Source organism: Vitis riparia, chromosome 6, assembly GCF_004353265.1.
Source record: "Vitis riparia cultivar Riparia Gloire de Montpellier isolate 1030 chromosome 6, EGFV_Vit.rip_1.0, whole genome shotgun sequence".
NCBI classification, from domain to species: domain Eukaryota; kingdom Viridiplantae; phylum Streptophyta; class Magnoliopsida; order Vitales; family Vitaceae; genus Vitis; species Vitis riparia.
The window spans coordinates 17,153,756-17,295,835 of record NC_048436.1 but is presented as its reverse complement, the minus strand read 5'-3'; the positions used below and the strand labels follow the sequence as shown (position 1 = coordinate 17,295,835).

Sequence of the window (142,080 nt, the reverse complement as noted above, 5' to 3'; positions counted from 1 at the left end):
TATAATATATTTTTATATTTAAATGATAAAAATTTTAAATATTAAAAAAAGTAAATATATTTTTTAAACTTATAATAAAAAATTTGATGATAATTTTAGAAAGTATTTTTATTATTTTTAATATTTAAAAATTTATATTATTTAAGTGTTAGAAAAGCTAAAAGTGTTTTTTAGAAAACTAATTGTTATAGTGTTTGATAATAATTTTAAAAAGTATTTTTATTATTTTTAATATTTAAAAATTTTTATTTAAGTATTAAAAATGTTAAAGATATTTAAATGTATTTTAATAATTATTTTGTATTGATTTTAAAAAATATTTATATTATTTTTAATACTTAAAAAATAAATATTTTCGAATGTTAAAAAATAAGGAAGTTTCATCATTCTTGATTTCTTTTCCCTCTCTTGAATTTGCATCCTCTTTGCTTTTGGTTGCTGGGAAAGTGTATTATGCATGCAGCACTTGTAAGTGGTTTTCTCGTTAAAAACGAAACGGGGCCCTGTAAGTGGGTTTTCTTGTTAATTTTCTGGCCCCACTATTCTCAGCAACCAAACGGGGCCTAAACACGAACTGTGGTATGAGGTTTTTAAAATATCATTTTTCATCACTCAATCCTTTTCTTCAGCGATTTGAATCTCCCGTTTTGTCTAGAACACTGATCTGAGTGCTTCTCAATTTGAATCATTTGCTTATTTCTTTCTCCTTTTCCTTGTATATTTGCAGATGCGGCATGTACCCTGACTTGGGGTCCTCAGAGAAAGCTACCACAGCTGCAACCATCATCATCACCGGGGTTGCACCAGCGAAGATGTACCTACAAATACAAAAATTAAACATTCTTCTGTTTTTGCATATTTTCTTGGAAATCAACGAATTAATGGTTCTTTTACTACGATTTTTGGCAGGTACTCTGAGGGATCGGAGATGAGCCTGGAAGGAGGGAAAGGCTGCAAGTGCGGAAATAACTGCAACTGCGATCCATGCAACTGCTAAGGCGAATCAATAAGAAGATGGGAACGGTGCCTCAAGTATCTATGGTCTATATAAATAAGAGAAGATGAAAAAAAATGGAAGGTGATTCCTGGTTGAGTCACTGTGATTAGTTGTTGTGGATGTAAGGTCGGTTAAAAATAAGGCAGCCATGGGGGTTTGCGGTTTCATGGCTAGTGTCACACCCCTGAAGTTCATACTAAATTTTTCACGAGTGCGTGGTGCTAAGGACCTTTCCTTAGCCAACCTTCCTTCCCAGCGTTTAGAAAAACAGAGTAAAAGCACAACAGTAAATCAATAGGGACAAACGTTTACAGGAAACCTTTCCCAACTTGTATTAATTTACTCTACAAGACAAAATTGTTTCATCTGAACCAAAGTACAATGCTCACATCCAAGCATTACGAGAAGGAATCCTATCCCAACTCTCTCTCTCTTTCAAGGCTGCAAGAGCCCTTTTAAAAGACTCAAGTTGCAGTTACATATTTGAATTTCCAAATTCAAATATTGGAGCCAACTTGGTGTTATGCAACTGGCCAGAACCGCCCATAACTGCCCTGCATAACCACCCACCACCCAAATAGTGGCTTGCACATGGACCACCCACTTGCACCAACCATCAGCCCTCAACCAACTACAAGTCAAATGGTTGCTTGACTTGATCACTTGCTGTCTAAGCTAGCTGCTACTAGTTAGCTGCACTACCATCTCCTCAAGCCTTGCTCACCAAGCTGTTGGAGAGTCCCCCTAACAAGTTGCCTCCTTCCCCGCAAGGTGCCTCTTGTGATCGGGTGCCTATCAACATGTCTTTGATCAAGACCTCTGATCTAAGCAGCATGCACCAACCAGCTGACCAGGTGTCTGGTGCATCAATGTGCCTTCCCCACAGTAATGTGTGAGCCCGTGCCATGTTTAGGTGCCCATGGCTTGGGCTTGTTGCTTGCTTCCCCTCTCAGGTCCAGCTTCCTAGCAACAAGTCATGACATTGAGCCCATGGTTGATTCATCTTGGTGCACAGGGCATTGCGCCCCTGTGCTGTGCGTAAGCATCATGGTGCAAGTCGGCTATTGTTTTGGTGCCCCATCAGACCATGGCATTGTACCTATGGCTTCATCAACTGGTTCACCGCACAAGGCTTAGGCGCCCTCGTGCCTGCGCAGGGAGGAGGTAGGCCGCACTAGGCCCCGTGCCGTTGCGGCCACGGGGTGCACACCACAATGTCGTGGAGCCCATGCATGAGTGCTCGAGTCGCGTCTGTATGTCTTAGGCACGCCCAAGTCCGTGCCATGGTGCTCCTTGGTACGGTCAAGGCTTCCCTTGGTGCTCCCTCCTTTGAGTCACCTACCCTTCTTAAAGAGCAATACGAGTCGTTTTCATTGTTTTTAGAAGAGACATCAAAATGCCTGAGGAAACATAATGGAATAATAAATAATTATAAATTAAAATTGCAAAAGTCCCTCAGCCTTCATCTGCACCACCTAAGTCAGGTGTGCGCGTGATGCCCATCTGGTGCACACGCGGTGCGCGTCTGGCTCGCCCACGGTGCGCGCACGGGTGCGTGTCTGGCTCGCTCGCGGCCTCCTCACTTAACCTCTAGAGTTTGAACCACCAAACCTCCAAGTTTTCCTTGCTTTCAGCCTAGGCTCTCGTGGGTGTAAGGCCTACACATGAGGCATTTTCCTCCATGGTTAAGTCAAGAGGCTAAGGAGCTGATGGCTAGCTTCTAAGTGACTTTGTAATATTATAATGTGTTTGTGAGTCTGGTGCATGTATGATGTATGGAAGGAGGGTTTGAATTGTATTTTATACGAATAGCTCCTTTCAGTCACACTCTCATCTTATCTGTGCTACCTCTGTGAGGTTTCGATATTTGACTTTGTGGGTGCTTCTGAACCCTGTTTTGGTTAGCATTTCAAGGTGGGGCGCCATGCATTATAGAGCAAAGAGAACATGGGGTCTGTTTTGTTGAGATATTAGGAATGCTTTCCGTATATCATTCTTTCCTTATATTATTTAGTGTTGAGATATTAGGAATGTTTAAATATTAGGAAGTTGAGATATTGAGATATAAGGAATATTGAGATATTAGGAAAGTTGAGATATTAGGATATTGGTTGTTATTTCCTTATATCATTCATTCTCATTCTTAGAATGGTGATTACCCTCTATATAATACTCTGTACATGAACGAATGAAAATAATGAATGGAAAAAACTACCATTTATCAATTTGAAGATGGTATCAGAGCCATGGAACTGAAATCTTGGATATTTTGTCGCTATGGGTAGTCCGACAGCGATCATCCATCCTAAGATAAGCCCTAATATTGATAAGTCAACCTTCAAATGCACTCACTGCAATAAGATTGATCCCACCAATCTGGATATCCCACAATTTCAAGCAACGACTCTGGTATGACTAGAAAACAATGAGGAACTGAGGGTTTGAACCATGGACCTTTAGATCATGTTTAGGCTATCAACACTTTGTCATTAATGATAATAATCGTGATCAACGGAAGAAGGATTCCAAGAAAACCTCGATTGCAACTGTTGCCGAAATAAAAACAAAGGCTAATGTTGCTGAGAAAGCCTTGCATTGGTAGCCGCTACAGATCATGGTGGTAAGTTTTTAAATACTTTTACACCTGTTATTAATAGTGCATGGATAATTGATTCTGGTGCTACAGATCATATGACTTTTGATTCTAGACAGGTTTCACCCCTTAGACCTTCCTCACAAAAAATTATTTCCACAACCAATGGTAACACAACCCCAGTCATTGGGGAAGGATCCTTAACTCTTACTGATACTTTGAATTTGGATTCTATTTTAGTTGTTCCATCTTTAGATTACAATCTTTTGTCAGTTTCTCAAATCACCGCAGCCTTATCTTGTATTGTCATTTTTTGGCCTGAATTTTGTGTGATTAAGGACATCCAAATAAGACAGACGATTGATTGTGGTATTAAGCGGGGAAAACTCTATTACTTGGACTTACAGTCAAAGGATTCAAATAAGTTGCAACAAGCCTTGATGACAGATGGATCTGAGGGGGAGAAGAAAAAGTCTGAAATTTGGTTGTGGCATCGACGTCTGGGACATGCTTCCTTTGGTTATTTAAAAAAATTGTTTCCTAGTTTGTTTGCAAAGAGTGATATTTCTGGTTCCGTTGTGATATTTGGAATTGGCTAAAAGCCATCGTGTTTCGTTTCTGTTAATTTTGAACAAAAGTCCGTTTCCTTTTATGGTTATACATTCTGATGTTTGGGGCCCATCCAAAGTCCCAACTTTGAGTGGCTCACGTTGGTTTGTTACTTTTATTGATGATTGTACTAGAATGACATGGTTATGCTTGATGAAGACCAAAGATGAAGTGAACTTGTTGTTTCAAATTTTCATAAAATGATTGAAACTCAGTACAATGCAAAGATTCGGGTTCTGCGTAGTGATAATGGTGGAGAATATCAAAGTTTTGATCTTCAAAAGTATTTGGAAGGACATGACATCATTCATCAGACTACTTGTTTCAATACACCACATCAAAATGAAGTCGCTGAACAGAAAAATCGGCACTTGTTAGAGGTTGTTCGTGTTTCCTTGATAGCAGCAAAACACCAATATCTTATTAGGGAGAACCAATCACATCTACCGCATACTTGATCAATCGGGTACCTTCCAGCTCAATTAACTTCCAACACCTCTCCAAGCTCTTACTAATGCCGTAGTTGCCCCAACTGTCCCAAATCTACCTCCTCGTGTTTTTTGTTGTGTGGCATTTGTGCATCTACACAAACACCAACGCACCAAGTTAACTTCCCATGCATTGCAATGTGTGTTTGTTGGATATGCATTGCACAAAAAGGGATATCGATGTTACCATCCTCCAACTCGACAAATGTATATTACAATGGATGTGGTGTTTCATGAAGATTCGATGTATTTTTCATCTGAGTTTGAACTTCAGGGGGAGTACCATAAGGAAATTTAGACTCTCGATTATGATTATCATATCTCTGAGGAAAATGAATTTGGACAATCTGAACTAGTGAACCAAGAAGCGGGGAGAGTTGGATATGAGTGGTCAACAATTTGGGTTTTGAAGATGTCTTCACTGAAATACCAAACCAATCGTCGTCTGTTGAAGATGTTCTTAATTTGGAACCTGATCCATTCATGAAACGGTTACCACATCGTCATAATAGAGGTATTCCTAAACCCACATATGAACCTGAATTGTCTACCAAAGTCAAATATCCCATGAGAAACTATGTGTCTAACCATCATTTGTTTGAATCAAATAAGTCATTTGTAAATCAATTATCTACTGTAGCTATTCCTAACAGTGTGCAGGAAGCCTTAGCTGATCCAAGGTGGAAAGCAGCTATGAATGAAGAGATGAAATCATTGCAAAAGAATGAAACATGGGAACTCGTAGAATGTCCACCAGGAAAGAAGCCAGTTGGGTGTCGTTGGATCTATACTGTGAAGTACAAGACAGATGATAGTATTAAACGATTTAAAGCAAGACTTATAGCAAAAAGGTACACTCAAACTTATGGAATTGATTACACAGAGACATTTGCACTTGTAGCTAGATCAACACAGTTCGAGTATTATGTCTTTAGCTGCAAACCTAGATTGGCCATACAACAGTTGATATGAAAATGCCTTTCTGCATGACGAGTTATCTGAAGAAGTATATATGGATCTTCCACCAGGATGCATGGTGTCAAAAAACAATGTCAGAAGGTGTGCAAATTGAAGAAGTCATTGTATGGGTTGAAGCATCCCCGAGAGCATGGTTTGGAAGGTTCACAAAGTCAATGAGAGCTTTTTGGTTATTGTCAAAGTAATTCAGATCACACTTTATTCTTGAAAAAGCAACATGGTAAGATTATCGCACTCATCGTAAATGTGGATGACATAGTAGTTATAGGAAATGATCCTGAAGAAAGAAAAGCTCTGCAAAATTATCTATCTAGAGAATTCGAAATGAAAGATCTAGGTCCTCTGAAATACTTTCTTGGGTTGAAGTTTCTCGATCAGTGAAAGAATTTTTCTGTCTCAAAGAAAGTATGCCTTAGATTTTTTACAGGAGACTGAATGTCGGGATGTCAACCTATTAATACACCAATAGAAGAAGGTCTGAAATTGTGTGTTGAGCCTAATCAAGTATCAACCGATAAGGGAAGATACCAGAGACTTGTGGGGAGATTAATCTACTTAGCTCATACAAGACCAGATCTTGCTTATGCATTGAGTGTAGTGAGTCAATACATGCATAATCCTGGAGAGCAACATATGAATGCAGTTATGCGTATTTTGAGGTATTTGAAGAATGCTCCTGGGAAGGGAATTTTTGTTCGCTAAAATGTTAATCATCAGAGTATAGAAGTATATACTGATGCTGATTGGGTCGGTGCAGTGGATGATAGGCGATCTACATCTGGTTACTTTACCTTTGTAGGTGTTAATCTTGTGACATGGAAAAGTAAGAAGCAGAATGTCGTCGCTCGTTCAAGTGCAGAAGCTGAATTTAGAGGTACGACTCTAAGACTTTGTGAGACATTATGGCTAAGACTTCTCTTACAGGATTTAGGTTACCTATTTAGGCAACCAATCCGATTGTTTTGTGACAATAAAGCCGTATGTGACATTGCTCATAATCCAGTACAACATGATCGTACAAAGCATGTCGAGGTGGATAGATTCTTCATTAAGGAAAAGTTGGATGATAAGATTGTGGAATTGCCTAAGATTCGATCAGAAGATCAATTGACCGATATCCTCACCAAAGTTGTCTCAAGTCAAGTGTTCTCAAAATTTTTAGACAAGTTGGGTATGTGTAACATCTATGCACCAACTTGAGGAGGAGTGTTGAGATATTAGGAATGCTTTCCGTATATCATTATTTCCTTATATTATTTAGTGTTGAGATATTAGGAATGTTTAAATATTAGGAAAGTTGAGATATTAAGATATTAGGAATATTGAGATATTAGGAAAGTTTGAAATATTAGGATATTAGTTGCTATTTCCTTATATCATTCTTTCCTTGTATCATTCCTTCTCATTCTTAGAATGGTGATTACCCTCTATATATACTTTGTACATGAACGAATGAAAATAATGAATGGAAAAACTATCATTTATCAATTTGAAGATATTTGGATCTTTTCTTTTTTGGATAAGACTTTATAAAAATTTTCACTCATCTCCTTTGCAAACAAAGCATACTGATTGAGGGCTATGAAACAAATGTTTAAAATGTTCTTTGTTTTTTTTCCCCTAAAGTTCATGCGTCTTGAAATCAGGGTTTAAATATAAATTTAGGAATTGTATCTTAAGAAATTGCATTTTAAGATATGGTTTTGAAGTCTCATAGAAGTCATATTTTTAAACGTTGATTTCAAATTAATTTTTAAAAAAATGAAAAAAGGGTTACATTTCACAACCATATGCTTAATTATAATCTATATTTTAATTGATCAAAGCTCATTTTTTTTTAAAAAAAAAACTCAAAATTCTTGATTAAGTAGAATCTCACAAGTTTGAAGCTATGATTTCACTGAAATGTAATAATAAAAATACTTGTCTTTTTTATTATTAACTTTTTTAATATTAATACTCCAAAAACATTGATGTGATTTGTTGGAAATTAATATTTGAAAATTGGAGTTTAAATTAGGGTAATTTAACATAATATAATCCATTTAATGTCATAACACTGGTAAGTAGGTGATCATATAAAAATCTAGTTTAGAGAACTTTGTATCAAATGACTAGTTTGATCTTAAATCCTATATAAATTTAATTTTAGTCACATTCACGATCATATAATAACTTACCAGTCGTATTTTTTTAAAATATAAAAGAATATAATTTTAATAATAATTTTTTTAAAATTAAGTATATTGTCATATCTAATTATTAAGATAAATATAAAAACTTAATTATTTATGTAATTTTACAAATCTTCATTAAAAAAAAAAAGAGAAGAAATTGGATGTACATGCAAAATAAAAACAAAAAAACAAAGATGTAAAAAGTTAAAAACCAGACAACAATATCTTGGTTTTGCCCAAGAAAAAAACAAAAGATAAGAAAAAAAGAGAAAGTAGAAAGGAGTATGGGAGGAAGCGGGACGGCGAAGACAGAGACTGCTGAGACGAAGCAGATGGGGTGGTCGACGGAGTGAGAGGGTGTGGTCGGAGTGAGAAGCCACGATCGTGAGGTAAGTGTTTCACAGATCTAGGGTTAGGGTTTTTCTTCATTTTCTTCTCTATTCTCAGTTCTCACTCACTTTCTATGGGATTTTAGGGTTAAAATGTTGATATCTTCTTCAATTTTTTATTTTTTATTTCTAACATGGCTACCTGAGTCACAAAGACCCACAGAGGCGTACGCCTTTCTGGAGTTTTGCTTTTTCTTCAACGCCTCTAGGCGTTTTTGCCACGCCTCGCCGTGAGGCGCGCTCCAAGGCACGCCTGAAAAACGCCATTGAAATCCTTGCAATGGCTGAAGAATTTTGTATCCACTGGATTGCATTATTCTTTCTTAGTTCTTATAATTTCCCATTTAAGTAGGAGTTTTGTGACTTAAAAAACTCTTGAAGTAGTTTTATTACATGAATATGATTATTATCTTTGAGAGGTTCAATGAAATTTCTTTCATTTATTAGCTATGCAAATTCCTGAATTCATTCAAAACCAAAGGTAACGAGAACCATTTCGTATAAATACATATGACACTAAGTAATAGCAGGTGGTAGAAATTTTCTTTATGCTTTAAAAATCTAATTGAATATATAATTTGAACATTTCTTTAATTCTGCTGTTCATACTTTTATCCTCTAAAAGATAATGAGAACCAGTGACCCCTTGGCTGAGAAATTCAGTTCTTTTTTTCCTCCCTTTTTTTTCTTGTTCTGTAGATAGTCCTGATATTATAGGAATAGGAATCGCTAGAAAAGTAAAATCAATCACTCTCAACCGTTCTGAACTCTTTATGGGCTGTTTTCTGTTGCTAAATTTGCAGAATGTCTAATCTTATGATTAATTTTCTTTCTTGCCATTTTCAGCTTAGCTCCATTAACAGCCTTTGTGCTATATATCATCTTTAATTTCTGGTCAGCTCTCAGCTTTCACTAAACAACACCAAAGGGAGTGTAACCCAAGTATACAGGGGATATTCAAAGTTATGCACAGAACAAAGTGGAAGAGAGAAAATAATAAAAATAAAAATAGAAATAAAAAAAACACAAAAATGAGGACCAAGACAAAGGAGTCACAGTTTACTCACCTCAATCCAAATAAACCCCAAACTATCAAGAGAGTCAGGGAGGAGCTTCTAATATTCAGTGCGGATGTAACCTAGATGTTAAATGCCTTATTTGCAAATGTTAAGGCACCCAAAAGGGGCTTATTAACTAGCCTGCAATATATCTTTTCCAACCATTTTGAAACTTCAACAAGTTTCTTCCATCAAATCAACAACATGAGATGCTCGTCCAACAACATGAGACCATTTAAAACATCAATGTTCTCATCACAGCAATGTTTCAGGAATAATATTACATTCTAGGAACATATTTTTAATAGTTTATCTTCTCAATTCACCTTGTCAGTCCATTGGAAGAAGCATTTTGGAGAAGTGCCTGGAAAACCCTTTTTCCACCTGACAAATACATTGACTACCTTCCTTACTGCTCATACAAATGATTTTTTTGGGGGTCTGTTATGAAAATCCTGAAATTGTAACTGGTAGATTATACCACAAATTCAATTGAATTTGGACTGTCCATGACAGGTGGGACCCATGATTCGAGTTTACAACCTACATGGAGGGCCTCTGATAGTGAAGGGAAATTAGGCATGCAAGCAGGAGTGCTGCTGTGGAGACACAGTTTCTTTCGAGCAATACGTCGAACAGTTGTGTTCTCTTCACCTGTTAATCAAATTGCTTATTCTTTCAACTCTTTTGGCACAGAAACAGCTGCTCTTTCTTTTGAAGAAAGTTCAAAGCCAAATCAAGAGGAAGAATCCAAGTCCTTATCTTGGAAGATTGAGAAACTTCCAAGAGGAGAACCAGTTGGGCTTGCCTTCCAAAGCTGGATGGGTGAGGGTTGCCCCATTCACAGAGGCCACATCTTTCATGCCATTAATCGTCTGAGGAAGCTAAAATTCAACAAACGTGCCCTTGAGGTAACTATGTCTGTGTGTTGTTTCAGCTTTTCAACTGAGTTTGGTGATTGATCTTTGGCAATTTTTCTTTGCTCTAAAGGATGGCAAATATTTATTTCAATGTGGAATGAACAATGGAAATTGCATAATTATCTTAAACTGAATGCTATATCCCACTCAAGAGGGATGGTTAATCTTGAATTCACTACCTTTTGATAGCTGGGAAATCTGAGGAAAAAAGGGAGCAGGTGAAATATTGAAGATTTATGATTTTTATTTTTTATTATTTTTTTTAAGTTTCCCAAGAATGAAAAGTTTGTTCAAGTAGCCCAATGGTTGAATTAATCCTAGCTCAGTTTTTCTTAGGTTCCAAATTCAATATTTGAAATTTTCTTTATCTCTTTTTCTGCTTTTCTCAGCTACCACAATGGAGCATAAATGGAATACAAATTAAAAATCAAGAATATTGCCATTAAAGAGTATTAAATAAAGAACTCACATAACATCTTCTGTGTCATTTTGCACATGGCCTAAATTGCGAAGGACATAGTAGTTAGCATCATCTGCATTTTGGGTAATGTTCTAAAGTCCTGTCTTTGCTTGAATTGCCTCTTTGAAGAAGCAGGAACATGTGTTAACTATGCTTGAATAATATTTTGCCTATGACAGGTAATGGAATGGGTGGTCAGGGAGAGGCCCTACAGGCCAAAAGAACTAGACTATTCGTATCTATTGGAATTTACAACCAAGCTTCATGGGATTTCACAAGGTGAGAAGCTTTTCTCCCGTGTACCTCATGAATTCCAGAATGAGTTGCTGTACAACAATCTTGTAATTGCATGCTTGGATAAAGGAGTGATAAGGCTTTCGCTTGCTTACATGAAGAAAATGAGGGAGTTGGGTCATCCCATTTCATACTTGGTCTTCAACCGTCTTATTATCCTCCATTCATCCCTCGTCGAAGGAAAATCATCCCAAGGATCCTCACCCAAATGAAAGCTGATAAGGTTGCCCGGCATGTCTCTACTTATAACATTCTCATGAAAATAGAAGCTAATGAACACAATATTGAAGGGCTGGTCAAAGTGTTTGGTGAAATGAAGCAACAACAAGTTGAGCCAAATGAGGTATCTTACTGCTTATTAGCTACTGCACATGCTGTTGCAAAGTTGTACACTGTGGCTGAGGCATATGTTGAAGCAGTGGAGAAGTCCATAACTGGAAATAACTGGTCAACACTAGATGTTCTAATTATACTGTATGGGTATTTGGGGAAGCCTACTGATTTAGAGCGTACTTGGGGCATTGTGCAAGAACTTCCCCATGTTAGATCTAAGAGTTATATGCTGGCAATTGAAGCATTTGGAAGAATTGGACAACTAAATCGAGCTGAAGAGCTTTGGTTAGAAATAAAGTCAAAAAAAGAGTTGAAATCAACAGAGCAATTCAATTCAATGATATCTGTCTATTCCAAACATGGGTTTATTGATAAAGCTTCTGGGCTGTTTAGGGAAATGGAGATGAATGGATGCAAAGCAAATGCCATAACTTATCGAAATCTGGCTTTGGGTTGCTTGAAAGCAGGGTTATTGGAGGAGGCCTTGAAGACTCTAGAGTTGGGCAAGGGTTTGACAACTAGCACAAGGACCAGGAAATCAATCCCGTGGTTAGAGACTACCCTTTCCATTGTTGAGATTTTTTCTGAGAATGGTGATGTTGAGAATGCTGAGAAGTTGTTTGAAGAATTGAAGACAGCAAACTATACCAGGTACACTTTTGTTTATAACACCTTGATTAAGGCTTATGTGAAGGCCAAGGTCTATGATCCTAATCTTTTGAGAAGGATGATTCTGGGAGGTGCTAGGCCAGATGCGGAGACCTATAGCCTGATGAAACTTGCTGAGCAGTTTCAGACTTGATTCAAATCAATTATACTGGATTAGTAAGCAAATATTAATTTCAAGGCAAAATGTTGGTGTAAAGATAAGAAATTGGAAGAGAGGGATGAATTTTGGAGGAGCATCCTGCAGATTTGCAGATTAAGAGAAATGTGGCAACTTCAGGCACACTGAAATAGTTCTTTTCACATGCCTCTAGAGCTCAGATTATATGGAGATGCTTACAGCATGTAGCGTCACTTTTTCTTCTGTATTCTGTTCCACCACCAAGAAAAGTATTAATTGATTACAAAGGCAGCACAAAAATTCTAACTGGTTATAGAAATTTTTTTAATAGCATTGTTTCGGCTGTTTTTGAATAACATAAAATCATTTATTCATGTACCCTAACTGGTTGGTCGAAATTGTAATTATCTGTAGAGCAGGCCCCATTATCTTTCACTACTTGTTGAATAAAAATGAAAATGAAAATTGCCTTTCCATGAATTTTTTCACTTTGTGTACATGTGCTTGCCTGTGTAGTTAGGTTATTTTCTTTTTTTATTTTTTTTATGGCAGGAATCTGGAGGTTCTTCATAGACAGAGATTAGTGGAGTTTTAGATAGCAGTAGAATGAATGTAGTTACTCCAGTTGCTGCTGGCTTGTCAGTTTTGATTAGCTTCTGCTCCCAAAAGGTTTGTGTTCTAGCATTTATATCATATATTTGCAAAATAAGGGTTGGTTTGCAAGTGTTTTTAATTGAAGCGTGTCTTTAGAAGTATTTTAAAAATGTTTTCTAAATGACAGCGAACACCTGATTTTTATCCAAAAGTGTTTTTTATATTAAGAGTGTTTTATAAAAGTACTGTGAAACTAACTCTGGAGATTACTGTTGGGAAATTGGTTGTGGTATTTTTCTTTGGAAACTCCAGTATTATGGGTGTTAGTATTGACCAGTTTCATTGCATGTAGTACTCTATTTTCGTTTGTTTTGTTTATGGTCTGGTTACAGGAAGGAAGAGGTGACTATTATATAGTTCAATCAACCAGTGTGTGAGTCTTATTGCTTTCTATCTGTTGCTTTGTGCCTTGTATTGTTTGTACTCTCATCGAATAAGCTAGATAGATTATTTTTTTATGTACTTCTAATAGAGGGCAACGCTCTAGATTTCTTTTGTGTATTTTCTACAGAGGGCTGATCCACAAGTAGGAAAAAGTGTGGATCAGGGCATCAGAATGTGCTTGCTTGTCAAATTAATTGTCTTGACAGCTTTGATTAAGATTATGCTACCTGGATGTGCTAAATTTAAAGTATCAAAAAGGTATTTTGGTAGTGCATTTAAGTTGCACTTGTACAAAATAAATCCTGTTTGGAGACTTGAGGTTGGTTCTCTAATACCTAGCTCTGGTACCTCCACTTTTATTGCATTCCCCAAAGGAAAAAGAGGAAAAATAGGTTTCCATTGGGGAAGATAGTGGTGCTCCAGAAATTATCTACCAGACACTAGTAAAAATAAATATGCAAAAAATTTGAAGTGTACTTCATTCTGTAAATCGTCCAATGGCTCACAAATAGAGAAATATTCTGCAGCAAAGAAACTGAGAAGACAAGGAAGATAGACTTTGTATTGTATCAAAGAGCAGGAATAGTCTTCATAACAAGATCCAGTTATTATAACCTGACATATTACAAAACAAACATACTATATAGTTGTTCATATAAAAAGAAACGATGGGTAGATTTAGTCCATTTGATTCAAGTAAGATAGTTAAGGAACTCGGCTGCAGTAGCAATGGCACCTCCTGTGATGGCACCCACAACAATCTTGTCTCTACTTTTTTCGCAGGCAGAGGATATTATGGCACCGGTCAATGCACCACCAAGCATGGCATTCTTCTGCAATATATCCAAAGGGAATAGGTGGGCGCATCGTCAGTTGGAAAATTTAAACTGATCAGCCCTTTCATATGAATAAGTATTCAGAATGGCAACTGCTTTGATGCTTTGAAACGTCAGTCAGTCAAACCAAATGAAATGAAAATTCACTTCTAGAAGTTTTGATGATTTCTTAGCGACTGCTAGTGAGGCCAAGACATGATGATAGAAATATATACAGACAAGAAACTAAATTGATGTGGAGCTCCTTGCTTAGGGAAAATAACCTAAAAAGGATCTTGAAAGATAAAGTTTGAACCATATGCAGAATCTGAGATGAATGAGGCATGTTTTGTGATCAATGAAAATAGGGAGCCACATTGTTTCATATATATATATATATATATAGAATACAGAAAACATTTGGCAATATACTGCAAAATTACCCAGTCTCTGGTGCCACGAATCCTCTCTGCCCCATACTCCATTCCCACATATACTCCAGCTACGGTTCCTGTTGATGTGAACAAAAGGAGTTCTCAGTGCTGTTCCTCATTTTGCAAAGAAAACTGAAGCTTACTGGAAAAAGATAGCTTTCATGCCTCGTACAAAACAGGTTTTTTTTCAATAAGTTACAGTATGCAAAACTGCTTATGCTTACCCCAATATGCAGCTTCTTTGCACATCTTCTTCAACTGTGGTAATGGTAATTTTCATTAGTCAAATCAGAGATGGTCATATTTTAGAACAAAATTCAGAGTCCTCTATAAGATTTAATCTTGTAAAACCTCTAAAAGTCAGCATGCTGGCATTCTTACTGTGTTCTAGCTGTCAAGTTTGAAATTGAACACTTGGTAATAGAACAGGCTCCAAGAAATATTAAGAAATTAGAAGTTACTACTGAATTGCTCGCTAGGATGAAGAGAATGGGTACCAACAAAGGACAGAAGTACTTGGATCACTCATATTAACTGGGAGCCCTTTAAGCCACTTCTTTGGGAGTTGAACTAGGATAGCTTGGTCTCAACCTAGGAAATCCTCTTGTGGGTGCTTCTAAAATTTCTTGGTAGGGCAACTATGCCTAGAGCTAAGCAATGTGTCTTCTGTGATTCCCCAGCCAAACATACCTGCCTGGAGAATTTGGAATACATGGGAAAACACAATGACAGATCTCTGGAAGTTAGGTTGACTCTAGCCTATCATGTACACCAGGGGATGAAGAAATAGCACAAGGTTTATCAAAAGTTCAAAATCAGAGAAGACATATAGGAGGGATGCACTTTAGTGAATAATGAGAAATTTAGGTGATGTTGGTAAAGCTATGTTTTCCCAGGATCGCCTGTTTCATTAAGTACTTTTTCTATCAAAATTCAAGGATGAAATCCTTTAAATTAATGTCAATGGTGAAATATGAGATATTATTTGAGCAACACCATTACACTGAGGGAGATTTTCCAAAAAAATGTCATTAAAGGAACTAAAAGTTCTAACTATTTCCCAACAGTAAAATGTAATGCAGAGTGGGTTGAGCCTGTTATAGATGATGCCTTAATGGATTTTCCATGCAAACAATCTTGATTGGATGGCCTTCGTGTTTCAAAGACACACTTCAAAGTTCAAAATAAGCAATTTTCTGAACCACCATCCGTTTTTTACTATTACTACCCCTTTCTTGTGCACTGCACATAAGCAATTGTTTGTGTGTGTGTGTTCTAAAATCATGTTAGCTGAGATGGCAAGTTTGTGATGGTATTTGAGTGCACAGATAAAGAAGAGGATTGCCCTTGATATCATATCATTGGCAATGAGAACACTGAATATAAATAGTTTCGGTCGAGGAGTACAACAATAAAATTAAGCTAGAAGATAATTGCTAAGTATCCATTGGTTAATGGGTGATTTGATTGGGCAGCAATGTTGGTTCTTCTCTTGGAAAAAATATTCTTCAAAGGGTATGCTCATGCATTAAGTGTCATTTGTACATTAATTTCTTGATTGTCATAGAACTTTCATAAGGTGGAAAACTAAAATGTTTAAACATAGAAGGGGGACAGCAGAGAAGACAAAAACCTAATCTAAAAATGTTTATTAGCATCTCAATGATTAAAATATTTGGATATAAACTAACAGATTGGTGATGCCATTTGTAGCACTTAGATTAGGTGAGCATATGGTCTCTGGCCTTCTCATTTTTCCAGGACCAAGGGCATTGACCATGTTACCAACATCATAGCAACTAGTCAGTTAAGTTCCCATGGATTAGGAATTTAGAATGAAGCTTGAAAAGTAGAGGTTGTCACTTCCCAGAAGAAAGTCCCAAGAAGGAGCCTCTTGACCCAGCAAACAATTAAACTGGACAGACTAACTATCATATCCCACATAGCAAAATGTAAAGTTAGACGGGCAGTAACAGCTGAGAGAAAACAACTAGGTTAAATGAACTGATAGATCTTACCGAGTGTTCAACAGTGTGACGTGAAATACTCCCTGAAAAAGTTAAGTTACATTAGCATATAACTAAGGAGAAAAAAGCTTTATCATTAATAAGTGATATTAAAATGAAGCATTCCTAGACAATGGAGAAATAGTCAAACTGAATCATGTCAAAATGAATGGGAATTAAGGAAGTGCTGTACCTTGAGGCAACATAAGGCCCATTTTCAGTGACATGCACACATGCACATCCACAAATAGAGGAATTATATCACGGGAGGCATAAAAGGGAGGGACGATGGTATATAGTGTAGTGGAAAGCAATCTTTCCTTTTTAAGTATAAGATCAAGATTCAAAACCCCTATTGCAATTTTTTTTTTTTGAGGGGGGGGCATGTGTCCCTCCTGGTCCTTAGCTGGCTCCGCTACTGTGCACATTATTTGAGAAACTATTTTACTGTTTTGATACTATGACTCTTCCTATTTGATATTACAAACTTAATACGGGATTTTATATTTTTTTAGTCTTTGTGGTTAAACCATCGTTCCCACCATAGAAGGGACCTAATCACCCGTTCCCCACCCATACCAATGCAAACAAGACTTTGGCCTTATCTGAGATAGCTTCTTGTCTTTTACTTTAGCCAAAAGTTGAAGTTAAAGTCAAAGTCATAATTTTTAAATGACAATATTGGTATTATAAAAGTTTTATTAAATATAAATTAATTTCTTGCATGCATAAGCTAAAATAGAATTTTCACAAAGAAGTACCATTTTCCTTACTTCTACATTAAGCACTTTTATAAACCATAACCTCTTTAAACAAAATTAGCCAAATAACCATTTTAGAAAAGAGTTTTTGACTTCTTAAAAATCAAACCAAAAGGGTTTTCACATTTACAACTGCTTGCATCCTAGCGTTGAATTGAAGTGATTAAGCTTCTCCATTTACAAGATATGCTATTTCCCATCAATATGAATAGAATTTATGTGTACTTTTCACTTGTTGCATCAAATCAACACAATTGGAAATGAATGTTTGATAGTTGCGAAAAACAAAGGGAAAAACGAAAGAAAAAGTCAAAATAAAGGGAAAATCAATAAAATTGACATCATGGGCTAGCAATTTCAATCTTATGTTTATGATAAGTAAATCAAATCAAGAGTAGAAATAACCTCTTTTGACGACGTAGTAAGCTTCCTCGGCTGCGGCTCTGGCAGCTGCCACCTGAGAGAGAGGAAAGGAAAGATTACAGAGACAAGTAGAAATGATTCCATAATTGAATTTTGAGAGAATACAGGGAAAAAAATGACGAAAATGAAGTGAAGTTACAGTTCCGATCTTCAAAAAACCGTCTACGGTGAGGTTGAGAAATGGGTGGCCCATGTCGATCATAACAGCCACCCTTGGAGTTGATAGAGACCCTGAAATTCTCTGGTAAGGCATCTTCTTCTTCTTCCTCTTCTTCTTCTTCAGTGCTCACTACTTATAAGTCCACTCGGTTTTGATTATGTGATTGGTCTGTGTTTGATTCCCCATGTGAGATGCCATCTGTCTCAATAATATAATCAGAGATGATGATAGACGTACACTTGGCTCAGTCTACAAGGCTCACTTCCCATCATCCCACTTCGCTTTTCAAGCGGGTACGTGTTACCCTGTCGGTGAGAAGCAATTTTCAAGTAATCTAGAAGTTAATGTTCCTGTAGAATTATACTAAAAACAATAAGCAGGATTTACGAATAGGACAGAAAAAATGAGAAGATAATCCATTTGAGAGTGACAGAAGATTATGCTAAATTCAAAGAATTGATTTGAACAAAATAAATTGCTTTCAAAATTCATTTTCTTTTCCTTTTTTCCATATGGGCATTGATTGTAACCAGGCCAAGGCCTCCTCTCGGGAGGTTGGGCCTTTTACCTATTGATTACCTTAAAGAAATAGCAGAAGAAACATGAAAGAATAGCAGTTTCTAGAACACATTCAAGAAATCCTCATTCAGATTAACTACACAACTTGGTTTTGCTACTCTACATGAAATTTCTCCAATCTAATCTATCACCTCAAAGTGTGAGGGATCATACATAGCCTCATTGAAGAGAGGCTATACATGAACATCTTCCCAAAGGAAAAAAGGTGGCACTTAAGAGAGAAGGGTTGCCCTTAGATACAGGCAGCCATGAAGAAAGACACCCATTTTGACAAAGCCTGAATCCTCCCAAAATTGCAGAAAAATGGAGACTCATAATCAGAGATTTACAATTCCATAGACAAGATAGAGACAATATCCAGAAAATGACTTGGAAAGTTGACAGCTTTACATATTATGTATAATACAACTCAGATTATTTCATTTTGCCCCAACTTTTGCCATTTTGCTTACATTTTTTTTAAATCCCATTTCCATATGTACATAAAAGCAGACCTCAGGAAACTTCAAAATCAGTGGGTTTTGATTTATTAGACCTCAATCACATTATTATTATTATTTGTTGGATTGTGAAGTTTGAATTAACTTTATTGTACTTTGTTGAAATGTTGAGGTAGAGCTGCCTAGTTAGCTCATGGGGTTGAAAGAGGCGATGTCTTCTAGAGAAATCTTTATTTTGAGTTAATCGATAAATTTATCTTTATTATATATTTAACCTTTTTATATTTAAGATTTTTTTCTCTTTATTTTAAGTTAATCGATAAATTTATCTTTATTATATATCTAACTTTTTTATATTTAAGATTTTGCTTTTTTTAGTGTGCAGTCATAATTAAAAGATTTTTTAAGAGTTTTACTATTGTAACTCATTTTATTAGTTTTGATCGATGAATTGTTAAGTGTTAATACATTGTAGGGATTACTTTAATTACTAGACTATGTTAAAAATCATGTCCTTTTTACTTTATTTTCTATTCGTTTGTGCGCATGATTTAATTAACATTATTATCATTAAATTAGTAGGAGGCTTGTATGAAGCATCTCATTCTCATATATTTTCATAATTTTAAGACTTATCTGCAAATATTTTTAAAATGATTCTATAAAACTACTTTTAAAAAACAAATTTTAAAAATAAAATTTAATTATTTTTTAGATATAAAATTTTGTTTGAAAACTCAAATAAAAATGAAAAATGGGAATTTATTCTCAAGGAAAGTATTAAGTATTTATATATAATGCACTTTTTTTTTTTAAATATCATGTAGATTTTTAATTATTGTTCAAAATATTACAAAATTTTGAAAATTCTTAAAATTTGTTTTAGAAAACAAATTATTTTCATAAAATATTATTAGAGAATTATTTTCTATGAAAAATTCTCCAACATTAAAACTATTTTCTATGTTAAAAAATTAAAAAAAAAAATTTAAGAATAATTTTTAAATACAATTTTAAATTCTTAATATTCAATGGGCAGTAATTCCAAGGAAAAAAAGGAAAATATTACAAGAGAAATAAAAAATAATATATATATATATATATATATATATATATATATATATATATATATATATATATATATTTTTTTTTATTTGAAAAAGAACAATTTCACATATTATTTTTCACCCAAAAAAGGTAAAAGGATTTACAATCAAAACGACACCGTTTTTGGTTGACTTCATAGTGGTAGTGACACATCTAGGGTTTGCTCGGTGAAACTTCATACCTATAAATATCTGCGGTGTGAATTGTGACAGAAACCCTAATTCGAGATCAGTCAATCATGGACAAGAGCATGCTAGGAGATCTGGACTCTCTTCCTGAGGAAGATAAGCTTCGAATGTCTGTCATGATCGACCAGCTTCAGATCCGCGACAGGTTCGTCCTTTCCTTTTATATGTGTTTTGGCAATACTCGAGATTCGTGTTAGAAATTGTGGATTTGGCGATGCCAAGAAGTCTATTCTGGCCATTTCTCCTGAAGCAAATATGAGAGTTTTATCTGAAATTTTGAATTCTTTTGGTTTATTTCGGGGTATTTTGTATGTAGATATTGAATCTATTGTGCAATTTCGAGTGTTGATATGTGAATCCAATGGGCAATATCGAGAATGTCTACGAGATAAATTGTTTCAGATGAACCCTTGTTTGAATTTTCTTTTTCCTTAATTGAAGATAGAAATCATATTTTTCGATAGTTCTACACTGTACTGTGATATATAGGTTAGGGCTCCCTTGTAGCCTACACGTTTCTATTTCATGCGGCGTTGCTGATTGAATAATGGATCCATTGTCCATCAGCTCGGCATTACTTAGCTTCATAGAGAAGAGATTCTGATGGTTCCATAATCCTTACACTGGTACATTGTGTAAGATTGATTGCAATACATACGTGTTACTGGCCTGAGGCATTTGTTTTTCTGAGGCTATGTTTAGTTCTTGGAAAATTTGAGTAGGAAAAGAAATAGAAAGGAAAAGTAGAAGGAAAGAAAAAGTCAAGGAAAATAGATAATAGATTTAAAGTTGATAAATTACTTTTATATATTATTTCAAACTTATTTCACTTTTTTTTTTAATTCTTTAATATAAAGATGAAATAATTTGAAAATGTTTAAGTTTCTAATTAATATCTATTATATTGATTTTCTTTGATATTTTTCATGGTATAACCAAACATAAGAAAATAATTTTTCTTAGCACTTTTTTCACTTTCTTGGTACTTTTTGGGAGCCAAAGACAACCTTAGTGCTTGTTGCTTAGTCTTTATGTTACCACTTCACATAATGGCTTTATGCCATGTTGGTTGCAAGGTTAACCTTTTTTGTGACATTGATAATGTGAAGCCAGAATAATGTTCTCCTTAAAACCAGTGCAACATGTGTTGCAATTGGACGTTTTGGGAACAACACTCCTGTTGAAAACTATTTTGAAGACAAAATAGAAGGAAAAAAACCAGTAGCAGTGACTATGATGGGCTCTAAAATGTTTATTTCAAGTGGTACAACACAAGAACTTTTATAATATAAGCTGCCTGAGTTATAAACTGTGAATCCTGAAGAATTTTCTTAAAGCCATTGTAAAATGGTAACAAGATGCAAGGATGATCTCCTTTTTAAATTAAAAAGCCCATAAATAATGGGTGTAAAACATGGCATGAAATTTGTTGCTTGGTCCTTGTCATGTGGCTTCGCATCATGGCTTTATGCCATATTTGGTTGCAAGAACTTTTACTTTTTGTGACATCGGTGATGTGAAGCCAGAAAAATGTTCTCCTTAAAACCAGTGTGACATATGTGTGTTGCATTTGGACGTTTTGGGAACAAAACTTGTGTTTAATATGTAAGAAAAAAAAAATAGCAGTGTCTAAGCAAGAACTTTTACTTTCTGTGACATTGGTGATGTGAAGCCAGAAGAATGTTCTCCTTAAAACCAGTGCAATATATGTGTTGCATTTGGACGTATTGGGAACAAAACTTGTGTTAAATATGTAAGAAAAAAAATAGCAGTGTCTATGGTGGATTTCTGAAATGTTTTCTTTGAAGAGGTAGCAACATTTTTTTTTGATAGGCAGTAGTAACATATACACTTCAATGTAGCTTCAACTTTGTTTTGCATTCTGTCTTGTTTATGAATCCAGGAGTATTTTCTTAAAACCATTGTAAAATGGAAATGAGACACTTTTTTGTGGTGGGGTTGTGACAGGGACTAAAGACGATCTAGGGAGTGCATAGCCAGTTTGTATGGTGCTTTGTTGTAAAGAAATACCTCCCAAGTGGTCAAGTCATTTGTACAATCCCTACCATTGCAATTGTTGCTCTGGTTGTTTCTGATGCTAATCTTTGCGTGGTTCTGTGTTTTTTGGATTCTTCCCTGTTCAGTTAGTTTTTTTATATGGATGCCAGTGTGGTTTCTTAGAACAGAGGCAAGGAAGTTCAGAAAATGACTTGTCTTTGTTTATGCCAGAGAATTTGGAAAGAAAGAAAACAGTAGAATCTTTGAGGGGGTAGAATAATCCTTGTTGGTGACCTAAACATGCCTTAAAATCTTGCTGTTTTTTAATCTTTTTTTTTTATATATATATTTTTGCTTAAAAAAATCTTGCTGTCTTTCTTGTTTCCCGGTGGAAGTCAATTTATTCTTGTCACATTTTGTAGATGTCGTGATCTCAAGTTAACCCAGCTGTAATTTTCTTTCCCTCTTTCTTTTTGGGCTTTTTTTGCAGATCTTGTCCAATACCTGTGTCAGGGAATGCATCCCTTGTATTTTGCTAGGTGCCTCGTTAATTAATTCAATTTTGCCTATAAATGAATATAAAAAATTGTTGCTTTGGTTCTGATAATCAAAATTGTTTCTGAATAGTACTGTATTTTCAGGATAAATCTTCTAATATATTATTTTCCTCGTTCAACTTGCAGTCTTAGAATGTATAATTCACTGGTGGAGAGATGTTTTAGTGACTGCGTGGAGAGCTTCAGGCGCAAATCCCTTGACAAGCAAGAAGAGACCTGTGTCCGGCGATGTGCTGAGAAGTTCTTGAAGCATTCGATGCGTGTGGGTATGAGATTTGCAGAGCTCAACCAAGGGACAGCAACACCAGATTAAAAGCCCTTAAGCAACCATGGGTGCAAAACATGTTCAAACTTGCCCCAGGAGGATTTAGTGGTTGTTACAAAAATGGAAATGTTTCTGTCCTTAGTTTACATACGTTTCTTCCCCCAGTGCAGTACAATGGGTGCAACTACAGGAATTTCCTCGTTAGTAATAACCTCAAGCAAATTATACCCCTGTAGCTTTCCGGAAGATTGATGAATGACTTTCAGTAACTGAATTTTGATTCATGCAGATTTTGGATATTTGAGCATTTTAACCTTGCACCTTATACCCCTATAAGGTGGAGCCACAATGCTAAGATATTTTTGAGTGGCCATTCTATCACTAACCCTGATTGTATAATGCAAATCTGAATACTATGTTTACTGAAAGAATGCAGATAAATAGGTAGATCTTTACTGCCGGAACGTACGCCAGTTAGTGTTTTTGGAACTCGAGCACACTGGAACCACACCCTCCTTTCCATGGAAATCAATTCAAAGAAATAACCTTTAACCAACCATCCTTTTTCTATGCTCCACTTCAGCTTCACAAGGAATTCTTGGAATGTTCCAACCAGTGGAGCTTTTCAACATATCAGTAAAAGGTAGATGCATAAACATTGTTTAACAGAACTAAAATGCCACCATAAATTTCAAATTTCTGTGACAACCTGCAAATAAGGCATAATGGAAAATGGATAATTGACTCGGATCTATCCATCCATGTAGGAAATACACTCTCAATCAAACCAGTTCTTGATAATAGAAAATGACATCCAAGGATAACAACCACAATCAGAACAGGTGTGTGGAAAACAGGCCACTTGAAGATACAATGACAGAAAAATTAAACAAGTTTTTTGTTTTTCACTTCAGGGGCACAAGCACCCCATCTCAGAATCTACTGTGGATAAAAGCTTAGCCTGACCACTTTTAATTGCTGGTTGGAATAATTACTGCAGAATCACCATAACCATATACCTCACAATCAGCAACAGCAACTTTCTGCAAAAGAAACATTGTTCAACCATCAGACATTATTAACCAATCAATTTTTTTTTTTTTTTCAAAGCCAAAATGAAAAGGACACATTTACATGCATACTTTCTTTAGAATAAACTGTGCAATAAATCATTCTGAGATTTTACGGCATAAAACAGTAAGTCTACTATTTTGAACCACCAAAAGATATGTGCACATGGCTGTTGATCAATGTGCTACATTGAAGGAATGTGAATAAGCCATCATTTTGGTTAACAAACTGGATAAACCAGAATTGTCGCAACCAATGAATAGATGCCATTCTTCCACTCGTAAAAAGCCCTGTTGGTTCAAATTCCCTTTTTTCCCACCCTTTAGACTCTTCATGGGGAAACAAACATCAGGATGCTGACTGCACAATCAGCACCTGTTGGTTCAAATTCTTAAGAATACTTATGAGGAGTAGGTGCTGGAATATGTTTCTCTGCCAACAGTTTTTGCCCTCTCCTGCGTTGTTCTTAAAAAAATCATACTCAGTGGTGGACTGTTGGGACTCAAAAAATAAATATATAACAAAGTAAACAAAATAAAATAAAAACAAAAACAAAAAATATGGCCATTCTTTCAGGTAGGTAGCACTTAATGGCAAACCCAACAGGGAATAGAAGAATGGAAAATTCAGCAGTCCAACAATTGTTGTAAAGAGGTAACTCAGGGATATCTCTTCAAGACATCATGACCAGAGCATGAGCACCTAAGACAGCATACAAGTGCCAAGGCAGTCTAAGTTAAGATAGACTACAATTGGTGAATTAGTATCAGAGAATTTGAAATACGAACTAGAAAGAAATGTCCAACAGTCATGAAATAAGAACACACAGCAACAGTTACTTGCAACTGAGTGCAATCAAATGAACGGGAAAGTGCATAGTTTTGTCAGAGGAGATGAAGAACCCTTCTTTTTTTTTTTTCATCTCCTACATTTTTAAAGCATAAAACCCATGCCCAGACCATATTCCTGAAAAGACTTTGCCGCATACAACAAGAATGATTCAAGAAAAATCATATGATGAATTACCAGTCACAATCAGGGCATTAATCATCATGTTTGTGATGCCGTTTCCTATTCCTCTTTTCAGACCGCTTTGTACCCCTGCCAACCCGCGAATCATCAGAGCCACTGATATCAGAATCAGACAATGATGCAGCCCTTCTGCTCTTCCGCTTATGCCTATCAGAATCCACTGATGAATCCGAATCATCAGAATAGCGATGACTTCTCCTCCTCCTCTTCTCCTTCCTACTTTTCCTTCTCCTTAGTCTACGCTCCTCCTTATCCTCATCTGATGATTTCTCCTCATCAGATGAATCATTCCTCTTCTTCCTCTTCTCCTTCCTCCTCTTCCTACGACTTTCATCATCATCATCATCCAAATCACCACTTACCCTCTTCCCACTCCTTCTCTTTGACCTACCTCTCTTCTTCCTCTCCCTAGAATCTGATCCATCATCATCTGACACCTCCTTCTGGATGACCTCTTTTTGCTACTACCCTTCTTTTCATATCTCTCAGCAATAATCCTCTCAATCTCAGAATCAGCATCAGAGTCAGAACTCTCACTCTCATCCTCTTCCTCACTTTCACTCTCATCCTCAACTGCACCCTTACCATTCACTTTCTTGCCCATGTTCCCCTTCAACTTATCCAAACCAGACAAAACCGAGGCCTGAATCGCATCTGGGTCTTTTTCTTTATCATCCTTAATGCTCAAAAAGTTGCGGCACTGGAAAGTGAGGTGCCCGACCCGGCCACATTCTTGCATGCCCCACGAGTCTCATCTGCATTAGATCCAGTTATGCGGGCAAGGGCAAGGAGACCTTGGAAACTAGCATAAGCATTCTCAGCCTCTGGTTCGGAATTCGATGACTTGGGTTGGAGGAATTCTTAGCATCATCCTTATTGGGGGCATACGGATCATAACCAATTGCACTCTGCCAAATTCCATGAGTTTGAAGGGCAGCACTGCTGTGCACCCGATTATTGGCGGGCATACGAACCCTACCTGCTGTCGCCGGCATCTTTTATCCTGGCAAGAAAGATAAAAGCAAAATAAGGTTTTATATTAAGGCTGACAAGAAAAAAAAAAATCAAATTAGGGTTTTGAATTAAATTCTAATCTCAAACGAAATTGATAGGGATTAGCGTATCTTAGGGCTTTGATTAACTCAGAGAGATATCAAACTACTGATAGAGAGAAATTCAAACAACATCCACAGAAACTTTTTTTTAAGGAAAACATGAAAAAGATTTGGGAAATTTTAGAAATTTCTGGTGTTCTGAATTAGAACTCTGAAAATTTTAGGAAAGACTTCAAGTTTTTAGCATTTTGATTAGGGTTTTCAATTAGATCTTCATTAAAAGCCAATTGCTGAAAAACCTTAGGGATTTGTTTTGAGAAAGTGCGAAAAACAAACAGATTGGGGCTTTAATCGTACAAAAAATCAATCAAATAAAACGCGAACTAGGACGAAATTTCAGGGATTCAAAAAATAAAAACCTCCGAAATTTCTAGCATCCCCACCGACAGTAAAAAACAATGGATCGAAATGACATCCTCATGAATCTCCCATGAAATAAAAAATTGGGGAAAATTTCAAATTTGTGAGAGAGACATATGTTAATCGCCCTTACATATTTCACTGAGAGAGCATTCAACAGATAGATTAGTAAAAGCATCAAAGGGTTACCTGCTGTTGCGCCGAAAATTTCAGAAAGAGGGATTGGATAAGGTCTTGGTTTCTTCAGAGAGAGAGAGAGAGGGGAGGAGGAGAGAATCAGAGAATTCCAGAAGACGGACGTTTGGAATGGAAGCCTCTCCGGATTATAAAGGTCGACAGCGATAACGTGACCAAAAAAAATAAAAAATCATAAATGTTTTTATTATTTATTTATTTATTTTATATATTTAAAAAGTATTACTAATAAATTTAATTTTCATAATTTTATATTAGGAATAAAATAATAAAACATGGATTCCATATCCTAAAATAATAAAAACTGTGGTATTTTTGGAAAGTTCCCATAATTTGATTCATAGTACAGTTAGGATTATGAGAGGAATGCAAGTCTCATAATATAGGAACTCTTTAGACTATATATATATATATATATATATTCATTGATCCATGTCCATCGGATACAGAGACCCATGGATGTCCCGGCTTCTCAACCCTTTCCATCACTCCCATCTCTCCCTCACCCTTTCCCTCCTTTTCTTTCCACCGATCATACGATGGTTTTTCGCATCTTGAACATGTCCGCTATCCCACTCATCGTCTTCCTGGTCCTCATCTGTGCTTGCATCACCAGAATATTCAGAATTGGATACAATGATCATGAAACTGCTGCAGATGCTCCAGATACTGATCACTATCGTGATGATCTTTTTCAGCTCCGTTCCCATCACTCTGAAAGATTACGCGAGTTTATGCAAGGAATAAAGGAGCTGGTGATGGAAGCATCAGATGGTTTTGTGTATGATCAAACTAAGGGCATTAAAGGCTGTGAAAGTGGAGAAAAGTCCAGCAGTATTAATACTGGATGTGTCATCTGCTTGGAAGACTTTAAAGATGGAGACGTATGTAGGGCTCTTCCCGAATGCCACCATGTCTTCCATGAAGAATGCGTAGTCTCATGGCTGATGCAGAGCAATTCCTGCCCTATCTGCCGTGCCTTCACTGCCGTCTTTGTCCGAAGGCTGCCTGTGTGACTCTCTCCTCTTGACAGATATTGATCAGGCTTGGATTATGAATTTCTGGATTGGCTCTAGTTTTCATTTAAATACAATCATCAGTCCATAAGTCATTGTATGTGTTCTTTTGTATCTAATTAGATGTTTGAAATTTTGTTGGTATATAATACTGGATTTTTTTAATACTTTTCTTCCTTTTTATTTTTATTTTTATCTCCTCGTTATTTCAAAATTCAATTTATGTTTTTCTTTTATTGTTTTCTCTTTATCTCAGAAAATTATGCTTATGTCCATAAGATTAAACTGAATTACAGAGGATTACTATATTTAATATCAGTTGAGAAACAATATTCCAAAAAGAAAATTTTCTTAATTTTTCAAGAACAAAAGAAATAAAAATACATTTTCCTTTGGAATTTTAAGTCATTAAAAACCCAACTTCTCTCAGACCTGAGGATGGAAATAGAATTCAAACTTCCAACCACATGTATGTCTATCTTGCTATACTTGGTATAATAATAGTTACACAAGAAATCGGAGTTATGATCAACCAGTTTCAATACGTAATCCACAAAAGAAATATTTTTCTTTGCACCCAAAAACTCATCCTTTTTTTTATGAGGTGTGTTTGAGAAGACAACATTCAAAGAATGCCATTTATGATTAAAAAAGGATTTTAATTTTCTTGCTTTTTTCTCCAAATTATTAATATTATACCGGGAAATTACTTATTTAATTTTGTTTTAACATATGATTTTGCAAAAATATTTATTCAAAATAAATGCACAAAGTAAATCTATTCTCATAATAATTTTCAAGTTATAGATTTTTTTATTTTTTATTTACTAAATGCATTATATTTGCTTAAAAATCTTTAATATTATTATTATTTTAGAATAGAATTTTTTATTTTTTAAAGTTGTTCTTACAACATAAAAATAGTAAGTAGGATGGTAAAAGGACACAACACAAGATGGGCATCTCAAATTCTCTTGCTCATTCCTTATCTAATTAGGATAATGGAAATGCAGCTTGGTGTGCACTCCAATGATTAGGAAAATATAAGCGATTTGTATTCCATACCATCAGCCCTTATCTTTTAATCTATATCTCAAAATCCATGGACCTCCCCCTAGCTTCTCATCCTCTCCCACAACTACCATCACCCCCACCCCCACCCCCACCCCCACCCCTTCCCCCTACCCCTCTCCCTCCTCTTCCTAATGCTGATGTTATTGCTTCAGTACTCATTGGCTTCTTTTCTATATTCACTGCCCCACTGTTCATCTTTTTGGTTGTCCTCACCCTCTGCGGTTGTCTCAAACGTTTCTTCAGAAGGAGAGATGATCATCACACTCCAGAGCCGGATATCGAAATCGGAGCTACAAATCTTGATCATGATCATCGCCCCCCTTCTCATGATTTTAGTCCGAGAACACATGATGATATTAGGCAAAGATCTGTAGAGGAGAAGTTGATGGAAGTAGCGCCAAGCTTTGTGTTTGATAAAAGTAGGGCTGAGGAAGGTGGAATGAAGGGCAACGATGAATGTGTGATATGCTTGGAAGACATTAAAGATGGAGAGATATGTAGGGTTCTTCCTGAATGCAGCCATGTCTTCCATAAGCATGTGTAGGCTTATGGTTGATGAAGAAAAGGGTCTGCCCCATATGCCGTCTTCGTGTTAAAGATACTGTACCAAATCTTGACTAGGGTTTCCTGTTTTAATTTTTTAATTTTTGGGTTTGTGAGGGCATGGATTGTATATACTTTGCATTTGGTATCATTGTTGGCCTTTTCATGTGTGTTACGTAATTTCTAAATGTTATTTATATTTCTATTGGAAAGCAAATTTTCCTAAATACAACACCTACCGTGATATTTATGCAACTGAAGCTATGGTTCTCATCTTCCTATCCAAGGGATAGCCATCTTTAGTTATAAAAAAGAAATAATTAAAAGAAAATGCTATTTTTAATGATTGTTATATAGTAATGTTTTTTAAAATAATTTTTCATTGTTTTTAGAAACAAAATTTTTGAGAATTTAAATATATAAAATAGTTTTCTTGATTTATTTTTCATTAAGTTATAGTATATTGATGTATAATGTAAAAATTCTTAAAATATTCTTCATATTTTTAATTATTATTTAAAATACTTTAAAAAATAATTAAAATATCTTAAATTTGTTGTAGAAAGTAACTTATTTTGAAAAAAGATTCTCAAAATACTATATTTTGTCAAAAATTTATGAAACATATTTCCTGAGTTATAAAATTATATTCTAGTTTTAAAAATAAAGAAACTATTTCTAAAAACAATTTCAAATATCTTAACTTTTTTAAAAAAAAAAAACAATAAGGTTTTTTCTCTACATGTTCTCATTGGCACACGTGTGCCTTGGTTCATCCCCTTTGGTCTAAATGTATCCTTGTCCTACTTTACAATTTCAAATATCTTAACTTTTTTTAAAAAAAAAAAACAATAAGGTTTTTTCTCTACATGTTCTCATTGGCACACGTGTGGGATGGTTCATCCCCTTTGGTCTAAATGTATCCTTGTCCTACGTTCATCACATGAACCATGACGTGCATCCTGCATCATGGGATTGGACGTGGAATAGTGGCATGAGTTATGATACGGCCGTGGCACAAAATTGTATTATCTTCCATCTGAATATACCATCATCCTTCATGTGTTACATATCCTTATACTAAAAAGTTAATTTTTTTAATATATAAATTATATATTTTATTAAAAAATGTTGATTTGCATTTCATTTCTCATTTATTAAAAAGAATACAAAAAAAAGGAAAAAAATAAAATTTTGTTTTATTTTATTTTCATAAGTAATTCCAATCACCTTTGAAATTCATCAAATACTAATCTTATTTTAAATTAAAGGAGTAAGTAAAATTAACAAATGAGAAAGAAAGAGAAAATATTTAATATAATTTCAAATATAAATAAAATTATTTGTTAAAGTTTGGGTGTTTTCCTTGTCGTAGACCTGATAGGCTCCACCTTCATCTCCATGTACTTCTGTTGCAGAAGAATGATGGATGAATCTCAAGCTAACGATGCCCCAGATACTGAACTTGGAATACCAAGGTATCAGCCACAAAATAGTGGCAGTTCCCATCAGGTGATACGACATATTGCCGAGAAAATATCAGAGGAAAATTTGATGGAAGCATCACAAAGTTTTGTGTATGACGAAAAGAAGGTGATGAAGGAGTGGCAAGGTGCAGTGAGTGTGGCATATGACTGTAAGATGTCAAAGATGGGGATTTTTCTCAATAGTACGGTAATTTAAAAAAGTTATGCTTAAATTACTGTAGTAGAAGAAGTTATTACAAATAGTACGGTAATTTAAAAAAGTTATGCTTAAATTACTGTAGTAGAAGAAGTTATTACAAATATACGGTAGTTTTTGCCACCTAGGAAAGAGGATTTGCCAATTAGGAGAGAGGAGAGAGGAGAGAGGTTCAGCGGATAATTTTTTTTTTAAACCAAAATCATCTTTAAGGGAAATCGTCTTTTCAAAAGACGAGTTCCATGAAAAAAAATTAGTATTTAAAAAAATTCCCCATTTACAAGGGAACTCGTCTTTTGAAGAGACGAGTTCCTTGAAAAAAAAATATTTTTTTTTTAAAATTCCCAAATTATTATTTTTTTTTTAAAAAAACAACAATTCCTCATGGGAACTCGTCTGTTGAAGAGACGAGTTCCCATGGAAAAAAAAATATATTTTTTTAAAAAAAATTCTCAAATTAAAAATAAAAATAAAAAACAATTCTACAAGGGAACTCGTCTCTTCAAGAGACGAAGAGACGAGTTCCCATAGGAATTTTTTTTTTTAATATTTTTTTATATAAAAAAGTTCCCAAATAAAAAAAAAAAAAAAAAAAAAAACCAATTCCACAAGTGAAGAGACGAGTTCCCATGGGAATTTTTTTTTTTAATTTTTAAATACCCAAATTAAAAAAAAAAATTCTTCAAGAGACGAGTTCCCATGGGAAAATTTTTTTTTATTTTTTTATAAAAAAATTCCCAAACTAAAAAAAAAAAAAAAAAAAAAACAATTCCACAAGGGAACTCGTCTCTTCAAGAGATGAGTTCCCATGGAAAAAAAAATTTTAAAATTTTTTTTTTTTTTAAATACCCAAATTAAATAAAAAAAAAAAAACAATTCTTCAAGGGAACTCGTCTCTTCAAGAGACGAGTTCCCATGGGAAAATTTTTTTTTTTTAAATATTTTTTTATAAAAAAATTCCCAAATTAAAAAAAAAAAAAAAAAAAAAAAAAAAACAATTCTACAAGGGAACTCGTCTCTTAATTTTTTTTAAAAAAATACCCAAATTAAAAAAAGAAAAAAAAAAAAAAAACAATTCTTCAAGGGAACTCGTCTCTTGAGTTCCCATGGAAAAAAAAAATTTTAAAAAAAAATTTTGTTTTTTATAAAAAAATTCCCAAATTAAAAAAAAAAAAAAAAAAAAAAAAAAAAAAAAAAAAAAACAATTCCACAAGGGAACTAAGGAGTTCCCATGGGAAATTTTTTTTTTTAATTTTTTTTTAAAAATACCCAAATTAAAAAAAAAAATTATAAAAAAATTTCCAAATTAAAAAAAAAAAAAAAAAAACAATTCCACAAAGGAATTTGTCTCTTGAAGAGAAGAAAGAGCGAGTTCCATGGGAAAAAAAAATTTTTTAATATTTTTTTTATAAAAAAATTCCCAAATTAAAAAAAAAAAAAAAATTTCCCATGGAAGAGACGAGTTCCCCTTATGGAATTGTTTTTTTTTTTTTTTTTTTTTTTTTTTTTTTTTTAATTTAGGAATTTTGTTTAAAAAAAAAAAAAATTTCCCATGGGGAACTCGTCTCTTCCCCTTATGGAATTGTTTGTTTGTTTGTTTTTTTTTTTTTTTTTTTTAATTTGGGAATTTTTTTAAAAAAATATTTAAAAAAAAATAAAAAATTTCCCATGGGAACTCGTCTCTTGAAGAGACGAGTTCCCTTATGGAATTGTTTGTTTTTTTTTTTTTTTTCCTTAATTTGGGAATTTTTTTTTTTTTTTAAATTTAGGAATTTTAAAAAAAAAATATTTAAAAAAAAAAATTTCCCATGGGGAACTCGTCTCTTGAAAAGACGAGTTCCCCTTGTAGAATTGTTTTTTTTATTTTTATTTTTATTTTTATTTTTATTTTTTTTTTTAAAATAGTTTTTTAAAAAAAAAAAAAATTTCCATGGGAAACTCGTCTCTTGAAGAGACGAGTTCCCCTTGTGGAATTTTTTTTTTTTTTTTTTTTAATTTGGGATTTTTTTTTAAATATTTAAAAAAAAAAATTTTTCCCATGGGGAACTCGTCTCTTCAAAGAGACGAGTTCCCTTGTGGAATTGTTTTATTTATTTTATTTTTTTATTATTTATTTTTAATTTAGGAATTTAAAAAAAAAAAAAATTTCCCATGGTGAAGAGACGAGTTCCCCTTGTGGAATTGTTTTTTTTTTTTTTTTTAATTTGGGAATTTTTTTTAAAAAAATATTTAAAAAAAAAAAATTTCCCATGGGAAACTCGTCTCTTGAAGAGACGAGTTCCCTTGTGGAATTGTTTTTTTTTTTTTTTCATTTAGGAATTTTTTTAAAAAAAATTTTTTTTCCCAATGGAAACTCGTCTCTTGAAGAGATTGTTTTTTTTTTTTTTTTTTTTTTTTTTTTTTTTTTTTATTTAGGAATTTTTAAAAAAAAAAAATTTAAAAAAAAAAATTATCCCATGGGGAACTCGTCTCTTGAAGAGACGAGTTCCCCTTGTAGAATTGTTTTTTTTTTTTTTTTTTTTTTTTTTTTTTTTTAATTTGGGAATTTTTTTTTAAAAAAATATTTAAAAAAAAAAAATTTTTCTCATGGGAAACTCGTCTCTTGAAGAGACGAGTTCCCTTGTGGAATTGTTTTTTTTTTTTTTTTTTTTTTTTTTCATTTAGGAATTTTTTTAAAAAAAAAAATTTTTCCCAATGGGAAACTCGTCTCTTGAAGAGACGAGTTCCCCTTGTGGAATTATATTTTTTTTTTAATTTGGGAATTTTTTTAAAAAAAAATATTAAAAAAAAAAATTTTCCCATGGGAAACTCGTCTCTTGAATTTCCCTTGTGGAATTTTTTTTTTTTTTTAAGGAATTTTTTTTAAAATATATACCTTGAGGAATTTTTTTTTTTTTTTTATATATATATATTTTTTTTCATGGAACTCGTCTCTTGAAGAGACGAGTTCCTTTGTATTCGAGAATTTTTTTAAATACTATTTTTTTTCATGGAACTCGTTTTTTGAAAAGACGATTTCCCTTGAAGATGATTTTGGTTTAAAAAAAAAATTATCCGCTGAACCTCTCTCCTCTCTCCTAAGTGGCAAATCCTCTTTCCTAGGTGGCAAAAACTACCGTATATTTGTAATAACTTCTTCTACTATAGTAATTCAAGCATAACTTTTTTAAATTACCGTACTATTGAGAAAAATCCTCAAAGATGGCGACTTTCTATTTTTTTTAAAAAAAAATTAAAATCAATAAATTGGGCATACTTTCCATTTTCTATTTTTAAAATCAGAAAATTTATGCATATCAAATTATTTAAATTTTGAGATATTAAAAAAAAATTACTACCTTAAATTTTAAATTTTCTAAAAAAAAAAATTTAAATAAAATAAATTCAAACTTTTATATAAAAGTTTCTCAGTTCAAAGATCAAGGTTGTTAAGAATTGAAATAATTTCTTTTATTTTGGTGTAAAAATCAATTTTAAATTAAATAAATCATTATATCTTTTAAAAACTAAAATCTTAATAATTTTATTTTTATTGTTTTAAAAAGTATATCATCATTTTTCTATTTTAGCTCAATTTAAGTAAACTTATATATTGTAATAAGTTTTTTAGTATAAAATATAAATCCCAATATACAAGTATTTAGAGGAAAAAAAATTATTCCAGAGTTATAATAGATAATTTAAAATAAAAAGTTGACATTTCAAATATTAATTATGGAAAACTAGATTTTATTTTCTTCAAATTATCACGAGTTATTGAACTAAAAAAGTTATTAGATTACAATTTAATAATGAGATGACAAAATTAACTAAAATTATGTTATAAATGATTAAAAACACAAAATATTTCATCCTCTCATTTATTTATTTTTATTAACATATATCAAATCTTATTAACGGGTGTGATAAGGATGGAATGTAAATTATTAATATTTTAATTTTATCGAATAACAAAATTATAATACTTAATTGTTAAAAAGATTATATACAGATCTTTTTTTAAGAAAGATTATACTTGATCAAATGGAATATTTATTAATTTGAAGAAATGTGTAGGTATAATATCTATTTTGTACATTCTTTTGTAGTTGTCATTGATGGTAAGAGAAAGTTTATTTTAAAGGAGTTTGTATTTAATTTAGATTTTAATTTGAACTTTGTCTTAACTTAAATCTTATCTTTATTGACCTTGACTTAATTTGGACTTAGGTGTGTTTGCATCTTGGCTTGATTTGGACCTTCATGGATATAGAGACTTAGGCCTTGGACTTATATCTTGGAGTTACTTAGGTCTTAACTTGATTTTAGCCATGATATGATTTGAGTTTTAGTATGACTTGGGCCGAAGGTTGACTTAAACAATGCTGTCTAGGTTTTGAGTAACTTGATATCAAATAAAAGAGATTTTTTGTAATAGATTTCGATTTTAAGGCTTTGAAGGTCTTGATAATTTAAAAATACTTTGAAGAAATTAAAAATTTATTGAAATCTGGCTTTTGAAATAATTTTGAATCTCCTTAAGAGCTTTTCACGTTGCTTCAAAAGTAACTCAATTTACTACGGTTAGAAGCACCATTTTTTTTTTTATATTTCATATTCTTTATAAATTTTATTATTAAAGGAGTTTTGAAAACCATTTCATAATTTTAACCTTTTTTTAATATTATCCTAAAAATAATATTTAAGAAAATTTAAAAAAATATATTTAGCAATCTCAAATTTATTTATTAACAAGAATTGATAATTATTTTTTCAATTATCAAACTTGTGATTTATTTATCCCAACAATCATATTTTAATATCAAAATATATATTTTCATTATTTAAATGGAAGATAAGTTGGTTTTTCTTTTGTGGGACTATACATGACATTATTTTAACAAATTTCTACCATAGGACAACTTTTAATTAATCAAAATTTAAATTAATCATAAATGCATTATTTTTTTAAGGTCTATAATTAAATTAATTTGAGCACATGGCATATTGTAAAAGATTAAATTTTGTCCTACTACATATCACACATTAGCTGCCTAAATCCAAATCCAAAAAACACACCCACTAATTCACTATTGATTCTGTCTTCTCCATCTCAAAACCATGAACGCCCAGAATTTCTAGTCTCATTCTCCCCCCCTGATGGTATGCTTGCTAGACTTAAAAGAGCACATGCGGCCATGAAAAGAATAGGGGAGACACTGAGGGAAGCCTCACAAAGCTTTGGGTATGGGAAGAATGGTGATGAGGGGGTGGTGAAGTGCAGTGGGTGTATCATGCTTGGAGGATTTAACAACTAAAAGGTATAGAATTCATGTCAAAAAATGCAAAAATACTGAATAATCATTATGTTTGCAAAGCAGTATTAAGCAGTAGGGCAAGGCTTTGCCCCTTCTTTCCATGATAATACAAGGCAAGAAATAAACAGCTCTTTCCACACTATTCAACGTTTGTATATGAGATACGGGTTCAAGAAGACAAATATTCAGGGCCATCGTTGAGGGCACAACACACTGTTGCTTTGTGGTGCCCATTGAACACTCGGATGGCTTCTGCAGTTGACAGTGTCCAAAGTCTGGCCGTTGTATCCGAGGAAGCTGCAAAGGACAATGGCAAATAGATGAAACGAATGAGGCGGCAGGGTGGTTAATTATCTTATATTCAATTGGCAACAGATGTATTGAATAAGTGATCAGTACCTGTGATTAGATATTCACCATTAGCAGAAAAGACACAGTCCCAAACCCACCGTTGGTGTCCTGGTTAATATAAATGACATTAAGGAATTATAAGTCAGAGCAATTGAAAGAAACCACTCTGATCTTTCAGAGATAAGTCTAAAGCCAACCTCGCTCACCACCGCAGGGGAAAAGAAAGAATCAAAGAAATAAATAAATGGAAAATGAGGATGAGGCTTTAAAAGGATGTTGATTTAAATTACCAATTAGAGTTTTCTCTAAGGTGAAACCATCCACATTCCATATCTTAACAGTATGATCAGATGATGCTGTAGCCAGATATCTAGAACAAAATATATAACATTAGATCAAATTCAGTGGTTCAGTTACAAAGCCCAGAGTACAAATTGGAATTAATCAGAGAAGAGAACTTTCTTCTCCAGGGGAAAAAAAGGGGGTGGGGGTGGGGGGGTAGTGACCATACCGTTGAGGGTCACAGAGCTCAGGTGAGAGCAAACACTTAAGAATGTAGCCACTGTGTGCTTGAAGTTTATGAAGCGGCTCAAAATTGGTCATAGTCTGCAGCAGGAAAAGGGTGTTCTGTTATATGAAAATCATCAAGAACAAAATTATATATCATCAAACTAAACAAGGAGTCGATCAGTTATAGAGAATTCAAAACAATCATAAGAGAAAAACATCCTTTATAAGAGCAAGACCTGGGTCCCTCGCAGCAAGCGCCAGACATAGCATGTTCCACGATTATTTGCAGCCACAACCAAGCTCCCATCCCACATTACAGTTAGAGAGCGCACAGCTGTATCTTCTTCTGGTACCTGAATTTAAACTGTAAAACTTAAATAAAGAATGAAAAATTATTTCCTTTGCATAGTTACTTGGTGGTCCTTAGAGACGTTAGTAATGAAAAAACAAAGTACATATTCATGTGCTGACCCATTAGAAGAATGACACAAAGTAATAAAATAAGGTTTAATGAAAATGGAAGAATGTAGTGTACTAGAAAAGTTTGTTCCTTCATTGTGAAAATCTCACATAGAACCACAACAGTTTCAGGAACTTTTATACTGTTTTCTACTGAATGAGATATCAGAGCTTGCTAAGATGTTATATAGGTCTGTTTTTATCTATTTATTTGGTGGATTTTCTCCACATAATCTTCAATAACTAAAATTTAATAGAAGTGTCCATAAGAATTTGATTCTTCAATGAAATTTCATAAGACCAATACGAAACTGAAGTTCTACACATGTAATAATATTCAGAATTAACTCAACAAATACCAATTCACAGCTGCATGAATTTGCTATCAAATCCCAAACTCGAATATTTCCATTTTGGTCTCCAGATATTAGTTCTGTCTGCACAACACATGCAAAAAGTTGGATAATGAATAACTTCAACAGATAAATTATCAAAATGAGACATTATAGTATGTAATTTGATTTTGGCCAGAAAATGAAAACAAAAAAAGGGAAACATGAGCTTATGGCTATGTTCTAGCCATCAAAGAAATTAAACTATAGTAATCTACATGGACAAAATTTAGCAAAAGATCAATTTTTTTTTTTTTTTTTTGATAGATAAACACAGAAAAAATATATAAAGAGAAAAGGGTGCCTAAAGGGCAATCCAAAGCATATAGGGAATTTAGCAAAAGATCATTGCATCTTCTTTTTAGGTCCTATGACTCCAAAGATAAGATGGGATTGCCATTCTACTTCTTTAACCAAATCCCATTAACACAATTACAAATGAAAAATTTGTAAGGCTATTATCAGCAGTTTATATCTTATTTCTGTTAGTTTATTAAATTAAAGTATTAGAATATTTTATCTTCCCTTGGTATAAATTACTTTTTATAAGAATGAAATTCAAGGTCAAAGTATCGAAGTAATTACCAACAATTCTCATGCTATAGAGCACAAGTAGACAAATTTGAAGGCATCCATGTTCATATCACATAGCAATACCAGCAAGGTACATATAGGCCTTAGAGACCCTAAGATTTGTTTCTTAATCACCCTCTCATTCGTAATCCCCCTCTGCTCTATAAGCTTCTAACTCTCACTTACTGTCTGTTCTTATTTAGGTATAAGCAGACAAAAATAAAGTTAGCTAATTATCTAATCTCCAAACATCCACAAACCAATCACTGATTTATAAGAAAGCTAAATGATATTGGAAAATGTCATATAATATCACCTGATTTGGATGCAGGACAACGGTGTTAACAGCTGCACGGCTTTCATATTCCCGTTGACACCCTGGAGCCCTAAAATTAGCTTAAAGTGAGAATAAGATCATAGAAATATATGAGGGGCAAATAACAAGGCACATGTGAATAATTTTTTAAATGAAAATAAACCAGAAAGAACTTGCAAGTATTTAGGAAGGAATACCTTACATAGTGACTAATATTTTTGCTTACTAACTTACTTGCTTACCTCAAATCCCAAATCTTTACCGTGCCGTCTTCAGAACCAGAATACATCCAATTTCCATCACATTGAAACCCCACTGCTGTGACATTGTTGGTATGTGAATCATAGCTCATGATCTATCATTGAAACAAAGTGATGATTACCAAGGGAAATTAAATACATTTACTTTACAAACAAAATAGGTAAGAAAAGAAATGGTAGACATACAGGTTGGTGGCCACTGGAGTTTATGTCAAATAGTCGAATGTGGGGATTTCCAGCTGCAGCCAAGTACTTCTTATTTGGGGTTATATCAAGTCGATTGACATTCTGCATTTTCAAGATCACAATAAGACTTCATGAATGTAATTACCTGAAGGCCCAGACTCCCTAATAGCTAGGCTTCTTCCTTTCCCCTCCCCTCCTTTCCCTTCCCCAAAATCAAACCTTGATCTCCACTAATATCCAGGAGAATCATACCACTAGGCCACAGGGCCTGTTGCCCCTGTTTGAGTTCCAACCATCCAGTTTGAACACTGTTGCCTAAGAACATTCTAAATAATTTTCCACCCAGTAGGATGATTATTGAATTTGATTAAAACCGAATGTCAGAATTATTGAACAATTTTTCTATAGAACCCTTTTGACTATTCCTGATTTCATACATGTCCAGTAATTTTTTTCAATACCTTGAAGCTCAAACCAATACAATTTTCCATGACCATTAAAAACCAAAATGCCCAGAACCAAACAACACACCACCAAATTATAATTATAGAAGCGAAAAAACAAAAAACAAAAGACTCACAGATTCTGGGTACTGAATAGTCCTATAGCACCGACCACTCTCGGCTTCCCAGAACCTGATTGTGTGATCGTAGCTGGCCGTAGCGAGGATCACTGATGGTTGGGCCATTTCAGCCACCTAATTCTGAGAAGATACTCATTCCATCAAAAGAACTGAGTGATTAAATCCTTCCAGGTGCCACAAAAAGATCATTGAATACAGAAGAAAAGAAAATAAAATAAAATGAATGAGGAATGGCTGAAAATAAAAAGTACGTCTCTTGACCTAAATATATTTTATTTTTTTTCTGACTTTTGGTGCACTCTCGCATTTTCTGGGTAGGCAAACGGGGGTTAGGGTTTAGCTGACGACCCAAACGGGTGAACTCCTTGAACCCAACTTGAATCAAGGCGTTAGAAGGAAACTCCTCTTTTCTTTACTTCCTTTCATTTTCCCCAATTTGTATTTTTTATTTTTTATTTATTATGTTTGAAACTCAATCTGAAGCATTATTTTACAAAATTTATTTTATTTTATTAAAAAAAAAAAGAAATAAAAATTACTCGTAGAACATGAAAATAAAAAAATAAAGAACTAAAAAACTAAAAAATATTTTCTGAACAAAAAATAATCCAAATTTCTTATCTTTTATTGTAAGTTGTTGTGATGAGTTTCTAGCTTTTCATGTTTACGCTTTGATGAAGGATTTAATATATAGTCAAATATTTTAAAATTCCATGCAAAAGCTACAATTTTTCATATTCTGTTATGAAGTGTCAAAGTAAAGAAAAATAAAAAAGAAAAGAAAAAATGATAAAAGAACGATGGTATGTTAGTGTTTTTAATGGATTACAATTTATGTTGGTTGGTTGTTATATCCTGTCAAATGTTAAGTATTTTACTATATGATTAATTATATAATTGAATTCGACCCAATAAATCATGTTAAAAACATAAATCTAAATACTATCTAATTATTAAATATAAGTAACATATTTAATCCATTTAATAATTAAATCCTCCTATTTAATCATATCTCAAGCATATTTATAAATCAATTAACTTATTTCTTTAAAAATAAATTTGAAATAAGTTAAATACGGGTTAAATAATTTTAAAATAAAACTAGGTTAAAAATCGGATTATTAAATGAGTCATTCAAGTAAAATTTATGTTATGTATGTTGACTAAAAAATTATCTATTCATTAACGAGTTATGTAGGTTGACATAAATTTGACTTAAACTTGTTTATACTTAATCCAAACTTGTGAAAAACATGTTGAATTGGTATTGTATTGAGAAATCATATCAAAATTTGTCGTCTCTGCCCTTTAAAATAATATTCAATATTAAAAAAAGGAAATAAATCAATATTTATTAAATAATAACATACAATTATTCTTGTCCTTAAATTGAATTGAATGCTATGCATTCATTTTTTTATTTCATTTTTTTTATTAATAAAAATTCATATATAGTCTTAATAGTTAATGCATAATATTGAATTTAAAGTCAATATTTTAATTTTAATTTTTAAAAATTTACAATTACATTTAAAATAGGTATATTTCATAAACAACTAAACTAATATTTTTTTTATAGCTTATTTTATCACAAATAATTTTTATTTTTATTTTATATGTGTTAAAATAAGAACATAAAAACTTAATTTAAATTATTTTTAATTGAATTATTTATATAATTAGAGTATGATAAAGATAAGACAATACTCCAACCCACTTTAAGTTTAAAAGAAAATACCCAATTCATCCTTAACCTATTTATTTTAATCTCAAATTCATCTTATTAGAGCAGTACGTAGCATGTACTAAAAAAAACCTCTCATTATCATCCCTAGTCATATTTTTCATATAAATCATCAATTAACATCTATTTATAAGTGTGATATCCCACGTTGAATAAAGGAGAAAATATCAAGCCTAAATAAATTATAATCATTTTTAAACCAAGTAAATACATTTTAAATTTGCAAAAGAGACGACTTTTATTCTAAGTCTTTTTGAAAAAAGACTCATTAATTTAAAAAAGAAGAAAAGACTTCTAATTTATATAATTCATTAAAAGGATAGAAAAGATTTATAATTTACTAGAATCTATGAGTTCTAATAAATTGTTCTTAAGAATATTTAATCAATTTAACTATAAAAAAAAAACTAAAATTACCATTTTTTTTTCTTATGGTTTCACCTTAATTTTTCTTATTTCTTTTCTTCTAATGTTCTTATTATTCACTTTATATATATAAACATTATCTGTATTGTTTTTAATAACAAAATAACTATTTGCAATAATTATTATGGCAAGTAATAAAAATAATGATAATCTCATACAATAATAATAATAAGACTCAAAATAGTATTATCAATATAACTATTAATAATACTTACTAATAATAAATAAATAAATAAATAGATTGAGTCCTTCAAACGAGAAATAATGATAAAAAGATGAAAAGCAAAAAATAGGAAAAAACAAAAACTTTGTGTCTTCTAACGTTTCATGGCTTTTCACTAATTTTAAAATTTTAAATCCGTCAACCTATTTATGCCTATATATACATATGATTGTCATACCTACCTCACATCAATGTCACCAAACAGGCCTCTAAAAGAAACCCCTGATTTTGAAACATCTAATAATGAGGATGTTGGAGGTGTGACAAAGAACACCCTGATTTTGAAACATCTAATAATGAGAATCTTTTTTTTTTTTTTCGGATATTACAATTAAATTTCTGATGTGGCACTTTAAAGCTTGAAGTTTCATGACATTAATTTATTCAAATGTGGCACGGAGTTGGACAATAACCATTTTTGTCCATCTCTAGGCCAAGCTGTTTCAAAATGTCTCAAATTCTTAATCAGCATTATTTTTTTTATAAAAATATTAATTAAAAATTTGAAATATTTATCACAATCTCCACTACAAATTAAATTTTATTAACTCAATCTTCTATCTTTTAATGATCTTGACACACACCTTATCATACTCATAGTAATTTATACTTATCGATTTAATTATGTATTTCATCTCTCTTGTTATCGTTTCTCCGATTAATTATATATCTTATTATTCGTTATCCACTAACTATTTATTTGTAACAATTCCTATTTAACATGAATATGAAAAATAATTTAAGATATAATTAATTTTAAAAAATATAGAATCTTAATAATTAAAAGAATGATATTAAATCTATTTAATAATTTTTAAATGATGAACATCAATCGTGATCTTAACTTAATTACCTATCTAGTAATTAAGATTCCCCACCAGCTGCTTGGTCTTCTAGAAAGAAAATTAGAGTTGCGAATGGACATCGAATTGTATTCTTGTAATTGTGGTCAAAGAGCTCATATGAGGTGTTGTGTCAATGCAACTATTGCAAACTTTAATGTAAATAATATCAGTTTAAGAAGATAAAGATAAAACAACTGGTACAAAGGTTTTGACGATACTAAACCAATATACCTGATGAGAGAAAATTTTATTATTATATAATAAAAAATATTATAAAAGATAAAACCTTGATATAACTATTGTATTATTGAAACATATATTAGGTAATTGTTTTGAGAATAATTTTTTGTTCTCTAGAAAAAAAAAAAAAAAGGAAAACAATTTTGACAACCAAAAACTGTTTTATGTTCTCAAAAGCAAAAAATATGGTGTTTTCAATTTTGAAGAATAAAAGATATGATGTTTTCAAAAAAAAAATCTTTTACTTGTTTTTTTATAATTATTTATTTATTTTTTAAGGGTTATTTTTTAAAAAAATTATACAAACATGTAAAATATTTAAAAATAAAACATTAGACAAAAAAGTTATTTTAAAAATAAATTAAAAATATTTTAAGTTTTTAAAAAAACTTTTATTTTATAAAATAGTTTTTAAAAACTGTTTTAAAAAACAGTTATCAAATAGATCAATAATGTTTTCATAGTCTTTATATTTACACCTTAAACCATGATCCACTTATTTCACGGATCTTTCCTATTTTTACCCACATCTTTATCCACTTAAAATTCGATTTCACGATTTTTCTTCTTATGATCTAAAATATTTATAGAAACATAATGTCTATCTTTTCTTATTTGGTAAGAAAATCTAATATTATAATAATGTATAACTTAAAAACTATTTTATATAATATGTTTTATTAGAAAAAATTTATACTAATTAGGAAGTAGAGATACCATGCACATAAATCGCAAGTGAAATAAGTAAGGTATATTCCTTATCATAGATGAATCGAAGGACATTCAAATAACTTCATGCACTGCAATTGATGGACATCTAAAATCATCCACAATTCTCCCCGCATTTAGGTAATTATTGAATAGTATTGGTTATACACAACCCACTTATTAATACTCTACACGACACGGGAGACATGAAACCGACAACCATGATAATTATTTGTAGCCACCACCCTAAGTGCCGCCAATTCTTCCTCTCAAGAAAGGTAGATACACTGTGCATAACCTGCAATTAATCCAAGTTGAAAACCACAATTTCAGGTCATTGTGGGCACAAAACACACTAAAGTTTTCAATTTTGAGGTTGGAAAGAAGAGAGAAATACTCACTGGGGTTGATAGTGGTGACTCTTCCGGTGTTCTTGAAATCGCAGCTCTCCATGGTGCGACCATGGCTTTGATAGTAACTGTTCATGGCGTAGCTTGCATGTGACCACACGCTGTAGGGGATGGAGCAATCCCCTCCCTTTTGTATCGCTGTGCAATCCACACCGGTGGCGCATGCAAAGTCTAAATTCAACTGCAGCGAGGCAATGGGGGCGCCGCGTTTAGGAACGCACCATGTTTTCTCCCCTTCAAGAGGCTGCATAGCAAATTGAATCCTCATGAAAATCCATTCATTTATTAAGTAATGATACACAAGGCGAACGGATTTTTACAACTGAAAATCACCTGGGCTGTCTCAAATTCCTGCTCTTGCTGGCCTCCTCGTAAACAACCCGACTCGTAGACGGGACTGAAGTCGGGTTTCAACAGCCCAAAATTCTGCTCTGAAGGGCCCGGTTTCTGGTTCTCGTTGAACAAAGCGAAAATGTAGGTTTCCAAGGGTTTTCCAGGCATCAGTGGCGTCCCTTTGCCGGAGGTAATATGCTTGATGAGGTTTGCGTTATAAAGTTTGGCTTCCTCCATCCCAATACCTCTGCCGGGGTCACCCACCGACGACCACCCGGTTTCGCCCACAACAAGGCTGACGTCGCCGAAACCCGCGCTCTTCATGGCGGAGTAAACAGAGTCGACCATAGCATCGAACATGTTAGTGTAGGTAAGCCCAGTTGCCTGGTCGTGTGCGCCCTCGTTTTCACCGAACAACAAGAAGTTCCTGAGATCCCCAGAGTATGCAAAGTAGGGGTAGGGGTTCACCGTGAACGGAGAGTTGGTTTCCCGGTGAAATTGGAGCATCGGGATCAATAAGCTCTGTTCGAATTCCATCGCAAATTTACCAGAGCTGGGTGGGCTGGAGCTGGCCATTATACTGAAAGGGTGAGGAGTTGTGACCTTAATGTCATTGATGCCAGCGGCTTGTAGAGCCGCGTGGATCGCCTTCATCGCCGGAACGAGGTTTACGATGAGGTCACTAATGCCGGACATGGTGATCTCGTTACCAACACAGATGTAGTTGATTTTGGTTTTTTGGTAGAATGGGACGATGTTGGTGGCGACCCAGTTAGTAGCCTCGTTGGGGTGAACGAGTTTGGGGATATCCAAATTGACGACGGTGACAGTCAAGCCAATGCCAGTGTTGGCGAACGCGTTGATGATATCGGGGTTGGTGTCGAAGATCTTCACTCTGTCAAAGATGGTTTTATCTTTGATAAAGGCCGCCACTTCAGATGGTGATGCCAGGTTGTCTGCGACAGTGCCGTAGTTGACTCCAATTGAATACACGGCAGACAAGTTGTGGAAGAGAACGAGGAGGAGGAGGAGAGACGGTAGTTTTGCCGCCATGGTTGCAAGAGGAGGGTTCTCAGAGCTACACACGTTAGGGCTATGTCGTGGCTCTATATATACACACATGCATGCAATAACTTACTTGTAATTCTTTTTTGGTAAGAGAAGCAGATCCTCCATCTCTTTGTTGCGGTCCAATTCCTGGTTTCCATGAATTTCTATATAAGGGTTTCCACCATTAAATTCGGACGATAATAATTTCCTTTTTTGCTTTTGTCCTCTTGGTAACAAACTTAATTTATAATTTGATTTTATAAATTTGATGAACAACAGTCCAAAAAGAGACTCGGATTTCACCTTCCTATTATAGAATTTTCTAAAAATATTCTATAAAAATTTGGAATTTTTGTAATAACTTAATTAATATTATGGTGCATATATTTGGAGACAAAGGGAGTATTAAAAAGGAATTTAAAGGAGAAATATCAAAACATATTTTTTTTTTCTTTTTTACTAATTAAATGCATATCAAGTTGTTCTAAGATTTAAGATATTTTAGAATTTTTTATTTTTAATTTATTATGTGCCTCTTGTTAAAAAAGATTATTATTATATTTGTTTAACTTTTATCTTTTTATTTCAAAATAAATTAAATTGACTTTTAAAATTTTCAACTAATTCTTGAATTCAAAATAAATCTACTTGTCCTTTAACAATTTAACAGAGAAACGAATTTGTCATGGATTAATAAAAATATCATCAAGAAAAATTGAATTAGTCGGTTAAATTCTATATATATATTTTACCATTTTCCTTTTTGAATAATAAATGTAAAATTTTTAAAGAATGTTTATGCAGAAAACAAATCAGCATAAGAATTAGTTTGGATAAGAAATAAGTTTTGAAATAAATTTATAAATTTTCAAGATTGAAATAGATACCCAACACACATACTATTTTTGTTTCATACTAATTCTATTTTCCAATAATTTATTCTCTATAAATATATATATATATATATATATATAAAGGAAAAATAACACTAAAAAATATAATTTGAATAAAAAATGAATTAATTATTATCTTTTTCTGAAATTTAGATCCTTACATTATAAAGTAACTGAAACAAAATTAATATATTCATTCAAATAAAATTTATCTTATTAGAATTCTAAAATATAAATCATATTCATCTAAATATCCATTAAAATAATAATCTTAATTAATTTTAAGAATAAAAATTTATGATTTGACATCTTAATAATTGTTTTGAATGTATTAGCATTTTTGAACCTAAAAGTTCTTATGAAAATGGTTATTCATTATATTTCTTATTTGCAATCATAGTTGAAAATGTTTTATCTATGAAACTGTATTAATATTTTCCTTAATTGGGCTTTGAGTTCATTCCTCTTCGTTAACAAATTTTCAAGACTCTCGATTCAAACGAAGAATGATGGCTAGGCTGGGGAATTTTCTTTATTAGGATTTGGGTTCAAACTTTATTTTGGACATTATTTAGATGTTAAAATTTAATTTCAGTTTAAATTAAAGTTGAGAATTGAGGATTACAGAATTTCTTTATTTTACAATTTTGAACATGAATTTAGTTATTGGAAACTATCCGGTTACAAGATGAATGTTTGTGTCCTTTTCATTTTGAGCATTCGGGTTTGAGGTGTGAAATGACCGTCACGCCCTTAGAGTGGCTTTTGGGGTGTGACAAAAACCCATAGGTGTAAGTTGGTCTACAAGAGGGACAAAAAAGTAAATGAAAATCTTGAGTTTTATGTAACTAAGATTGTAGCTAAAGGTTATAATTCGAAACTTTGTTTCAACTATGGAAAACCTTTTCAACAATAGCCATGCTCAAATCCATTAGACTACTCTTATCTATTATAATGTGTCTCATTTATAAGATACAACAACCAAACATTTTCATAGCAAAGGGCCTTATGTGTACAAGAAGACACAAAGAAGTATGGTAATGCTCTAAAATCTTGTAGGTAGATGACAATCTATTCATTAGATATGATGTAAGGATATTGTCATTAGTCAAAATTTGGTAATTTACTCAGTTCTAGATGAAAATTTAGAGGAAGGTGCAATATATTCTCAGGGTTAAGGTCCTTTAGAATTGTAAGAATATGAAAATTGCATCATATCACCTACATTGATAAACATTTGGTTAAGTACATAATATAAAACTCCAAGAAGAGTTTATTACCATTTAGGTTCAAGAGCAATGTCTTTAGACATCTGTGGAGAGAGATTGCATTAAGGTGATATCCTATGCCTCTACAATGGATAGTTTTAAGTATGTGATGCTACATATTGGACTAAATATTTGTTTTGTTATAAGAATAATGAGTGGATATTAGTCCATTTCCTCATTAGAGCTTTTGGTAGATGTCAAGCATATACTCAAGTATCTTTAGAGAACGAGAGATTATATGCTTGTGAGTCTTTATGATGAGTTAGTACTCCTTTCGTACTTGGAATTGCTTCAAAACAAACAAATTTTAATTTTTTAAGGTACAAATGAATGAAAAGGTACTCAATGATTGGAGCCAAAATATGTGCTCTAATAACACATATTCGATATGATTTGTGCACCAAGGACATTCAAATCACCCAACTTGACCTAAATCAATGCTAAAGCCCTAGCCATGAGTTTAATCTATACTTTGAAGATTTATCTCAGGTTCAAGGGAAGAAAATTGTGCAAATTGAATGACTTTAGATTTTGAAAGATCAAGAAAGGGCTAAATGAGGAAATAAGTGAGTCAAGACTCATTGAACGTAAGGAAAGGCAAAACAAGGATATCATGAGGTTGGAAGATGATAAATGACCATTATGGAGTAAAAAAGAAGGCAAGAAAGCGTGGGAAATGAGGCATGAAGCAAGATTTAGCTGCATGGAAATTTAGAACTCAAAAATCTGATGACATTATATACTCTGACTTTGAGGACAAATTTGGAGCACTTTATGGAGTCCATTATATACATACTATATATCGTTTCGAAGCTTGGGAAGTCAGGAGTCCAATGCTTCAAACGGTTTGCAAATCGGAGCTAAAATGAAGAAGTTATGGCCATTTGAAGACAACTGCACCAAGTTGGAGGGTCATTTCGAAATGATTTCGAAATTCAACTTATGATTTCGAAATTCAACTTATGAATTCGAAATCCACTTCGAAATGACACCAATTTCGAATTCAGCCACTGCCACTTTGATGTTCTGCCTCCTCTACCCTGGGAATTGCATCTATTCAACTTATGAATTCGAAATCCACTTCGAAATGACACCAATTTCGAATTCACCCACTGCCACTTTGATGTTTCGCCTCCTCTACCTCGGGAATTGCATCTAAAGCACTCCATCCGCCCTAGGTGGATCCCATACGACTAGAAATCACCATTTTATTATTTTTTTAATCATTTTTAGGAAATTATTTTGTAATAAGTGGCCAATGAGAGTGTGCCACATGTTAGGTAATTGAGGATATTATATAAACTCTCTCAATTCTAGGTTTTAGGGATCTTGGATTTTTTTCTGGAGAGTTTGACATTGAAGGTGGAAGAAGATAAGAACTTTGGTTTGTTTTCTTTTTCTTCTTTATTGAATATATTGTTTTTAGTTTCTTTTGATTCAAATTATGGATTTTTACCTTATTATGGATTGTGAATGTGACATCACCCCCATGAGAGGCTAAGAGCCAACTTGGGGCTTGAAGCATGAAAACCTAAGGGCTAGGAAACCTATAGGGACAATGGGTAAATTATTATAATAATGAGATTAATTATTGGTTGGGTGACAATTTATCAATTTTTTTATCCTATCCTTGTGAGTTCGTTTAGGGAATGATACAACAGGTTATTACTTGATACTAGTGATTCTTGGTAATTCTTGATTATTAGTTATCCTCGTCTTACCTACCGTTATTTGCCCCTAAACAAAGCTATAAGGAGTAGGAAGGGTTAAAAAAACCAAATCTTAAATTGATAATCAATCTCATTCATTTGATGGTTTTAGGAATCTATTTTAAAAAGGAAAAATTAGGTTTCGGATGCAATTTTGAGTTATAGAACTCAATTTGATCGCGAATGGCCAAGGATCCCAAAACCCTAAGATCATATTACTTAAAATACCCTTGTTTTCTCTAATTTCTATACCCTAGGTTGGATTGTGGAAAACCCCAAACTTGAATCAATTGAATTTAAAATCAATATTCATTTTTTCTTATTAATCCAATTTCTTTTACTTAGTTTCACATTATTCACATATTGGTTTTCACTTAAGGATTTAAACAAAAGCAATTCATTTATTCTAGTATTGACAATTTTCATAAGCCAGTCCTTGAGAACGATACCCGGAATACTACAAAAGTCGTAGTGACTCTTTCTCTAGTTTTTCTTTACCAGAGTTACTACGTAAAAAGGCTAAGTATTTTGGTACAATAGAGAAATTCGGTCACTCAACTAAGGACATGATATTCTAAAACTTTTTATTTAATCTTTGAATTTTTTTTATTTAATTTATAACTAATTAATCAGTTTTTGAATTTCAAATTATTCTTAAAAAATAAGAACATTTATTAAAGAATTCAAAACATTATTTATGTCTATTAATTTTTATAGTCATTATATATATTTTTGGGTTTCAAATTATTTTTAAAAATTATTAAACTTCTTACTTTATTTTTAAAAATTGTTTCTCAAGAACAATAATAAACAATGGTATAAATTTTAAGACGAATATATTTTTACATCACACACTAAAATATATTTTTTGAAAACTATGCATATTGTGAGAGTTTTTTTAAAATGAAAATAAATATTTTAACATTAAAATAAAAACAAATAATTACAACCTTACATTCCTAAATACATACAAAAGAATTAAAATTACCATGTTGTTTCCTAAATGAGGAATGAGAATGGAAATAAAAGTTTCCATTCCCATTTCCCATTCCAGCGCACGAAACACACCCTGAAGGACATTCAAATAATCAGATGCCAACATTTAACAACGTACGGGAGACATGAAATCAATAATAATTATTCATAGTCGCCACCCGCTGACCTACCACCTTCTTCTTCTCCACTGATGTAGGAACATTGTCCATAACCTGCATTAATCCACACTACACGTCACAATTTCAGGTCACCATGGATACAAAACACACAATGGTTTTCAATTTTGAGGTTAGAAAGAAGATAGAAATACTCACTCGGGTCCTTAGGGGTGACTATTCTAGTGTTCTTGAAATCGCAGCTCTTTCTGGTGCGACCATGGCTTTTATAGTAAGCGTTCATGGCAAAGGTCCCATGTGAACTCACGGTGTTAGGCTCAAAGCATGCCCCACCTTCTTATATACTTGAGCAATCCACTCCGGTGGTGCATGCAAAGTCTAAATTCAACTACAACGAGGCTTTAAGGGATTTTCTTTTAGGAATGCACCATGTTTTCTATCCTTCAAGAGGCTGCATAGTAAATTGAATCCTCATGAAACTACCATTCCTTTCTTAAGTAATGATACACAAGGCGAACATATTTTTACAACTGAAAATCACCTGGGCTATCTCAAATTCCTGTTCTTGTTGGCCTCCTTGTAAACAACTCGACTTGTAGATGGGACTAAAGTTGGGTTTCAACAGCCTAAAATTCTTCTATGAAGGGCCTGATTTCTAGTTCTCATTGAACAAAGCGAAAATGTAGGTTTCCAACAAACATCAATGGTGTCCCTTTGTCGGAGGCAATGTGCTTGATGAGGTTTGCGTTATAAAGTTTGGCTTTCTACATCCCAATACCTCTGCCAGAGTCACCCATCGATGGCCACCCTAGTCCCTGGTGATATGCACAGTGTAGATCCATCCTAAACTGTGGCAGAATAGGTTAAGGTAATGGCCTAGGAGCAAAAAGCGTCAATAATCCAGCATTTGTGAGCTTCCGAAGAGCCTGGCTCAACGGCATACCCAACTATGAAAACTGCTTTGGTGTCCTCAAAACAAAATGAGCAGATGTCTGCGGAGCTCTAGGTATAGGGTATAAAGTTGGAGGTCTCTATGACCTGTGCTGCATAGCATGGTTGTACTAGAGCATGATATGAGACTGGAGACCTCTCTATGCCTGGTACTACATAACACAATTGTACTAATGTGGGAGACAAGTAAGTCTGATCATGTGGCTGAGAATGTGCCCGTGGCCTATACTGGTGAGGTGAATAAGAAGGGTAAGCCCCACCAGGCTATGAAATGACTGATGACGCCCAAAAGGCCTCTGACTAGTAGAAGTAATAGTGCCCACATCTGACCTTTGTCCTCAAATTGGTTTCTTTCCTTTTAGCATCAATAAGGGAAGAAGGAAAAAATAGACTCATCTGATCTCTGTCTCAAAGCCTCTAGTTCTTTCCTCGACACATTTACAATAGTGTTAAATGAAAATTGTCGCAAAAACTCCTGAGCTAGGTCATCTCATGTCCTACGTCGCGAGGACTCCAAAAATGCAAACCAACATTGGGTTATGCCACTCAGAGATAAAAGGGAACATGGTGATCATCTGTGACTCATCTATATTAATGTCACCATATACAATTTAGGAATCATATTGCCTGTACATATAGGAATGTTAATGTTACCATGTACAATTTAGGAATCATATTGGCTGTAAATATAGGAAAAGATTGACAGATTGGCTTACCATGTATTTGTTGATGTTACTATCTACAATTTAGGATTTAGTTAGACTCCGTGTATAGGATTTATATCTGTATATAGATGGATGCAGTAAAAATATAAAAAAAAATGAATAAGAGTTCTTGGTTTCTATGGAGTTTTTTTTAGTATTTTGACATGGTATTAAGGCAAGGTTTCGACACCTTCTGAGTAGGGTTCGTGATCTTCTACCAATCAAACGCTTGGCATCGAAAACAGCGTTGATTGGGTTCAACACGACCTGGCTCTTGGTCGTTTCTGTTCCAATTTTCTGGTGGGCTATTTCCTTTGTCTCTCGGTTGCATCATGTCATCAGATAAGTTGGAATAGTTTCCTATTAGATTTACTAGCAAAAAATATTGTGCTTGGGAGTTCCAATTTAAATTATTTGTCAAAGGAAAAGAATTATGGGGTCATATTGATGGGAGTAATCTTGCATCTCGTGATGCCGAGACTTTGTCTAAGTGGGAAATTAATGATGCTCGGGTTATGACCTGGATCCTTAGCTTAGTTGAACCTCACCTTGTTCTCAATTTGAGGCCTTATAAAACTGATGCTGCTATGTGGAATTATCTCCACATGGTTTACAATCAAGACAACTCTGCTAGGTTGTGGACTCGCATTTTTCACATGCGTCCCCACTCGATCGGCGAGACTCGCTTTTTATTTGTGAAAAATAATTTTTGGAAAAGTTGGAGTCGCCACTTATTTTATTTTTATTTTAAAGGGAAAATAAAACAAGAAAGAAAAACCCTAAAACATGACTCCATAATTTTTGGAAAAAATACATGTCTTTGAAAAACCCGAGTCTTGGTCCGGGGATCAGGTTACTTATTGGGAAGGTACCTCTAGGAGGTAGCACCCCTCTAAGCCCTAAAAAGGTCTTTACTGACTATGTTGAGGGAAACGTGGCAATTAATCGGTTAATTATGGATACCTAAGTAGGCTAGGTGGTTCCAAAAAAATAGCATGCCAAACAAGATCAAATCATAATAAAGAAAGGTTAGGATGCGTACCTAAACTGCTTTCTCAAGCGCTATCATAAAACATCGATAGTTAATTTAAACAATATATAATCCAGCATGTATTTTATTAGAAATAATCAAACAATGAAACATGTATATCATAACACTCAAGCATTATTAGACATAAGCATTATTTCACAATGACAAGCATATTAACATAATTCAGAAAGTAGGTGATAGAGGACATACTTGGATAACATAGATAATTTGTAACGTGCTTCCTCAAGTTGTAAGGGGTTAGATAACAAATAATAAAATATAGAAATCCTAGCATGCTCGTTATCTAATTAGCATAGCAAAAGTGATCAAAGTATACAGAATCATCAATTATCACATACATCTTGTATATAATTCCTAAAAAAATAGATAGACATGATTTCAACAAGTGTCAAATGTGACAACAAAAATAAAATTTGAAAAGATTTTCTTATGTAGGGGTTTCACCAATTCCCCAATCGATATACACGAATTTAGTTTAGAATTATCCCATTTGTTTGGGACCACAAGCTTTGATTCGTGTTTTATTCAAAACCGTAATTTTATTTGAAAGATGTGAACCGATCAAAACATCGTTGCACATTATTTTTTAAAAATGAGATTTTGATTCTAAGAACTCTAAATGAATTTTTGAAATGGATTTTTATGGGGATCTTTTGACTCTAAGAAACTCTAAATGAATTTTTGAAATGGATTTTTAAGGAAAATGAGATTTTGAGAATAGTGTTATATTTTTAAAAAAATAAAGAAATTAATTTGAAAGCAATAAAGTGTATGAATCAAAATACCAAGCAAAACAAAAGAGAACAAAATCACAAAGTAGAATTTTTGACAACCAAGAAAATTGAAGGTAAGAATAGAGGTTAATCTTCATGAGTTTCCAAAAGTCTCAGAAAGAAAATCAAATTAAATGAAGGATCACTAAAGCAATGGGCAAAACATTCTAGATTAGACAAACTAACAAGGTATCGATTTATGAACCAACCGCTAGGATTTTAAAAGCATATAAATTTAGATAAGGGTGATCAGGATCTTACATTAATGATTTTGAAACAAAAACTAAAAATAGATCAATTCAGGTAGGGGACTAAAATTATAGAAGTACCTAAACTAATTAAAACGAGTTTGACTAGATTAAACTAAAAACGTGAACTTTCAAACATAGAATTAATTTTACTAATGAACTACAATTATAAAAGTGCTTAAGCTAATTAAAATGAGCCAAACTAAATCAAAGCAAACTAAAGATATGCACTTTCAAGTATAGAATTAATTTTATTGATGAACCAAAAATTATAAAAGTGTCTAATCTAAATAGATGAATTAAATTAAATCAAAGTACACTAAAAACATGAACTTTTAAATAAAGAATCAATTTTGTCAATAAATAAATAAAACTATAAAAACACATAAACTAATTAAAAGGAACCAAATTAAATCAAAGAATACTAAAAATATGAACTTCCAAACATGAAATCAATTTTATTAATAAACTAAAACTATAAAACACCTAAAATAATGAATATAAATTATTAAATCAAAGCAAACTAAAAAAACTGAAACTTTCAAACATGGGATCTATTTTATTAATGAACTAAACTACAAAAAATATCTAAACTAACTATAATGAATCAAATTAAATTAAAGTAACCTAAAAACGCAAACTTTCAAACATGGAATCAATTTTATCAATGAACTAAAACTATAAATGTATTTGAACTAAATAGATGAATTAAACTAAATCAAAAGTAAACTAAAGACATGAATTTTTAATATAGAATCAATTTTATTAACGAACTAAAATTATAAAAATATCTAAACTAATTAAAATGAATCACATTAAATCAAAGAATACTAAAAATATGAACTTCCAAACATGGGCTACTAAAAATATGAACTTCCAAACATGAAATCAATTTTATTAATAAACTAAAACTATAAAAACACCTAAAATAATGAATATAAATTATTAAATCAAAGCAAACTAAAAAAAAACTGAAACTTTCAAACATGGGATCAATTTTATTAATGAACTAAACTATAAAAAAATATCTAAACTAACTATAATGAATCAAATTAAATTAAAGTAACCTAAAAACGCAAACTTTCAAACATAAAATCAATTTTATCAATGAACTAAAACTATAAATGTATTTGAATTAAATAGATGAATTAAACTAAATCAAAAGTAAACTAAAGACATGAACTTTTAATATAGAATCAATTTTATTAACGAACTAAAATTATAAAAGTATCTAAACTAATTAAAACGAATCACACTAAATCAAAGAATACTATAAAAATGAACTTCCAAACATGGGATACTAAAAATATGAACTTCCAAACATGAAATCAATTTTATTAATAAACTAAAACTATAAAACACCTAAAATAATGAATATAAATTATTAAATCAAACCAAACTAAAAAAAAAAAAACTGAAACTTTCAAACATGGGATCAATTTTATTAATGAACTAAACTATAAAAATATCTAAACTAACTATAATGAATCAAATTAAATTAAAGTAACCTAGAAACGCAAACTTTCAAACATAAAATCAATTTTATCAATGAACTAAAACTATAAATGTATTTGAATTAAATAGATGAATTAAACTAAATCAAAAGTAAACTAAAGACATGAACTTTTAATATAGAATCAATTTTATTAACGAACTCAAATTATAAAAGTATCTAAACTAATTAAAATGAATCACATTAAATCAAATAATACTAAAAATATGAACTTTCAAATATGGGATCAACTTTATCAATAAATAAATGAATGAAATACAAGTAATTAAAAGAGTAGCAAATGCATGAATAAATGAATAAATAAAACTCAAATGTTTTCAATCTGATGCAATCAATCAAAATTAAATAGGGTTCAAATCATTTTTTTTTCTAATATAATGAATCAAAATTAAAACACACAAACTCATTCAAGCCAAACTAACAAATAAATTAATACTAAATTAAATTGGAATTAAAAAAAAGGAAAAAAAGATATCTAATAAAAAAAAATGAAAACTCTTTCAAAAACTAACATGTGTTATGGAAAAAATCCGTCTTTGATGCGTTAAAGTAGCTTCTCCTAGAAAATCCTCTGTTCCTCTATATTTCAAAAAGAATATCATGGCCCTTTGCTCCGAAAATTCTCTCTTGCGTGTTCTCTAAAAAAAATCTCTTTTAATTTCTCCCAATCCTCCAATGCGTGCTTCCACCCTCTATTCTTTTCCTTTTCTCACCTATATATATCACCCCTCAAGACCTAAATTTCCTTAAAAAAAGGCGAAATCTCCTATTTTCTCTCTTCTTTTCTCCTTATCATTTTTTAAATCTTCCAATTCAAAAGCAATCTTCCCAATTTCAAATTCCTCTCCAAAACCTTCCAAAGAGAGTCCCATCTTCCTTAAACTCCAATAGTAAGTTTCCTTGCAAAAACATGAAATTTTTGAAGTTAAATAATTGAATGAACGGATAAGCAAGTAAATAAATTAGGAAACAGTAAAAATAAATAAATAAATAATAAATAAGTTAAGGAAAATAATATAAAAAGGAAGATAACCAATAAAAAGTGAATGATAATAATAAAACTAAAACTAAAAAAAAAATAATAATAATAATAAAATAAAAATAAACCAATAAACAAAAGCCGAGCCCAAAAGCCATGTAACCATGCAAGTCATACGAGTCACACTAAAAATATCCAAATAGGCCAAGTGTGCCTAAACGGGCCTATGATGAGACTAAGTGGGCTTAGGGTGGTGCCTAATGGGCCAAGTGTATCTAAAAGCTATCCTAAAAAAAACAAGAAAAACCTAAGTCTAAGTTAGGGCTGCCAAGGGTCACAATAAGGGATCAAATAATCCCTCAACCAAAGTCTCCAAGGTGACTCAGAAATAGGTAAGTGGTGAGTAGTACTGGGCCACCAAGGAACTATTGTGGAGCATTGAAAACGAATTTTAAAGACATGTGCTAAAGGGACAAAATTGAGGGTCTTGATCGCTCATATTTTGTCGTTTATTGGATCAAAACAAAATTTATAACCTAATTCACTATTCTATAGCAATTTGTACCCGATCAAAAAGTGGTTTTAGTACAAACTACCGTAGTATAGTGGTATTTAGGTATCGTCCACAAGGATGGATTATTCTCGGTAATTAAGGCTTGAACGAGATGATAAGAAATTATGGTGATCAAGTGAAATTTACTTGAAATTGCATGATAAATTCTCAAGATAGCAATGTAATTCAAATTGAATTGAAAATGAAGTGTAAAAGAGAAGAAAATTTATAAGATGTGAGATTCTCGGAGTTAGGATTTTCTAGAGAGCAATTTCCATGGTGAATAGGTGTTGAGATCTAATTTTCATCAAGTTAGATTGAAAACCTAAATTTTCATCTAAACCGATTTTTGATTTAGCTTTAGATCTAGATCTAATTTCTCTTAAAATTAGGTAATCTAATCCAAGAGATCAATTTGAATCATAAATTCAATTCATCTTAAACTATCTTCCAATGATTCACACAATGCAACTATTCAATTTCATCAAATCTAGCATTAAGAATTTGATGAATCTACCTAGCTTGCATTGTAGCAATCATTCAAGACAATTTGAAGAGAAAAATCCCCAAATTTCAATTAATCAATCAATTGGATCTAATTACCTTTACAATTCAGGCTCAATTCTCTAATTCACCATAGATCTCGCCTTTAGATCCTCCCTCCTCCGAGAAAAACGTGATTTAGCCACTCATGCTTGGAGATTTGATCTCACAAGACATGTTTGGCTACCGAGAAAATAAGAGAAACTGAAGGAAAATGGAAAATTATATAGAGAGAAGAAGTATGAAAAGTTATACAATTAGAAAATGTATCAAAAAGTTCTTCAATGAGTTAATCCCATTTCTATTTATAGACCAAGATAAAAACGACACTTGGCAACATTCTAGAGGTCTTCCGGATGCTTCTTCACCAAGGAAGCTGGAGGAAATGAATTTTCGCACGAGCCCTAGCAATTTCGCATGATGGTGCGAAGTGGAGAATGCAACAGCTTCCTTTTCGTTCTTCTGGAGCGTTTCGCATGACTGTGCGAAAATTTCGCATGGTCATGCGAAACCGACAATTATGCTATTCCGACTCCTCTTTACAACTTTTCTCATTTCTTCATGTTTAATCCATCTCCACCACCTTCAATTAAGCTTCAAAGCTTGGTTCAAGTGCATTTCCTCTTCCTCATGACCACATTATGTACCCTCCTCCATTCATTTTCCATTTGTCACTCCATGCTTCAAAAATCACCTTAAAATATCTCCAAAACTCAACAAAACACCATTAGTATCACTTGCAAGGGTAGTAATGTATTACTTGGGCAAATTAGGCATAATTACTACTCAAAAGGTGTAAAACACATGAAAGTTAGTATCTAAAATATGTGGTTTTTGAGTAGTAATCATTCCCCCCAACCAACACATTGCTAGTCCCTTAGCAATGGTATAACAAAAAGAAAAAGAATATTACTCAAAAAGAAAATCTTAAACTCATTTGGACAATGTGTTTGAAAATCCCATAGCACAAATGGTAAAAAATAAAACACACCTCACCATCCATAGGTGTCNGGCATTGCATAAGAATTCCTTGTTGTTCTTCTTCCGGTACACACTTCCTAATGAGTTGATCAGCACAATACTTGTACAAAAATGGTTCCTCCCAATAGTATGCATGCACCTTGGATAAGAAAAATCTTCTCTCTTGAATAGTCCATTCCTTAGGTAGTTCTCTAGTGACTAGATAATTTGCAATATGAGCATACCATGGATTGGTGTCTACTTTCAAAAGAGCATCATCAGGAAATTCTTCATTGATGGGGGGGCTTTCCGGAATGTGTTCCACAGAAATTCGGGATAGGTGGTCAGCTACCACATTCTCTACACCTTTCTTATCCTTTATTTCAAGATTGAATTCTTGAAGAAGTAAAATCCAACGAATTAGTCTTGCTTTAGAGTCTTTCTTGTTGACTAAATATTTCAAAGCTGAATGGTCGGTGAAGATCACTATAGGAGCTCCAACAAGATATGCTCTAAACTTGTCTAATGCAAAGACAACCGCAAGCAACTCTTTTTCAGTGGTGGTGTAGTTCTTTTGTGCCTCATTAAGAGTTTTACTTGCATAGTAGATAACATAAGGTTTCCCCTCATCTCTTTGCCCTAGAATTGCTCCCATTGCTTGATCACTTGCATCACACATAACTTCAAAAGGCAAGTCCCAATTTGGTCTTCTCACAATAGGTGCAGTGGTCAATAGTCTCTTCAACTCTTCAAAGCAATGTTGACAATTTTGATCCCATTTGAATTTGGCATCCTTAGCAAGTAAGGCACACATAGGTCTTGCTAGCTTAGAGAAATCCTTGATGAAACGTCTATAAAAACCTGCATGACCAAGGAATTGTCTAACTTCTTTAACATTTGTTGGTGGTGGTAGATTCACAATTATCTCTATCTTTGCTTTATCCACTTCGATCCCTTTCCTTGAGATAACATGACCTAAGACAATGCCTTTTTCTACCATAAAGTGGCATTTCTCCCAATTTAGCACTAAATTTTTCTCAATGCATCTTTGAAGTATTGTTTCCAAATTTGAGAGACAATCTCCAAAATCCTCACCATAGATGGTAAGGTCGTCCATGAAAACTTCCATGATTCTCTCTACCATGTCACTAAAGATACTTAGCATGCATCTTTGAAAAGTTGCGGGAGCATTGCATAAGCCAAATGGCATTCTCCTATATGCATAGGTACCAAAAGGGCAAGTGAATGTTGTCTTCTCTTGATCTTCCAAGGCAATCTCAATCTGAAAATAACCAGAGTAACCATCAAGAAAACAATAATAAGGATGTCCCGAGACCCTCTCCAATACTTGGTCCATGAATGGAAGAGGAAAATGATCCTTTCTTGTGACAGCATTCAGTTTTCGATAGTCAATACACACTCTCCATCCCGTGGTCAATCTTGTAGGAATAGATTCTCCCTTTTCATTTTGTACCACGGTCACTCCTGACTTTTTAGGTACAACTTGAGTAGGACTCACCCAAGTGCTATCCGAAATAGAGTAGATAATTCCAGCTTGTAACAGCTTAAGTACCTCATTTCGAACAACCTCTTGCATGTGAGGATTCAATCGCCTTTGAGGTTGACGAATTGGCTTAGCATTTTCCTCCAAATAAATGTGGTGAGTGCATACCAAAGGACTTATCCCCTTAAGGTCAGAAATGGACCAACCAATAGCTTCTTTGCATTTTCTTAGAACTTCCAACAAGCTAGCTTCTTGTTGGCATGATAATTTTGAAGAGATCACCACTGGAAACTTATCTTCCTCAAGGTATGCATATTTTAAATCACTTGGCAAGGGCTTGAGATCGAGCTTAGGTGATCCTTCCTTCTTTTCTTCTTCATCATTGGTTAGAGATAAAGGCTTTTCTTTTGCTTTCCATTGCATAGGATGATTCATGGAGGTAATTTCATTAGCTTCCTCAGTTTTTTCTTCTTGCTCAATTTCTTCAAATTCTTCATAAGCCTTCTCCATCTCTTCCTCCCTTATTCCTTCCACATGTTCTTCTATAAGAGTATCAATCAAGCAAGCTTCTTCTTGTTCATCCTCATCTTGATTTGGATGTCTCTTGCATAGATGAAAAATATTCAGCTCAAGAGTCATATTCCCAAAAGTGAGCTGCATTACCCCATTTCGGCAATTTATTAATGCATTTGCTGTGGCTAAGAAAGGTCTTCCAAGAATGATTGGAACATGATTAGGTTCTCTTGCTATTGGCTCCGTATCAAGGACAATAAAATCAACCGGATAGTAAAATTTATCCACTTGAACCAATACGTCTTCAATCATTCCTCTTGGAATTTTAATTGACCTATCTGCCAAAGATAATGTGATAGAGGTAGGCTTGAGTTCCCCTAGCCCCAATTGCTTGTACACCGAATAGGGAAGAAGATTTACACTTGCACCCAAGTCAAGAAGAGCTTTCTCTACATATGTATCTCCAATATTCACCGAAATGGTAGGACACCCTGGATCTTTATATTTGATTGGAGTCTTACATTGGATGATTGCACTAACTTGTTCAGTTAAGAAAGCTTTCTTGTTGATGTTCAGCCCCTCTTCATTGTACATAAATCTTTGAGGAACTTGGCATAGGGAGGAACTTGCTTGATCATGTCTAGGAGTGGTATGTTAACTTTGACTTGCTTGAGAACTTCAAAAATCTCAGTTGCATTATTTACCACCTTCCTTGATTGAAGAGCTTTTGGAAAAGGTGGAGATAAGAGCCTATCTTTCTTCTTAACCTCTTCATTGACAACCTCATCTTGCTTTGGTCCATCATCTTCATTCACCTCTTTCTCTTTTTCTTGTTCTTTCACATTTTCTTCTTGTTCCCCTCCTTTATTCTCTTTTGGTTTTGGCATAGGTTGATCAACTTGTTTTCCACCTCTTAAGGTAATGATTGCCTTCACTTCATCTACCTTAGCCAAATTTTCATTTTTTTCTCCAATTTCATGAACTCCCCTTGGATTTTGTTGGGGTTGTGAAGGGAATTTTCCTTTTTCTTGCACCGTATGCATACTTGTGAGTTTGGAAATAGCAAGCTGCATATTATCAAATTTTTGTGTGAGATTGGTTTGCAAGCTATCAAATTTCTGATTGAAAGATGTCTCCACATGATCCATCCTTTGATTTAATTGAGTATTGATACTCTTTTGATCTCCAATGAAGTCCCCCATCACTTTACTCAAATTCACTATAGCTTGTTCTACCGGTGAAGCTTGAGGTTGAGAAGTTTGCATGTTAGAAGAAAATTGTCCTTGTCCACTCTTCCAAGATAGATTTGGATGATTCCTCCAACCCGGATTATAAGTGTTTGAAAATGGAGAATTGTTGGAGTGTTTAACAAATCCAACAACATTAGCTTGCTCCATAAACATTTCTCTAACAGCTGGTATGGTGGGGCATTCGCTCACTAGATGTTCACCGGATTGACATATGGAGCATTGAGCAATTTGCATTGGAACATCATTAACCACTTTGATTTCATTAGCTCCTCTTGCTTCAAGTTCTTCCAATCTCCTTGATAGAGTTGCCATTTTTACTTGCACATCTACATCCTCATTCAAAGTGTACATTCCCCTTTAGCATTGTTTTGGGGCTTGACTTTGCTGGAGTCTTTTCCATGAGGTTCATCCCATGATCTAGATATTTCAGCCACATAGTTTAGAAAATCCATAGCTTCATCAGGACTCTTGCTCATAAAGTCTCCTCCACACATGGTTTCTAGCAATTGTTTCATAGCCGGTGACATACCTTCATAAAAGTAGCTTACCAACATCCAAGTGTCAAAACCATGATGAGGACAAGCATTGACAGCCTCCATATATCTCTCCCAACAAGCATAAAATTTTTCATTCTCCATGGCCACAAAATTGGAAATTTGTCTCTTCAGTCCACTAGTACGATGAGCTGGAAAAAACTTCTTCAAAAATTCAGCTTGTAGTTCAGGCCATGAGCGGACACTTCGCGGTCTCAAAGAATTCAGCCACACTTTTGCCTTGTCCTTGAGAGTGAAAGGAAACAATTTAAGCCTCATAAGATCAATTGATGCAGCCCCTTCTTGAAAAGTATGACATACTTCTTCAAAATCCTTTATGTGAGTGTAAGGATTCTCATTCTCCATTCCATGGAATTGAGGAAGAAGTGGCACCAAATAAGGACGGATGATCATTTGCTCACTAGGAGGAACAATGCATGATGGTGCACTCATTCTCGGTGGATGCATATGGTCCCTCATAGATCGATACAAATGGAAATTTTCTTCATTTGGACCATGTTGACTTAGTTGATCTTCACCTTGAGGTTCCATTGTATTTTAGCAATTCCAATATTCAGCACTTGAGTAGATGAATTAGTTCTTTCCAACCTTCCCTTAGAATTTCGTTCCCAATGGAGCATACAAGGGTTCACCTACACAGCAACAAAAGAAAACCAAAACACAACAAAAAAAACAAAAGAGAAAAGAAAAAGAAAAATGAAATCTGGAAGAAAAATAAGATGAAAGTGGAGAATTGGTAAAGAGAACTTCACCAATCTTGTGATGTGGATCACAAGGGTTAATCCTCACCAAAGAAAATGCCTCAATCACCTTGGCACCATCCCGCAACGGCGCCATTTTTGATCGCTCATATTTTGTCGTTTATTGGATCAAAACAAAATTTATAACCTAATTCACTATTCTATAGCAATTTGTACCCGATCAAAAAGTGGTTTTAGTACAAACTACCGTAGTATAGTGGTATTTAGGTATCGTCCACAAGGATGGATTATTCTCGGTAATTAAGGCTTGAACGAGATGATAAGAAATGATGGTGATCAAGTGAAATTTACTTGAAATTGCATGATAAATTCTCAGATAGCAATGTAATTCAAATTGAATTGAAAATGAAGTGTAAAAGAGAAGAAAATTTATAAGATGTGAGATTCTCGGAGTTAGGATTTTCTAGAGAGCAATTTCCATGGTGAATAGGTGTTGAGATCTAATTTTCATCAAGTTAGATTGAAAACCTAAATTTTCATCTAAACCGATTTTTGATTTAGCTTTAGATCTAGATCTAATTTCTCTTAAAATTAGGTAATCTAATCCAAGAGATCAATTTGAATCATAAATTCAATTCATCTTAAACTATCTTCCAATGATTCACACAATGCAACTATTCAATTTCATCAAATCTAGCATTAAGAATTTGATGAATCTACCTAGCTTGCATTGTAGCAATCATTCAAGACAATTTGAAGAGAAAAATCCCCAAATTTCAATTAATCAATCAATTGGATCTAATTACCTTTACAATTCAGGCTCAATTCTCTAATTCACCATAGATCTCGCCTTTAGATCCTCTCTCCTCTGAGAAAAACGTGATTTAGCCACTCATGCTTGGAGATTTGATCTCACAAGACATGTTTGGCTACCGAGAAAATAAGAGAAACTGAAGGAAAATGGAAAATTATATAGAGAGAAGAAGTATGAAAAGTTATACAATTAGAAAATGTATCAAAAAGTTCTCAATGAGTTAATCCCGTTTCTATTTATAGACCAAGATAAAATGACACTTGGCAACATTCTAGAGGTCTTCCGGATGCTTCTTCACCAAGGAAGCTGGAGGAAATGAATTTTCGCACGAGCCCTAGCAATTTCGCATGATGGTGCGAAGTGGAGAATGCAACAGCTTCCTTTTCGTTCTTCTGGAGCGTTTCGCATGACTGTGCGAAAATTTCGCATGGTCATGCGAAACCGACAATTATGCTATTCCGGCTCCTCTTTACAACTTTTCTCATTTCTTCATGTTTAATCCATCTCCACCACCTTCAATTAAGCTTCAAAGCTTGGTTCAAGTGCATTTCCTCTTCCTCATGACCACATTATGTACCCTCCTCCATTCATTTTCCATTTGTCACTCCATGCTTCAAAAATCACCTTAAAATATCTCCAAAACTCAACAAAACACCATTAGTATCACTTGCAAGGGTAGTAATGTATTACTTGGGCAAATTAGGCATAATTACTACTCAAAAGGTGTAAAACACATGAAAGTTAGTATCTAAAATATGTGGTTTTTGAGTAGTAATCAGGTCTACATAGGCGTTTTTAATTGGAGTATGAGATAACTAATTTCACACAAGGAAGTCTCTCAATTGAGGAATATTTTTCTGGTTTTCAAACTATTTGGACTGATTATTCCGACATTGTTTATGCTAATGTTCCCGTTGCAACTCTCTTTGTTGTCCAAGTAGTGCATGCAACCAACAAGCGAGATCAATTCTTGATGAAGCTATGACCCGACTTTGAAATTGCACGGTTTAATATGATGAATCATCATCCTACACCATCTCTGGATGCCTGCTTGAGTGAACTTCTGCGTGAGGAGCAGCGTATCGTAACTCAAGCTACCATGGAACATCGGGCTAATGTTAGTGCACCTATTTTTGTGGCTTATGCAACACAAGGGCGGAATAAAGGTCGAGACATGCATGCTGTTTAGTGCTTTAGTTGTAAAGATTTTGGTCACATTGCTCGGGATTTTCCCAAGAAGTTCTGTAACTACTGCAATAAACAAGGTCATATCATCTCTACTTGTTCCATTCGGCTTGAAAGGAATCAGGGTACTACTTATCATGCCTCACCGGTGCCTCTAGTTCTGTTGCATTGCCTGCTGCCTCGTCGATTGTTCCTATTCCTGCTCTTATAGTCTTAGCAAACCCAAACACACTCACTCCTGAAATGGTACAACAAATGATCATTTCTGCTTTTTATGTTTTTGGGCTCTCAGGTAATCATACAGTTTCTTCCAAGCCATGGTATTTTGACACTGGAGCTTCTAACTATATGATGAATACTGTTCTTTCTCTTTCTAATGTCAGAAATTATGATGAAAATCTGAAAATTAACATTGCTGATGGTAGTTCTCTGTCTATCAGTGCTGTTGGTGATCTTTCCTCTTCTTTAACTGATGTTTTTGTGTCTCCCGACCTCTCCACAAATCTTATTTATGTTGGTCAATTGGTTGATAATAATTGTAATGTCAATTTCTCCCGTTCTGGTTGTGTTGTGCAGGATCAAGTGTCTGGGAAGATGATGGCAAAGGGGCCTAAAGTGGGACGACTCTTTCCTCTTCATGTTTCTTCATCCACTATTATTCCTAGTTTTCTTTTACTTTCCTTTGCATGTAATGTTGTTGGTTCTGGACATAAGATGTGGCATAGATGTCTTGGCCACCCAAACTCTTATGTACTTCGTACTTTGTTTAATTCTGGATTATTGGGAAATAAAACATGTTCTTCTCTTGATCTTTCTTTCGATTGTACGTCATGCAAACTTGGCAACAATAAAGTTCTACATTTTTCTCATTCCGCATCTCGTGCCTCACAATGTTTTGATATTATACATAGTGATGTTTGGGGGATTGCACCTATTGTTTCTCATGCACATTACAAGTACTTTGTTACTTTCATTGATGACTTTAGTCGCTTTACTTGGGTTTACTTCATCCGGGCTAAGGTTGAAGTTTTTTCAATCTTTAAGCTTTTTCTTGCACTTATTGAGACTCAATTCTTTGCCAGCATCAAGGTCTTGCGCTCTGATTATGGCGGAGAATACATGTCTAATGAGTTTCAAGACTTTCTTCAAAGCAAATGGATCATTTCTCAGCGTTCTTATCATTCGACACCACAACAAAATGGTGTTACTGAGAGAAAAAATCACAACCTTCTTGATGTGGTAAGAACTCTTTTACTTGACTCATCGGTTCCTTCTCGTTTTTGGTGTGAAGCACTTTCTACTGCGGTTCATTTGATTAATCGCTTACCTTCTCTTATGTTAAATCATGTTTCTCTTTTCTCTAAGTTGTTTGGTCATTCTCCTTTATGTTTTGATCTTCGTACATTTGGTTGTGTTTGTTTTGTGCATCTACTTACTCATGAACGACATAAACTTACTGTTTAGTATGTTAAGTGTGTTTTTCTTGGTTATGCTATCCCTCACAAGGGTTATGTTTGTTATGATCCCTATGCTCGTCGTATACAAGTTTCTCGGAATGTGATTTTCTTTGAAAATCAATGTTTCTTTCCATCTTATGTTGAGCTGCCATCTACATCTGTATCTCTTCTGCCTAGTTTTTTTGAATCCCCAACAATTGTGGAAATGTTCAAACCTGATTTTGTGTATGAAAGACGTAGTCGACATGAGTCTGATTCCACTTCCTCTATGCCCCTTCCGATCTTGACCCGGCGCCTGATGCTGCTCCTACTTCCACCACTCTTTGTCGGTCTACTCGTCTTTCTCGACCTCCTGATTGGTATGGATTCTTCTCTCTGTCTCTCTTGTTGCTACTTTATCCACCATTTCTATTCCCTCTTGCTACAAACAAGCCATGGAACATGAGTGTTGGCAAAATGCAATGTAAGCAGAACTTCAAGCACTTGAGGAGAATCATACTTGGGTATTGTTCCTTATCCTCTACAATCAAACCTATTGGGGAGTAAATGAGTTTTCTCTATAAAACTTCATTTTGATGGCTCTTTGGACCGGTACAAAGCTAGCCTCGTAGCTCTGGGTAACGAGTAGGAATATGGGGTTGATTATGAGGAGACATTTGCTCATGTTGCCAAAATGACCACGGATTGAACCATCTTAGCTATTGTTGCTTCACAATCATGGAAACTGTGAAACCAAGGTTTGGTTAATCTTGATTTTGATGATAACAAAACAAGGTTTATAACTAATGATCATATTTCAAGTGTGATTAGGCAAGACAACTTCCAAAGTGGCAATCCAAAGACAAATCAATCCAAGGAGAAATCATGAAGAAGAAGACCACCTCAAAGAGAAGAGTTTTTCAAGACCAAAGCTTCTTAGGATCTTTTTGTAAGGTTGTTGGTGCACTAGGACTTTCATGCATTTCATTATTTATTTATGCACCAAAATCATCCAAGAGTAATACTGTTTTAAATATCTTAAGAATTGGATGATTTCATGCTTTCAAATAAAACCTTGTATTAAATGATTTTCAAACTTGTGTTAAAAGGTTTTAAGTTGAAAAAGGTTGAGTGTTGAGCCAAAAAAAATGGCTCAACCGGTTCAACCGGTCGACCGGTTGTGCTCGTCCAGTCGAGGACCGGTTGAGGGAGCTAAAAAGTTTCTCTCTTTCCCAGTGGCTTCCTCTTCCTGGTCAAGGTTGAACCTCAACCGGTTGAGGTCCGGTCGAGGTCCAGTTGAGGTTCGGTTGAGGCCCAACGGTCACTTTTCCTAATGGCTAGTCAACCGGTCGAACCCCCAATGGCTAGTATGACTTCTTTTTTCTATAAAAAGGCTCCAAACTTCATTGTTTCACAAGCTAAACCTTCCCAAATCATTCTTGATTATATTTGAGCCTTGGAAAAGTGTTTTTGAGTGCACCATTGTTTCATAACTTGCATATCTTTAGTGCACCATTCAATCCTAGTTTTTCTTGTATCTTTGAACCTAAAGTTCTAATACTAGGATTTTGAGAGATCATTATTTGTATATCTTTGTGAGGAATTTTCTCAAGTGAGGGGTATCACTTGAGAGGTTGTTCAAGAGAGGGATATCTCTTGAAGAAGTGTAAAGGGTGCTTGGAGCCAAAAGTCCAAGAGGGTGAATTGGAACCATAATCCAATTGTAAAGAGATTGGAAGCTTGGTTGAAGCTTCAAGATAGTGGAACCCTCACTCGGTTAGGAGGTTGGGGAGAGTGGACGTAGGCAAGGAAGTGCTGAACCACTATAAATTCTCGTGTTTGCACACTCTCTTCCCTAACTCTTTTAAATTGTATGCAATTGTGTTTATTTTGTTTATTATATATTTGCATATAATTGTCTCTTATTTTTGCATAGTTTAAATTTGTGAAAAAGAGACCATCACCCTATTTACACCCCCCCCCCCCCCCCTTCTAAGGTGATTACCATAGTTTGGATTAGCCTCAAATTTCTAACAGAAACTACATCAAATGGATGTAAAGAATGTTTTTCTTCATGGTGATCTCCAAGAAGAGATTTACATGAAGCTTTCCTCTGGTATGACTATTTTTTCTCCTCATGATGTTTGTAAGCTAAAGCGTTCTTTGTATGGGCTCAAGTAAGGGCCCCGAGCTTGGTTTGAGAAGTTTCGCAGTACAATTCTTTCTTTCAGTTTTACCCAAAGTCAATATGATTCTTCCCTCTTCTTCCACACGTCTGCGTTGGGTATAGTCCTTTTTTTAGTTTATGTGGATGATATTATCATTATTGACACTAACTGTGGTTTGATTACTAAGCTTCAGCAGATGTTACATACAACTTTTCCATATGAAAGATCTTGGACAACTCATATACTTCTTAGGATTGGAAGTTCATTATCGGGCTAGTGGTATTTTCGTGAACCAACATAAGTATATTCAAGATCTTATCACTTTGGTTGGTTTGTTGGACACTTCTTTTGTTGATACTCCTATGGAGGTAAATATCAAATACAGGAAAGATGAAGAGGACCTTTTGGATGATCCTACTCTCTATCGACGTCTGGTTGGGAGTCTTATCTACTTGACCACTACTCGACCCGATATCTCCTATGTTGTTCATCAGGTCAATCAGTTTATGACTTCTCCTCGACATCTCCATCTTGTTGTGCATAATCCGTTATCTTCGAGGTTCACCTACTCGTGGGTTATTCTTTCCTACCGGCTCCTCTCTTCGACTTGTTGCCTATAGTGATGATGATTGGGTTAGGTGTCCAGATACACATCGATCTACTACGAGTTGGTGTATGTTTTTAGGTGATGCCTTAATTTCTTGGAGATGTAAGAAACAAGATCGTGTTTCTAAATCATCTATTGAGGCCGAGTATTGTGTCATGTCTACTGTTTGTTCTGAAATTGTATGGCTACGCGGTTTTCTTGAGGAGCTTGGGTTTCCTCAGACTACTTCTACACCTCTTCATGTTGATAACACTAGTGTTATTCAGATTGCCACCAATCCCATTTTTCATGAACGTACCAAACACATTGAGGTTGATTGTCATTCTATTCGAGACACCTTGGAAAGTCGGGTGATATCTCTTCCTCACATCTCTTCTGATCTCCAAGTAGCTGATATCTTCACCAAAGCTTTGACTCGACAGCGGCATCAATTTCTTTTTGGCAAATTGTTGCTGGTTGACTTACCAACATCAATTTGAGGGGGGATGTTAATGTTACCATATACAATTTAGGAATCATATTGGCTGTACATATAGGAATGTTAATGTTATCATGTACAATTTAGGAATCATATTGGCTGTACATATAGGAAAAGATTAATAGATTGGTTTACCATGTATTTGTTGATGTTACCATATACAATTTAGGAATCGATTAGACTCCGTGTATAGGATATATATTTGTATATAGATGGATGTAGTAAAAATATATATATAAAAAAACGAATCATAGCTCTTCGTTTCTGTGGAGTTTTTTTTTTAGTATTTTGACAATCTAACCCATGGGCCCTCATCACAGTATTGTTGAGTCGAAGATGAATGTGAGGACAACCAACACCCGTGTACCTCTCAATCTCAGGAATCCTGAACTTGGCCCGTAAATTGGTCACTGATCTACTATCAAGATCATATGAGGTGTTGTGTCAATGCAACTATTACAAACTTTAATGTAAATAAATCAGTTTAAGAAGATAAAGATAAAACAACCCATACAAAGTTTTTGACGGTACTAAACCAATATACCTAGATGAGAGAAAATTCTTCTATTATATAATAAAAAAATATTATAAAAGATAAAAACTTGATATAACTATTGTGTTCTTGAAACATTTACTTGGCAATTGTTTTTGAGAATAATTTTTTGTTCTCTAGAAAAAAAAAAAAGGAAAACAACTTTGACAACCAAAAACTGTTTTATGTTCTCAAAAACAAAAAAATATGGTGTTTTCAATTTTTAAGAACAGAAGATATGATGTTTTTAGAAAACATATTTTACTTGTTTTCTATTATTTTTATTTGTTTTTTAAGGGTTATTTTAAAAAATAATTATACAAACATGTAAAATATTTAAAATAAAACATTAGACATGAAAAATATTTTTAAAATATATTTAAAAATAAATTAAAAACATTTTAGGTTTTTAAAAAAACTTTTATTTTATAAAACATTATAAAATAGTTTTTAAAAATTGTTCTAAAAAACATTTATCAAATAGATCTATAATGTTTCCTCAGTCTTTATATTTACACATTAAACCATGACCCACTTATTTCACATATCTTCCTATTCTTACCCACATCTTTATCTACTTAAAATTCAATTTCACAACTTTTCCCTTATGATCTAAATTATTTATAGAGATATAATGTCTTTCCTTATTTGGTAAGAAAGTCTAATATTGTAATAATGTATAACTTAAAAACTATTTTATATAATATTTTTTATTAGAAAAAAATTATACTAATTAGGAAGTAGAGATACTATGCACCGTTACCATGAGATATTCAAGAAATGAAGAAATTGGAAAAGAAAATAAATCGCAAGTGAAATAAGTAAGGTATATTCCTTATCATAGATGAATCGAAGGACATTCAAATAACTTCATGCACTGCAATTGATGGACATCTAAAATCATCCACAATTCTCCCCGCATTTAGGTAATTATTGAATAGTATTGGTTATACACAACCCACTTATTAATACTCTACACGACACGGGAGACATGAAACCGACAACCATGATAATTATTTGTAGCCACCACCCTAAGTGCCGCCAATTCTTCCTCTCAAGAAAGGTAGATACACTGTGCATAACCTGCAATTAATCCAAGTTGAAAACCACAATTTCAGGTCATTGTGGGCACAAAACACACTAAAGTTTTCAATTTTGAGGTTGGAAAGAAGAGAGAAATACTCACTGGGGTTGATAGTGGTGACTCTTCCGGTGTTCTTGAAATCGCAGCTCTCCATGGTGCGACCATGGCTTTGATAGTAACTGTTCATGGCGTAGCTTGCATGTGACCACACGCTGTAGGGGATGGAGCAATCCCCTCCCTTTTGTATCGCTGTGCAATCCACACCGGTGGCGCATGCAAAGTCTAAATTCAACTGCAGCGAGGCAATGGGGGCGCCGCGTTTAGGAACGCACCATGTTTTCTCCCCTTCAAGAGGCTGCATAGCAAATTGAATCCTCATGAAAATCCATTCATTTATTAAGTAATGATACACAAGGCGAACGGATTTTTACAACTGAAAATCACCTGGGCTGTCTCAAATTCCTGCTCTTGCTGGCCTCCTCGTAAACAACCCGACTCGTAGACGGGACTGAAGTCGGGTTTCAACAGCCCAAAATTCTGCTCTGAAGGGCCCGGTTTCTGGTTCTCGTTGAACAAAGCGAAAATGTAGGTTTCCAAGGGTTTTCCAGGCATCAGTGGCGTCCCTTTGCCGGAGGTAATATGCTTGATGAGGTTTGCGTTATAAAGTTTGGCTTCCTCCATCCCAATACCTCTGCCGGGGTCACCCACCGACGACCACCCGGTTTCGCCCACAACAAGGCTGACGTCGCCGAAACCCGCGCTCTTCATGGCGGAGTAAACAGAGTCGACCATAGCATCGAACATGTTAGTGTAGGTAAGCCCAGTTGCCTGGTCGTGTGCGCCCTCGTTTTCACCGAACAACAAGAAGTTCCTGAGATCCCCAGAGTATGCAAAGTAGGGGTAGGGGTTCACCGTGAACGGAGAGTTGGTTTCCCGGTGAAATTGGAGCATCGGGATCAATAAGCTCTGTTCGAATTCCATCGCAAATTTACCAGAGCTGGGTGGGCTGGAGCTGGCCATTATACTGAAAGGGTGAGGAGTTGTGACCTTAATGTCATTGATGCCAGCGGCTTGTAGAGCCGCGTGGATCGCCTTCATCGCCGGAACGAGGTTTACGATGAGGTCACTAATGCCGGACATGGTGATCTCGTTACCAACACAGATGTAGTTGATTTTGGTTTTTTGGTAGAATGGGACGATGTTGGTGGCGACCCAGTTAGTAGCCTCGTTGGGGTGAACGAGTTTGGGGATATCCAAATTGACGACGGTGACAGTCAAGCCAATGCCAGTGTTGGCGAACGCGTTGATGATATCGGGGTTGGTGTCGAAGATCTTCACTCTGTCAAAGATGGTTTTATCTTTGATAAAGGCCGCCACTTCAGATGGTGATGCCAGGTTGTCTGCGACAGTGCCGTAGTTGACTCCAATTGAATACACGGCAGACAAGTTGTGGAAGAGAACGAGGAGGAGGAGGAGAGACGGTAGTTTTGCCGCCATGGTTGCAAGAGGAGGGTTCTCAGAGCTACACACGTTAGGGCTATGTCGTGGCTCTATATATACACACATGCATGCAATAACTTACTTGTAATTCTTTTTGGTAAGAGAAGCAGATCCTCCATCTCTTTGTTGCGGTCCAATTCCTGGTTTCCATGAATTTCTATATAAGGGTTTCCACCATTAAATTCGGACGATAATAATTTCCTTTTTGCTTTTGTCCTCTTGGTAACAAACTTAATTTATAATTTGATTTTATAAATTTGATGAACAACAGTCCAAAAAGAGACTCGGATTTCACCTTCCTATTATAGAATTTTCTAAAAATATTCTATAAAAATTTGGAATTTTTGTAATAACTTAATTAATATTATGGTGCATATATTTGGAGACAAAGGGAGTATTAAAAAGGAATTTAAAGGAGAAATATCAAAACATATTTTTGTCACTTAATTGATCATGTAATATAATTTCACGAGAAGGAAAAGTTGGAGAGAAAATCATTAGAAAATCATTAGAACTGCTTTCTTTGTATTTTTTTTTCTTTTTTACTAATTAAATGCATATCAAGTTGTTTTAAGATTTAAGATATTTTAGAATTTTTTATTTTTAATTTATTATGTGCCTCTTGTTAAATAAGATTATTATTATATTTGTTTGACTTTTATCTTTTTATTTCAAAATAAATTAAATTGACTTTTAAAATTTTCTACTAATTCTTGAATTCAAAATAAATCTACTTGTCCTTTAACAATTTAACAGAGAAACGAATTTGTCATAGATTAATAAAAATATCATCAAGAAAAATTGAATTAGTCGGCTAAATTCTATATATATATTTTACCATTTTCCTTTTTGAAATAAATACCCAACACACATACTTACTATTTTTGTTTCATACTAATTCTATTTTCAAATAAATTATTCTCTCTCTCTCTCTCTCTATATATATATATAGAACTAAAAAATATAATTTGAATAAAAAAATAAATTAATTATTATCTTTTTTCTGAAATTTAGATACTTACATTATAAAGCAACTTAAACAAAATTAATATATTCGTTCAAATAAAATTTATATTATTAGAATTCTAAAATATAAATCATATTCATCTAAATATCCATTAAAATAATAGTTGGTTAAATTCTCTCTCTCTCTCTCTCTCTCTCTCTCTCTCTCTCTCTCTATCTATCTATCTATATATATATATATATAAAGAACTAAAAAATATAATTTGAATAAAAATGAATTAATTATTATCTTTTTCTGAAATTTAGATCCTTACATTATAAAGTAACCGAAACAAAATTAATATAATCATTCAAATAAAATTTATCTATTAGAATTCTAAAATATAAATCATATTCATCTAAATATCCATTTAAATAATAGTCGGTTAAATTATATATATATATATATATATATATATATATATATATATATATATATATATATTACCTTTTTCCTTTTTGAATAATAGATGTAAAATTTTTAAAGAATGTTTATGCAGAAACAAATCAGTATAAGAATCAGTTTGGATAAGAAATAAGTTTTGAAATAAATTTATAAATTTCAAGATTGAAATAGATACCCAACACACATAATTACTATTTTTGTTTCATACTAATTCTATTTTCATATAAATTATTCTCTATAAATATATATATATATATATATATATATATATATATATATATATATATATATATATATATATAAAGAAAAAAATAACACTTAAAAATAAAATTTGAATAAAAAATGAATTAATTATTATCTTTTTCTGAAATTTAGATACTTACATTATAAAGTAACCGAAACAAAACTAATATATTCATTCAAATAAAATTTATCTTATTAGAATTCTAAAATATAAATCATATTCATCTAAATATCCATTAAAATAATAGTCGGTAGATGACAATCTACTCATTAGATATGATGTAAGGATATTGTCATCAGTAAAAATTTGGTAATTTACTCAGTTCTAGATGAAAATTTAGAGGAAGGTGCAATATATTCTTGGGGTTAAGGTCCTTTAGGACTGTAAGAATATGAAAATTGTCTCATATCACCTACATTGATAAATATTTGGTCAAGTACATAATATAAAACTCCAATAAGAGTTTGTTACCATTTAGGTTTAAGGTTGTCTTTCTCAAGAGCAATGTCTTTAGACATATGTGGAGAGAGATTGCATTAAGGTGATATCCTATGCCTCTACAATGGATAGTTTTAAGTATGTGATGCTACATATTGGACTAAATATTTGTTTTGTTATAGGAATAATGAGTGGATATTAGTCCATTTCCTCATTAGAGCTTTTGGTGGATGTCAAGCATATACTCAAGTATCTTTAGAGAATGAGAGATATATATGCTTGTGAGTCTTTATGATGAGTTAGTATTCCTTTCGTAGTTGGAATTGAACTTCAAAACAAACAAATTTTAATTTTTTAAGGTACAAACGAATGAAAAGGTACTCAACTAAGGACATGATATTCTAAAACTTTTTATTTAATCTTTGAAAATTTTTATTTAATTTATAACTAATTAATCAGTTTTTGAATTTCAAATTATTCTTAAAAAATAAGAACATTTATTAAAGAATTCAAAACATTATTTATGTCTATTAATTTTTATAGTCATTATATATATTTTTGGGTTTCAAATTATTTTTAAAAATTGTTTCTCAAGAACAATAATAAACAATGGTATAAATTTTAAGATGAATATATTTTTAAATCACACACTAAAACAGATTTTTTGAAAACTATATATATTGTGAAAGTTTTTTTAAAATGAAAATAAATATTTTAACATTAAAATAAAAACAAATAATTACAACCTTACATTCCTAAATACATACGTAAGAATTAAAATTACCAAGTTGTTTCCTAAATGAGAAATGAGAATGGAAATAAAAGTTTCCATTCCCATTTCTCATTCCAGAGCACGAAACACACCTTGAAGGACATTCAAATAACTGGATGCCAACATCTAACAATGTACATAGTTCTTCGAAAATTTAAATGAAAATTGATTCCCATAGGTTATAAACAACCTACTTATTAATATTCTATGTACAGGAGACATGAAATCAATAATAATTATTCATAATCGCCACTCGTTGACCCACCACCTTCTTCTTCTCCACTAATGTAAGAACAAAGTCCATAACTTGCAATAATCCACACTACACGTCACAATTTCAGGTCATCATGGATATAAAACACATAATGGTTTTTCAATTTTGAGGTTAGAAATAAGATAGAAATACTCACTCGGGTCCTTATGGGTGACTATTATGGTGTTCTTGAAATCGCAGCTCTCTTTGGTGTGACCATGGCTTTGATAGTAAGCGTTCATGGTGAAGGCCACATGTGAACTCACGGTGTTAGGCTCGAAGCATGCCCCATCTTCCTATATACTTGAGCAATCCACTCCGGTGGTGCATGCAAAGTCTAAATTCAACTGCAGCGAGGCTTCGGGGGCTTCTCTTTTAGGACTGCACCACGTTTTCTATCGTTCAAGAGGCTGCATAGGAAATTGAATGCTCATGAAACTACCATTCATTTCTTAAGTAATGACACACAAGGCGAACATATTTTTACAACTGAAAATCACCTGGGCTATCTCAAATTCCTGTTCTTGCTGGCCTCCTTGTAAACAACTCGACTAGTAGAGGACAAAAGTCGAGTTTCAACAGCCCAAAATTATGCTATGAAGGGCCTGATTTCTAGTTCTCGTTGAACAAAGTGAAAATGTAGGTTTCCAATAGGCATCAATGGCGTCCATTTGCCGGAGGCAATGTGCTTGATGAGGTTTGCGTTATAAAGTTTGGTTTCCTTCATCCCAATACCTCTGCTAAAGTCACCCATCGACGTCCACCCTGGCCCGTGGTGATATGCACAGTGTAGATTCATCCTAAACTGTGGCAGAATAGGCTAAAGCAATGGCCTAGGAGTAAGAAGCATCAATAATCCAACATTTGTGAGCTTCTGAAGAACCTTGCTCAATGGCATGTCCAACTGTGAAAACTGTCTTGGTGTCCTCAAAACAAAATGAACAGATGCCTGTGGAGCTCTAAGTCTAAGGTATAAAGTTGGAGGTCTCTCTATGACTTGTGCTACATAGCATGGCTATACTAGAGCATGATATGAGACTAGAGACCTCTCTATGCCCGGTACTACATAACACAATTGTACTAGTGTGGGAGACGAGTAAGTCTGATCATATGGCCGAGAATGTGCCCATGGCCTATACTGGTGAGGTGAATTAGAAGGGTAAGCCCTAGCAAGCTGTGAAATTGACTGATGACGTCCAAGAGGCTTCTGACTAGTAGAAGTAATAGTGCTCACATCTGACATTTGTCCTCAAATTGGTTTCTTTCCTTTAGCATCAACAAGGGAAGAATCAAACTATAATCCTCTTGAAATGTTATCCTTCACGTCATACAACATTGAAACCAAAGATCTAAATTCTATAAAAGGTACTCTGACCACATGTCTAGCAATCCTGGGTTGCAGACTCCTCAAAATCATTTGTATCTTATCTCTCTCTAATGATCTATCAACAATCTCTGTTATCTTTCCCCTTCAATGGGAGATGAAGGAAGAAATAGACTCATCTGATCTTTGTCTCAAAGCCTCTAGTTCTTTCCTCGACACATTTACAACAATGTTAAATGAAAATTGTCACAAAAACTCTTAAGCTAGGTCATCCCATGTCTTACGTAGCGAGGACTCCAAAAATGCGAACCAACATTGGGTTATGCCACTCATAGATAAAGGGAACATGGTGATCATCTGCGAATCATCTATGTTAATGTTACCATATACAATTTAGGAATCATATTGGTTGTACATATAGGAATGTTAATGTTACCATGTACAATTTAGGAATCATATTGGTTGTACATATAGGAAAAGATTGACAGATTGGCTTACCATGTATTTGTTGATGTTACCATATACAATTTAGGCATTAGTTAGATTCCGTGTATAGGATATATATTTGTATATAGATGGATGCAGTAAATATATAAAAAAAAATGAATCAAAGTTCTTGGTTTCTTTGGAGTTTTTTTTAGTATTTTGACATGGTATCAGAGCAAGGTTTCGGCACATTCTGAGTGGAGTTCGTGATCTTCTACCAATCAAATGCTTGGCATCGAAAATAGTGTTGATCGGGTTCATCACGACCTGGTTCTTGGTCGTTTCTATTCCAATTTTCCGATGGGCTATTTCATTTGTCTCTTGGTTGCATCATGTCATCAGATAAGTTGGAATAGTTTCCTATTAGATTTACTGGAAAAAATTATTGTGCTTGGGAGTTTCAATTTAAATTATTTGTTAAAGGAAAAGAATTATGGGGTCATATTGGTGGGAGTAATCCTGCACCTCGTGATGTTGAGGCTGTCTAAGTGGGAAATTAAGGATGCTCGGGTTATGACTTGGATCCTTAGATCGGTTGAACCTCACCTTGTTCTCAATCTGAGGTCTTATAAAATTGTTGCTGCTATGTGGAATTATCTCCACATGGTTTACAATTAAGACAACTCTACTAGGCGTTTTCAATTAGAGTATGAGATGGCTAATTTCACACAAGGAAGTCTCTCAATTGAAGAATATTTTTCTGGTTTTCAAACTATTTGGATTGATTATTCTGACATTGTTTATGCTAATGTTCCCGCTACAGCTATCTCTGTTGTCCAAGCAGTGCATGTAACCAGCAAGCGAGATCAATTCTTGATGAAGCTACGACCCGACTTAGAAATTACACGGTCTAATCTAATGAATCGTCATCCTGTACCATCCCTGGATGCCTGCATGAGTGAACTTCTGCGTGAGGAGCAGCGTATCGTAACTCAAGCTACCATGGAACATTGGGCTAATGTTAGTGCACCTATTTTGTGGCTTATGCAGCACAGGGGCGGAATAAGGGTCGAGACATGCGTGCTGTCCAGTGCTTTAGTTGTAAAGATTTTGGTCACATTGCTCGAGATTGTCCCAAAAAGTTCTATAACTACAACAAGAAACAAGGTCATATCATCTCTACTTGTCCCATTTAGCCTAAAAGGAAGCAGGGTACTGCTTATCATGCCTTCACCGGTGCCTCTAGTTCTATTACATTGTCTGTTGCCTCATTGGTTGTTCATATTCCCGCTCCTACAGTCTTAGCAAACCCGAACACACTCACTCCTGAAATAGTACAACAAATGATCATTTCTGTTTTTTCTATTTTTGGGCTCTCAGGTAATCATACAGTTTCTTCTAAGCCATGGTATTTTGACTCTGAAGCTTCTAACCATATGAAGCATACTGTTTTTTCTCTTTCCAATGTCATAAATTATGATGGAAATCTGAAAATTAACACTACTGATGACAATTATCTGCCTATCGGTGTTGTTGGTGATCTTTCCTCTTCCTTAACTAATGTTTTTACGTCTCCTGACCTCTCCACAAATCTTATTTTTGTTGGTCAATTGGTTGTTAATAATTGTAATATCAATTTCTCCCGTTTTGGTTGTGTTGTGCAGGATCAAGTGTCCGGGAAGATGATCGTGAAGGGACCTAAAGTGGGACGACTCTTTCCCCTTCATGTTTCTCCTTCCACTATCATTCCTAGTTTTCTTTTACTTTCCTTTCCATGTAATGTTGTTGGTTTTGGACATAAGATGTGGCATAGACGTCTTGGCCATCTAAACTCTGATGTACTTCGTACTTTGTTTAATTCTGGATTATTGGGAAATAAAACATTTTCTTTTCTTGATCTTTCTTTCGATTGTACGTCATGCAAACTTGGCAAAAGTAAAGTTCTACCTCATTCCGCATCTCGTGCCTCACAATGTTTTGAAATTATACATAGTGATGTTTGGAGGATTGCACCTATTGTTTCTCACGCACATTACAAGTACTTTGTTACTTTCATTGATGATTTTAGTTGTTTTACTTGGGTTTACTTCCTTCGGGCTAAGGCTAAATTTTTTTCAATCTTTAAGCGCTTTCTTGCACTTATTGAGACTCAATTTTCTACTAGCATCAAGGTCTTGCGCTCTGATTTTGACAGAGAATACATGTCTAATGAGTTTCAAGACTTTCTTCAAAGTAAAGGGATCATCTCTCAGCGTTCTTGTCCTTCAACACCACAACAAAACAATGTTGCGGAGAGGAAAAATCGCCAACTTCTTGATGTGGTAAGAAATCTTTTACTTGACTCATCGGTTCCTCCTCGTTTTTGGTGTGAAACACTTTCTACTGCAATTCATTTGATCAATCGTTTACTCTCTCCTATGTTAAATCATGTTTCTCATTTCTCTAAGTTGTTTGGTCATTCTTCTTTATATTCTGATCTTCGTACATTTGGTTGTGTTTGTTTTGTGCATCTACCTACTCATGAACAACATAAACTAACTGTTCAGTCTGTTAAGTGTGTTTTTCTTAGTTATGCTATCCCTCACAAGGGTTATGTTTATTATGATCCTCATGCTCGTCGTATACGAGTTTCTTAGAATGTGATTTTCTTTGAAAATCAATATTTCTTTTCATCTCATGTTGAGCTATCATCTACATCTGTATCTCTTCTGCCTAGTTTTTTTGATTCCCAAATAATTGTGGAAATGTTCAAACCTGATTTTGCGTATGAAAGACGTAGTCGACATGAGTTTGGTTCCACTTCCTCTGTGATCCCTTCCGATCTTGACCCAGCGCCCAATTTTGCTCCTGCTTCCACCACTCTTCGTCGGTCTACTCGTCTTTCTTGACCCCCTGATTGGTATGGATTTTTCTCTCCTGTCTGTCTTGTTGCTACTTTATCCATTATTTCTATTCTCTATTGCTACAAACAGGCCATGGAACATGAGTGTTGGCAAAATGCAATGCAAGCAGAACTTCAAGCAATTGGAAGAGAATCATACTTGGGATATTGTTCTTTGTCCTCCTACAGTCAAACCTATTGGGAGTAGATGGGTTTTCTCTATAAAACTTCGTTCTGATGGCTTTTTGGACCGGTACAAAGCTTGCCTCGTAGCTCTAGGTAACAAACAGGAATATGGGGTTGATTATGGGGAGACATTTGCTCCTGTTGCCCAAAATGACCACGGTTTGAACCATCTTAGCTATTGCCGCTTCACAGTCATGGCAACTACATCAAATGGCTGTAAAAAAATGTTTTTCTTCATGGTGATCTCTAGGAAGAGATTTACATGAAGCTTCCCTTTGGTTATGACTACTTCTTCTCTTCATGATGTTTGTAAGCTAAAACGTTCTTTGTATGGGCTCAAGCAAGCGCCCCGGGCTTGGTTTGAGAAGTTTCGTAGCACAATTCTTTCCTTCAGTTTTACCCAAAATCGGTATGATTCTTCTCTCTTCTTCTATACGTCTGTGTTGGGTATAATCCTTTTGTTGGTTTATGTGGATAATATTATCATTACTGGCACTGACTGTGGTTGATTACTAAGCTTCAGCAGATGTTACATACAACTTTCCATATGAAAGATCTTAGACAGCTCACATACTTCTTAGGATTGGAAGTTCATTATCGGGCTAGTGGTATTTTCGTGAACCAGCATAAGTATATTTAAGATCTTATCACTTTGGTTGTTTTGGAGGACACTTCTTCTGTTGATACTCCTATGGAGGTAAATGCTAAATACAGGAAAGATGAAGGGGACCTTCTGGATGATCCTACTCTTTATCGGCGCCTGGTTGGGAGTTTTATCTACTTGACCACTACTCGACCTGATATCTCCTATGTTGTTCATCAGGTCAATCAGTTTATGAATTCTCATCGACATCTCCATCTTGCTGCAGTTCGATGCATCAGCCGTTATCTTCGAGGTTCACCTACTCATGGGTTATTTTTTTCTATCGGCTCCTCTCTTCAACTTGTTGCCTATAGTGATGCTGATTGGGTTGGGTGTCCAAATACACGTCGATCTACTACGGGTTGGTATATGTTTTTAGGTGATGCCTTAATTTCTTGGAGATGTAAGAAACAAGATCGTGTTTCTAAATCCTCTATTGAGGTCAAGTATCGTGCCATGTCTCCTGCTTGTTCTGAAATTATATGGCTACGCGGTCTTCTTGAGGAGCTTGGGTTTCCTCAAACTACTTCTACACCTCTTCATGCTGATAACACTAGTGCTATTCAAATTGCCACCAATCCCATTTTTCATGAACGTACCAAGCACATTGAGGTTGATTGTCATTCTATTCGAGATACCTTGGAAAGTCGGTTGATATCTCTTCCTCACATCTTTTCTGATCTCCAAGTGGTTGATATCTTCACCAAAGCTTTGACTCGACAGTGGCATCAATTTCTTGTTGGCAAATTGTTGTTGGTTGATTTACCAGCATCAATTTGAGGGGGGATGTTAATGTTACCATATACAATTTAGGAATCATATTGGTTGTACATATAGGAATGTTAATGTTACCATGTACAATTTAGGAATCATATTGGTTGTACATATAGGAAAAGATTAACAGATTGGCTTACCATGTATTTGTTGATGTTACCGTATACAATTTAGGAATCAGTTAGACTTCATGTATAGGATATATATCTTTATATAGATGGATGCAATAAAAATATTAAAAAAAAAAAAAAAAACAAATCATAGTTCTTGGTTTCTGTGGAGTTTTTTTTTAGTATTTTGATAATCTAACCCATGGGCCCTCATCACAGTATTGTTGAGTCAAAGATGAACGTGAGGACAACCAACGTCCATGTACCTCTCAATGTCAGGCATCCTGAACTTGGCTAGTAAATTGGTCACTGGTATACTATCAAGATCATCCCAAACAACTGAAATGTCAAATACTCTCAACTACCTGATACGTTGCTTGATACGATCCATGTGTGTGTGAGTATCCCCAAGAATCGTGGTGTGTACTGTTGTGGATGGGACGACCTCAGATTGACTGTGTAATAGATAAGGTGGGGCTTGTGGCACTATTTGACTAAGTGGTGGTGGCAGTAGTGAATCATGAGGCACCTCATCCTAAGCTATAGGTTGTCTACTCTACTGACTACCCATATCCTATCTAAGATTGGTCAAGGCCTCCTGAATGGAAGCCATAAACGTTGTGAGCTGGTCAACTATGACAAACTATTGATCCATGTCTGATCTCATGGAAGTACGAACTAATCTACCTTCTACTTTGACCCAAGATGGTGAATTTAGATTGAGAACGAAGAGTTAATCCTACAAAGCATGAAGAACAAGATAAGGTATGGCATGGGGAAAACATGGAAGAAATGTTAAATTGAACTAAAAGAAACAAGCCATCAAAGTGTAGAAGGATTATCTGATTGTAACTTAAACTTGTACTACTCTCTGAGCATTCTCAATTGGAGACTGAAAATGGAGTACTAGGTCCAAACTGTAACTAAAAAGGCTCTGAAGGCTTTCAGATTGCACCCACATGTAAGAAAGGAAATCCTGATCGAATGATCTAAGGCTCACCTTACAAGGTCAATGTGGCTAAGGGGGAAATGTGGACTTTAAAAAATCCCTAGCAGAAGTGATCGTACCCTTCGGTGATATGCAACCCTCTACACGTCTCCGAATAAATGAGGCGCTTCTATGCAAAGTGATCATCACCTCCACACATGCACTATCTTGACATCCCAAAGGGTTTCCTATGGTGAAAACTCTCACAACTCTTAACACTCAATAGTCAACTAAAGTGTATGGTGAGCAGTGTGGGTGCATTCGACAATCCTATGAAGCTAAAACAGAAAATGAAACACATTGGTCACACAAATATCCATGAAACCTAGCTTTGGGTTATACAAGTCTTCAAGTATCGAACTCCAATCAACATCAATATGTCAACATCTTCCAAAATGTTCCCAAACATCTATATAGTCTGTTGCTAGACTTTACTCTTAATAACTGGCTTGCCCAGAGAAACAAGTACACACAAGGCCTCACACTTGCAAATATAAGAACCAAAAATAAATGAATGACCAAAATTAGAGGGTTGGAGATAAGAGGATAAATGTGTAACCCACACAGACAAAAAACATGCAATCACACAAGAGAAGAGCAGTCATGCAACAAGCAGTCAAGCAGAGCGCAAATATATCATCCATGTCCACACATAAGCTAAACGAGAATATGACAATCAAAATGAATAGTAACAAGGATAGCATGCTCATAGATGATTAAGATAATATACAAGCAAGAGAATCAACACTAAGACAAACAAGATATACAACAAAATGAACATACATGTTAAAGTGAGCAAGATAATCATGGCAAGAGCATAATCAATATGCTAAGACAAACAAGAGAATCAATCAATATCATCAGTCTGTCAGTGCCCCAAATGGATATAGCAGTCAAGCATATAAAATCACCACATCAAACTCTCAATGTGCTATGATCACTCAAGCATAGAAAAGCACAAAGAGAAGGTATCCATCAACCAACTAATCAAACGCCACATTTGTCTCAACTTAAGTTCAAGCTTGACTCTCTATGATCCCCAGTGGAGTCACCATTTTGTGGACCCGCATTTTTCATGTGTGTCCCCACTCGACGGCGATACTTGCTTTTTAATTTGTGAAAAAAAAATGATTTTTAGAAAAGACTTGGAGTCGCCACTTATTTTTGTTTTATTTTTTAAAGGGAAAACAAAATAAGAAAGAAAAACTTGTGTGACTCCTTATTTGGAAAAAACATGTTTGCAAAAAAAATTGAGTCTGAGTTTAGGGGTTAGGTTACTTATTAGAAAGGTACAATGGTGAGTCGTGGCACCCCTCTAAGCCAATAATGAGGTCTTTACTAATCAAGATGAGACAAATATGGCAATTGATCAGTTAATCATTGGATACTAAGAAATGAGAATCATGAAAATAAAGAATGAATAAGCAAGAGAAATTTGAAAGTGTACCTTAGTTGCAAGTTGAGTGCTGAAAGTTTCTTCTCCAACAAGGTATTTTAGGCTGCAACTCACTGCTCTTTCTTATCCTCCTGATCATTAGAAACCTGGAATATTTCTTTGCATCCCCCCTCTTTCACCACCTCATTTCTCCTATATCATCCAACTCACACCTCTATTTCTTGTTTCCCCTCCAAGCCTCCACCAGCTCTACTGCTCCCTATTTAGAGATGTCTTCATCCTAACCACCACCATGCTGAGATAGCAATGTCTTTTGCTACGCGTCTCATGCAGCCCACTCACTTGTAGAGGTCGTCCCCCACTAACCAACATGTTGTCATTTGCTAACATCTTCTCTAAATGCAGCACGTGCTCCCCAAAACTCCACCATTTGGCAAAAGAAAATGGAAGCAAAAAAAAAAAAAAAAAAAAGGTTATTCCAAATAAGGGTCTACAATATAATAATAGAATACTTTATATAAAAAGTATAAATTAAATTTTATATTTTTAAGAATTACTTTTTTAAAAAAATTGAAAATTGAAATAATAAAAAAATAATATCTTAATTTTTTAAAATTATTATTTTTTTCAATATAAATATTTAAAATTCTTATATTTTATATGAAAATTATTAATATATTTCTATGTTAAAAATAATAAAATAGAAAGTCTATATAGGATACTCAATTTTATGCCTATTAAGAAATATTAACGGTTACTTAAATCTATATTAAATTAAAATACAGTTGACTTAATTTTACAACCAATAAATCATCACAATTTATACTCAAATATAAAAAATGGATCACCAAAATGCATTAAAAATATATAAAATTTATCCTACAAATCTAATAATGTTTGTTAATTAAATTAATAATTATTTGATTAAAAAGGTTATTGAAAATTCAAATTTGAAAATTTAGGTCATATTTGATAACTATTTTTTAAAATATTTCTAAAAAAGAGTTTTTAAGAATAATTTTGTTTGTTTGAGAACCTAAAATGTTTTGAACTTGTTTTTAATATTTTTAAATATATTTTAAAAATAATTTTTATGTTAATAACTTTATTTTTAATTGTTATGTATGTTTATATAATTATTTTTTAAAATAACGGTTAGAAAACAAGTGAAAAAAATTATAAAATATTTTCTAAAAACATTTTATTTTTTATTTTTGAGAAAAAAATAGTTTTTAATTATCAAATATGTTTTCTAATTTTTTTAATCTAAAATACAAAAAACTGTTTAAAAAAATAATTATCAAACAAATTATTTTTTTTACGTTAGTTTGACAAAAATGTGATTATTATTTTTTCATAAGAATCATTTTTTCTTTTAAATCATATTATAAATACTTAAAATAGTTAAAAAATAAAGGGATAACTGATCAAAAGGGACAAAAATCCCTCAATATTGTAAAACTAACCCCCCCACTTTTAATAGCCTCCAAAATGATTCAATCTTGACAAAAATATCCCTCAGCTACATCAGCTCCTTTTTCCCTCCCATTTTAATTTTATTTCCCTCCATTCACCTCTTTTTTATTCTTTCTTCCACTTTCTCCTGTTATTCCGTTTCTCTATTTTCAGTGCATTTTTTCAAGTCTCACACAGTTTCTCTTCAGATTTCTTCAACTTAAAACGCTTTAAGTTGAGGTTGGATAAACAGTGTACGTTTATTTTTATTTTTATATATTTTTTTCTTTCATGTTTTTATTTATTGAATATTTTCAAACATTTAATGAGATGTAGTAAATATTTAAATAAGTTTGAAATTGTTATAATTTTTTTAATATCATTTACAGCCATGAAAAAAGGGGATTAAAATAAGGAAACAATCAGCTTAAAAAGTGTAGTGTGGAAAAACATTGTCCACATGGAAAAATCAAATGATGGTAAGTAATAAAACTTATGGAATTTTATGATGGTTTTGGTATTGTTTGCATATTTGTTCTTTATATAGATGTAAATATATGTGTTAATAGGGTTTTGATATAATATATAAAGTTATCTTTTTTAGTTATATATCAAAACCTTACGGATATTAAGTTGAACTTGACGTAAGTTAAGATTGTATATAGGTATTTTATAGTAACATTATATTATTGTTATTTTATTTAATTATACTCAATTTGAGTTGAATCATTTGCAAATTGCCCTTGACATTAAATGAATTACAACATAACCAATCTTTTAGTAAATAAATATATTTTTATTGTTTAAAATAGTTTAGAGTTACAATGTCTGAATTTATTTAATAACTATATACATTGTATTTCTATATCATTATTGGTATTATTTGAGGTAGTAAAGATGATTAATAATGTTATTTATTTGTTGTTTATTAAAAAAATAAATGTGTAATGAAATAATATGTATTTAATAATGAATGAGTTTTTTAAAATTAATACCTACTTATTGGTGCTAATGCTATGATGTAATTAAAAAATATTCTAATATTGTTTGTTGATGCCACTAATTGAATTATTTTGTTATTTCAGTGGTTGTTGAAGTAGGAATAATGCTTTTATATGAAGGAGAATGGGTACGAGATGGAAATGCTTTCTATTTCGAAGGAAGTAAAGGTAAAGGCATTGAGATCCCGAAAACCATATCATATAAAGAGTTATTAGGGGTTGTCCATCATATTCTGAAGCTAGATCCAACAAATTGTTTTCTTTCAATGAAGTGTGTATTCAATGCCAACATACCCACAAGTCCTATACAACTAACTGATGATGGGGATGTGAAATTCTTTATTGGTTTAAATTGTACAAATGGTAAACTACCTGTTCCATTATGCATCACAGTTGAAAAGAGAATTGATAATCACAATCAGAAATCAATTTGCAATTCTTATTCCGAATGTCATATGTCTTCTGAGATTGATAAAGAATTGAATGGGGACTCAATGTTGATGCATAGAAGTAGACACATTCATTGTGATTTAGTTGAAACTCTTACTATTGATGGTGAAAATGGACCAAGATTTCAAAATGAGTCACTTGAAGGGTATAAAGTTCATGATTGGAACATGAATGAGATTGCAATTAATGAGGAGGATTATAGGATGAATACTAACCCTACTAATGATAAGTAAGTGACCCAAATTGGCTCATTAAAACTGTTTCAGCTCAGAGTGCAAAAATCTTGACCATGATTGATACAAATGATGGTTTCATACATGACAATCCCACTATAATGAAAGATGTAGCAAATGAAAGACAAAACATGATGCAACAACCTATAGTTAGTGGAATTAGTGATGATCATCTAGAAGAGCACCAAATATACTCAAGTAAGAAAGAATTACAAAGGAAGTTGTATATGATGGCTTTGAAAAGGAAGTTTGAGTTCAAAACAACTAAATCCACTACTAAGTTATTGCTTGTTGAATGTTTTGATAAATAATGCAAGTGGCGAGTTCGTGCTACCAAGTTGGGGGTTTCCAATATATTTCAAATAATGAAATTCTATTCAACACACACTTGTCGGTTAGATATGATGTCTCGTGACAATCGACATGCAAGTAGTTGGTTGATTGGTGAGAGTACATAAGTTGTTCCATGATGCTGCCCATGCTTATCGTGTTTCAGAGTTTAATTTTATATTTGGGCAACTAGAGATGATTGACCCAAGAGCAATAAGATATTTGATGGATATAGGAGTTGATCGATGGGCACGTTCATAGTCTAACGGAAAAAGATATAATATCATGACGACAAGGATCGTTGAAAGCCTTAATGTTGTGTTGAAAAATGCTAGAGATCTTCCCGTTTTGCAATTGGTTGAAGAATTGAGAAACTTACTTCAAAAATGGTTTGTGACTCGTCAACAACAAGCAATGTCAATGTCAACTGAACTTACCATGTGGGCTGATGGAGAACTTCATTCGAGGTATAATATGTCAGCAACATATTGAGTGAAACCTATCAACTCCAAGGAGTGTAATGTTAACTATGTCGGCATTAGTGCTCAAGTGAATTTAGACACTCGTTCATGCACATGTCGAAAATTTGATTTTGATCATATTCCATGTGCACATGCTATTACTGCTTGTAGATTTTACAACATTTCATGTTACACTTTGTGCTCCAAGTATTTTACTACTAAAACATTGTTATATTCATATTCAGAGTGTATTTATCCAACTGGAAATGAAATAGATTGGGTAGTACCTAATCATATTCGTGGCAAAGTTGTATTACCACCTAAAACGAGACGCCCAACAGGAAGACCAAGGAAAGTAAGAATGCCTTCTGGTGGAGAGGGCAAGCGCACATCTCGTTGTAGTCGATGTGGTCAATATGGGCATAATCGGAAAACATGCAAACGACCAATCCCTTGATATCATGATAGCTTTGGCACTCTATGAACTTACATGGAATGAAAATTGTAATAGTGAGCTTTTTTGTTTTTTTGGTACCCATGTGAACGGAAATGTAAGTTACTTTTTTTGTATAAGGTGATAGGATAAGCACATAGATGAATATTGTAATAATGATCCCCTTTTTTTGCATACCCATAGAAATGGAGATATTTGTTACTTTTGTACATATATGTTATGATGAGTTATGTATAAAGTATGAATGAAAATTGCATGTTTATTCTCAAACTATGGACTCAACTGTTCTCACATTTATTGATAAGGAACTTGACAATAGTTAAGTTCAGGTTTTGTCTGAAGACTGTAGACTTAACTACCTTTAAGTTTGTACATAAAACAACTTGACAATGGTTAAGTTCAGGTTTTGTTTAAAGATTGTTGACTTAATTGCCTTCAAATTGGTACATAAAACAACTTAACAATAGTTAAGTTTAGGTTTTGTCTAAAGACTGTGGACTTAACTACCTTCAAGTTTATACATAAAACAACTTGACAATAGTTAAGTTCAGGTTTTGTTTAAAGACTGTGAACTTAACTACCTTCAAGTTTGTACATAAAACAACTTGACAATAGTTAAGTTCAAGTTTTGTCTAAAGACTGTGGACTTAACTACCTTCAAGTTTGTACACATAACAACTTGACAACAATCAAGTTTAGTTTAAAAGGTCAATTGTATACATAACTATCGAACAACATTCATCAAAATATCCAAGTATATAATATATCAAGTTGTCCAACTACATTTATCAAAATGTCTAACTACATACATGAAGTTATCCAATTACATATAACAAACCATCCAACTACATTATCAAAATGTGAAATATCAACATGAATTCATTACATGGACAAGTATTTCATATAAAATAACTCTGCTGCCATCTTTTCCCGAAACCAGTCCATTCGAGCACTTGTTAATGACTTCAATGGATGGTTGTGCATTAAGTATTCAACATATTTGATAACAAACATGCCACAATCACCACTGCATGGTACACAGATAATCAGTGTTAGGACTATTATTAAAGATTAATTGTATAAGATATGAAAGTAAATTTAAGATCACTTACTCATTTTCCTGTTGAGGAATATCTTACAATCGTTCAATTTCCCATTCCTGGTAGTTAACTTTTGTGTTACCATGAAGCTCATAATATGCTATTGCATTCAATATATGCGGCAACAATTTGGCTAATGGTTTAATGGCAACTTGCAATCTTGCATTATTATTGATGCACATCAATGAGTCATATACATATATAATCCTTCGATGAAGGTGGACAACTCCTAATACCCAGTGACTAACCCAAACATTGATGGGGACATACACAATGTCAACATCATGCCATTTGACAGAATAAAGAGGCTGCAAACCATTGGCATAATCAATAAGAATGTCATTCTCTGGTAATTTGAATTGGTTCCATTTCTTGCCATGCTTAATCCATCTTGCTTGAGCATTTTGCTACATAGAATAAAGTTAACATACATAAATAAATAACCAAGATCATAAGATTCATTATTACAAAAAATTAAAAATGATAACTAAAATTCAAACTATACATACCCAAAACATAGTATCCACTGTGGTAAACTTTTGGGAAAAAAGATGAGGATTTTCTATTCGCCACTTCCCGAAAAAAAAAAAAAGGGGCAACATCAATGTGCTAACAATTACAACCTGTTTATTCTAGTGTTTATTGAAATTTGAAACAAAACCAAACCATTTTGAAATTGCAACCTGTTGACAATGAACTTAATAGCAGTTAAGTTCAGTTTTTTCTTAACATATATATTTAAATCAAAATTCTAAATATTTGGATAAAATAATTTCATAAAAATTATATTCAAATACATTATAAATTCATAACAAATAACTTCATTACACAAAATTTCAAAACCTTTTGATGGTAAACTTGATAGTAGTTAAGTTTAGTTTTTTCTAATCATTCAAATATTGCTTTAAACCTTGGACTATAACCTCACTGAGAAAATTTTCAACAATTAGATTATCAATTCATGAAAAATAAATTCATAAAAAAAAGGATAATCGATTAAAAGGGATAAATTTTTCTTTAAAAAAATTAAAAATCAAAATTTCAAGTAGAAAATTAATGTTTACTGAATCAATTGATTTCTTCTCATTTTTTTATGATGATAACGAGGTTTCAAAATTTTCATTTCTTTCACTTCTCTTTTTTCCCAAAATTTTATACCTCTTCTGTTTCGTATTTTCCATCACCGAATTTTTTTCTTCCTTCATTTTCATGAACTAAATCAACACATAATATCAGAAAGATGAAAAATATGGTTTGATTTAAAAAATAAATAAAAGGAACCAAAATAAGACACTTAGGGTTTCTTCTCATTTCATGGATGAAGATTCATATGTATAGTTCAAAAAACTGAAATCAAAGAATGAAACAATGAAACTTATTTTGTTTTTTTCTTGTGTTGTGTTGCCTTTTTGTTCTCTTGCAATAAACGGAAAAGTCCTTCATGATTTCTTTCTCGCAGGTTAACAGATGGAACAAATGGGTTTGCAGGATAAGGAAGAGACACAGCACAGGGGAAAATTGGAGTTGGAAGGAAAATGGGCTGAAAAGATAGCTGAGGGGGTATTTTTGTTCGAGTTTGATCATTTTTGAGACTTAAATAAGTGGGGGGTTAGTTTTGCAATATCGAGGGATTTTTGTCCCTTTTAATCGGTTATCCCAAAAATAAATACATGAGTGAGAATAAATTGACGGATATGAAAAGTCATCATATTTAACCATTTATTTCTTAAATTAATATACAAAAACTATAGGATAATACTATGCGGACTTGAACTGAGGAGCTGTGGAAAATGGCGCAAACTCAACCAGCTCTCATTCTCCTTCCAAAAATGGTGAAAAGTCCCCCACTCAAAGCTCTCTCACTCTTCACTTCCTCAGCTCTCCAAGGCTTCCAGCACACTCACCAATCCATATCCTTTATTCTACACCTCCTCATCTCCTCCAACTTGTTTTCTCATTCCCAGTCTCTTCTTCTCAAACTCATCTCTGGTCAAATCTCTTCTTCATCTTTCACCCCCTCGTCGCTTTTCCATGAATTAACCCAACCCCACTTGGATTCTTTTCCAACCCATGTTCTTATCCACGAAGCAATCATCAATGCCCATGTTCGATCCCAATTACCTGAACAAGCTCTCTTCTACTTCAATCAGATGATTGGTAGAGGCCTTGTACCCGGATCAAATACATTTAATAATCTTCTGATTCTGCTTATAAAGTCTAATTTTTTTGAAAAAGCTTGGCGGGTCTTTAATGAGACCAAGGGCAATGTTAAGTTGGATGTCTATAGTTTTGGAATAATGATTAAGGGTTGTTGTGAGGTTGGATATTTGGATAAGGGTTTTGAGGTTTTGGGTCAGATGGAGGAGATGGGTTTGTCTCCAAATGTTGTTGTTTACACTACTTTGATTGATGGGTGTTGTAAGAATGGTGATATTGAGCGGGGGAGGCAGTTGTTCTATAAAATGGGGGAGCTGGATGTAGTTGCTAATCAGTACACATACACTGTATTGATCAATGGGTTTTTCAAAATGGGCCTTAAGAAAGATGGGATTGAGCTGTATGAGAAGATGAAGCTTACTGGGATTGTTCCTAATGTATATACTTACAATTCCATGATTTGTAGATGCTGCAATGATGGCAAATTGAACAATGCTTTTGAACTGTTTGATGAAATGCGTGAAAGAGGGGTAGCATGTAACGTTGTGACGTATAACACCTTAATTGGTGGTCTTTGTCAGGAAAGGAGGGTTCTGGAGGCTGAAAGATTGATGTGTAGGATGAAGAGGGATGGCCTGAGTCCTAATTTAATTTCGTATAACACATTGATTGATGGGTATTGCAGTATTGGGAATTTGGACAAGGCTTCAAGCTTATTCAATCAAATGAAGTCAAGTGGTCAGTCTCCATCTTTAGCTACTTATAATATTCTAATTGCGGGTTTTTCTGAAGCCAAAAACTCAGCCGGAGTAACTGATATGATTAGAGAAATGGAAGCAAGAGGCCTTTCCCCTTCTAAAGTCACATATACAATTCTAATGGATGCCCTTGTTCGATCAGATAACATAGAGAAAGCATTTCAGATATATTCCTCCATGGAGAAGGCTGGTTTGGTGGCAGATATTTACATCTATGGTGTGTTAATACATGGATTGTGTGTGGTAGGTGATATGAAGGAAGCATCAAAGCTGTTCAAATCATTGGACGAGATGCATTTGAAGCCAAATGATGTGATATATAATACGATGATTTATGGGTATTGCAAAGAGGGTAGCTCCTATAGAGCCCTGAGATTGCTTAAAGAAATGGGTGAGAATGGGATGGTTCCAAATGTTGCTAGCTATAATTCAACCATACGAATTCTTTGCAAGGATGAGAAATGGACAGAAGCAGAAGTTCTACTTAAAGAGATGATAGAGTTGGGCTTAAAGCCATCCATTTCTATCTGGAATATGATTTCTAAAGCCAGGTTTGATAATGTATGAAAGGAGATTTTGAATTGCTTTCATGTAGACTTGAATGTACATATTAGGGAAAAAAATAAATGGAGAAACAGATGAGAAGAGGCTACAATCAAATTGCCTAAATCTTCTGATGTCCCTGCTTCTCTCTCAAGGGGTTGATCCTTGCCTCATTTTTAGGTCAGCCTCATAACCTCCTTACATTATGATAAGACTTATTTAATCTCTATTTAGTTTTGACAAAATAGTTTGTGAAAATATATACAAACCTAGACTAGCTGCTTCATCGTGGGGTGGGGTTGAACAGAAATTTCATCAAATTTCACCATTTCATGTCCATCTCAAAATCTTCTGCTTCTTAACTATAGTGGTTTTATTATCACCAACAGAGTTACAGTAGCAAATTGAGCCATTGCAGTCTGTTGAAGCTCTGGAAACTCACTTCTTGCATTGGCATTTCTTCACTAACACCAATTAAATTTGGTGTGACTTAGGCAGTTTACACAGTGCTTTTTTTAGTTCTGCTTCTCTCATAAGTTTTTTTCTTTGCATCAGGATATTTGATTTAATGAGTCTACATTTTCTTTGTTTCTATTGCAAGTCATACTCTAACCGCCTCTCTGCATTTAGACATGTATTGCAATGTATCTTCAATCGAGTCTTGACCATCTGAAATCTAGTTGGAATGTTTCACATATAGGAGGAAGTCAATTCCACCTCTTCACAATGAGTTCTATGACTTGCCTGAAACCAGCTCATTTCCCCCTTGCAGGTGTTACTGAGCAGCTTAATTATGACTCCAGAATTTGGCTCATTGAGAATGCAAAGATGATGTTTTAGCCCATGTTCAGAGGATGGACAGCCCAATATAACATAGAAAACCTAAGAGCAGACTTGGAAAAAGGAGTGGTTCTATAACTTCAAATCTTATTCAAAATCTACCTGTTGGCATGGAAGAAGCAGATTGTTTTCATGTCCTCCCAACCATTGTCTCAAATCTCTTGAGACTGATGTCCGAGCCGAGGCACAGTAGAAGAGGGCAAGTGGCTTTGGAAGCATCATCAAATTTGCTCAATCCTTGCAAGTTCCTCAGGAGGAAAGGAGATTCATAGCTTGGGGTTTCATCCATCCCTCTTATGTCCATTTGTGTTATATAGCTTAGCTGCGAATGCATATAAATTTGATCACATGCTAAAGAGGTGGGATTATTCAGAATAGAGAAGAAAGTTACCAAGATACCATGATATGTATTCTAATCTAGGTTTTCCAATGGTTGAATTTGGATCAAGCCCCACATAACTGAATAGTGTAAACTTTGATTCAGAAAACATTTCTTTGCAAGAGGCAAGAGTTGCAGCAACAATTTGTTTATGAGTCCTCAAGAACTCTCATTTGTAAGAACAAATTGAAAACTTGCACTATGTTTGGTTTTTGAAAAATAAGGAAAAATGCAAAGGAAATAAAACATGAAGGAAAAGTAAAAGGAAAGGAAAAATAAATTTAAAATTAATAAATTATTTTTATATTTTATTTTAAACTCATTTTATTTATTTTAATTCATCTATATAAGGATTAAATATTTTTAAAATATATAAATTTTTAACTAGTTTTATATATATAATCATTTATCTTATCATTTTTTTTCTTTTTTTACTATTTTTTGGAAACCATTATTTTTTTTTTCTAAACAACATTTTGAGATTATTTTTTAATAATTTATTTATTTTTAATAAATAATTTTAATGATTTTAAAAATATTTAAATATATTATTTAATATTTATATGTAAATTTAATTGTAATTCTTTTTTAAAATATTTAAATATATACCAAATATAAGATTATTTAAATCAAATCAAACATCCATATTTTTCAATGAAGTAAAGACACCATGTGAGGAAAATGTGAGAGTGAGGATTCTTGAAAAATGGTTCCTTTTTCTTGTCTTAAAAAAGTTTGTGGGTAAGAGGAAAAAGAATGAAAATACAAAGAAAAATAAATAAATAATTGTTTTAAATTGATAATAGAAATTTTACTATTTAATTTATAAAAAAAACAATTGTTATTTTCATATCACTAACTAATCAGGAAAATCTTTTTAAATCCTTCTAACTTCTGAAGTGGGGGAAGGAAGCAAAAGACAAATTAAATAATTGTTTTTAGTTAATATTTAAATATGATATAATATCATAAAACAACAATGTTTAGGTGATTTCTATAAATTTCATTTTTTTTTTTTAATTTTAAGATCAAAATCCAAATTATCCAAATATCGTATTTTTAATTTGGTTTTGGGTACAAATTCTGAGTCTCACTCACCATAATGGCAATCTCTGCATTGGGTGGAAATAGTCATCCCACGTCGAACGGGTCGGATCCATCGGAACCCGGTCAAGTGCACGGAACCCTAACCAGCTCACTGACGGACTGCCTGTGTCGCTTAATCGAGACAAACGCGGAAGCTCAAACTGTCAAAGGAAAGCGAGAAGACAACCTTAAAACAGCGTTATATGCGCTCAAGCATCGGAAGACAATCACAAAAATCTAGTCGATCCGCCGGAGGATCCCCTGTTGAAATCCATCTGCTTTATCGAGACCAACGTGTTCAGAAATGGAGAAACGCTGATCGGAGCTGAAACTGTCGATCTCCAAACGGCGTCGCACGCGTCTCAATCATGCGGCGTCGGTGCGCCTGACGGCGATTCAAATTGGGCAGGGGAGGTGAGGCCGGCATTAGACAATTCTGCGCCTTTGTCGGAGTCTCAGCCGCGGCGAGGGAGGAAGAGAGCTTCGGAGGCGACAGCGAGTATGGCTTCAGTGGAAAGGGAGGACTGGTTGCCGCCGGGTTGGATTGTGGAGGGCAGGGTTCGAAGCTCTGGTGCTTCTGCTGGATCGAGAGATAAGGTTGATATCGTATCTCAAAATACTATTCTTATTTTGATCTTCTGTTTGTTTGCTGAGAAAATATCGCCAGGAAAAGATAGGACTTTATGTATTTCCATGAAAAAACAGAAACCTTTGGGCATATGCGGCTAAACCAACTATTTGGCTTAATTGAAGCGAATTTCATTTTTCAGAAACCAAATCAACTAAAGAAAAACGAAAAGCATGATTTATCATTTAATTTTCTTTTTATTTTTTCTGGTTTTCCGGGCAACCAAACAGACGCAAAATGACAACTTTACATGGGCTTCCTGAAAAAAAATCATAGCTCGTTGCTGTTTCTTGTTAGTGTAATTCTCTCTGAATATAGTTATTATTTTTTGAGGTTCTTAAAGCATTGTAGGATTGTTGCGGTGTTTTCTATCCTCTTTTGTCAATCTAGTCTAGCAACCTGCTCCTCCTCTGCAAGACCAAGGAAGGATAATGAGACTCTGGCCAACACAGTGGTCGAAGTCTGTTTCCATGGCTTAGTAAGAATTGGGTATTTAGTGGAACGAAACAAACAACAGAAATGGAAAACTTGTCATACCTGTTTATGGAAAATCTGGTTTATATTAGAGAGGCTTCCTGGCTTTGGAATGGGACAGCTGAACTTGCCAGCAATGGGATAGTAATTGGCATGTGGGTGCTGGCATTAAATGCATTGCTATGGTGGTTGAGGTCATTAATGTGCATCTGGTCTTAGCATGGTGCCATTTATTCACATAGAGATCATTTGTGGTTTCAATTGGGATTTTCTCAGATTTCATTTGCTCAATATCCCTCTCTTAGTTTCTTCTGTTTCTGTCCCCAATGATACATCACACACCACACATGGTTTTCCTTGGACAATAAAAGTTGCAATTGCATTTTGCCCTTACAATTTCCCCTCTTGGGAAAAATTGTCTATAGGTAGGATAACAAATGTCTTACATGCCACTACATGTCACATGGATGATCCATGTTTGTTAGTCTAAGTGATACACATAGGGGTTTGAGGGATGTTAGTATCACATTAAGCAACATGTCATTTTGTCTCCTCACAATTGCTCATTGTTGTAAGTTTTGGTCATTTTCTTTTATTTTATACCTTCCTTCAGCCATGGCCCTTTTCTTTTTTACCTTCGCCCTTTTGTCTCCTTGTCTTTGCTTTCCTTCTAGTTTTATTTCTCTTGCTTTCTTCCTTCATTGCTCACTCTTTTTTTTGTTTCATCGTAAGTAATAGGGATTCATGATCCAATATTCTAGGGATTTTCAAATCCTTGATTTTGTTACCATCAATGACCCTTTGGAAAGAAGCATTGTAGTGGAGACAACTACCAATATTGGTGAAATATATGTCCTCATTGGACATTTCCGTGTTGGGTCCATTGCCCTTTTTGATGATAGTATGTCATTTCTATTGGCGACATTTTGCCAAATCCATTTGGGTTTAGATGAGATTAGTGATTCTAAATTTTATAAAGGAATTCATATTAGGCTTGAGAAGCTTTTGTGTTTTTACCAAATCAAACTCCACAAGTCAAGGAACATGTCCCCAATTGGCTACTAAGAGCTTGTTATGAGACCCCAACTTGAATAAGGTATCGGAGGGTAACAAGTTCGTGCTCTTTTTTTGTTGTTTACAATTTGGAAGGGCTTAGACCATGTTACTGCAACTCGCAGATTCCTTGATAGATAGGAAGAGAAGGAAGTTGTTTCATTTCCAATATCTTTTTATGTCACTGCATTTGTCGGTCATTAGCTTACCCATTTCTTTTTCTTATGGTTGTAGGTCCTTGTGGTCATCAGGTAGGCTTCATGTCTTTTAAAGCTATCAAATGGTAGAAACTTCCTTTGTCTTGAAACCACCCTATGGAACTTTTTCTCATTTTAAGTCATTTGACTTTTGATTTCCAACCTGTATGATTGTGAGGATGTTTCAACTAGTTGTTTGCCAAAAGGCGTTTGACTCAAAGGCTACCACATCATTGAAGAATGTCCTAGTGCCTCTAGTAACCTACTAGGCATGCTTAGAGTAGGAGAGAGGAATCTAGGTTGAAGGCATGTAGGGACACCCATCCAAGATCTCCTAGCCTATTAAGCCATCCATGATCTTGCATCAAAGTCCTCAGGAGTAAAGTTCAAAGGTTCCTCCCAATAAAAGAAAAGGCATTGGCATAGACTAACAGGCAAGCCTTGAGAGTGTAGCACCACCTTATCAACAAGCTAGCTTGCTAAAGAACAAGATAAAGAAGGCTTTAGCTAATCCACCTTTGTCAGTTTGGTGGATACAAAAGCTGAGGACAACTACCACCCTTTGTTAGAGGTACCTAATGATTGAAGCTCCCGAATTAGCATATTTTTTTTGTTACGCCCCATAACTCATATTGCTATTCTTGCTTTTGAATCACTTTAGGCCTTGGCATGTTACGGTGACCAAATTTGTCCTTCCATTCTAGATAGTTGTTAAGTGATTGATTAAGAAGCAAAAGATGATTGATCAAGAAGAAGAAGAGGAAAAGAAAGAAATGATTTTAAAGATATCCCTTGTGACATATCATTGACATGTCTCCTCAAGGGATCATCTTTTTCTCTAATCAATAAGAGGTACCAAAGATGCAAGAGCATTTATCCAAGGGTCAAGTCTTTGACTCTTGCTATGGAGGTTGATTCATTATACTATGATCCTTTGGATTCTTTTGGCAACTAGGATACAACACTTTTATTTTTGCTCATTTTCTCTTCAACCTCAGTGAAATGGGATTTTGACCGCTAGTAAGTGGTGACCCATTTGGTTTGTCACCTACTCATCTGGTAATCCTCTAGCATTACCTCAAAATCGTAAGTTCTTATCCTTGTTTTTTTATATTTTGTTCATCTCTCTTGTTATTGATTTTTACCTTCTATAAATATGGTATGATGCCCTTGAGCATCATAGGATGATGCAAGTTTGACATTTGGTTGAAGCAAGAATAAAAGTTATGAAGCTTATTTGAACCACAAACAATCATGGGGCTTTAGCCCACAAGCAAACTTAGAAGACGGTGCATATACCAAAGGGGAAATTGACAAACTCTAGGCTTAATGTTGAAGCTAAAGACCTTCTAATGATCTAGGAGCAAGAATCTAAGCATCATCTATCATCCTTGGTCACATGTGTAGATGTTTTGAATAAGGAGCGTTAGAGTAGCTTTAGAAAAGGTAAAGGCCCACTTGAATAACCCTAGAGATTTCTTATGGTAGGGTTTGGGCAAAGCTACTTACCGAAAATGGCTTCTTTAGAAGAATTAAATTTTGGTACTCAAAACCCTTTTTTATTAGGGTTTCACATCATCACAACTTAACACCAAGGACGGTTTGACGCTTACCATCCTCACAATTTCATAAATAAAAATCTTTTGGACCTTTTCTAATTTGATCTCAAATGAGATAGGGATAGTGAAGGACCTAACAAAGAAAAAAAAAAACGGAGGAAAGATAAAAAATAAAAAACTAGGTAGGCCAATTCAATAGGTTGCTTTTGTTAAGGGAGGTCGCCTCCACAAGGTAACTCACCTTTCAAAATGTTCAACTACATCTTTCCTACCTGATACAGTTCATCCATTTCTTCCCATTCTTTCGTCTTCTAATCCTCTATATTTGTAATTTGCTCCATTTTATTACTATGTAATGAACCATTGATTGATGTTTTTGTGTCTTCCCCAACAAAGTAATTTTGGCACTCATTGGAATACATTTTTTGGATTGCTTTATAAAGAAATGAAGCTACATTCCACAATTCCTAGTGCACCTAAAAATACCTAATTAGAGTATTTTGGTTTAAACTTTGTGGTTATTGATGAGATGGTGGTGCTTTGCATTGGGCTTAAAACAGATAAGAGTTGAGAGGAAGCCTTCCGATCTTCCTTATGTCTAAAAATAGTTAGAAATCTAATTTTGTGTCGTCCTTGTTACCTTCCATGTCATTTTTTATGCACCCAAAAAGACCCAAGTTTAAAGAGCAACCTTTTGGCCTTGTGTTAATAGCATCAAAGAATCGGATCTCATTTACACGTTATTAATATTTCTATTATAGCTTTTCTTTTCGTTGCACATGGCTTAATGTTTTCTCTAGAAGGCATATTATATGTTCAACAATCTTGGATGACACATTCCCTTTGGTTGTGCCATTTTCATGTCATTTGGTAATTTTACATTTTGATGACCTACATGAATGATCATTGGGAGGTTCTTCTTCATCAAATTTTTTTCCCTTTTTTTTGGTTTTTGGTTTTTGGTTATCTCTAATATAAATAATTTGTTTTCAACTAAATTATCATATTTTTTGCATATGGCTTAGTATTTTTTTAGAAGGTTTATTATATTCTGCAATCTTGGATGACACGTTCCCTTTAATTGTGCCATTTTCATGTAATTAGATAATTTTACATTTTGATGGCTTGCACAAATGATCATCAAGAGTTTTTCTTTTTCTTTTTTGGGTTTTGGTTATATCTAAGATGAGTAATTTATTTCCATTAAAATTATTCATGTTTTGCTTTTTGATTAATCCAGCATGGATGTTGATTGTTGTCCATGCATCTAACTCTTAAAGGTAGATAGTTGACGGCATGGTTTGAAATAGATAGGTCTCAATGTGAAGATGGAATAGTTCCACCAACATAGTACGTAATTAGTGTTTTTTGTTGTGGTGGTGGTAGTGGCTTTTTGTTTGTGTGTGTGTGTTGTGGGGGGGAGGGGGGAGAAAGGCATGTATGAGGTTGATAACCTGCTGTTATATTTAGCCATCTTCAGGCACTTAAACCAAAGAGGGAAAACATTGCTGTAAATTAGTGTGGTTGGTTAACTATAAGCTACTTCACATACATGAGTAGTATGTTAATGTGTTTTGATTGTTGACATCGTGATTGTGCGTGTATAGGAGTTTGTGGTTGTCAATCTTTCCAAATTAGATCGTTGCTATTTGTGTGGCTGTGAAGAAGAAACTGTAAATCATATACTTTTACACTGTAGAGTGGTCAGAGTTCTTTGGGAGATTGTCTTTGTCTTGTTTGGCATTCAGTGGGTTTTCCCAGAAATGGTAAAAGAGGTGTTAATTAGCTGGAGGGGCCCTTTTGTGGGAAAAAAAAGAAAAAAGATTTGGAAATCCACTCCGTTGTGTATTTTTTGGACGGTTTGGAAAGAAATGAATAGATTAGCTTTTAGGGGGGGTTCTTTAGTAGTACAGAAACCTTCATATGCACTGTGGCTTTCCCCTCTCAAGAAGCCAATCTGATGTTGCTGCTCATATGTTGTGATTGCATGTCATGCTGTTATCACTCAGGTTCACCACATGAAGTCATTAGGAGATGCCACTTGGCTAGGTGTGAGTTTGGAGCTTGTGCTCCTCCCTCCCTTTCTAACATGTGCAAGGTGTAAGGTTTAGAGTGCCACATGGAGCTATAGACTTATGCTGGCTAGCCAAATGAACTGCCAATAATGAATAGTGCATTTGACTTGTTTTATGATAGAAATATGAATGTTTTTTTGGTTGAAGTTCTTAAACCATATGAAGCTTAAGTTTGTATCATCCTTGTTGGAATTAGTTACATTAAAATTTAATAATCCTGAGCTTTTGTTTATCTCAATTCAATCAATGAGAGGTATATTTATTTATAGTAGCATAACAATATTATGAAGATCAATCAAGCAAACAACGATAGGCGTTTTTTCAAATCATTTGAGTATACTTTCAATTCATGAAGTAAGTCATGAATGTATATGGCTAAGGTGAATAATCTTACATGAATAATATTTATTTTGTTTCTAGTTCAGGTTCATATTTCTCATGTTCCATGTGCTTTTTTTCCTTTTCTGCTTGCTTGACAACCATCATATTTTTTCTTTTTGTTTGTGGAAACAATTGAGGGGTTGGCAAAAGTGTTGTATATTTATAACTGTAGAAATACAGATGTTGAGTTCCAGTGAGGGTTGAGTTCATATATGATAGAAATATAAGTGTTTTTCTTTTTTGTTGAAGTTCCTAATCTATAGGAAGCTTAAGTTTACTTCATCCTTGTTGGAGTTGGTTACATTAGATTTGATAATCTTAAGCTTTTGTTTGTCTCATATCATTGACATGAATGATATCTATTTTGTTTCTAGTTCAAGTCCATATTTCTCATGTTTGATGTGTTAACTTTGTTTCCTTCTCTGGCTGCTGGACTACCAGCATGTTTTCTTTTCATTTATGGAAAAGATTGATAGGTTAGCGAAAACTATTATAGATGTTATGATGATATCAATCATTTTCATGAAACATGCTTCTATTTTTTATTCATATGAATCATATTGTAAAAGAAACATGATAGGTGCTTCATTTGATTCCCATTTTTTATTAAGCTCAATCAATTGAAGGCAAGATTGCATATAATGATATAACTGTAGCAGTTAGTTGGAATAATAATACTTTTATTTATTTTATTTTTTTAATGAAAATATTTGAAGGGTTGGAAAGATCAATTGAGGATGTTATTGCTACATCCTTTATATTTGATTTTGGTAGGTAAATGATTATTAGCGGTGTCCATTGATAAAGGGATCACACCCCAAGGATACAGCTATGCTGGTTATACAAATATAGGCATTTGTTTTTTATGAGTTGGATTATGGAAGTTTTACACAAATGGGTTTCATTTGATTCCTGCTTTCAGTCAACCTCCACTAGGCTCTTTATTTCTGTGATCAACCAAGGCAAGGTTGCATATAACTGCAATTGGTCTATGAGTTACACCAATGCAGATTTCTGATTTGTGGTCAGTAGATCCAATCCTCCAATTCAACCCAATTAGTACAGTTACAGGATTGGTCTTCTATGTTGTCATCGACATTCTAGAAGCCTTATCTTTTCTCATATCATATTTTCAACTTACCTTTTGAATCTAATGACACAAGTAAAATATGCTGATTACACTAATAAAATGGCTTTTAATTGTAACACTCAAGTAGTATGTTTCCATTTTGAAAGTGATTGAGTAAAAAAGCTTAGGAGAATCCTTCCCCAGGGAGGCTCAAACATGGCTTAACTTGTCTTGATGTTGTGCAGTATTTTATAGAACCAATCACAGGCCGGCGATTCAGATCCAAGAAAGAGGTGCGGTACTATCTTGAAACAGGAGAGGTTCGAAAGAAACCAAAGAAAAATCCTGATAACGTGAGTTGAAAATGAATATCCTTGTTCGATCTAAGATGCTGAAGAATAATCCCTCTGGTTTTTTTTTTAACCTTTTTGCAATTTTGTTTTCTATTCATTAACAAGTGCTGGATTTGCTTCAACAGTCTCCAGAGAAGGGAACAAAGAGTCCTCCCTTGAACTTTAATTTTGAAGATGTGCCAGACACTGTCAAATGGGTCCGGACTGGTTCATCTGAAGGTTGGACTCCTTTTATTAATGGCCAAGAGGTTCCCGAATCCAGCAAGCGAGACTGGGCTGCTGCTTTCGAGTTCCTTGCATTGAAAAGTAGCTGGCGCCCAACATTTTAAAGGCCTTATGGGAGTATGATAGGGTTCTTTTTGTATACAAGGTACCCCATTGTTGCTAAACTTAACAATAAGGATGTGTTTGATGGCAGAAATAGGAATGTGAATCAGAATATTACCTGGAAAAAGTTTTGGCTTTGGCAGAAATAGGAATGTGAATGTGAATCAGAATATTACCTGGAAAAAGTTTTGGCTTTGGCAGAAATTGGAAAAAGTTTTGGCTTTGGCAGAAATAGGAATGTGAATCAGAATATTACCTGGAAAAAGTTTTGGCTTCCATCATAACGAATCTTTGATTCCTATTCCGATATTTAGTAAGTAAAATCTAGATGGAGTAATCTCATTCCTTATTCCCGCATTTCAAACATAAACCCGGAAATTGTTTGGGAAGTGGTAAACCTTTGTATAAACTAGGGTAGTGCAATTTAATCTTCTTTTGCTGAAAAAGTTATTGCCTTCCATTCTGGATCATAGGCTTCTCATTAACATCTATTGGCTTTTAGTTGCGTTACGTTTCTCATAAGCGTGGTGTCTACAGTGGTAAGACAACCTTTGTTGAAGGTGAAAATTTAACTGCATATAGTAGAAATAATAATAATTCATGTTTGCGAACAAGATCGACCCCTTTTGTTTATTTAATTCAAGAAGACATAATCTGTGAGAAGCGCCAATCTTCTTCAACATATGGAAGCATTTTGGAGTCTTGTAAGTTGTTTAGTAAATCAATTTAATGATTTAATATAATATAATAATTTAATTTTAATTAATAAGTAAATTAAGTTCATATTTGATTCATCGAATATAATATGAGAATAAGATAAGAAATGAGAAAATATAATATGCTTTAATAATGAGATGGAATAAGTTATCTTGTTACTTATAGCATCTTACATATTTTTTATATTTTTTATATATAAAATATATTTTTTATTCTAATTTTTACATATGTTAAGTTTAAGCTAAAATATATGAAATAGATATTTCACGCCTTATAAATTTATTTTCTTATCAATTTTTTTATTTTTTTATATTATCTATTTTAAAAATAAAAATTGATTAAAAAATTAAATTTATAGTTAAAAAAATTAAAAATATTTATAAAATATATTATAAATTATATATATATATTGGAAAATTGAATAACATAATATTAAAAAAATATTTATAAATTTTAAATATTTTAATCATGAATATAGTTAAACCTAAGAAATTTTCATATTTTTTTAATAATAAATATTGAAATGTTATATAATTTTTATTTTAAACAAGTATTGAATATTAAAAAGTAATATATATTCCTTTATATTTTCATTTTACAAACTCACTTAAACATAATAGAACATATTTCCTTATATATAATATCTTAAGATATGGTGTTATCCAAATATATCATAACTTGAAAATGATATCCTAGAATATGTATTTTATATCAAATATTAGGATACGTAGGATACAACATTCGCAACAAGCCATCATATTCAATCTTTTGCATTCATTACTTTGTGCTTAAGATTTATTTTTTAGAGTAAATATTTTGTAGTTATTGTATGCATTTTTTCAATATGAATGTTTAAAAAATAAAATTATTAGTTAAGATTAATGAAGACAAATGTTAATTAAAATTAAAAAAAAATCAATATTAATTAAAATTGATAAGAGTAAATAATTCAATTTACTTCATCAAATAATCTTAAATTAACCCAAAAACATCAATATATAGACTCCACTTTTTATAGTGATACAAAATAAAATAAAATAAATGGCAGAAGCTAAAGTTAATTAAAGGTATGAAAAAATATTTAAAAAAAAATGATAGAAATCTGAGTTGGTACTCATTTATTCTTAATAAATCTTGTGCGATATCACACAAAAAATGGAAACTAAATAGATTGGATGCTAAAAAATCTTAAGACCATGTGTGAATCTCGAGATAAATACTAAGGAAGAAAAGGTGATATGATATTAGAAAAAAAATAATAATAATTTAAGGTGGTATTAATGGGCTTAACCCATTACACCGATATATTTTTTTACTATTTTACTATTAAATAATTAATTTTCACAATAATAATAATAGTATGATGATAATTACTAGATTACCGACCACTTTTAAGGGATGAAGTTTTCTCCAGAGATAACCTGCCTGAGAAAGAAAATCGTTCATCTGACTAGTTTCCCCATTGTTTTCTTACCTAAGAAGAAACGTCTCTCCCAGAAATGATTGGGCGAAGTGAAATAGACTATGAAGTTTTTCTTGACTGCACACCCCTTCACAATTATGTTCCCAACGACCCCATTCTAGAAGCTATGCAAAACCAAAGGAAAAGGCTCAAATCATTTGAAGGGAAGAGTAGCCAAGTTGATGAAGCATCTGTAAAGCAACGATTCCATGCACACCAAACCCCTAGGGAGAACAGGGACAAGGTTCCGGCGGTAGCTTCCGATCAACTTCTGGTCGCTCAGCCGGAAACTAAGGCGGGTCACAAGGGACGACTACATGATGAGCGGCCTTCTTGGTTGCCACCCGACTGGCATGTGGAGAAGGAAACTCGCTTGCAAGGCAAAAAAGCGGGATGTCTTGATTCTGTAATTTACTAATCTGATTTCCTTCATCTTTCTTGGGTTGGATGTAGTGATTTTTGCGACTAGGGTTTGCTTTCTATCAAGGTTCAGAGAATCGGCAAGTCCAATAAGTTTCAGCCGAGCTAGTACAACTGAGTCTGGGTCATGACTCATAACCCAACTCGTTTCATTTTGAAATTAGTGGTTTTAGTAGAAAAACAGTCATATAACGCTTGAAAATAATGGGTTTTCTGAAGTTGCAGTATTACAGTCCACTATTTGGCGGGTGTTTCTACTTGTATTTATTTATTATTTAAAAGTCAGTGTTGTGGGTATTGATCCATATCAATCCCAAAGATGTTGCCATACATCTGTGCTAACTAACTGGTTTGCTGCAGTTCTTTGTAGATCCTATGGGAAATCGTTTCAGGTCAAAGAAGAAGGTGCTTAGTTTTTTACAAACAGAAGTCTTACCCAGGAGGACGGCGAACAAGAACCCAAATCCTGTAAGAATTGGTTGTTCACCACCCTTTGAGAATGTCTGGTTTCATATTTTTATCATTCCTTCCTTTTAAGTTGATTGTTCTTGCAGGCTATGACGAATGGTGGTGGTGAGGGAGGTAGATGGAAGACGCCTGCCGGCTCAAGCTCCAGGAACCTCGCCATGGATGAACCCAGATTTTGCCGACTTGCCCCAGAAGGTACACTGGGTCCCCACACATTGGATGAAATCGAATAGCTGGGTTGTTGTAGGAATTTCATGATGAAATGTTTGGATGCTTGTAGAAGTATTGATACTGATAAAATAGGACGGTGAAGTAAATTTTAGTGGAAGTTCAATTTTTAGTTTTATTTGTTGTGTAGAATTCACTACAAAATTCTTATTTCTAGTAGTAATAATAGCATTATTAATGATAAAATTAAAATAAGGAAAAATAATATTAATTAATAAGTACGAATTTAGCAAAAATGGCGACTTAATAAGTACGGTTACAATAGCTTAAGAAAAGGAGACATAATAGAAATAAAATAATTAATTTATTAAAATGAGAATTTGATTAATTTGTGTTCTAAAATATAACCATTTTACTATAAATGTGAGAATGAAATATAATATTTTATTTGGCATAAAGGTGGAAAATATTATTGAGGTATTAGTCGATTAATTTGGTTAACAATACAACAACTTTTAAAAAGGTAAAAGCTTGTTTTTCAAAATAATTTTATATTCTTAAAGATGTAAAATTGTTTTCAAAACTTAAAATATATATTTACTAATTTTTTAATAAAAATAGGTTTTGGAAAACTTGTTTCAAAAAATAATGGTTGACAACTATTTTCAAAATCAATTTTCTATTTTTAAAAAAGTAAAATATATTTTAGCTTTGATTATCTTTATTTGAAAAGATATCTCCCCTCCCTATTCTTTCTTGTACAAAATTATTTTCTTTTCAAAGTAGTATTATTTTAACAAAATGTTATTAAAACAATAAATTTTAAAAATTGTTTCTAATTTTAAATCACTTTTGTCAATTTTGTTTGTTTGCTTGAAAATAATTATTTATTCATTTGAAGTTTCTCTCAAAATCAGAAAATGTAGTCATAATTTTCATAAATTTTCACTAATATTGAGTTTCCCATAGCAATCTCAATTAATTTTTACAAAAAAATAATCCAATAATTAATGATATTATTGTTATTATTTTTGTTAATTTTTTTGGCTTTATAGTTTTGGCAATTTGGTGGAAATTTTGGGAAAAAGATACATTCATGAAAGCGGGGATTAATTGAAGAGATTAATGAGGTATTAATCCGGTCAATTTATATTAATATGCATCTTAATATCGTATTATATATTTTAAATTTTAATTAAATTAAAGTAGCAGCTTTGAATATAGTGGTGAATAGCCAGAGAAAGACTTATTACCTACCCATTAATTATGTTCATTTCCTATGGAACATCCACTCTCTCCGTCTTTCCATCTCGGAAAATGACTGGGGAGCAAGAAATTGACTGTGAAAAATCTTCAACTTTCTACTATGATATTCCAATGGACCCAATTCTTGAACCCTTGCAGAAAAAAGACTAAACCATTTGGGCGTGCGGAAGAATTCCAAAATAAAGGCTATGATTCGATTTTGAAAGTTTAATGGTGAAGTAAAATAAGATTTTCAAGATATTTTTAAGATGTTAAGAATTTCAATAGGTTGTTTTATTGATCAATTTTATCATTTTAAGTCATAAATAAAACTATGAATATGAGAATCATTTTTTCATAAAAAAATTTTATTTATTTATTTATTTATTCTTTTTAATGAGAAAAAAAAATCAAAAGAAAATACTTTTATTGAAAATGTATTTTTTTCATCGATAGAAAACCTTTTTTTTTTTAAATAGAGACGTTTTCTAAGTAGTCTTACAACTCCCCGAAACTACTCCCTTTTTCTCATGTATTAGGTCTGGTTGGGTCAGTTCATTTGCACACCTAAAACCAAATCCAACCAATAAAAAATATAAAGAAAAGAAAAAAAATTATAATAAGATAAAAAGGTAAAAAAAATTAAAATATATATTTAAAACTAATAAATTATTTTTATATATTGCATCAAACTTTTATCACTTATTTAATTATTCTATATAAAAATTAAATAAATTTCAAATATATTATTTTATCAATAATTTTAATTATATATATTTTTTTATTTTTCATAATAAATTTTTTAAAATTATTTTCCTTAATATTTTTTTTTCTTTTCTTTAATACTTTTAAAAACCAAACAAAACTTAAAGGAAAATAATTTAGGTAAATTTGATGTAGCTTCAACACGAGAGAGTTACTTAAAATAATAACAATAATAATAAATAAATTTGAATTTTTTTTTTAAATAGTCTTTAATTAATAAAGAAGAAGCTCCCTGCAATGCAATAATTTATGCAAAATGAAATCATATGCTTAAAAAAGAAGAGCCCAATAATGCAAAATTTATGCAAAATAAAATCATAGACTTAATTCTGGTTAATTTCACACACACCCCACAAGAAAAAAAGAGTTGAGGCACACAATTAGGCACAAAATTTAAGATTTAGTCTATATAAGTTATATAATTAATGGAAATGATATAAGATATCAAAATACCAAAATATCCATTGACCTTTCATATAAGTTTTTTTTTTTTTTTTTGTCTTTATTTGTTTTTATTGCACCACTATTTATGCAACTATAATAATGTTATTTTAATCATTTGGATTTTTCATTATTTTTTATAAATAATTAAAAATCAACATTATTTTCTATTTTAAATTATAAATAAGGAAAAATTATGATTCAAAAACTATTTTAAAAAATATTTTATAAAAAAATGGTAATATGATTTATATTTTTATATTTTCTTTTCGAAAAAACATTTAATTAAAAAATGAAAACTATTTATTTAAAATAAAAATTGAAAATCGTACTATTTTTTATATGAAAAATAATAAAAAGAATTAAATTTCATTCATTAATTATCCATTAAATTTTATATGAAAAAATTTTATCCTTATTTATAATAAGAGTAAAAAGATTCAATATCTTTAAAAAAGAAAAAAAAAACAAAAAATTAGAAATGAGTAATACTTAATTGAGAATAAAAAAAGAAAAAAAAAATTGAAATTTACACTCACTATATGCCTATATAGGGATTAAGTGTATTTTAGAGATTAATGAAGTATAATATCTTTCAACTTAATTTTTATATTTTATTTGGCTCTTGGGTTTAAATGTGCATGATATATGAACATTTGGTCAATTTTTGAGCCTAGTTAAGCTTTTTACACTTTATTTAGGTATTGGGCTTAAATTTGCATTATATACGAACCTTTTGTCAATTTTTGGGCCTACGGCCCAAAATACAATTATAAAAAAGAAATAATAAAAAATAAAATATACATTATTAATAACAAATAAAAAAATAATAATTAACTTATAATAAATCGACTCCAAACATCTTTTCAAGTCCACTAGCTTCATAAAATATAGACTTGAAAAGACTAGTGGAGAATTAAATGTTAAAAATAAAATAAAATAATCAGGGAAATTTAAAAAATGATTTATTTTACAAGTATGGGACTATTTAGTAGTAGAAAAGATAAAAAATAATAATAATAATAATAATTGGCAGTCATGACTCGTGCCACTTTGGGAAAGGAAGATAACACGTCAGAGCATTACGTGGAAGCGCATGCTTAAAAGTGTGGCGTCACTGACACTGTGACACCAATCAGTATAAAAACTAATTTAAAAAATAAATTTAATGATGATTTCATAGTTATCCTCCATTTGGTTCCAGAAATGTTAGGAAAAAAAGCGATTAAATAAAAAAAGTAAGAAAAAATATATAAAAAAGGGTAAAAAATAAAAAAACCTGTAGAGCCAAACTCAACTCTCTGCTTTATCTGTCGCTGGGCTGTGAACCTGTGGTTTCGGTATTTCATCGTTCGCGGTTTGAAAAATGGGGAGAAATTTTTTCGTCGGCGGCAACTGGAAATGCGTATGTCTCTGATCCTCGGTTCTGTTTTACTTTCGAAGTCATCTTCCGAATTACTCATTTTCTGTTTGGTTGCCAAGAAAACGATGGAAGAATAATGAATCTGAGCTTTCTAATCCTCGATTTTTCTGTGTTTGGAATCCGAGAGAACAATGATCGATCCACACTCTTAAAAATTTGAGAAGAGTGGATCTTTCTTTTTTCCTTCTTTTTTTTTTTTTTTTAAAAAAAAAACTTGAAATATGGGATATCAAAGATATGTATTTTTCCCACCTCGATTTTTGAAGGAACAAAACCGGAAAACTGTTGAGTAGGAAGGGCTTATCGAGTAGGAGAGGACCATGAAAGCTGAGTAATTTAGACCTTTGACTCAAGAAAAAATTTGATCTTGAATCTCGGATTTGCATGCAAGGGTTTCTAGTCATTGATTTCTTTTATGGATTTGATTTACGTTGCTTGTGACAGATCTTGGAGTCGCAAAAAATAAAGAATTTGATTGAGAAACATTTTTGCCAGTTCATTTAGCACGCTTTAAGATTTATTCTGTCCAACTTTAGTCATTTGCATGTTAGTTAAATAGGATGATCAGTTGAGTTAGAGAACATGTGACTTTTTTAAACATGTTTCTTTAGATCTCAGTCAATATTGTATCCCATGATGATGATGATTTCAAAAAAGTGAGAAACTGAGAAGTGGGGTTAGGTTAATGTTGGATTATAGCACTCCATAAGCCCCTTCCCTACTTGTAGTCTGGGGGACCGATTTTCTTGTCCATTGGACACAACTTGAGAAACCACCACTGAATTATGTGTAAATTATTGAATGAATGATGGGTTAAATTTTTTAATTTAATATCAATGCAGAATGGAACAGTTGAGGAGGTGAAGAAGATTGTTACTGTTTTGAATGAGGCTGAAGTTCCGTCCGAAGACATTGTGGGTGAGTTGAGTTGTGCAGTTTCTATGTCATATTTCATTGACCACTGAATGGGATGCATCAGAGTATGGTTTACAAAATTTCCCAAACTAGCAAGCATCATGTCCTTATTTTACCTCATTTCAATCACCAGTAATTGTGTAGTGGCAAAATTTTTCCCAACCTTTGTGGTGTAGGTAAAGTTGGCAAAGGTCCGAATTTCATAAGCTAGTTTGTTAACTAAAAGAAGGATATTTCCTTTTGTTCAATAGGTCACTTCAATATATATATATATATATATATATATATTTTTTTTTAAAGCAATTTTTTTTTATACAATCCATGTTTCTCACTCTATTTTCTTTCATTTTGTCATTTTATAGTGTCTTGTAACTGGTGTTGTTTGTCTTCATTCAAGTTTTTATGTGGTGAAACATTGTTTTATTGCAGAGGTTGTGGTAAGTCCTCCATTTGTGTTTCTTCCTTTGGTAAAAAGTTTATTAAGGTCTGATTTCCAAGTTGCGGCACAAAACTGTTGGATTCGGAAAGGAGGTGCTTTCACTGGTGAGATCAGGTATGTTTTTATACTATTCCTATAATCTCTGTTTCACCGCCCTCCTTTTGGATGTCCTTGGTTGTCACTGCTATCTTGCTGGTTAACAGTAGATTCATTAATGTGCTACCTTATCATGCTATTATTGAACCTTTGATTTTAAACCTTTTATGATTGTGTTTCAATAGTGATCCTTTTGGTTTGTCTTACAATAACCAGTTTATTTTATACTTTTCTACTAAAATTTTTTACTCTCTTTCATTGCTCTCCTTTTGGCTGTCCTGGCATTAATATCTTTATTTGTGAATGATCAAGTTTTATTTGATTATGAAAGGCTTGTTAGAAAGAACTGTCATTTGTATAGATTTGTTAGAGACTTAAGAGTATGACTGTTAAGGAGGTTGTCACTGCCAGCTTGCTGGTTAACAGAAGATTAATTAATGTGCTACCTTGTCATGCTGTAGTTGAACCTTTGATTTTAAACTTTTTATGATTGTGTTTCAATTGTGATCTTTTTGGTTTGTCTTGCAATAACCAGTTTATTGTATACTTTTCTATTAAAAAATTTTAAATTTAAAGAATTTGGCGTTTGTCCCTCATGCCTTCCACCAATTCCTTGTTCCTCCCAAGTTAATGTTCTTGGTGGGTTTGACCCTCTCATCAAAGGGTTGGTTGAGTATTCTCTAAAAAAGGATTTAAAAAGAAAATAAAGAACAGGCTTATATCACATGTTATCTTTACTGGAGTTTGAGTATCAATATCTTCATTCATTTGAAACAAGAATCATATATTAATCAATTGATTAGATTTTTATTTTTTAAGGTTTATTTTGTCGTTGCAAGTTAATCTTTCTTTACAGTTTGCTTTATTTGATTCAGATATATTTTTGTGAATTGGTAATTGGGTATATGCAGTTTAAATTGTTAAACGTGAAACTGATGTCTCATTTTGCACAGTGCTGAGATGCTTGTCAATTTGGGCATTCCTTGGGTTATTCTTGGTCATTCTGAAAGAAGAAGTCTTTTAGCTGAATCAAATGAGGTAAACTATGGTGCAGTGACACATATGTAGCTTTAATCTTTGCACATCAACTTTTTGCTTAGGCTTTTTATTGTTGATTGATGTGTCATCTGCCTTTGTGTATCTGTTCTTTATAATTGTGAATGCAGTTTGTTGGAGATAAAGTTGCATATGCACTTTCCCAAGGCTTGAAAGTGATTGCTTGTGTTGGGGAGACTCTTGAGCAGCGAGAATCAGGATCTACAATGGCTGTTGTTGCTGCACAAACTAAAGCGATTGCAGGTACATGTTTCCCCATCACCCACAAAGCATTGGTGGATGTTTAAATATATGTGATACTTTAACTCTTCCATCTAGTCAGGTTTTTGTCATATTTTAATGGATTTGGTCTTCTCTTTTGTTTTCTAGCACTAGTCATTAGGAAATAACATTCTATTATCAACTACGGAGGTTCCAGAATTTTCCATTTTTAATGTTACATGAATTTGTAATTGTGCCATATCCCTTTTTTCTAGCTCTATGTGTTCTCTATGAACGGATATGTTTGATGAATAATTTGCTATTTTCTCTTTCAGAAAACGTGTCAAGCTGGGATAATATTGTTTTGGCTTATGAACCTGTTTGGGCCATTGGCACTGGAAAGGTTGCAACCCCTGCTCAGGCACAGGAAGTAAGTCTGGGTTGTTATTGAATTTGTCATTTCATTAACAACGATCTTTATGCTGGAAAGCATGTTATAGTTCAGTTATTGTTAAACCTGAATCTCTAATCCAGCCCTATCAGGATAATTACCCTATGATTATAGTTCATTGAATACTGATCTCTTTCAATGACCAGAATGTTGAAAACTTGCTGACATATTGGGCTAGTCTGATTACTGAAAGAGTATTCCATTTTTAATCACTTATAAATAGTGAGTAGGTATGTGCATTAAAAAGCCCTTTTGGCCTTATCTACATTAACAGCCTTCTCTATCTAATATTTTTAGTACAGCAATGTAATTGTAGCAAAGAACTTGGTGATTCTACATTTCTGCTACTGGTAAGGTACATTGTGTACATGTATAGTTTTTGTTTTTTAGGGTTGGCACTAACAAGAACTTGGTCGTTCTACATTTCTGCTATTGGTAAGGTACATTGTGTGAATGTATAGTTTTTTTGTTTTAGGTTTGGTATATATGGTGCCCAACTACCTAATTAATCCATGAACTTACTTGTGACTTGTAGAATTCGAATACTCAGTAATTGGTTAGGATTTGGGTTGAAAAAACAATATCTAATATATGCCTATTAGTACTATGCATGATCCACTACATACAAGAAGCAGAAGAGATTTTAAAACTGATAAATTAGTAGGTTGGCATATGATTTGTCCTCGAGGGTTGGTTATTGTCTTTAGCTTTGAACTTTTCAATCCACTTATTAATGAGTTTGGCTGGGTATGGGTTAGCATGGGGTTTAAGATTGGGACTAGATGGCCAGCAACCTGACTCCCACAACCGAACTAGGTCTAAGCTCAGGGATATTTTAGGGCAAACATTTTCTGATTTAATTACTCTGATCTTCATAAATCTGAATTTCTGCTGGACCACTCCATTTTTTTCTAAGAAAAGGAAAACAATGCTGAGAATTTAAAGGATAAATAGCTCGAAGGTAGTTTAATAAGTGCCTTTGTATTCCACCTTAAGGTGGTGGTTGCAATCTGAATTACCGGGCCTGGCAATCTCTGCACAGTTGATCAGGCACAGCATCAAAGTGGCTCCTCCCCCCACCTGATTAATACAAAAAATCAATTCCCATATTAGGATTCAAAACCTAATTCCCTCATAAAACTGCTTCTTTCTAGGTAACTAGTAGGCTAAACCTTAACACTACCAATAAGTCATCTACATTCACTCCTCTCTTCTTACTCTAAATAGAAACTCTGGATGCATTTTGACAGGGAAAAAGAACAAAAAAGAAAGAAGAGAGAAATTGAGTGATGCACATCATGTTTTAAATAAGAAGACCAACTTACCCTATTTCTAGGACCTAAGTGCATTTTAGATTTTTTTTGGCCTAAAATTCTAATAAAAAATCTTAACAACTCTCTATTTAAATATTTTTATGTCATCTTTTTCAAAAAATTTACGAAAATTTGTTATTAATTCTTTTATCTATGACTAATATTTGCATTTCTTATATTTCTCAAACATCCTATCGAAACAACTTATTAAAATTATTGAATTTGTTAATAGTCATGTCTGCATTGGAAAAATCTTGATATTTCTTTCAACTTTTCTCTATAATATGTTATTAGAATTTTTTAATTTGTAATTTAATATTATCTATCTTTTATTTGTAGAACTTTGATTGCATAATCTTGTTAAATTTGTTAATCAATTTTGATATATCTTTTATATTTGTGGAACTTTGATTACATAACCGTGTAAAAGAATAATAGATGAAAAATTACTTGATTGTATATATGAAGAGACAAATATTTAATAGCCTTAATAATAAAGCTATATGTGATATTTTAAAATATGAAAATACCTGGGGAAGAATTATAAATGTACTAATCATAAGGATTCCAATTAGTATTTAAGTTTTTGTATTTATCATTAGTTTGAACTTTTTTAAACAGTGCCCCTCCTGAACCAAAATCTGGGCCCACCATTGCCACCACTGCCACCACTGCTTTATGGGAAACTTAGTGATGCCCAGCAATCCCTAGGCAGTTCTGGCTCCTCATCCTGGCGGCTTATGTGTGTGTATATCTATATTATTTTTTATTTTCAACCATTTCTAATTTTGCATTAATTCATTTTCTAAAGATAATGTTTTATTAAGTCACTTCAAGCCAATATCTTTTTACAGAATCAGTGTTTATATGTGTCAGGTCCATTGTGAATTGAGGAAATGGCTTCATGATAATGCTGGAGATGAAGTTGCTGCATCAACTAGAATTATTTACGGAGGTATCATCCTGTTTCACATCCATTTCCATACCCATATTATCCATTAAATGTAAACATGCTAATTATCCAGTAAAAACAAGTTCAGAATGGAAGTCTCTTAGGTATATTATTAATGTTATAAGGGAGGATAAGTTAGTGTTATTTTATTTTTCTCCCTAGTTGAATAAAAATTACATCAGGGGAGGAGGAAACATGACCAAGTACTTACAGGGTAGACACAAAAACAAGCCAAATGGAACCAGAAAGGACAAAAAAGAGTGGCTTGGAGATAGCGGTAGGCAGAACTCTGTTTCCTCCTAAACTAGATGTCAAACATATAATCGCAAACCAGATCAGGTACATAGTTTACCAACCACCTATGATCAATCATTACTAATATTTTCAACTTGAACCTCAGCAAATAGCCCCAAAGGATCGTAATCTAACCAATGTATTGTGTTGGTTTTAATTTAGTGTTGGCTTTGACAGATGAGATCTTTAATTTCAAATGTTAACTTCTAGTATAAAGGAAGCCTTGCAAGGAAACCAATGGCCATCTAACCCCTGATGTTCTACATTATCAGGGAAAGAGGAGCATCCTTTCTTTATGCAATTGGAATGCTCAGTGGTCTGGTTTCAGGTTCAATCAGTCTAAAAAGCATTAATCCATCATGTAATTAGCTTAACCAGATTGGGCTTCCTTAAGAACTAAGCTGTCCAACTCAAGCTATGAGTGTTTGTCAGGACTTTTGGACTGGATCAAGTTTGCACCCTTAGTACTATATGTCATCATTCCATCCACATTATCTGATCAGCCTTCTATGCTTTGGAAAGTTATACAAGTATGCAAGGGATTTTCTTGCTGTGTATTTGTATGTAACATAAAAGGCTTGCCAATTGTATGTGTTTGTGCACATAGGAGAGTGTGATAAGAGGGAGGGAGGGAGGGACTCTATGCCTATTCATGTTCTCTTTACTTCAATGCACACCAATTGCAGGTTCTGTAAATGGAGCAAACTGCAAAGAATTGGCAACACAACTAGATGTGGATGGTTTTTTGGTTGGTGGAGCTTCCTTAAAGGTATGGTTATTTATTGCTTACAAGTTATATATTATTATAATCTACTTGGTCATCTTTCAAACTTTAGAGACTTATGTTCGTCTTATCCATTTTCTGTAAACCAGCCGGAGTTCATCGACATCATCAAGTCTGCCACTGTAAAGAAGAGTGCTTAAAGTCTGGACGGTCCCTCTACTGTCCTTTAAAAATGCTGGCTGAGCAACTTAAGCTGTAATTTTGTAGTCTTGGTGTCCTGGAACTAGAGGTTAGCTGGACGTCTCCCAGTATTATAATCTTCCCTTTTTCATGTCTGTTGAGGTGAGGACCCATCTTTGTTTTCAACTCAAATAAAGATCGGACACGAGTCTGCTTCTTTTTTGTGGAACCGTATCATAACATCTTAAAAATCTTATAATAAAACCAGACTATTATTGCCACAAATAAAGAAAGCGAGTGCACTATATGTGAATTTTGTTGTATCTGTTAGCATACATAAATAAATGCTGTTTGTATTCTGTGGGTGGCCACCCCGCATTCCTTGTTCATTCGGATGCGACCAGGAAGATCAGGAGGAAGTTTCCTTGCTCAGCCTCTTATAATCAGGTAGGGTCATGTGCTGAGTCTGCTGACTGCACGAGTCCCATCAGAACGGCATATAGATATTCTGTCAAAACGTCTCATCGCATGTCATGATCAAAAATTTTTGGAGCAGATGACAAGGGTGTAACTGTCAGGGAGATGGAGGGCATTTGGGAATAAACACAATTTTCTCGAGACCTCTAATTGATCCCTACACAATGTGACAGACAGTCGAAGAAAGAGAGATCTAGAGGAGTAAAAAAAAGGGGATTAGAAGAAAAATCCTGGAGGCGTCTCGTAAGTTGCACGTTACCAATTGTAAAATTGTCTTTTTGCATAACCTTCTTTCAGGTGATTGGGCAGGGAGAGAGTACTGTTGACCCCTTCTTTCCCTTCTATTTTTTTTCCTGGTTCAAATGAAAAGGCCAAAAGAGCCGTGGTACCACCCAGATGGGGTGAGAAATTGACCATGTTATAGTGGTAGACAAAATGGGGTATGCCCCACTCACTATGAGCTTTGTCCCTTTCTACTGACCCTTACTATTCTCCTCTGCTCATCTTTTTATTCCAAAATTGCATTAAAGCGTTGACTACTTGTATGTGGCTATGTACGATCAAACCATGGCGATTTAAAAGAACGATTTTTTTTTTTTTTTATCATTTATTTTTAAAATATTTTTATTAAAAACAATAATAATTTTAATTAAAGTGAAAATAAGGACAGGTGGATTGTTAGAAAGTAACGATTGAGATTTTTATTTAAATATTTAAACTATGTTTAACCTTTAAATATTTTTTTAATGGCTAAGTCACTAAATAGCTCTCAGACAACCTTGAACCAATTTTCAAATTTTGACTTGTGAAAATAATTATTTGGGTAAGTTTTTCAACTCTTTCCCAAATTAGTCATTAAAAGTAATTGTTTATGCTCGCCTGAAAATAAGTCGGCCACCCTGTACAAGATATGGTTCTAATTCCATACAGGACAAAAGTGAAACAGTCGGCAATATAAAATAATTTTTATACACAATAAAATACACCGTCATCATATCCATATATTATCTTCTACTAAAAATAATATTTTTTTCATTAAAAAATTAATATGAGAACATCAAACATAAGTCTCTGAACCCTAATTTGGGCAAATATTAATAATCAAACATCCGACGTGTCATGAAGACGTACCAAACGCATGGTTTGGTTGCCGTCAATCTCGTCCATAATTACCCATATAGCCAACCTATTGACTAATGTCTTGCTCGCACTTTATATTATGCCACTAATCTATCATACTTAAAATTCTAAGCATTGAGATCAAACCCCCAATTAAAACGCTGCGTTTTGATTTTATTATTTGTTTAATCAAATAAATAATGCCAAAGTACTCTTCTATCCTCCGCTTTTTAGTTGCTTTCTAATTCTCCTAGTGGTCCACGGTGGAGCCCCAACGGCACACTTCCGAATCGGCTGGCTTAGCGGCTCAGTAGCCGCGCCGCGCCTAGGTGGGCTCCAGGGGCTTCTCACTTAAACGCGCCACTTGGGGTCGATTCATTGGGTTTTGTTTCGGTGGGTCCAGCGCGGACTGGAAGTCAAAAGAATCTGGATAATCACAGCTAAGATTTGTTGGCTTTTCGTAAACAAGGCGGTTTTTGAAGGTGAAATGATTGATGACAAGGTGAGAAAAAAAAGTCCAAAGAATGAAGAGCGGAGATTCGATCTTTGACCGACAGTTCGTAAGCCATACAGCAGAGGATACGTCATCCGCAGAAAAAGGTTATTCCTTCATGTGTTTGGTTGGGTGGATTTAACGGGCATTGTTTGGTTACTAGACTTTTCAAAATCGAGAAACATGGCTGTGGTTTCGGACCTCGTATTTATAATTTTTGAAAAAATAAAAATAAAAATAAAAATGGAGGAAGAGTAGATGAAAATTTTATTAAGCAATGTGAAGTTTAACGTGTGAGACTCAGAGTGATGCAACAGCTGATTGCTTTGGATTTTTATTTGACTTTTGGAAGTTTGAATCTGGTGAACCATTGACCTTAATTTTACGCCACGTTTCCCCAATCTTTAAGTGGAATAACTGCTGGGGTCAACCATTGAATTCGATCTACGTATGTTTTGGCTGAGAGCTTAGGATTGCAACTTGTGAGTTGGTTGGGGTTAATGTTTAATCTTAGCTTAATAGAAGTAATAAATAATTAGTTCGAGTCTAACCTAACCCGAGGGCTAATCTAAAGACATTCAATAGAAGTATAAGTCAATATCATTTTTTGAACTCGGATTGACGAGATTGTATTCTATTGATAAAGTTATATTTTTATATATTTATGCTAAAATATAAATAATAAGTGTGATAAAATTTTAAAATAATAATAAAGAATAAAATTAAATTCATATATCTTTATGTAAAAATTAAGGTTACAAAAAAGTTTTTTTAAAACAATTTTTAAGAAATGTTTTTTTATATTTTGTAAAATAAAAATTTATTTAAAAATATGAAATGTTTCTAATCTATTTTTTATTTTTTATTTTTAAATATATTTAAAAAAAAACTTTTTAAATGTCATGTTTTATTTTTTAATCACCTTTTTAAATAGTCATATAAAACAAATAAAAACAATAAAAAATAATTAAAAGATATTTTATAAAAACACTCTTGTTTCATATTTTTACAAACATAAAGTTATTTTTTATTTTTTTATTTTTAATTATCAAATATATTTTTTTTATAGAAAACACAAAATTGTTTTTAAAAACTGTTTCCATATGAAACTAAAGTTTTTTTTTAAAAATAATCTTCTATTATAAGATATAATTATAATTTAATATTTTTTATTAGCAACATAATAAATTGAATAAGATAATATTAATTTTAAGTATTATCAAAATAATAAATCCGAATAGAGACAGACTTGAGTTGTGAAAACTCTACTTCAAATCCAACTCAAATTAAGTTAAAATTGAAAAATAAAAAATTAACTTAACTATAACTTAAATATTTAAATTGCTTGTCTAAACCTATTTAAAAAGTGGATTAGGTTTAACTTAACAAATCGGTCCAAGTTACACCCTAATTTTATATTTGAATTTATTTTTATAAATTATATGCTTGACAAGTTTTTTCCTCTTGGTTTGGTAGTTTATTTATTTTGTACTTTTCAATCAATTTTTACAATTTTGACTTCATAAATTATAAAAAATATAATAATTATTATTAATAATTTTTTTTAAATGAAAATTCGTTCGAGTTACCTATCCAAGGTGGCCAAATACAACTAAAATAAGGATACATGTCAACAAAAAGATTGTCTTATCATAGTATAAAAATACAAATACATCAATCATTTGACATGTCAAGTACGTGCATAAAATTATTTATTCATTTATTTATGATTTATATTGATTTGAGTGGACAAAAAGGAGACAAAACAAAATTAATGTTTTCATTAAAAAAATAAAAAAGCTTTGAATTTTGAACAGGGAGAGGTATACAGAGACAGCATAAATAATGGTTCCCGTTCAACAAGCTTAGAAGATAAATTCGTGTTGGAAGGTTCCAAGCAGATAGAAAGTCTAAAAATCATCACGTGCTCAAAAGTGGCGGCCACAAAAGGGGTGAAAGAGTCGAGCGACTCAAGCCCCATGTTTTGTGGGACAACCCTTCAATGATGTGCTCTAAACCACGACTTCTAATTCACAACGATGCCCCAAGCCGTGAGCTCACCGTCACACTAAAAAATTATATGAATTTTAACGGATTCGAATTAGATGTGATTTTATTCGTATCATAACATTATCATAGTATAATTTTTAAAAGTGATATAAACTTTAAAATACTTAAATTAAAAAGGTGTTTAATAAAATTTAATATTTATTATTTAATAATTTAAATTAATTTTAAATTAAATAATATTTAAGTTATTAACTTAAAATTTATTACCTAATTTCTATTCTAAATATCAAGATTGTTTAATAACAAACTTAAAATTTATTTTAAATTATTAAATTAATATATTTATTTTCATAACTTATAATTAAGAAAATGAAATTGAATAATAATGAGGTTGTGAAATAATAAAAAAAATCGTAAGATAATTAAAAACAAATAAGGATAAAAAGATAAAATAGAAATGTAAACTTTTAAAATTATTTATTATTTTAAATCGTACTATTAAAATATTTTATTAAATATACTTAATTTACTTAATAACTTAAATTAAATTATTAAATTATTTTACCAAACATCTACTAAATATAATTGCATTTATGTTATAATCATTTTCATTTATATAACCAACTTAACAAATGAGTCAGATTCTAACTATTAAATCATTCGACTCATTGACCTTGATTAAAATAACTAATTTGTGATCCAATCAAGACTCAATTGGTTTAACTTATTTAAATTTATTAATTTTATATATTTAATAAGTAAGATATTTTATAATGATAAATATGATGGAGTTAAATAAATTAAGAAATTTTAATTCTAATTTACTTTCTATATTATAATTAAACTTTTTTAAAAAACAAAACTTGAAAATTAGAGGGAATACGATATTTTAAAATAATACATTTATAAATTTAAAATTTTAAATAAATAAAAAGTTACAATGATATTATCAGGATATTTGTGTCCATTGATTTATGTTGTAATTGAATTTATTTATAAGACAATTGTCCTCTTAGTATTTACTATTTAGGCTGAAGTAAAACGTGGAAGACTATACTGAGCTGAAAATGTTGAACGAGAGTATTAGATATGATTGGATATTTGATTAGATTTAGTAAAAAGAGCAATGGCTTTATAACTAACATGAAGATATTATCTTTTAAGAGATATTTGCATTCATTTAATCACATCCTTTCAAATACCTTTTTTGAATAAATATTTCATATATGTATTGGAATTTTGGAAAAGCAAATCCAACAATTATTCATGTGATAAATAATTTTGTTGAAAGAAGAGCATAAAAATATGTGGCGTAGAGGCAGGACATAATGCAGTGTGAGAACGTAGAAGCAGCGATGGAGGTGAATACGAAATAGATTTCAGAATTCCAAATAATGATAATAAAACAAGGGATTGGTGGGGGTGGCCCGGGTGGGGGTGGGGATGTGGGGGCAAAGCCGAGCGAGCCGAACGAAGATAGGGATTGGGGAGCCATGTTGAAGCATCGAGAAGTGGGTTCTTGAAAAGTTATCAGACGGCTCAGGATGACAGCAGCGCTGTGCGGGCGGGCTTATCTGATGCCTACTCACTCAATATCTACGCTCAGAGAAGAGAAGAAAACAATTTGTACATATATAAAATGGCTGAGCTTTGAGGATATGGGGACCAGCAGCACGACGACCCGCTATTAATGCTATTCCCCTCACCTTCCCACCCCCCTCCCCTCTCCCTCCCTCCCTCTCTCTCTCTCTCTCTCTCTCTCTCTCTCTCTCTCTCCAGCTCGAGCTGTATTAGTGTACCAAAGCTCAGCCCCAGTCAAACTATCTTTTTCTCTTTTTTCCATCTCTAACTTAGAGCAACAAGACAAGCACTGGAGCGAAAACTCCTTTCTTTCTCTGCCGGGGTTTTGTAATACGGGGTTGGGTTCACAAAAAAAGAGGTGGATTTTGGATTTCTCGTGTTTTCGCATCTGGGTTTTGTTTTTCAATTGAATTTGAAAGTACCCAAAGCATTTCTGCGGGAGAGGTCTGTGTCCGTATAAGAAACCTATCTCTCTGTCTTGAAAGAGAAGTTCTAGATTTTCGGACCCAGATCTGCTTCTTTTCATGTTTTTTTGTTCAAGTCTCATAAAGCTGGGCAAAGCCCTAAGTTTTATGCTTGTGATTTGTAGGGCAGAGAACGCTTTGGCGAAGGAGGAAGGCAAGAGGGGTTGTTTGTTTTCTGGGAAATAACTTTCCATGGGGGTTTGTCTAAGTGCTAGAATCAAGGCTGAGAGCCCATGCCACACAGGTATTACTCAAATTCGTCGGCTCTTTCCTGGTAGCTAACAACAATATTGTAGTGTATTTATTGATTTTTGTTGGTCTGGCCGTTAAATTTTGATTTGGGTTAACTGAATATTTTTGGGTGGTTTTTATTACCCTAATTGGAGATTCTATTTTGAGGTTTGGTTTTTCTCTGTGCTGCTACCTTTTCCTAAAATTCCTTGTTTTCCACTTTGAACTTTGCTTTTTTTATATGGGTACGAGCTTTACACTGTGTTTGGACCCATAGTCTCAAGAGAAAGTAATTCAATCAATAGTGATGAAATGAAAGGAATCAGATTTCTTGATATGTTAGAAAATTTGCCTATTGGCCTCTTTTGTAGGTTGATAACTATTTCATGGAGTGAGTGACCACAACATGTTATTCCTCTCTTTCTATTTCCTTTTGCTCCTTTTGTTGCTGAGGAACAGGAGGAGAAGAAAAGCAAAGTGAAACCTTACGGATTCTGTGGTGTTGGATCTTGTAACCAGATAAAAAAACTCACTTATGTATTGTATTGGCTAAATTGACATTTCCTCCTCTTAGGAAATAAGCAGCAGAAACTATAGAACTTCATATATGTATACTTTTTTTCCTCTGGTTTTTGTAACAACCAAACAGGTTAATATTTATTGATGCAGAGACACTTAACCCAAATGTTGTTTGTTAAGGTGAATCATAGAAGAGTGGTATTTTGATTGAACATTTGCAACTTATGGAAGCTATATTCCTCCAGACGAGAGGAAGTGGGGGTTACTGGAAGATATAGATTTGGTTTAGAGTTTTTTGAGTTAATTGTTTCTGGACCTCAATGGCTTTTGTTGAAAAAAATAATGGATGATCAAGCTCTATAAGACAGGATTTATTTAGACTAGTAAAATGTGTGTAAAAACTAACTTTTATAGATGTTGTCCATTGTCTTGTGCAGGGGGGAGTTCAAAATATGTTAGCACTGATGGAAATGAACAAAACAGTACAAGTAGCAAGCTCTCCGTGGCTTCATTGCCTCCAACTCCTCGAAGTGAGGGTGAAATCTTGCAGTCCCCAAATTTGAAGAATTTCACATTTTCTGAGCTCAAAATGGCTACCAGGAATTTCCGCCCTGACAGCGTGTTGGGAGAAGGTGGTTTTGGTTCAGTTTTTAAGGGTTGGATTGATGAACAGTCATTTGCTGCTGCCAGGCCTGGAACTGGCATGGTTATTGCTGTGAAGAGGCTTAACCTGGAAAGTTTCCAAGGTCACAAGGAGTGGTTGGTGAGTTTTAATTCTCCTTGCTTAGGACTCTACATTATGTAGGATGGTTTGCTAAGTCATACCATTTTCTCAATCTCTTATGGTACCGGTGATCCTACAGGCAGAAGTTAATTATCTGGGGCAGCTTTATCATCCTCATCTTGTGAAACTAATTGGTTTCTGCTCAGAGGATGAACACCGGCTTCTGGTGTACGAATTCATGCCAAGAGGCAGCTTGGAGAATCATCTATTTAGGAGTGAGTTCCTCCTATCCATCCCTTGGTTCATGACCCACTTAATGAACAAAACAAGTTTCATAATGTTCGATGACCAACTCATTAATATTGCTTTTGTTGTAACAGGGGGCTCTTACTTCCAACCTCTTTCTTGGAATCTCCGCCTGAAGGTTGCTCTTGGTGCTGCAAAGGGCCTTGCTTTTCTTCATAGTGCTGAAACGAAAGTGATATATCGGGACTTCAAAACTTCAAATATCCTGCTTGATTCAGTATGTGACCAGTGAAGCAGATAGACTTCACACTCCTTCATGGTTGCATTTGATGAATTCCAGAAAATTTACTTGCTTCTTTCCACTGATTCCTATTATAACACTTTGTCACAGAACTACAATGCAAAGCTTTCTGATTTTGGACTGGCCAAGGATGGTCCAACAGGTGACAAAAGTCATGTCTCTACTAGGGTCATGGGGACCTATGGATATGCAGCTCCAGAATATCTAGCCACAGGTATCATTCAATGCACTTCTTTGTTTCACGGGTGAATACTGTTTGGAATTTATTATCATCTGAGGGATGTGCAGTAGATGAAGGTCGAATCCATGCTCCTTCCTTTCATTTTTTATCAACTGATGTGATTTCAGTGATTTGCTTTTTGTCAAGTATTTATGGAGTATTCAATATTGGGTTGTCAGGGGCTGCTATTGTTATGTTTTCTTTATCTCTTCATATATTGTTTCTTATGATAATGACCCCACTTCTACTTATTTTAGGTCATCTGACTGCCAGGAGTGATGTATATAGTTTTGGAGTTGTTCTCCTGGAAATGTTATCTGGTCGAAGAGCAGTGGACAAGAATCGGCCTTCTGGAGAACACAATCTTGTTGAATGGGCCAAGCCTTACCTGGCCAACAAACGCAAAATCTTCCGTATTCTGGACAACCGTCTTGAGGGTCAGTACTCACTGGAGGGAGCCCATAAGGCATCTAACCTTGCATTACGATGCCTATCTACAGAAGCCAAGTTCAGGCCAACTATGACTGAGGTTGTAACAGCATTGGAGCAGCTCCAGGACTGCAAGGAACCAGAAATCACCAACAACCCAAGTGGTGGGATGAAGCATAGAAGACGAAGTGCAGATGATGTCAGGAATGAAAAACCTCCTATTGCTACCCCCTATCCCCTAAGTGCAGATGATGCTAGGAAAGAAAAACCTGTTATACCTTCTGCTCATCCACAAAGCGCAGACTATGCCAAGAAAGAAAAGCCCACTACTGCTATTGCTTATCCAAGGCCATCAGCTTCCCCACTATATACCTAGTAGAAAAGGACATGGAAGAACTTGGCATAAACTGCTCTCGTTTCTATCTAAATATTTGGCAGGCAGCTTGGCAGTGATCCAGCAACTCAGGCGGTTCTTGTATTTTGTTGAATGACTGTACAGTTCATGTTCTCACTAATGTATTCAAAATCAACTTCTGTTGACAACAGTCCCCGTGAGGTAACCCAAACTGGTATATCTCCTTGGATTAGAAAACAGCTTGGCAATCCTATAAGAAAGAAAAAAGAAAAAAGAAGAATAAAAAACAGCCTGGAGAGAAGGGGATGTGTGCAAGTTACGTCCTTTTTTCTTCCCTCCTTTTTGGGTTGGGGTGTAATTGTATCTCTATTATATATATTTCTTTTTCAGGAGGATGTGTCTTATCTCCCTTTTCATCTGTATTCAGCTTGTGTAATGTGACATTATTGATGTTCTTTTTCAAGAAAGAAAAGGAAGTTGAGCTAATGAGATCTGCATAGGTTGGGTGGAATTGTGCTTGCGCTATTGTGCTTGTGCTTGTGGGGAGAAGTTTGACTTGTGTGTATGGTCTTGAGCCATCATCATTGAAGAGCACCAACAAAATGGTGTTAAATGCGTAGCACATTACAGCAGGAAAGTTGGGAGCGGATTGGTGCTAAAGCAATGACGGGGCACACGTGGATATGTCTGCCTATATAACTATGTTTGGGACTTAACAGAGCTTTCCAATATCTCAGATTGGTCCACAGCACCACAGCACTAGGTTAAAAGGGCTTCCGGAAGGGACCCATGTCTTAAATCTGCACTCAACCCCAACAGCCACTAGGCCTCTCCAAATGGGGCTGTCTCCAAGGGATAAGATGGGTAGGGCCGGGCCTAGAAGATTTCAGCCGAAACCAACTCAACAAAGGCTTCCTCTACAGCTTGACCCAAGCTCCCTGAATTCTGGTTGGAATTAAGTTTCCCATTCAAGAGGGTGTTGATAAAATTTAATACTTCTTACTTGATGATCTAAGTATTGATGTTCTTTGAAAATTTTTTTTAATTTTTTTAATTATTAAATTGACATATTTATCTTCATTAATTTTAATTAATATTTATTTTTATTAACTTTAATTAATTTAGAGCAATAAATTTATTTGTTAAATATTCATATTAAAGAATTTTAAGTGAATAAATAAATTACAAAATATTTATTATAAAAAATGATTCCTAGATTTGGGGTCACTTGTAAAAAGAGACTCTTAGCATCTATTAGGAATTAGCACATTCACAAAATTAAGCATCAAATGAGGTAAACTTGAAGAGAATTCTCGACTTCAAACCCAGAAGATACTTCTACTTCTACTTACAACCATAGGTGATATCCACAAGAGAGAGAAGTGGGAGGGGGCATTGTGTGCTACATAACTGCTCTGTTGGATCGTCATCACTGCTCTACAAACTGACTAGTATTTAAGATAATACTTCTTATATTGATTGGCATCATCATGGCCAAATCTAGGACAAAACACATTATATATAAATTCTGGAGAAGGAAAATGTGCCCCTCTCCATGTTCATCCAGAGGCATAAATGCCCCTTCATTTAGCTTTCCTCACCCTATATTTACAAGTATCTTGCAAACAGAAGAATGAAGAGAAAAATAAATACCCTCCAAACTTCAAGGGATGGCAAGCTTCATTTTTCTATTGAAAGAATAGAATGTGCTTGTCCACTGCAAGCATCTTTCTATTAGCTTCTTACCAGGTTCTTACCATACCAGGGGTCCAATTTCTCCAATCTAACTTCCCGACAGATTTGGTTCTTAAGTTCACCATGTCTTTGAGATCAAAAACCTTCCTCAGGTAATTGTTCCCCTGTTTGATGGGCTCAGTTTCCTCTTCGGCTTCTTCCTTCACATTGTCAGTTTCATTGATGGGTTGTGGGGCAACCTCTTCTTGGGGTGCTATCTCACTAATAATGTTTCCCAGGATCTCAACCACCTCACTCATTTTAGGACGGGATTTTGGCTGCTTTGATAGGCATTTGTTAGCTAGGGATGCAAGCTTCTGAGCTGATTTGATGCAATACTCTCCTTCAAGTCGCGGGTCTACAATAAGATGAAATTTCTTTGAGTCTGAGACATAAGGTCTCACCCATTCCAAGAGCTTCTGCTCACTACGAGGAAGGTTTCTCTCCACTGCTCGCCTTCCTGTGATGAGCTCATATAGAACCACCCCAAAGCTCCATACATCACTCTTTGCAGTTAGCCTGCCAGTGTGAACATATTCCGGAGCTGCATAACCAACTGTACCTACAACCTTTGGAAAATAAAGTAATAATCAGTGATAAGAAGACATTTTTTTCACATACAAGCAGGAATGTCAGGATTTGTTACCCAGGCAAGGGATCAATCAGAAATAATGCATCATCAAGGTTCCTCAATCTACTTACATGGTTCAAATTCTACTAAAAATCCTTAAAAGTGGATTAAAGAGTACAGGTGGAAACTTTTGGAGAAAGCATCAATTTCATTTGAGTTATCACTAATAAATTCACCTGGCTGGAATTTATTGAATTTATATCTAAACATCCAGAGGAAGTTCCAATGCCCAGGCTTTTTGTTTACGTCTTATGCAGGGATAGCTGAACTTACTGATGTTGAAACATGACTAACTCCTTGACTTGGTCCTTGCCTAGCCAGTCCAAAATCAGAGAGCTTTGCATTAAAGTCCTCATCTAGCAGAACATTTGATGTTTTAAAATCTCGAAATATTAGCTGCAGTAAATGATAATGAAGGGAAATTAGAAAATTGACAGTTCCTTCAGAGATACAGACCATAGAGTCAGACACTATACAACAACATTGCTGCTCTTCCCACCTTTCTTTACCACCATTTTATCACCTTGCAAAAGTGTCAAGTGGTGAATGGAAGAGAAAAAAGGTGAACAGAGAAAAAAAATTACAAAATTCTTTTGTTCATATAATCACCACTTTCAAATCAGCAACATGGTAAAGGTGGGAAAAGAAGCATTTTGCAGTAATAGATATGTAGCTGCCTCTGCGTTTATCAAATTTCATCAAACAAATGAATAAACAAAATTCTCCAATAAGAACAGATATGGGAGAAACCAATGCAGATAGCCTGATTTTGGTTCTTGTTATTGACTCCCCTTGTGAAATCCTCATTGGAAAGTATTGGAATTTTTCATATCCAAATTTGAGTTTTTTTGAAAGGGAAAGATCACTTTAGACATGAAGAATCAGAATAATGAGTGAGGATGCAGTCATATGATGAAACAACTAGAACTCCTCCTCAAGGGCTTGAATGATAAAATGGTGGGTTCTGACATTTCAATGACAAACAATGTTACATCAGTTATTTCTTCAACGGCATTTCTTTAATGGGCAAGTGGTTACCTTTGATATATTTGATCTATGATGCAATAGGCATTGCATAGGATGTCAAAATTACATTATAACAGCAGCATGAACTTTTTCATGGAAGCGTTAGTTTTTTTAACTTTACTTTGGTAACAACTATTCAGAGTTTCATCATGAAATCTTAAAACCTCACTTCAGGAGCTTGGCTTTCTAATCAACTTTTTTGTACTTCTCATTTATTTAACACATCTTCCATCTTCTCACCCCTGTAAGGAAACAGGAAACCCATTCATTTCCTACCCGTAGCAAGTATCAAAGATCTCTCACTTTCTTTAATTAGCCTTCTCCAACACAATATATGACCATTAAAACAATGATGCAAAAAGCCTATTCCAGTTTCAGAATGAACTTAATATTAAACTCTTTGCTGTGCCAAAAGGTCTATGGCTAAATGTGTCCTCAGTCAGCAACGGAATTAGGGATAATTACCTTTCAAACCGCAATCTAAATGTTTTTAATTCATGAGGTGCATCTGAACTACAGAAGAGAATAAAATACCTGAAAATCCATTTCTTCATGAAGGTATGCCAAACCACGGGCAGCATCTTGAGCAATCTTTAGTCTTGTCATCCACGGGAGCGATGATGGTACCCGAGCCAACAGATGGTCCTCCAAGCTTTTATTACACATAAGCTCATAAACCAATAGCCTTTGGATCCCTCTTTCATCATCTTCTGCACAGTATCCCACTAACTTCACCAGATTTGGGTGCTTAACTACACCTAAAAAGTTCACCTCGTTGATCCACTCCTTGTGCCCCTGAATACCAGTCAGATGCCCTCAAATCAGAAATTATACATATGCAGTAGCGGATTAAAAAGCTAACAAAATAGAAGACCACGATGTTCTTTTCGTATTCTGTAATCGTTTAAAAGGTAGTAGTAGTGTATCTTGAATTCAATTGGCGAACAGAAGAATTGCCCAATTTGCATTCTGGAACAGTCACTATAATTGCAAAAAATCCAACCATTACATGATAAAATAAAGGTGATAATTAGAAATTTAAGGCAAAAACATTTCAAAAACATCAACTGCAAAAGAGATGGATTCCAGCATAACAATTTCGATGTTTTCTAGTGTCATCATTTGCTTCTTCAAACAGTAAGTCAAAGCATGCATTCCAATTCATCGAGTTCATAGGACAACGCAAACAATCCATTCAAAAATTGGAAAAAAAGATAAAAATTGTTAAAAATTTCAGTTAAAATAAATTTGACAATGTCTGAAATTTTTGTGACTGAATGCAGCTAAAATGAACAAAACCACAATTAGTTTCTTATTGAAATGAAATGAAGTAAAATAAATAAGAAGAAGAGCATGCCTGGAATCCATTTCGATTCAACTGCTTTACAGCAACATCCATCTTTGAATCAGGAGCTTCATCAGCATGAACCCTCACCACACCTCTGTACACGCACCCGAATCCTCCCTCCCCTATCATCAGAGCTCTACTAAACCCTCTAGTCGCCGATTTGAGCTCCGAGAAGGTGAACACCCGCAGATCATTGGCCCGCCTCTGCGCCAAGAACTCGTGGAAGGACACGGAGTCGGAGAGGTCCCTGGAATCAAAGTCGAACTCGGAGCGGCGGACGTCAGCACTGCTGGAAGCGACGCTGAGAGAACGTGCCCAGGAGACCTTGGAGGCCCTGGAAAGGACGCCGTCTTCCTCCTCTCTTCTCTCTCCGTTGTTGAAATGGAAGCACTTCATTTCTCCGAAGGATTACTCTACCCAGAATGCATCGAGATAATAATATTCAATCGTCTTAGAAAGAGAGAGAAAGAAAGAGTCAAATGTAAGGAGGATGAACCAACTCTGAATGTGAATGTGGAAATATTATTAGAAAATTAGGCGGCAACAAAAATTAAAACATAGTTTTGTTTGTTTTCGTTTTTATAAAACAAAAATAAACAATAGAAAACAAAGAGAGCAGGTGTAGTTTCTGATATCTTTTGGCCCATTTTATCTTCTTCCACACCCTTCTACCGTGCCGCTTCCATCCATTCTTTCAGCTTCAATCACAACCGCTTTTCCTAACGGAATGCAAACTCCAATCATACGGCTTCTATTCATCATATCATATCATCCAACTGGAATGTAATTTTAAATTTTTGATTTTTTAAATAAGGAAAAATTAAATATATTTGAAGAAATATGTATAAAAAATTTTGTACTTGCTTTAAAAAAGAAAGGAAGAGACGAGGTCACGTGAGTCAGGGAAAAGCAAGGGTTGAAGCGGAGAAATTTGAAAATTGGTGAGGGCTTCAGGTGTAATTTCGCTTCAATAGGTCCAAACCCATTTGCAGAGTTTTGATCCAGTCTTGGTTTCTAGAAGTGCGCATATTCCAGGATCATGACTTCAATAAAATGGCTTGGCTTGACTTTATGCAACGACTTCAATCCTTGCAGCCTTGGATAAATCCATCTTAACATAAATTCCCTTGAAATTTTTTAAGTAATGTTGAATTTTTTTGGCATATGATTTTGATTAACCAACCGTTACATCACCAATAATTGTATGTGTCATATTTTAAGATTAAGGGGTATTTATATTTATTATTTATTAAAGGAAATAATAAATGTACTTGTTTCAAAAAAGAAATTATGAATTTATGTGATAAAAATAATTTTTTTTTTCTCCACAACAAAGATAAGAAAACACGATTGATTATCAAAAAATTGTTTTCTATTTTTTATTTTTAATAAAAAATATTAAGGTATTTTTATAAATTATATTTTAATTATTTTTTAAAATAATTATATAAGTATGTAAAATAATTAAAAAAAAGTATTTGATATAAAAAATATTTAAGGTTTGCAAATAGTCTTTTATTTTAAATAATATCAAAAAATTATCTTTTTAGAATTATCTTAAAAAACAGTTAACAAATAAGATTATATATTTCTTTGGTTATCTTAATTTTAGGATTTTTTTCTAATATATTTTTGTTTAGAAATATTGCTATTTCTTTTCTTATATAACTTATTTATATTTTTGAAAAGAAATAATAAAAACTATGACTTCCATTACAAAATTATCAAACTTTTTACCATTAAGTTTTTTAAAAATTTTTAATTTTGAGATTTATCAATTAATCACTTTTAAATTCGAAAAAAAAAATCTATAATTTAATATACACAAATGGGTAGGTAGGGTACGTGAATAACCTTTCCGGTGGGCTTGATTTGAATTGGGATTGGTGGTCCATTGGAGTGGGCGATGAGGCTCAAAACTAAGGACCATTGAAAAAATGGGCAAAAAAAAAAAAAAAAACATCTAGAATGAAACGTTTTATATATTGCCTACAAATTAGGTAACCCATGGATCAAATTCCAGTGGAATTGAGGGGATAATAACACCCCACCAACCCACCACCCAAAGAGGAGAAAAAAAAAAGTCTAAAAAGGAATAAACCCAACCTTATTGAAAAATATTTTTTTGGTTATTTCTTGAACATGGAAAAGGGTTTGAGGTGATGAGATTTCTAAAGTAGAAGTGACATACACTCCTGCCCAATTATAATTGTAATGATCAAAAGACAGCAGTCTCCAAATCATGGAAAATGAGGAACCATGCTCACGTCTCATCCTTTTCTTCTTTCTATGTGGCGTATCTCCTAAGGATTAGAATCAATACTACGGCATATGTCCACATCAGTTGTTGGGTTCAAGTGCCCTGCTCACGCTTCACCATATTTATGGTTACCCAAATTTTAATCAACCTATTTAAAATCCATTTGTTTATTATTCATTGTTTTTACAGCATGAGTGGTTGGAGTGGTAGATGAATTATTTCCTTCATTATTAATAATTATGTTCTGTTTTCATGCACCCATCACTCTATATACTCCATCAAACTTTTGATTTCAAGCCCAATCGATTTGGGCCAAAAATTGAAGCCCAAGCTTTAGGTGGGGATGGACTAAGATCCCGGGAAAAAAAAGGAATATCGGATGCGTGTCTAATTCTCATTGGAAAGGAATCAACCCTAAACAGACTTCAGTATCCCGTCTAATACAGTTTGACATGCAGTGATACCTAATTAGCCCAAAATATATAATTGTAAAAAGAATATCAAGAGAACAGACGCATAGTTGTCTAATAAAATAAATCAAGAGACAGGGATTCAACCAAACATCTTTTCCTAAGGTAGGATGTAAATGTCAAGTGACGATTGCTCTGTCTCTTAAAGGGGGAGTTCCATCATATCATGTTCGAGTTCCTTTCATCACAATTTACAACCTTATTATTAAAGTCAAAGTCAAATTTTCGAAAAACAATATTTGTATTATAAAAGTTTCATTAAATATGAAAAAGAATACTACAAAAAATAATATTTTTTTCACGTTAAGTTATTTTTTAAGTCATAAAATCTTTAAATAAAATTAGTCAAATAAACATAAAAAGTTGTAATTAAATTTAAAAAAAAAAAATCCATTGGATTTTATTATATTGAACTCTTGAATGACTTTAAAATATTATTTAAGCTAAAATTGGTATTGGAATTGGTTTTGGTTCAATTAATCATATAAATTGAACCAAACCAACTTTGCTAATTTTAATTTGATTTATTATTTTTTTGTTATTAAAGCATGGTTTAATTTGAATGAACAGTTTGACTGGTAGTGATTTTAGGAAATGTTTTTAAAAAAATATTAGGCGTAAAACAAAATTTAAGAAAAACTTCTAAAATTTTGAAAAATTACTTGAAATGCTTTTAAAAATCAAAAAAATTATTGGAAGTGTTGGATGATCAACCTATAGTGTTTTGTGCATAAACACTTGATAGGTGAGTCTTCTAAAAACACAATTTCACTTAAGGCAATTCAATTAGAAATACTACCAAATTCACTATGATCCAATTATTCGTTGTACTAAAAATTTGACTTCTTGGTGTGGAAAAACCCTTTTGAAAGGAGTGGTCCATGGACTTGAACCATCGGCTGGGCCACAGGCCCTTGTGTTGTAGTTTGGGCCCAAGTCGTTTGCATTGTTGCTAATTCCAACGTTTTACAGAAAAGAATTTCAAAACTTATTTGACTAATAAATTTCTTTGGTTAGATCATGTTGTGGACCCGCATTTTTCATGTGAGTCCCCGCTCGAAACGCAAGAGACTCCATTTTTTATTGTGAAATTTGATTTTTAAAAATGTTGGAGTCGTCACTTATTTTACATTACTTTTTAAAAGGATAAAAAATAAATAAAACTCTAATATGACTCCTTATTTAGAAAATATATGTTTGCAAAAACCAGTCTAGATTTAAGGGTTAGATTACCTATCAAAAATGTACGGTGATAAGTCGTAACACCCTTCTAAGTTCATATATCTATGGTATCTAATAAGCAAATTGATAGAATTGTAAGAATTAATTAATTAGTCATGGATACCAAGATTAATGACACAAATCAATATACAAAAAAATAATCATAAATTTATTAAGTTAATTAAAAATATTTTAAAAATTACTTTTTTAAGAAATTCCAAATAAGTTTACTAAAAATAATTTCGAATTAATAATTTTAATTTATTTATTTACAAAAAGATTCCAATTCATTTCTAATAAGTAATTTGATTCAATTTTATTTGTATTCAATTTTTAAGAAAATATTAAAATAATTTATTACAACAATTTCAATTTGGCGATGAAAATATTTTTGTTTTTACAAAAAAAAAATGAAATTTTACAACTTTATTTGGAAAAGTATTTCAATTTGATTTTATTTAAGAAAAAAGATTTTTTTTTATATAAATTTACTGTGGAAGTATATTTAACTTAATTTTATTTACACTAAAAGTGATTTTTATTATGGATAATTATCAAATGGGGTGGGTTGGGTGTGATAATTACTGGGAAAGGGTCACTCGTCTCAAGGATTTTTAGAGGACAATTTTACCCTTTAATATGTTTTCTATATTATCCATATATAAATTTGAGATTTGTTAATGATGTGGAGCCCACATACGATGATAAGTATAGGTAATCAATAGTATATTTCTTAGGCCCAAAAATCGATGTTCACTATTGTTTAAAAAATTGCTATTTTTTTCTTTTTAAAACAAAAATTGAGAGTTTTTAAAGAAACTTGTAAAAAAAATAATTTTCAATATCTCATAAATAAAAATCATATTTTAAAGTTATTATATCGTTTTATATATGAAACATACAATTAAAAACTTTATTACCATAATAGAATGAATAATTATTTTTCACAAGCATTCATCAATTGAATAATATATAAATATATAACACAATTATTAAATAAATGGAATAACTTGCAACTATTCATTGGGTAATATAACACGCGAAAAAATTAAACAAAAATAAATTAAATTATATTATAATATTATATTATAATATATTATAATAATAATATTTGTATGGTAAATATAATGCATTTATGTTATACCTATATTAACTATATTCATTCGATGTATTAAAATTATTTAATAATTTTTGTATACATATAAAAAAAAACTATGTGAATTTAAATTAGAATTTCATTTGATTTTAAAAATAATTTATAATATAAGTATGTTATAAAATATGGTATGATCATATAAAATGATTAATTTTAAAAAAAAATCAAAATTTTCTCAACTAAGTTTTATTGTAACGTAAGTATATTTATATTATAATTATAACATATTTTTGTTATTCCTATATCTTGAGGAGTACTTTTTATATCTAGTTAATATTCAACATATCAAATGTATTAACATCATTGATCCAAAAAAAATTATATATGAAAATTAAGAAAAAAAAAACATTATGCAAAGGAAAAAAAATAGAAAAATCATATAAATTTAAAAAAAATTATTTTATTATAAAAAATAAAAACCGATTAAACATTCTCTATCATATTCGTGTTCTTTTTAGATAATAGAAAAAAATAAACATTTTATCTTGAATAGAAAAGCATAATTTATCAATTTAAAATTTTAAAATATATATGAAAAAATAATAATAAAAAAAAACTCAAATGTATTGTAAAAAAGTACCAGATTTATATAAAAAAATTATTTACAAAAGAAATATTACAATTTGATTTTTCTTTTTTTTTTTTTAAAGATATTTTTACGATTTTGACTAAAAAAAGGGATTTCGTTTTAGTTTAGAAAAAAAAAATGAAAATAAAATTGAACATCATCTAAAATGAGAATTTTGCTTAAATTTTATTTAAAAAAAATATTTTTCTTCTTTTATTTTATCTTAAAGAAAGAGGATTTTTACCCTTTTAAAAAAATAATAAAACATTTTCAAACTTGTCTAAAAAAAGAATTTAGTTTGACTTTGATTAAAAAAGAATTTTGGCTAAAAAAAAAAAGGAGTTTAACCAAAAAGAAAATTTTTCCTAAATTCCTTCAAAATATTTTTGGACAATATATATATATATATATATCATTCTTCCAATCCCATTTCCATGGGAAAAAAGAGATTTTTTTTTAAAAATATACATATTTAACAAAAGGAATTTACCTTGAAAATATCACCAGCAGTTTTATTAAGGAAAAAAGAAGAATTTTTTTTTTCAAATTTAACAAAACGAGTTTTACTTTAAATAAAGACATGATTTTTGGATTTAATTTCAAAAGAAAGGATTTAATTTCAGCTGAAAAGATCAGGAAGTTTTATAAAAAAAAGATTTACAGTTTTGTTAAAAAGTATTCTGCTTCCCCATGAGCCGCTCTCCTGTCAATCTGCCGCCAAAGCCTTCAATTTCTTTCTCATTTCCAAAAAAGTTTCATCATGCTCATGTACTCATCCAGCAACAATCATTCCATGTAGAAAACAAGAAGAAGCCCAATTGCAAGTAACATTCAAGGCCCAAAATGAATATACAATGCAAATAGGCTAAGTCAAGAAAACGAAGTCCAAATTTACATGTAAAAACCAAAACCCAAATAACAAACCCAAAATTTTACAATGAAACTTTAAAGATCAAAAGGAAAGGGTTTCACCTCATTCTCTTGAAGAACCCTAAGGCCAAAATTGAAGTGGCTGCCATGGAAATGAAGGTCTCGGTGGTTGATGCTGAAGAGGTTGTCGGCGGTGGGCTGTGATGGTGGAGATGGTGCGACATGCCGGTTGTGAGGTGCACAGTCGGTGTGAAGATGACAGTGGAGATGTGTGAAAGAGAAATGGAAGAAAGGAGAATGGAGAGAAATGAAGTGAGAGAAAGAAAATGGGGGAAAATGAGAAGAGGAAGAGGTGGGAGGTCGTGTGAGTGGTCTGTGGGTGGAGGAAAATGTGGGAGAAAAAATGGGCCCAAATTTGGGGTCAACTCATGGATATCACAAAAAAAAATTTATATAAGTGTATGTGTACACCAAAGTAATGATAAAAGTGAATTATTCAAATATACAAAATTATACATGAGAAAGTATACAAAATGATTTATTAAATAGATTATTTTAAATATCATAATATAATTTTAAGAAATTAAAAAAAAATATTTTCATTAAAATTCAATTTGATCATTCACAAAGCTTCCATTTATTTGTAAAAAAAATTAATTTTATTCACATTCAAATTTATTTTCAAAGAATTTTTCTTGTTTTTATTTAAAAATTTGAATTAAGTACGATTTTATTGGAAGATAAAATTTGAATTTGATTTGATTTATAAGAAAAATAATTTTTATTTATTTTTGTTAAAAAAAAAATTTGCAACTCTATTTTCAAGAAAGTATATATATAAAAAAAAGCATCAATTTGATTATTATTTTGAAAAAAAAAATTACTGGGAAAAATATTTTGACTAATTTATTAAAAGAAAAAAAAAAGAAAGTTGAATTCAAATCTTTAAATAAAGGCTTTTCTTCAACTTTTATTTAGGAGAATTATTTTCAAAATAAATTTGGTTAGAAAACGATTTTTGTTTAATTCCATTAGAAAGGTATTTTACAAAAATATTTTATTTTTTTTAAAAAAAGGTTATTCAATTTTATCTTGATATATATAATATGTATAAGGCGACCATACTTTTCCTTTTAAAACTATGTTAATTTCAATTTTCTAATGTTTCATCCTTTTATATTTATTGGTTTCAATCATTTTATTAAACACATTAAACACAGAAACGATAACATATAATAGATAATCATAAATAAAAAATAAAATATAACCTAAAATACAATAGAAAAAAAAATTGAAGTTTGTTATTTTTTTTTAAATATTCAATTTATAATTTTAAGAATAAAAGAGTATATAAATACTTTAGAGTAAAAAGATTATAATTATTTTTTTATTAAAAAACAAGTTAATTTTGTTAATTTTTATGATTAAAAATAATATTTTATTTTCCACCATTTTTTAATATAATCTATAAATTATATTTCTTGTTGTTGAAATTCCTTCTATTATTATTATTATTATTTAAATTTTACAAGTCAAGCATATTTATTTTAAATAGTCATTTGGGAGACATTGGGGAGCTATTTGCAACCATACCCTGAAATCAAATTTTGAACCAACTTTTGAAAAATAGGTATATTCATTCCTAGAGGAACTAAGATCCTTATATCTTTTATCACTGTCTATATATTCATTAGGGACCCTTGAGAAGTGATTAGATGTCCTCTTTCGTCCCAGAATGAACTTTAGAACTCTAGGTACATCTTTAAGAAAAATAAGTACATGCATTCCTAAGGGAATTTTGACCCCTGTCTCTCTTATCATGGTTTATATGTTTTTTTGGGGGCCCTTAGGAAGTGATTGGTGGTCCTCTTTCACACTTGAATAGACTTTGGAACTCTAAGTACATCCTTAAGAAAAATTGATACATCTAATCCTAGGGATATCAAACCCCTTATATCATTTCTCATGATTTATATATTAATGTGGGAAACCTTAAGAAATGATTGAAGATTGTTCCCCACCCCGAAACAGACTTTGGAACTCTAAGTACATCCTTAAGAAAAATTACTACATCAAATCATAGGGATATTAAGCCCCTTATATCATTTCTCATGATTTATATATTCTTATGGGGAACCTTAAGAAATGATTGAAGGTTGTTCCCCACCCCGAAGCAGACTTTGGCACCCTTTCTATGGCCAATTTGTTCATTTGGAGGCCCTTGGGAAACGATTGGAGGTCATTTTCTACTTAAGAATAGACTTTGGAAATCTAGGTATAACCTTAGAAAAATTTGGTACATCCTTAAGAAAATTTGATAAATACAATTTTTGAGCTACCGGAGCTTCTATCTCATTTCCAATGGTTCATTTGTTCCTTTGAGGATCCTCGAGAAGTGATTGAAGGTTGTTTCCCACCCTAAAACAAACTTTGGAACCTTAAGTACATTCTTAAAAAAAATTGGTACATCCAATCGTAGGAATAGTGTGCCTCCTATCTCACTTCTTATGATCCTCTAGGAAACCTCAAGAAAAGATTGAAAATTGTCCCCTAACCCGTAACGGACTTTGGAACACTAGGTACAACATTAAATTATTATTATTATTATTAAAGTTACCATAACATGCATGACAAGTTTTGATTGTTAGTAAATCTTAAATGCATTTGTTAGATGGGTCTATAGATTGAGCTTGGGCTTGGGAAGCATAAAATCCAAATTGAAGCTAAACTTGAAATTCAACAACATACAATTTTTTTTAGCCATCCAGAACAACTTTTGTCCCTTCATTCTAAATAAGAAAATCATTTAAGCAATCTTGGAAATTTTGAAAGTTAAGGTTAGTTTTCTCAATAATAAGAAAGAGATTAGATGGTTTTTCCTCTACGTTACCTTATTTTTCACATTATAATATTAGTTCTTTATATAAGGAAATTGAAAATTTTGTAATAAGCATTTTTTTTTTCATTTCAAACCGAAATAAAAAAATTCTATTTATATGATAGCTGGGCAAGACAATTAAACTTGATGTGATTTTTAAATTTCTTAAATAAAATGACATCTTTTAAATATATGATTAATATTTTTATTACCATGGTTATATATATATATATATATATATACACAATTGTTTATGAAGAAAAATGAGATGTTTGATCAAATTAAATTATCTATCAAATAATTATTTAAAAGCAATATAAAAGATTTTTTAACATTTTAAAAGTGTTTTTTAAATTTTAATAATTATTTAATTTTTCA

The 142,080-nt window shown here is 33.2% G+C and overlaps 14 protein-coding genes, 2 long non-coding RNA genes and 1 pseudogene across 19 annotated transcripts; 10 read left to right on the top strand and 7 right to left on the bottom strand.

Annotated features, from left to right (window-relative positions):
* The first annotated feature begins 568 nt into the window (after window positions 1-568).
* On the top strand, window positions 569-1,055 carry LOC117915638. The gene is made up of 2 exons (XR_004651427.1): window positions 569-814; window positions 910-1,055. It is a non-coding gene; the product is annotated as an uncharacterized LOC117915638 (long non-coding RNA).
* Window positions 1,056-8,251: 7,196 nt separating this feature from the next.
* LOC117915524 (pentatricopeptide repeat-containing protein At1g07590, mitochondrial-like) lies at window positions 8,252-12,563 on the top strand. Its single transcript, XM_034831089.1, is given in 3 exon segments — window positions 8,252-10,200; window positions 10,849-11,128; window positions 11,131-12,563. Coding segments are annotated over 3 exon segments (1,650 nt in total). The 5' UTR covers window positions 8,252-9,798; the 3' UTR covers window positions 12,099-12,563.
* A 1,094-nt stretch (window positions 12,564-13,657) lies between these two features.
* LOC117915565 (outer envelope pore protein 16, chloroplastic-like) lies at window positions 13,658-17,842 on the bottom strand. The gene is made up of 6 exons (XM_034831150.1): window positions 17,700-17,842; window positions 17,543-17,594; window positions 16,389-16,420; window positions 14,595-14,628; window positions 14,380-14,447; window positions 13,658-13,954 (listed from the first exon to the last, which is right to left on the bottom strand). Exons 1-6 carry the CDS (start codon window positions 17,811-17,813, stop codon window positions 13,814-13,816), a joined length of 441 nt encoding a protein of 146 aa, XP_034687041.1. The 5' UTR covers window positions 17,814-17,842; the 3' UTR covers window positions 13,658-13,813.
* A 2,219-nt stretch (window positions 17,843-20,061) lies between these two features.
* LOC117916692 (mitochondrial import inner membrane translocase subunit Tim9) lies at window positions 20,062-23,179 on the top strand. Its single transcript, XM_034832839.1, has 2 exons — window positions 20,062-20,179; window positions 22,716-23,179. Exons 1-2 carry the CDS (start codon window positions 20,085-20,087, stop codon window positions 22,900-22,902), a joined length of 282 nt encoding a protein of 93 aa, XP_034688730.1. The 5' UTR covers window positions 20,062-20,084; the 3' UTR covers window positions 22,903-23,179.
* Window positions 23,180-23,512: 333 nt separating this feature from the next.
* On the bottom strand, window positions 23,513-26,735 carry LOC117916691 (annotated as a pseudogene).
* Window positions 26,736-27,166: 431 nt separating this feature from the next.
* LOC117917066 (RING-H2 finger protein ATL56-like) lies at window positions 27,167-27,643 on the top strand. The gene has a single exon (XM_034833292.1). The coding sequence runs from the start codon at window positions 27,167-27,169 to the stop codon at window positions 27,641-27,643; it is 477 nt and encodes a 158-aa protein (XP_034689183.1).
* A 1,102-nt stretch (window positions 27,644-28,745) lies between these two features.
* On the top strand, window positions 28,746-29,261 carry LOC117917065 (RING-H2 finger protein ATL16-like). The gene has a single exon (XM_034833291.1). It carries the CDS (start codon window positions 28,746-28,748, stop codon window positions 29,259-29,261), a length of 516 nt encoding a protein of 171 aa, XP_034689182.1.
* A 6,976-nt stretch (window positions 29,262-36,237) lies between these two features.
* On the bottom strand, window positions 36,238-40,255 carry LOC117915819 (target of rapamycin complex subunit LST8-like). Of its 2 annotated transcripts, XM_034831521.1 has the most exons (11): window positions 40,132-40,255; window positions 39,868-39,990; window positions 39,288-39,389; window positions 39,084-39,196; window positions 38,842-38,911; window positions 37,920-37,997; window positions 37,338-37,454; window positions 37,103-37,197; window positions 36,882-36,961; window positions 36,640-36,699; window positions 36,238-36,537 (listed from the first exon to the last, which is right to left on the bottom strand). In XM_034831521.1, exons 2-11 carry the CDS (start codon window positions 39,973-39,975, stop codon window positions 36,410-36,412), a joined length of 951 nt encoding a protein of 316 aa, XP_034687412.1. In that variant the 5' UTR covers window positions 39,976-39,990; window positions 40,132-40,255; the 3' UTR covers window positions 36,238-36,409. The 2 variants fall into 2 exon arrangements, with proteins under 2 accessions (XP_034687412.1, XP_034687411.1); XM_034831520.1 differs by lacking the exon at window positions 40,132-40,255 and having other exon boundaries at window positions 39,868-40,125.
* Window positions 40,256-44,325: 4,070 nt separating this feature from the next.
* On the bottom strand, window positions 44,326-45,852 carry LOC117917064 (glucan endo-1,3-beta-glucosidase-like). Its single transcript, XM_034833290.1, has 3 exons — window positions 44,800-45,852; window positions 44,458-44,710; window positions 44,326-44,354 (listed from the first exon to the last, which is right to left on the bottom strand). The coding sequence occupies exons 1-3, from the start codon at window positions 45,850-45,852 to the stop codon at window positions 44,326-44,328; spliced, it is 1,335 nt and encodes a 444-aa protein (XP_034689181.1).
* Window positions 45,853-71,902: 26,050 nt separating this feature from the next.
* LOC117917063 (glucan endo-1,3-beta-glucosidase-like) lies at window positions 71,903-73,429 on the bottom strand. The gene is made up of 3 exons (XM_034833288.1): window positions 72,377-73,429; window positions 72,035-72,287; window positions 71,903-71,931 (listed from the first exon to the last, which is right to left on the bottom strand). Exons 1-3 carry the CDS (start codon window positions 73,427-73,429, stop codon window positions 71,903-71,905), a joined length of 1,335 nt encoding a protein of 444 aa, XP_034689179.1.
* A 17,135-nt stretch (window positions 73,430-90,564) lies between these two features.
* Window positions 90,565-91,332, bottom strand: LOC117915576. The gene is made up of 3 exons (XR_004651415.1): window positions 91,272-91,332; window positions 90,775-91,169; window positions 90,565-90,689 (listed from the first exon to the last, which is right to left on the bottom strand). It is a non-coding gene; the product is annotated as an uncharacterized LOC117915576 (long non-coding RNA).
* Window positions 91,333-92,546: 1,214 nt separating this feature from the next.
* On the top strand, window positions 92,547-95,565 carry LOC117915881 (pentatricopeptide repeat-containing protein At4g11690). Of its 2 annotated transcripts, none has more exons than XR_004651468.1 (2): window positions 92,547-94,400; window positions 94,993-95,565. XR_004651468.1 is itself a non-coding variant. In XM_034831622.1 (2 exons), the coding sequence occupies exons 1-2, from the start codon at window positions 92,553-92,555 to the stop codon at window positions 95,050-95,052; spliced, it is 1,746 nt and encodes a 581-aa protein (XP_034687513.1). In that variant the 5' UTR covers window positions 92,547-92,552; the 3' UTR covers window positions 95,053-95,565. The 2 variants fall into 2 exon arrangements, 1 of the variants encoding a protein (XP_034687513.1); XM_034831622.1 differs by having other exon boundaries at window positions 92,547-94,238.
* A 981-nt stretch (window positions 95,566-96,546) lies between these two features.
* Window positions 96,547-104,873, top strand: LOC117916772 (methyl-CpG-binding domain-containing protein 6-like). Its single transcript, XM_034832943.1, has 3 exons — window positions 96,547-97,122; window positions 104,207-104,314; window positions 104,440-104,873. The coding sequence occupies exons 1-3, from the start codon at window positions 97,027-97,029 to the stop codon at window positions 104,641-104,643; spliced, it is 408 nt and encodes a 135-aa protein (XP_034688834.1). The 5' UTR covers window positions 96,547-97,026; the 3' UTR covers window positions 104,644-104,873.
* A 1,935-nt stretch (window positions 104,874-106,808) lies between these two features.
* On the top strand, window positions 106,809-108,054 carry LOC117916777. The gene is made up of 3 exons (XM_034832948.1): window positions 106,809-107,226; window positions 107,601-107,708; window positions 107,795-108,054. The coding sequence occupies exons 1-3, from the start codon at window positions 106,858-106,860 to the stop codon at window positions 107,939-107,941; spliced, it is 624 nt and encodes a 207-aa protein (XP_034688839.1). The 5' UTR covers window positions 106,809-106,857; the 3' UTR covers window positions 107,942-108,054.
* A 3,546-nt stretch (window positions 108,055-111,600) lies between these two features.
* LOC117916681 (triosephosphate isomerase, cytosolic) lies at window positions 111,601-118,694 on the top strand. Its single transcript, XM_034832830.1, has 9 exons — window positions 111,601-111,732; window positions 112,593-112,668; window positions 113,095-113,218; window positions 114,154-114,238; window positions 114,367-114,499; window positions 114,793-114,887; window positions 117,098-117,176; window positions 118,154-118,236; window positions 118,341-118,694. Exons 1-9 carry the CDS (start codon window positions 111,694-111,696, stop codon window positions 118,389-118,391), a joined length of 765 nt encoding a protein of 254 aa, XP_034688721.1. The 5' UTR covers window positions 111,601-111,693; the 3' UTR covers window positions 118,392-118,694.
* Window positions 118,695-124,210: 5,516 nt separating this feature from the next.
* On the top strand, window positions 124,211-128,051 carry LOC117916108 (probable serine/threonine-protein kinase PBL9). Of its 2 annotated transcripts, XM_034831960.1 has the most exons (7): window positions 124,211-124,409; window positions 124,641-124,759; window positions 125,703-126,028; window positions 126,129-126,264; window positions 126,370-126,512; window positions 126,627-126,750; window positions 127,014-128,051. In XM_034831960.1, exons 2-7 carry the CDS (start codon window positions 124,708-124,710, stop codon window positions 127,559-127,561), a joined length of 1,329 nt encoding a protein of 442 aa, XP_034687851.1. In that variant the 5' UTR covers window positions 124,211-124,409; window positions 124,641-124,707; the 3' UTR covers window positions 127,562-128,051. The 2 variants fall into 2 exon arrangements, with proteins under 2 accessions (XP_034687851.1, XP_034687850.1); XM_034831959.1 differs by having other exon boundaries at window positions 124,211-124,759.
* A 779-nt stretch (window positions 128,052-128,830) lies between these two features.
* LOC117916107 (serine/threonine-protein kinase PCRK1) lies at window positions 128,831-132,982 on the bottom strand. The gene is made up of 4 exons (XM_034831958.1): window positions 132,289-132,982; window positions 131,466-131,726; window positions 130,179-130,301; window positions 128,831-129,843 (listed from the first exon to the last, which is right to left on the bottom strand). Exons 1-4 carry the CDS (start codon window positions 132,673-132,675, stop codon window positions 129,283-129,285), a joined length of 1,332 nt encoding a protein of 443 aa, XP_034687849.1. The 5' UTR covers window positions 132,676-132,982; the 3' UTR covers window positions 128,831-129,282.
* Window positions 132,983-142,080: the final 9,098 nt, after the last annotated feature.

What these genes read in the sequence shown, in the direction of transcription:
- LOC117915565 (XM_034831150.1), bottom strand. Translation starts at nt 17,813, where the DNA reads ATGCCTTACCAGAGAATTTCAGGGTCTCTATCAACTCCAAGGGTGGCT. An exon ending in GTCACACTGTTGAACACTCG is followed by an intron (nt 14,629 to 16,388) that starts GTAAGATCTATC and finishes CCATTACCACAG; the next exon opens with TTGAAGAAGATGTGCAAAGA. An exon ending in CAAAGAAGCTGCATATTGGG is followed by an intron (nt 14,448 to 14,594) that starts GTAAGCATAAGC and finishes TCACATCAACAG; the next exon opens with GAACCGTAGCTGGAGTATAT.
- LOC117916692 (XM_034832839.1), top strand. Translation starts at nt 20,085, where the DNA reads ATGGACAAGAGCATGCTAGGAGATCTGGACTCTCTTCCTGAGGAAGAT. An exon ending in CAGCTTCAGATCCGCGACAG is followed by an intron (nt 20,180 to 22,715) that starts GTTCGTCCTTTC and finishes TTCAACTTGCAG; the next exon opens with TCTTAGAATGTATAATTCAC.
- LOC117917066 (XM_034833292.1), top strand. Translation starts at nt 27,167, where the DNA reads ATGGTTTTTCGCATCTTGAACATGTCCGCTATCCCACTCATCGTCTTC.
- LOC117917065 (XM_034833291.1), top strand. Translation starts at nt 28,746, where the DNA reads ATGGACCTCCCCCTAGCTTCTCATCCTCTCCCACAACTACCATCACCC.
- LOC117915819 (XM_034831521.1), bottom strand. Translation starts at nt 39,975, where the DNA reads ATGGCCCAACCATCAGTGATCCTCGCTACGGCCAGCTACGATCACACA. An exon ending in GTAAAGATTTGGGATTTGAG is followed by an intron (nt 38,912 to 39,083) that starts GTAAGCAAGTAA and finishes AGCTAATTTTAG; the next exon opens with GGCTCCAGGGTGTCAACGGG. An exon ending in TTGTCCTGCATCCAAATCAG is followed by an intron (nt 37,998 to 38,841) that starts GTGATATTATAT and finishes TGTGTTGTGCAG; the next exon opens with ACAGAACTAATATCTGGAGA.
- LOC117917064 (XM_034833290.1), bottom strand. Translation starts at nt 45,852, where the DNA reads ATGGCGGCAAAACTACCGTCTCTCCTCCTCCTCCTCGTTCTCTTCCAC. An exon ending in AGGAATTTGAGACAGCCCAG is followed by an intron (nt 44,711 to 44,799) that starts GTGATTTTCAGT and finishes TTTGCTATGCAG; the next exon opens with CCTCTTGAAGGGGAGAAAAC. An exon ending in AGTCACCACTATCAACCCCA is followed by an intron (nt 44,355 to 44,457) that starts GTGAGTATTTCT and finishes GATTAATTGCAG; the next exon opens with GTTATGCACAGTGTATCTAC.
- LOC117917063 (XM_034833288.1), bottom strand. Translation starts at nt 73,429, where the DNA reads ATGGCGGCAAAACTACCGTCTCTCCTCCTCCTCCTCGTTCTCTTCCAC. An exon ending in AGGAATTTGAGACAGCCCAG is followed by an intron (nt 72,288 to 72,376) that starts GTGATTTTCAGT and finishes TTTGCTATGCAG; the next exon opens with CCTCTTGAAGGGGAGAAAAC. An exon ending in AGTCACCACTATCAACCCCA is followed by an intron (nt 71,932 to 72,034) that starts GTGAGTATTTCT and finishes GATTAATTGCAG; the next exon opens with GTTATGCACAGTGTATCTAC.
- LOC117915881 (XM_034831622.1), top strand. Translation starts at nt 92,553, where the DNA reads ATGGCGCAAACTCAACCAGCTCTCATTCTCCTTCCAAAAATGGTGAAA. An exon ending in CTAAAGCCAGGTTTGATAAT is followed by an intron (nt 94,239 to 94,992) that starts GTATGAAAGGAG and finishes TCCCCCTTGCAG; the next exon opens with GTGTTACTGAGCAGCTTAAT.
- LOC117916772 (XM_034832943.1), top strand. Translation starts at nt 97,027, where the DNA reads ATGGCTTCAGTGGAAAGGGAGGACTGGTTGCCGCCGGGTTGGATTGTG. An exon ending in CTGCTGGATCGAGAGATAAG is followed by an intron (nt 97,123 to 104,206) that starts GTTGATATCGTA and finishes GATGTTGTGCAG; the next exon opens with TATTTTATAGAACCAATCAC. An exon ending in CAAAGAAAAATCCTGATAAC is followed by an intron (nt 104,315 to 104,439) that starts GTGAGTTGAAAA and finishes TTGCTTCAACAG; the next exon opens with TCTCCAGAGAAGGGAACAAA.
- LOC117916777 (XM_034832948.1), top strand. Translation starts at nt 106,858, where the DNA reads ATGATTGGGCGAAGTGAAATAGACTATGAAGTTTTTCTTGACTGCACA. An exon ending in AAGCGGGATGTCTTGATTCT is followed by an intron (nt 107,227 to 107,600) that starts GTAATTTACTAA and finishes GGTTTGCTGCAG; the next exon opens with TTCTTTGTAGATCCTATGGG. An exon ending in CGAACAAGAACCCAAATCCT is followed by an intron (nt 107,709 to 107,794) that starts GTAAGAATTGGT and finishes TTGTTCTTGCAG; the next exon opens with GCTATGACGAATGGTGGTGG.
- LOC117916681 (XM_034832830.1), top strand. Translation starts at nt 111,694, where the DNA reads ATGGGGAGAAATTTTTTCGTCGGCGGCAACTGGAAATGC. An exon ending in TCCGTCCGAAGACATTGTGG is followed by an intron (nt 112,669 to 113,094) that starts GTGAGTTGAGTT and finishes GTTTTATTGCAG; the next exon opens with AGGTTGTGGTAAGTCCTCCA. An exon ending in TTTTAGCTGAATCAAATGAG is followed by an intron (nt 114,239 to 114,366) that starts GTAAACTATGGT and finishes TTGTGAATGCAG; the next exon opens with TTTGTTGGAGATAAAGTTGC.
- LOC117916108 (XM_034831960.1), top strand. Translation starts at nt 124,708, where the DNA reads ATGGGGGTTTGTCTAAGTGCTAGAATCAAGGCTGAGAGCCCATGCCAC. An exon ending in TGAGAGCCCATGCCACACAG is followed by an intron (nt 124,760 to 125,702) that starts GTATTACTCAAA and finishes TGTCTTGTGCAG; the next exon opens with GGGGGAGTTCAAAATATGTT. An exon ending in GGAGAATCATCTATTTAGGA is followed by an intron (nt 126,265 to 126,369) that starts GTGAGTTCCTCC and finishes TTGTTGTAACAG; the next exon opens with GGGGCTCTTACTTCCAACCT.
- LOC117916107 (XM_034831958.1), bottom strand. Translation starts at nt 132,675, where the DNA reads ATGAAGTGCTTCCATTTCAACAACGGAGAGAGAAGAGAGGAGGAAGAC. An exon ending in TGAATCGAAATGGATTCCAG is followed by an intron (nt 131,727 to 132,288) that starts GCATGCTCTTCT and finishes ACTGGTATTCAG; the next exon opens with GGGCACAAGGAGTGGATCAA. An exon ending in TTAGTCATGTTTCAACATCA is followed by an intron (nt 129,844 to 130,178) that starts GTAAGTTCAGCT and finishes TATTTTCCAAAG; the next exon opens with GTTGTAGGTACAGTTGGTTA.